Below are 144,179 nucleotides of genomic sequence, written 5' to 3' on the forward strand. Positions count from 1 at the left end.
GGGTGCTCCCGTCCGTAAGTGCAATGCACAAGCTGATACATTTTTGTTGTTGTTGTTAGTCTGTTTTTTTGTTACAGGGGCTCCACCTAAGAACTTAGAAGGGTAGATGGAAAAGTGATCATTTCCTCCCCTACCCTGCCAAATTCACCCATCAATTTGTAGAGATTATATAACACACACACACACACACACACACACACACACACACACACACACGGTATCAATTTTTAATGAACCAGATCAATTTTTGGTTACGTTTTGATTCTGCCATCACTGCTTACATACAGCCAGCCTTGATTTTTGGCAGTTGTCTCAGAACAATGTGTACTTTACCATAATTAGATAAAGTTTGCTCAATATATGATATATCTTTTCACTAGAATGACCTTTGTAGTTTTCTGAGTTAAAATTTTATAAAGAGAAGACTAACACAATTATAGACAAAATATTTAAGGATCAATACAATATGAGAATTTTTCTCTATGTTTCCATATATTAAAAAAATCACAGACAATCAATTCATTCTCTGCTGGGAAATTTATTCCATAGATGAATAAATGAGTGATACACAGAATATGGTTGGCACAGTAAATTTTGGCTGTATGATACAAGTATAAGGAGATGTCAATATATTAAGCAATAAGCCACAAATTAGAAATCATTAAAATTCAATTACTATATTTTCACAAGTAAATTTTACTGACAAGACACTAATACTACAACAAATATGAGTCAAGAGTTTCTAAAATATACCTCTTCTTTGCTCTTTGCCCTTCTCATCCTTCGTTACTAAGGTATCTGTTTTGCATTGTTTTATATTGGGTAACTAGCTAAAGAAGAAACAAGTATGACCAATTAAAGCCAAATGTTAAGACATTTGCCATGAACCTTTCCTTATGCAAGACAAAAACATAGAATAATCAATTTTTTAGGACTGGAAAATATCTTGGAGATCACAAAGTTTTTGCTTGGCTATCCCTTCTTAGCAATCTGATTCCCATCTGTTTAGGGTTGATGGGTTGAAATAGTCAACAGTGTTCCAGGTGATGGCTGTTGCCTGCATAACCAGGATGACTGCATTACCAAGGACACAGAGGTGCTGCAGCCCAGCACAGCTCTGCCAAACCACGCTGGAGAGCCAGAGATGTAAACTTTTGTGCTTGCTTGATCTGTACCAGTCAGGATCAAGATAACTATCAAACCTGCCTTCAATTTCCCCTCAGAATTAATGCCCCCCTTTCTTGAAATGAGCTAATAAATACACTAGAGTCATACATAGAGATTTTATGTATGGCAAATAATGGCAAATAATGGAAGCTTTTAAAATGTTTGTACCTGAAATGATAAGCCTCCTAGGACATTCTACTTAGTATCAGCACTGGTAGAATGTCCTTCTCTGCCAAGAATTGTAAACTCTTTTCGGGTGAGAATTTGTTTTGTTATATGCCTTTATATAGTCTGTCTTGCATAGTTTGTTTTTCTCCTTCACTAGATCATGAGATTTTGGAGGACTAAGTCAGATCGCTTTCATCTTTGTACTTAATACTACTTAAAATTTTTTTTAAATTTTAGGACAGTAAAGGAAGTTCTAAAATTAAAAAAAAATTCTGTTTATTCTCTAATTCTAAAAGTTACCAATATTCAGTTCTGTAAAAAAAAATTTTTTTTTAATGGCACCTATTATATAAATGGGTTAGAGTATGTTTTTTTCTGATTTGGAACCTTTGCTTTCAAAAGGCTCAATCTGTACCAATCTCTAGGTATCTGTGAATCCTTTCTGTTTCCTTTCAGAATTGACCATTGATTTGTTTGACCACTCTATTAAGATAACAATTTGACATCATCATAATTATCAAAATTAGCCCTTAAAGTTGGAGAGGATCAGAACTGAAATCTTGCCATTCATTTATAGCAGGATTCTCACACAGAGAGATGAGACACTGAGGGTTTCTTTTTCCAGGGAGCAACTTTATTTGTCGTGCCTGGGTTCGTACCTGACAAACCATGCCCTAAGAGCGGCAGGGTGTAGCCTTTTATACAATCTCTGCTTCTTTGTCTCCCATACTTGGTAACATACAGACATACAGTATGATTGGGCAGTTTATGTTACAGAGTCGTGAGGAATGTCATGTACACACACATAGCCAGGTTGCTTCCCTTGTCTTGAGGTTTTCATCACATTCCTTAGGGAGGGGCTCTACCACACATTATCCAAAGACTAGCTAGTTTCCTGAGGGTCAGAAAAGGTCCTGCATAGAACACTGTCTGCAATTGACTGGTCTAAAACTCAGAGTAAAGGAGGATTTTGGCGTTTGAGCAGGTTAGGGTATATGCAGTTTTCTTGGGAGTCCTATTAAAATTTAAAGGAAGCCCCTTTTAATAGCAGCATTAAATATGAGTTTCTATATATATAGACCAACTCTGTCTTTGAAAAGGAACTTTTCTCATATTAAAGTTAGACCTCACTCTACTTTGCTGATGGATATGGCAAACAATTTTACATCCAAATTGAGACAATTGAAGAGTGAAGGGCACACCATTAATGAACACAATCGTAAGCCAGTACTGTCTCAGGGCATCTATGGTCACCACGCCAAGAGAAATTCTTATACTTGGTTCTGTTACTATATGAGTCAAATTGATGAAGTTTGGGGATGATGGTGGGGTGTTCATAGAGTCCAGAGCTGACAGCCAAGAAAGAATTCTTGAAGATGTCTTTAGTGAAAAAAGATGATTTCATTAAAGCATGGGGACAGGATCCATGGGCGGGAAGAGCCGCACTAGTGTTAAGGAGAGTGGCTCCTTATATATTGTGAAGTTGGGAGAGGTAAAGTTAAAAGGGAGGCCTCCAGAGAGACTTTGATATGCTAAAGAGGACTACTAAAATACTTGAGGCCTTGCTATTGTGAAGCTAAGATTATTTTCCCTCTAGTAAGGCATTAACATTAAGATGGCAGGGGGTTCCTGGAGAAATGTTATACTCTGTATTTGCCTCAAGTGTTTGTCGTTGGGCTGCAGGTTATAAGGAAATTTAATTTTACCTGCCATTTCCTTCTTGCCTTTGTTCTACAGATCACTATGGAGGTGTGAGGTTGGGGCTCCAGCAAACTGAGTGTATAGGTTTCTGGGAATTAGGCTGTTGATAAGATTGCCTTTTTCTTGTAATTTACTAAGGTATTTGCAAACTGATGGAGACTCATGTCCTATATGACTGTGATCTCTACCAGTTAACCATTTGTTTTCTTTCCTTTCCTTTGTTCTTGGGCAGCCTGAGGAATATCACACATATCCCTCCTGGGGGACAGGCAGTACTAGCTTGTGCATTGTCCTCAGTCCACCCCATGCTCCCTCATCAAAATTATTATTATTATTATTATTATTATTATTATTACTATTATTTTACTTGTTTTCTTATCAAGAGTCTAGACTGGATATCAGATTGGGAGTTTCTTAAGGAAAGAAACTATATTTCATTTTGAAGAAATAGCAGAATAGTCTATTCTGTTTATTCTACATACATCTATTTGGCAGGAATAAAGGAGAAATATAATTGTTTTTAAGTCTTTCCATTTCCTTTTTACGTCTGTCTCCTCCTCAAATTCCTTCTCCTCTGTGCCCCAGATTTCTAAGGAGGGAGAATGCCTTTTATCTTGGTCATCTACAAGTCTCTGTCATGCCTACAGAACCTAAAATTGCTGGGTGTAGGAGTAGGCGCTGGAGGAAATTGATAGGGTCTGATGATCACTGATACAGGAAATGGCAGAAAGAAATTTAGAGAAGAGCTTGGCCAAATAGGGAAAGGAGAAGTAGGAAGAATATCAAAGGCTTTGTTAAATTTTGCAAATAGGAATGATTTAAGAGATTTGAGTAACTGCTATTTAAAAGTGAAACTGAGGGGGAGTTTGGAAGGTTTTACTGTTTAATGTGGAAAGTAATTCCAATCCATTTCCAAGTGAACTGCAATAAAGCCTGGCAATGTCCTCAATGTTTTATGGAGCTGGACTTCTATGTCTTGTGAATGTAATAAGATACCCTAGTTTTATGTGTCCTATACCTATTAAGCACATACCAAATAGCAGGCATTCTACTTGGAGAGGTAATGTTGAATAAGGCATATGTAACAGAGGATGCTTGTTGAGTGAATGAACAATGAATGGGTGAGTAAATGTCTACATTTGGAAAACCAGAGGGTTTTTCTCTGAGCAATTTACAGGCAAGTTGTATGTGTTGTAGCCCTTTACTCCTAAATATTTTAATGTATATTCTGTTAAAATAGAAAATCTCAGTTTTATTTACTCTCTTGATTGTGTGGGTTTTTAGAGAGGGTGTGGGAAGATGCAGAATCAGGCAGTTGCTATTGTTTCCCTGAGAGCTATTTATTAATCATGTCTTTTCTCCCACTGATATGCCCCCTGGTTATTATTCCAGGATGATACACTGAGCACACACCTGTGAGCCCCCTCCTTCCTGCTGCTACAATCCCCATGTGCAAGAGTGTACACCCTCATGTTCATCGTATTCTTTCAGATATGCTACTTGCAAGAGTGGACTTTGAAAATCGTTCACAAAACATTTTTCTAGTACAACATCAACAGTAACAATGGTTCCCTTCAAGTCTCAAGTCCTTCTAGCAGACATATAGTCTCATTTAGGTATTTGCAACAGTGATTACCACAGTATTCACTTCCTCACACCTACCGCTCCCTCCCGTTGGCACCCCTAGTGTATTCTCATTTCAGTTTCACGTGTAAGATCATTGTGTCAATGGGAATTCTCCTTCCACTTCCTTCTCCCTCTCCTACATGGGTCAGTGTGTTCTATCCTCCCTATCTTTCTCATGAATTAATTTCAGTAATATCTTTCTTTCTTCATATTATAATTATAGTGTTACATTTGATTGATTTCTGCTTCCCATGGTCTTGTTGCTTATTCCCCTCACATTATTTTTCATTTCAGTTCTAACTTTTATAAGCTTTTCTATGCTTATTTATTTTTTGAGAGAGGCAGAGCATGAGTAGGGGAGGGGCAGAGAGAGAGAGAGAAGGAGGGAGGGAATCCTAAGCAGGCTCCACACTGTCAGCACAAAGCCCAACCTGGGGCTCGATCTCACACCAAGAGATCATGACCTGAGCTGAAATCGAGTTGGATGCTTAACTGACTGAGCCACCCAGGCACCCCTCAGTTCTAATTTTGAGTTTCTTTCATTCTCTTTTATTTTTCCTTTTTTTAATGTTTATTTTGAGAGGAAGAGTGAGAGAAGAGAGGGGCAGAGAGGGAGAGAAGGAGAGAATCCCAAGCAGGCTATGAACGATCAGCACGGAGCCTGATGCAGGGCTTGAACCCACTATCTGTGAGATCATGACCTGAACTAAAGTCAGATGCTTCACCAACTGAGCCACCTACATGCCTCTATTTTTCCTTTTTTTATGTTTACTGTAGTCTTCAAGAAAAATGCTTAATATTAACATTCCTGGGTTCACCAATATGTGTTTGCTGGATCTTCTGAGAAGTTTGTCTGAATTTTAGTAGACTCTGTTGGTGGTTCAGGAAACAGTAGGAGGTCTGGACAGATTTAAATTGGTGTGAGCTTCCAAAGGTACCTAAAGGGAGAAATTGCAAACTCACTCCTGACAGGTCAGATATAAGTGGCAAGACTGCAATTTCCTTTTTCTTTTTAAATTTGTTCCATATAATGATTTAAACAATTTTTAATGAGTTATCAGAATTTTACAAAGAAATTTTGGCCTCTCTTTAAAATAAGGACAATTCTCTTTAAAATATGGATTTATAAGGCAATGGTCCATTGTAGCTGAGTAGCTGCTGACCTCGTTAGATGCAGTTTATGATTTGGACTTTACCAAGTGCCCACTGTACTCATTTCAATCCTTTATATTTCCTGCCTGACTGCTATAAGCGTTTGGGTTTCTGGCATCTATATGAAAGGCTTGGAAGCAGCCTGTTTCAGGAGGTGGAGAACAGGGCTGTGTCAAGGTGATAATTGCCCTCAAAGGACACATAGAACCCAGAGTGTTTCCACTGTGGCTCTTATACTTTGTTCCCTGCTGTGTGGTGATATTTTGCTGAAAAATGACTGATTGACTGACTGAATTTCTCAAGAATCATTGTGACACCTTAATTTTATAAACCTCTGAAAAGTCAGCAGTGCTAGTGTGAAATTTGCAATCCTTTCAGCCCTAGGGAGCAATGGCTGTGGCAGAGGAGGCAATTCTGTCACTTAGGCACAGTTCACACAAGAGGCCAGGGTCAAGGGCAGACTTTGGACCTTACAGTGTTTACTCAACTGGCAATGCTTCCATCTTCTCACTGCTATTGGATTGGTCATTTCCAAAGAACAGGACCATAGAGGCAAGGAAGAAACACAGAGTCCATTGTGACTCAAAAATATAAATGGCTTCCTGTCATGACCATTCTTTGGGTTCCTATTGAGTAATATCTAAACTCCTTCCTTATTAGGTGTTCTCACTTGCCCTTGCCCTTGCCCTCCCTCACTGTAGCTCCAGTATAATCTTCTATTTATCATGTTCACTTCGCTTCTGGCACACCCTATGCGCCTCCTTCAGGTTTTGGACATCCATATGAAAGGCTTGGAATATTAAAGGCAGCCCATTTCAGACCATTTCAAGGTAATAGTTTGCCCTGAGAGGACATAGAGCCCAGATCATGCCCTCAGGTTCCTCCTGCATATCCTCTTTGTTGCCCAGGGGATTGGCATTTGCTGGATGTCTGCTTTGTCTTGGCTCTTCTCTTGACTTGTTCTTTTCTCATCTTTTAGGTTTCAGCTTAAATGTGCCACCTTCTACAAGGTCTTCTTTGATTATCTGTGAGTAGGTTCACTCATGTACTCTTCATTATGTTACCAATAAGGTTTTTATGTTAACATTTATTACAGTCTAGCAGTATCTTTTTATTCATTTATTTTTATTGCCCATCTCTCTACCTTAGATATGTGTCTGAACTCTACCACCACAACAACGCTGTGTGTCTTTTTACTGATACATTCCTAGCACCCAAGCAGTGTCTGGCTCAAAGATAATAGAATAAATAATAAATGTGTACCATATGTTAATTCTCTTTTGTTAGTTATTTCTGCCTCCAGTGTCTGGAATCAAATTATATTATTGAAACACATTATATTAATTATTTTATACACACACAAACACACACACACACACTAAGCTGAGAGTACCAAAGTTTGAAGAAAGAGTACAATTCACTCTAATTAAATATTTATTTAATTTTCTTAAAATATAAAGCATCAGTGATATACACTCCTATTTCTAATAGGAGTCTTCTTCTGTGGTTCCTTTTGAAGATGATAAGTTTGATAACCTGAGGGTAAACTTTGTGGATAAGATTGTGTCAAGGCAATTTAATTTGAAGCATATTTATTTGAGAAGGGTGATTACTGTCTTACTGAACAATATGATTATCAAATGGTTTTAACATACAACTTATTTTAACTTTGAGATTATACTGGTATTTTTTATTCTACAATTCTCAAGCATCAAATTTATTTTGTTAAAAAACCTAGCCAACTTGACTTTCAGATGATTTAATAGCTCTTGGAACTCTCACCTTTACATTTCTCTAAGCACTGAATCTGAGACTATTTAACCTTCTCTGTGAATGTAGGCATATTCCATATGGAAGTGTAGTCAGAGCCGAAGGCAAAAGAAACTTAGGAATCTATGCCAGCTGTGTATCCACTCAGTATTGAGTCAAGTGAGATCTCCAACTGTAATAGTGAGATTTGCTGCCCTAAGGTCATGGAACCCAACAAACACAGGCAGGCAGGCCCCTTCTTGGCTCTGTCTTTTTAGACCCTTCATCAATTGTGTTCCTCATCACTGTTCTAGATCTTTGTTTTTACTTTAATTTGTATCCCTGTTTGGACATGCAGCCAGGTATATAAGAAAGACTGGTTTTCTATATTGGTCCACTTTTATTGTGATTCACATGTTTTAAGTCACTATATCATGTGTTGAATTTCTCTTACAAATAACTCCAGATGAGAAATACTAGATGTCATTATGTTTATATAATTCACTTTGAATTTTGAGTCTCATTTAGAAATCAAGCATTGAAGTTTTCAAGTATCCTTATTTTGATAATGGTTCTTTTGGTGATTTATACTATAGTTATCTCACCTCCTATTAACTTAGCCCTCTTGGTTCTAATTTTCTTAGGTCCACAGAAATGTCAGTACTATACTTATTTATACTCACAGTATTGTACAATACAAGTTCCATAGGGGATCTCATCTAAAATCAGACCAAACACCAGTGGTGTCTTATATCAAACTACCTACTTTCACTTCATTACTGGTTACTTTTGATTTCTAGTTTTAGCAAATCTGTATTCCCTATGAAAGTGCTGACATCAAGCTGAGAGGGTTATTTCTGTGATTAAAATTTCATGGTTTCTTACATCTAAATTTTTTGCTAGAGAGAACATTGAATATTCTCTGGAGGAAAAAAAATAAACAGCATAACATTTTTTGTTGTTGCTGAAATTTACCATTATAAATTCAAGGGAATGTCCTTTCATTAGCTCTCTCCAGGAGAAATAGAGTAATGGTAGTAAGCTACAGAGCAAGAATCCAGTTTGACAATTCATATTTATAATAATAAAATTAATATCTTGGATACATACAGGATGATATTTTTGTCTGGATTTTTATTTTCAAGACTAAATAGAAAATACAACGATTCAGACAGTTAAAAGAAGAATAAATTATATGGTGTATTGATTGTGCTAATACGATCATGTTCCTCTGCATGTTTTTTTTTAAATTTTTTAATAAGCCAAGGATTGTTTGTGTAATTAAGAAATCAGAGGGGTATTCTTAATTGAATTACAAATTGACCATACCAAATCAAAGCAAAAAGCATTTCTTAAGATCCTGTTATGTGCCTAGTTCTATGTTATGCACTGTAAAGGAATACATGGCTTTTGTTGCTACAAATTTTATAATTTTGATGAGGAAAGAAGTAGAAGGAGAAATGCAATAGTTATGTTAATCAATTTCTAGTTTTATAGCATGAAAGCTGAGAGGCTAAAAAAAAATCTGCATGTTGGGATCTTAAGAAGATACTAATTGAAGGGTGTGGAATTTTGATTGCTGTTAAACAGAGTGTAAGAATTAAATTCATGGATGGGTGCGGAGGAAAGAGGTCAGTTTCCATCAAAGGATGTGTAATCTTGCTGCAGGGCACTAAATTTTTGTCTAACCTCAAATTTCATTCGACTAAGTGTCTGCAGTATGTGCAGTGTTTTCTTTAGGACTGCAGGATTTCCAGATTTCTAGCTGTTCACAGAGATGGATGGGCTTGTTGAAGTAGTTTATACCAAGTGAATTAGAACAAGTTCAGTGTTGTTCAGTTTTGCCACATGTGTTTAGAGACAGCCATTGCTCTGAAAATTATTTAGATTTTATTTTAATAACAAGAGGTTAACTGATAAGGTCACTTTGTGATTCAGAAGAGAAAGACAAAATGTTCTGAACCAGATAATAAAATACAGTTGGACATGTGACCAAGATTGTTCTCAGTTACTGGAATCTGGAACATATTTTTATGTTGGAGAAAAACAACAAAATAATTTGATGAAAGATGTCACAGACAATAATTAACATGTGTTACTGATGTTATCTGCATATGACAGGCATCAGACTTCAAGTAGCTGCAAAGAGGAGGAGATCCTTAATATTGAGTGGAAATATTAAAAATTCAGTAACTTCAAGGCAGTTAGGAAAACTGATTTCAGACTTTATGCAACTTGGAATTTGTTCTCTTTTTACCAAAATTCAGGAGATATAGATCCTTTCCAGGGTTAGAGTGCAGATGTGAAATAAATGGAAAAACAGAAATGGAGAAGTACAAAGAGAATACTGCGATAGAGAGAGACAGAGACAGAGAAACCGAGAGATAATAAGGCCAAAAGACAAGGACTAGATAATGAATAGAACATGGGTTATCAGCTCCCTCCTTTAACCTAATATTCAGTGTTATAAACTGAACCGAGTCCCTCCAAAATTCTTATGTTGAAGCCCTAATTCTCAGTATACCTGTATTTGGAGATAGGGCCTTTATGGAGGTAATTAAGGTTAAGTGAGGTCATAGCAAGGGACCCTAATCCAAGAGGACTGGTGTCCTTATAAGGAAGAGACACCAGAAATCTCTCTTTCTCTGTCTCAGTGCCTGCACAAAGGCTGTGTTGGGATACCCTGAGAAAGTGGCCTTCCATCTTCAAACCAGGAAGAGATCCTAACCGGAAACCAACCCTGCTGGCATCTTAATCTTAGACTTCCAGCCTCCAGAACTATGAGAAAATAAATGTTTACTGTTTAAACATTTTATTATGGTATTTTATTATGGTAGCCTGAGCAGACTAATACACTCAGTATGCCAGTAGAGAAGCAGTGTGCTAAGTAGAACTGGAAGCAGTGTCCATAATGAGAAACAATACCTATGAGGGGCACAAAGGGGACAGACATTAGTTAGGAGGAGAGGATGGGGGCATAGCCTGGAGATTGGCAGCTGTACCCCTTTTTTGTTCTCTATATAATTCTCAGCAGGTACACCTCAGAATTTCAGTCTGAGGAGCAAAAGCCAGAAACAGCTGGAGGTGTCTCCTCTATTACATGTGTATACTTTTGCTTCTGCCGCTGGATGAACATAAAAATTTGAATATAAAACATGACCAATTGCCTCTCTTCTCAAAAGAAAACCCCCAAACCAAAAACTCTGCATGAACATGCACACATAATTTTGAATCCCAGGTTACCTGGGTCTACCCTGTCTGAGTCATGGGGCTGGACAACCCAGAGAATAATTTACTAATCTGAGATCTGGACAGCATCAGCATCTAGCTGGGGTGGGGCACTAGGCAGCATTGGGCCAGCAGCCAGACTTGCTAACTTCCAACTGTTGATATATCCTATAAAAATCTTGTTTGTTTTCCTTAAAAAAAATTTTTTTTAATGTTTATTTAGTTTTGAGACAGAGAGACAGAGTGCAAATGGGGGAGGGGCAGAGAGAGAGGGAGACACAGAATCTGAAGTAGGCTCCAGGCTCCCAGCTGTCAGCACAGAGCCTGGGTGGGGCTCGAACTCACCAACCGTAAGATCATGACCTGAGCCAAAGTTGGACACCTAACTGACCGAGCCACCCAGTCACCCCTTGTTTGTTTTCCTTAATGTGATACCATCATTGCATCAGACAGATCAGTATGACTGAGACTTAGAAGAATTTTTAAATCTCAAACATATTATTAGTAAAAAGTTACCCCAATATATATTAATTCCAATCTTCTGTTACACCCATGTAATCCAGTTGCCCAATGTAATGCTTATGGGGTTGGTTTCAGGATCTCTTTATGTGGTTATCCGCAGTGGCTCACTCATCATATGTCCCATGTGTTCTGACATGGAGTCTTTGAGGACCCAGAGAGGCACCCATACTGATGTGTCCAGGGTGGGTCTCTAATGGCAAAGTTACATCAAAACAAGTTCCATGTGGCGCAGGACTTCTAATCTTGTGCTTTTTTTCGAATGTCAAAAAAATTCTTAAAGATGAAGACTAGGAAACAGGAGGGGCAGGGAGAGTGAAGGAGAGTGAAGGGGAGTGAAGGGCAATCTGGACCAAGTGGGACAAACAGCACTCTCTGCCCATAACCAGTCTGTTGTCCTTTAATTTTTTTTTTTTTAACATTTATTTATTTTTGAGAGACAGAGAGAGACAGAGCACAAGTGGGGGAGGGGCAGAGATAGAAGGAAACACAGAATCTGATGCAGGCTTCAGGCTCCGAGCTGTCAGCACAGAGCCTGACGCAGGGCTCGAACTCACCAACTGCGAGATCATGACCTGAGCCAAAGTCGGAGGCTGAACCGATTGAGCCACCCAGGCGCTCCACCAGTCTGTTGTCCTTTAAAAGACAGTGGACCAGTGGTCAATTTTGTACAGGCTTCCACATTCAGGGAGGTCTCCACAAAGTACCCACAGCTATAGAAATAAGCTGATTCATCTGCTGTCAATATTGATGTGCTTCCTGAGCCAAACTAAATAATAAATACAAAATTAAAACAAAAACCCAATTAGTACTTCTTCCCATTCATACCCCTTTCCTTCTCATACCAAATGAACAAACGAAGAAACAAACAAACTTTTGTCCTTGAATAGCCACACCATCTCTCTGCTATAAAGAGAAACGAGGTGACATCTTTGTTTTTATCTGAGTTTGAGGTGATGCCGCACTTGAGTTGGCTCCAGTTCTGCTAGCATAATGGATATGTATTAGGCCATACATCAGCTCAGGAAGATCTTGAGCTGCAACCCCACCCGAAAACAATTACAGTGACTTTTCCTAAATCCAATTCTACAACAAATCAAATTTCTACCCCTTCTTCCATACTGAGACATTGCCAACAGATCCAAGTGAGTCAGTGGTAGTTGGAATTTATCAGAAAGTGTCCAAAGCATTATCGCATAGGTAGACATCACCCCCTGCTAGGTGGCATTCAGATTGGAGGGGACTGTGCTCCAAGGGAAGGCCCTCACCGGTAGGAAGCTTAACCACTGGGTATGCGTGATGAGCAGTACTCCCTCCAGTGGAACTGAGTAAGGTCAGCTTTCCCCCAGACACCAGGTCCTTGAATTAAATGCTACCTCAGAGTGATCCTTTGCTTTAAAATCCTTCATTCCTGTCCCTGTGATTCGCTCAGGTTGGTCCTTCTCATCCTGGCTCAGCTTCCCACCACCCAGTCCGTAGAAACTTGTTCTAGTCTCATAAGAGTTGAAGTGGAGGAAAACTCTGCCTCAGTGTGACTAAGTCTTCTCCATGCTCCAATGAGGCTTTTGACACAAAAAAGCCAGGAAGAAACTCTTTTTCCCCCCTTTATCATATTTCTCCCCTGAGAAGGACTGTGGAAAGCAGAAGAAAGATGTGGAAAGAAGCTCCAAGGAGGAAAAAATAAAAAGTAACAACAGTGGTAAATACCTAAAGATATTATCCTGCTGTGCTTGTTATGCTCTATGCACATATGCATATAAACTGCTGTGAGTCCCTCACTCCCTAGGGCCTTAAGAAGGAATTCAGGGAATCAATGACCAATAGGAATGAGTTGAGAAATGTCACAGAGACTAATACCATGGAGAAAGAAAGAATATTATTAGATCAGTTGTTTTCAATAGGATTGACACTGCTCCCAGGGAGGTGTTTTTGGGTGTCACCATTCTGTCTCATTTAATGAGGCTGGAAGTCCTGTGATATTCAGGACAGCCTTCCAAAAGAAAGAATTGTCTAGCATCTTACGTGACTTTTTATTGGTCTGCACAGAACATCCAGGTAGATGAAAATCTACCCATAATTATCTGAACCTAAACTTACCTCTGTTTTACATGCAAACAGACAGTATTTTTTGCATAGTGTTGAAATATATTTAATCTTCCAGGAATAGTGCTATTGAGGGAATGTTATATTTTGGGAATTTACCAAGAGTTTTTAACCATTTGGAAAAATTGTGCCTCCAAAGATACATGCTGCCAGTTGGTTTTAGACCTAAGTTCAAGCATCCGACATTGCATATTATAGTCATGTGCAAACAATTTCATATTTAAATACCTATTGTTTTATTGCAAATAATTTTCCTTCCATGTATTCTTTTATATTACAGTAACTGTATGCATAGGGCAGCACTGGAAGTGATCAGGTATAAGCTCTCTGTTGTCTTCTCCCGGGGAGTCATGTGGACAATGCTTCATTCTCCCAGCAACGATATGTGACAGCATGTATAAAGTATTGCCAACTAGGAAAGTTTACTTAGGCCATGTTGTCAGGGTTTTAATTAGGGGGGAAGTCATGTAACTGTGGAGTGCCTACATGGCTGACCTTACTCTGTCTCTAGTTCCTCTGAAATCAGATTGATACTTTTTGGCCTAAAGCCCCGACCATAAGTTACTTTATTAGCATAAACTACTTGTTGTGGCCCCAAACCCCAGGTACACAAAGGCACTCTTTTCAGGCAAGGTATTTTAAAAGCTTAGAGATTACCTTCCAGAAGCTGGTCAAGGGCCAAATTTTTGAATAAACAGGGTTTGGACAACCCAAGCCAATTCAGTTAATTCTTCATTTCATGCTATGAATTTTATTCCAGAACGTGAAGGAAGTATTACAAAACTTTTGTTAAAAAAGAAACATTGGATCTGCTAGGGTTTAGAATCACTGTATTGAACATAGAGATTGAGAGGTGACAGAATAAACTCTTAACACTCTGGATGGAAAGGTAGCTGACTGCCCTTTCCATCTACCCCCCTCTCAGCCTCATTAAGGTGGAAGAGTACAATTTTTGAGATAAAAGTCTTTGAGTTAAGCTTCTTGAATAAAAACCTGGCCCTATTACTTACAAATTGTGTGGTTCAGGGGAGGCTATTGAAAGTTTCCATGACTCTGTTTCTTCATTTGTCAGTAAAGTAGAGCTGTGGGGCACCTGGCTGGCTCAGTTGGTTAAGCACCAGACTTCAGCTCAGGTCATGATCTCATGGTTCGTGGGTTTGAGCCCCACTTTGGGCTCTGTGCTGACAGCTCAGAGCCTGGAGTCTGCTTTGGATTCTGTTGTCTCCCTCTCTCTCTGCCCCTTTTCAGCTTATGCTCTGTGTCTCTCTCTCAAAAATAAACATAAAAAAAAAATTAGAGTTGTAATTGTACCTACCAAGAACATAACCAGTTACTGATAAATGGTTCTGAGTAAACACTCAATGTCTTTTAGAATTATTAATAATAGGGGCACCTGGGTGGGTCAGTCAGTTAAGCATCCAACTTTGGCCTAGGTCATGTTCTTGTGATTTGTGAGTTCGAGCCCCGCGTCAGGCTCTGTGCTGACAACTCGGAGCCTGGAGCCTGGAGCCTGCTTCGGATTCTGTGTCTCCCTCCCTCTCTGCCCCTCCCCTGCTCATGCTCTGTCCCTCAAAAATAAATAAATGTTAAAAAAATAAGAAAAAAAGGAATCCCTAAATTAATAGCTTTCCTAAGAACAGAAATGGGACTACCAAATTCAGAGAGCAAAGGAAGATTCATGGTCATTTGAAATTTTAGACGTGGTACCTTTTGGTGGGCTCTTGCTCTCAGTCTTTCTCTCAGTGAAGGGAATACTTGCTATTTGAGAAGAGTTGAAGTCTAGGGAATCAGAAACAATGATAGAGAAGTATCATTTATCTCTGTTACTTTTGATTTAAAACAAGACAGCTTAAAGCAAACCTCTTTTTTATTCCTAAATTGTCCTTAACTACTCACTAAGGTACTAATGAGGCAGAGATTCAAGATAGCAGCCTAAATGATAAACATTTGATTGAAACTTTCTTTTGGTGCTGCTTCCCTTGAGTAGCTCGGCATAGAGCCTATGTAGGGCACCCTCCACACACATGGCAGTTAGTGAGCAGCCTGAACTCATAAAACTTTTCTTACCCAGAGAGAACAAATCACATTATGTAAAGAGATTTTGAAGTGCTTTAGTCATTGCTTTCATGATATAGATGCAATTTGTAAGAGTACGCGAATGATTCATTTAGCCAAAATGGGTTGCGTAAGTTGACTTTTGTCAAAAACAACTTAGAATAAGAGAATCAGCTAATTGAAGACTGTGTGATACCTCAGCTGCAGAGTCTCCATTTATGGTAGAAATACAGACCACTTCATCCAAAGCCAGGTGCCATCAAACAGCAGAAGATGAGAATACATACTTTACATTAGAGAGCTTGCTTTCTAGATCAGCCCACAGGGCATGGGGGTGGTCCTTGGGGACTGAGTGACTCATACTCCCAACCTTACCAAAAGCTATTAATCTTTCTTCTTTTTGGGAAAACTGTTAACTTTTTCAGAAAATTAAAATAAACTTGAGCTATTGAATAATGCAATTTAGTAAAAGAAACATTCTCTAGGAGCTGTTACCCAAAGAGATCAAGAGAGCTTGCTCTCCACCCCATCACAAGACAAGGGGCATCTTTTCCAGATTTCAGCAGCCCTGGGAAACAGAGCATCCAGCATTCTCCGGGGACTGCTGAAGTGAAATCTGCTGTTTGGCATTCCTGCTGCCCTCAGACACTCTGATCATCCCACTACTCCCAAGTTCAAATTCTCCTAATGCTTCTGAGGTCCCTCTCCATTGATCTGGTCTCTCATCTCTTTAGATTCCTCTATGCCTTCTAACTGCACCATTTGCCATTCCTGATCCATGATGTGCAAACTCTTAGATATCTCAGTGTCTTTCACATGTTTGCCTTAACCTAACTTCCTCCTGCAGCATTTCTCAAGCAGCAGTTGTTCATGTGCTCACACCCCACTCATCTCTGGGTCAGACCATCTGACTACTAATACCTTGTCCACCTGCCTGATATGATGTTTTCCCAACCTTCTGAGATTCTATGTGTGCATCCTGTACCTCTGGCTACCCCAAACTGCCCCACTTACAGTCACCAATTCAGACATCCCACTCTAAGGCCACAACCTCTTATACCCTTGTCAGTTTATATAACCTTTGGCTTAACTGAGGTTATTTCCTGCTTAATTAAGATATAAATGACATACAACATTGTGTAAATTTAAGGTGTACAATGTGATGATTTGATATATGTATATATTGCAAAATGGTTATCACAATAAGGTTAGTTAACACATCATTTACCTCACTTAATTATCATTTTGTTGTTGTTATGTTGAGAACACTGAAGCTCTACTCTTTTTTAGTTTATTAATTTTATTTATTTATTTTGAGAGAGAGAGGGTATGAGCTTGCACCAGGGAGGGGGAGAGAGAAGCGGAGAGAAAGAATCCTAAGCAGGCTCCGCATTGTCAACATGGAGCCTGATGTGGGGCTCAAACTCACGAACTGTGAGATTATGACGCCGAAATCAATAGTTGGACACTTAACTGACTGAGCCACCCAGACACCCCTAAAGCTCTACTCTTATAGCAAATTTCAAGTATACAGTATAGTACTATTAACTCTAGTCACCATGCTGCACATTAGATCCCTGGAAATTAGTCATCTTATCACTGGAAATTTGTACATTTTGACCTACATCTCCCCATCTTCCCCAGCCCTCTGCCCCTGGCAACCACCAATCTACTATCTGTTCTGTGAGTTCATTGTTTTTACATCCTACATATAAGTGAGATCATACAGTATTTGTCTTTCTCTGTCTGATTTATTTCACTTAGCATAATGCCCTCAAGGTATTTTGTGGCATAATTGTTTTATTTTGATGCTTCAGCCCTTCAGCATCAACATTAACTCATGTAGCTTTCTCTTGCTGTTCAGTAACTCTTTCAGAATTTTCCTCTCTATCCTTAAAGACCTTGCTTCCTTCTTACCCTCAGCAAATGATTGGGATTACTTGACATAGACATTTAGACATTTCAGTCGCCTCAAGTTCAGTGTGTGGAAAAATATTTTTGAATCCTCCTACTCCATCAGAAATGCCCTGCCTTCAGTGTTCTTTATCTTTATTTCACTCTTGCACACCTCCAATTTATTCTTTCAATATTAAAAAGAAACGTAAACCCGAAACTTTACTATCTATGGGCATCCATTCCACTATTAGAAAGTTCAAATGAATAGTAGTCATACTACTGCATGGACTGGCTCCTACCTAGTGTCTCCTTGTACTGCTCCTCACTCTGCCAGTATGTGTTCCACCCATAATCAGCATCTTTCATTTCTTCTAATGTATTAAGGATCTTGGCATAGGCAGTTTTCTCTGTTTTCCATCACACTCACAACTGTCCATTCTTCATGTCACCACTGAAGTATCCCTTCTTCCAGTGAAGTTTCCATCAACCACAAGTTCTCTAATAGACTAGGCTAGGTCTTCTTGCTACACAGTATATAAGAGTTGCATGTCTTAATTAGAATTATTGATTAATACATCTTTCCTACCCTCAAATTAAGCTCCATTAAGGTAGGGGCTTGGTCCATTTTGTTCACTCATAGAGATTCTCAGTAACAGCCCTGCAAAAATGTGAATAAATGACTTTAAATCAATCTATTTACTATATTTTTAGTAAGTATTTGTTGTGACTTACAGTGGTAAGATTTTCTTTCCTTATAGGAGACAAATAACTACACAGTTCCATGCACTCTTTTCTTGTATCACTATCTTCTATCTTTCCAGCTCATTCTCTCAATTATTCCTATTCCACCAAAAATTTTTGCCTATATCCCTGAAACTTAACATGACTGGAAAAAAACGTGTGACTACATTGACCACTCCTACCTCAAATTCAGGGCCATGAACCTGAAAGTAGACCCTTAATTCTGCTCTGCAATCATAGTACATTTCCCTGGGCTGCTTTCCCTCTGCTCTCCTATAAGATTTTCTTTCCTCTTCCTCTCTCAGACTTTGAGTATATGTCCCCACCCCAGCCTCCCTTTTCAGCGGACACCCTTGCTTCCTTCTCCAAGAGAGCCCTGAAGTATTCACAGGAAAACTTCCTTAGATCCTTGCATCACATTGACCAACCTACCAACACCAGCAGCTAAAAGCTCTGGCAGCAATTGATACTTGAACTGCCTGTGCACCTGATTTAAGCCAATCCTTTCATGGCTGCATTGGACCTCAGCTCTTCTCACAGAAAGAAATTGCTCCAGAGATTCTGCTTCCCTCTCTTGTGTTATTATGTTTTCCTTGTTTATATCACTATTCCTAACAGTATACAAGCATGATATTATTTCTCCATCTTAAAAAAAATAAAACTTTTCTTGACCCTATTGTCTCCACCAAATACAGTCCGATTCTTCTGTTTCTCTTTGCAGCCGTCCTGTTCACTATTTCAAATTCTTCTCTTCCAGTTGTGTCTTAACCCCTTGCTCTCCTTCTCCCAGCCAGACTCTGGCCTCATTCTTCCATTGGAACAGTGTGTATTAAGGTCCTAAGTCACACGTCTATTGGCCCCTTCTCAGCCCTCATCGTACTTGATCTTTTTGAAACATTTGACTCAGTTGATTACATCCTTCTCTTTAATACACTTTCTTTGCCTGACTTGCAGAAATCTGCACACTCCTGACTTTCCTCCAACACCTCTGCTGTGCCTTCTTAGTCTACTTTACTGCTTCCTATACTGGATCCATGCCTCCGTGTGGGAATCAATGCCCTGGGGCTCAGTCCTTTTGTTTCTTTTATGCCTATATTCACTCTTGATGACACTGTGGCTTTAAATTCCAAGTATATACAGTTTACTTTCAAATTCATGTCATCAGTCTAGACTTCTCTCATACATACAACTGCCCACTCCCTGGCTACACAGTTTCAAACCTAAACTTCTCCAAAATGAAGCTTCTGTTCTGCTTCCAAATCTACTCTTTCTCTATGTGTTTCCATTTCACTTGAGGGAAGCTTAGTCCTTCTAGCTGTTTATGCCAACAGACTTTTAGTCATTTTTTAATCTGCCAGGAAATCTTGATTCAAACATTAAAAATATTAAAAACGAATCAATTCTCTCCATTTTTAACTATGATTACGCTGCTGAGTGGCCATTTATATTTCACCTAGATTGTTGCTGTAGTGTTTTCATTGGTCTCTCTGCCTCCCAATAATACAGTTAGAACCTACCTGACATACTAGCTAGGCTGATTTTTGGTGAAACAATTGGATTTTGTCACTCATCCTCTGAAATCCCTGTAATGGCTTCCTAAGTTAGAAGAAAGCCAAATTCCTTACAATAGCCCCCAAAGTCCTACATGTTCTACATGCACTTATACTCTGACTTATTCATCTCTGACTATTCTGTTCCTCACTTCCTGCATTGCTGCCTAGTGGCCAGCTTGCTTTTCTTTGAATTTCTAAGGATTGTCTATTTTAGGGTCTTTCACTGGCTATTCCCTTTGCCTGGGACATTCTTCTTTCCAGAGAGCTTTATGTTTAATGCTTTCCTTGCTTCAAGTCTTTGCTTAAAGGAAAGACCTCCCAAAGGCTTACCCTATTTATTTATTTTATTCTACCACCCTGTTTAAAATGACAACCTACCCTTCCTAGCACCAGTGATTCCTCTTAATCTGTTCTCTTTATTCAATACCATTATCCAATTCTGCCATACATATATCATCAATTTACTATGTATACTTTATGGTCTGACTCTCTGAGTGGAATTTAATCACCATCAGATCATGGAATTAGATTATTTTGTATTTTTGATCACTGATGAATTTTAAGTCTCCAGAAGAATGGCTGACATAGAATAGCTGCGCAATAGATACTGACTGAATGAACTGTAATGTCGAAAGGATTCTTTTCAATGTTAGAAAATCATTGGCATTTATAGTAAAATGTGTTCCCTTTATTTGAAATATATTACAATATATATAAGGGAAAAAAAACAATCACAGCAAAATGCATTGTCCTGAAACAGTCACAGTTTTATTTACTTTTTAAAAAAATGTTTAATTTTTAAGAGAGAGCACACACGTGCGAGTGAGGGAGGGGCAGAGATGAGGAGACAGAGGATCCAGAGGGTGCTCCACACTGATAGCAGAGAGCCCGATGCAGAGCTCAAACCCATGAACTGTGAGATCATGACCTGAGCCAAAATCAGAGGACCAATAGACTGAGCCCCCCAGGAGCCCCTGTTTTATCTACTTTCAATTTTCTTTCTATGCATCCAGATGTAACTGAGATGGCAGCCAGGAGCACACTACCCCTGCTCCCCTGGGCTGCTATGTGCTTTCTTTCCCCTCGTTCTCACATCGCTCTGGCACGCAACTCAGCACCTGTACAAACCCACTCAAACATCTGCTCACACAGATGTCAGTGTGAACAATGAGGGCTTTACAGATGGAGTAATGTTAAGGGGGTCATAGCAGAACCTTAAAATCTCGTTAGACATGTCTGTTCTCTGATGCTCCTTCTAGGCCTTGCTATCACCAGAAGTTTCTCTATGACACTTTCCTATAGTTCCCAGTCTTGTTGGCTCCAATCTATCACTTGCCTCTGGTTAAATTCAAATTCTTCTTTCCTTAATCTTGCGAAAACAGTTTAGCTCTGTCTCATTCTTTATGTTGAAATTAATGTATCAAAATCGAGGAAAAGATTAGCAAAAGACACTGTCATTAAAATGAAAAAACAATCATAGCAAAAAACACTGTCCTGAAAGAGTCACAACTCATCTACTTTTTCTATTTTTTGGTTTTTTTAAATGTTTATTTTTAAGAGAGAGAGAGAGAGAGAGTGCAAGCGGAGGAGGCAGAGAGAGAGTGAGACACAGAATCCAAAGCAGGCTCCAGGCTCTGAGCTGTTGGCACAGAGCCCAATGCGGGGCTCAAGTCTATAGACCACAAGATCATGACCTGAGCCAAAGACCGCCATTTAACCGAATGAGCCACCCAGGCACCCCACAATTGATCTACTTTTAAACTTCTTTCTATGCATCCAATGTAACAGATGGTGGCTAAGAGTACCTCCCAGCCATCCTCTCCTGTACTGCTATGTGTTATTCTCTTCAGAAGCCACTGGTTTTGTGTATGAAATCTTTTGCTTGCAATTTCTCTTTAAAATTTATAAAAATAATTTTCTGATATCAAGTATTCTTCTGAAGTGTGATTTTTTGTAAGAAAGTTATTTTTTTAAGTTCATTTATTTTGAGAGAGCATGAGAGAGCAGGGGAGGGGCAGAGAGAGGGAGAGACAGAATCCCAAACAGGCTCCATGTTGTCAGCGAGGAGCCCGAATGGGGCTCAAACCATGAACCTTGAGATCATGACCTGAGCCAAGTCCAAGAGCCTGATGCTTAAATGAGCCACCCACGTACCCTGGAGTGTGATATTTCTTAATGCAGTATGTGATAGAATTTATTTTGCCGAAGTCCTATTGTCGGGACATATATACTATTTACTTAATCTGACAGTGTTTGATACAAATAGGTGAGGTTTCCTATTGGCTTTATCTCAACTAATATTTGACCTTATGTTATCTTGTCATAAAATTTATTGTTTTTAATGGTTTCTGATTGTTTTCCTTCTTCTTTTGCTATATTGACTACTCTGTTTTCTTCTCTCAATATGAAGACATATACTTTGTTTTTATTTTGGGAACATCTGTTTTTAGATACTATAATATAATGGTTATTTTCCTTGAATATTTGCATCTAAGCATGTATTAAAAACCTCCATATATTATAATAAATTCAACTTGGCTTTCTTCTTCCATCCTTTCCTCATTCTAACTTTTGTTCATTAAACTGAATTTTAAGTCTGCCATTAATTCATATTTTTTATATCATGTCTTCTTTTTCAAGACATTTTTATAGTATATTAAGTTTTATAATTATTTAATATTATGTTTTATTTACATAGTTTTACTTCTTACAGACAATTCCTTTATACTGTGATTTCTCTGTTCTTAAGATTTTTGTTCTTTTCTCATTTTGTTGAATTCTTCAAATATTTTGTATTAAGATGTGTGTATACTATACTTTCTGGTTGCTAGAACATCTAGAAATACCTTTTCTTGTCCTTGTAATTGAATGCAAATTTCATCTTGTACAGATGATGTTATCACTTTTTTTCTCTGCAAAACTCAGAGAATATTGATCTACTTTCTGATCTCAAGAATAAGTTCAATGATATTTGGGAATACATATGTCCTGTATCATACCCACAATTTAAAGGGGAAGAATGTGCCACTGTTAAAATGTGGTAAATGTTCAAAAGTGTAGGTAAAAGGTAACGTAGAAGATAAATCATGTTTCTGTCTGCTGTGTGCCAAAGTGAACACTGGAATATTTTCAGACAGAAAGCAAATGGAAATAACACAACTGATTGTGGTATTTCTATCTCACCATCTCTGTCCTGCTTATGTCCTGCCTACATGCCTAAGTATACTTGCTTGTTTTTGAAGATACTGTACAATGTTTTCATGTATGACACATAAAATTCCCTAAATCTCGGCTGTGGTTGGGTAAAATTCTTTCTTGATACCTTTTAAGGACTTTTAAACAATGCAAAAGCCTATACTAACATTTTCATAACAATTTCTATGCACTCAGGTACTAAGTTAAGATGTGAAGCGAATATTATAAAGAAGTTTCCATATGGTGCCAATATAATGAGAATAGATTGAGGTTCTAATATAAGGTTGAAAACAAAGGAGAAATAGTATCAACCAAGTTATCATTAAAGCAGGGAAAGTTTAAATCAAGATTTGAAATCTTAAAACATCTTGGTTCAGATTTTTCTTACCATTTTATATATAGGAGATTGAATTCCCTTGATTGTGTCATTTGTTTTAACAATAAAAATGGACCCATGAAAAATAGCTATTTATGATACAAAAGATTCTAATTTAACAACACAAGGACAATGACAACAATGAACAACAGCATTGAAAAATTTCAGAAAATAATGCAGTAGAGGACTGAATGCCAATTTCATGGTAAAACTATTGCTGAGAATTATAATTATGTAATTATAATTAAATTACCTAATCACTCCCAACAGGTTAAACAACTAGAGTGCACAACTAGCTAGTATATTTACTTGGACAACTATGCCTATATTTAAGAAAGATAGTCTATTTCATTGTGGATATAATCTATAGAAGGAGAATTATTCTAATGTTGTAGTTCATAAGATAATATTCCTACAAAATTGTGCAAATTTAAAATAGAATCATAAGGACTGGAAGGCTGTATGACATTGGTAGCTAGATTCTTTTGGGCTTAGTCATTTCTGATGGAAATATTGATATACAAATAAATGACAGCTGTCAGTTCATGTAAGATAGCTGGCTTCAATATAAAAATTTGTTTAAAAAGAGATTATTATTGAAGAGACAGCTGGAAAAACTGGAAGAGGTTATTTTAATGAATGTTAAATAAGTCAAAGTTAATTTAAATAAGATCAGTGCTAATATTTTTTTTATCTGTTAACAATCTTTTTTTTATTAATATATGAAATTTATTGTCAAATTGGTTTCCATACAACACCCAGTGCTCATCCCAAAAGGTGCCCTCCTCAATACCCATCACCCACCCTCCCCTCCCTCCCACCCCCCATCAACCCTCAGTTTGTTCTCAGTTTTTAACAGTCTCTTATGCTTTGGCAGTGCTAATATTTATAGTATCTACATAAATTTGAATTTCAGTGATGTAGAAAATTTTACCTTTTAGATTGAACAATGATGAGGCTTTGTATAGAATAAGAGAATTCCAAAGTGTTCTGAATTAACAAAAACATTCATATGACACTATGTATCTCAAATATGCAACATTTCATATTCATATGAAATATGAAATTTCCAAAAATTTGTATGAAGAATGCAAAGGGGTAGCATGTAATAAATGATATTGTTTGTTGAAAACACACTGAATTGTATCTCATCATGGGTTACATGAAACAGTGTTTCAAAAATGTAACTTGGCTAATAATTGGAGGGATTTGCTGAAACTGGCTTCCAGATTCACATTTTTAAAAACATTTTTTTTTAACGTTTATTTATTTTTGAGACAGAGAGAGACAGAGCATGAACGGGGGAGGGGCAGAGAAAGAGAGGGAGACACAGAATCGGAAGCAGGCTCCAGGCTCTGAACCATCAGCCCAGAGGCCGACGCGGGGCTCGAACTCACGGACCGGGAGATCGTGACCCGAGCTGAAGTCGGACGCTTAACCGACTGAGCCACCCAGGTGCCCCCAGATTCACATTTGATGTTTTCCTCTAACCTGTCTCACATGTTTAGAGCTGGGGCTTTTGCTCTAAGGGTGCCAAGTAAGAGAACAGCTATTCCCAGCTTCCTTTTCAAAAGCAGAAGCATTAAAGAGAAACATAACCCTCGAGGAGGCTAATAAAGAATTATGCAAAAGCAAAAATCCCCAAATCAAGCAAACAAAAAAGCAAACATCAAAATTGGTATTTCACAGTTGTGAATAAGAAGACACACATTTTTAGATTGCACATGTTTTGAGACTACTTAGAAACCACATTTTATACTGTAAGAGCACTCTACTCCAGCCCTACTACATTGTCAGTTTCATATGTCGGCTATGTCGGCCCTTCTACCAACACTGCTACTATCTATACTCTTGCTTTCACTTCTTTGTAGTCTGTAAAATGACTGAGACTGTGATGGTAAATAGAATGAAACAAATTTATTCCAAAGGGAGTATCAGCATGAGGGAAATGGGGACCATGGGGGAATGAACAGATGTTAATTATTGATCCTAGTAGAAGAGAGATTGAAAGAGATCAGTGCCTGTTCATTCTGGCATTTATTATGTTAGGTTATAAAATTACATTTTTATCTCTGTGTAACAGATTCAAGCAATCACATTTGATCCACTAATCCAGTTTTCTGAACTGGGGATGTGATTTATAGAATATAGCAGGATAAATGTTAATAAATTAATTTTTAAATGGACCTTAGTTGCACAGAATGCTGTTAATCATAGTGCTTCGTTTGTAGACAAATTATCTTCATTGGTCCATGCAAAGCCGTCTTTTATTTTATGGTTGTAGGTATGGTGCATATGTGTATTATTCACATAAAGAGCATCCATGAACTCTCAATCAAGACTTAGACTCTTTCTAGTTATTTATACCTATACATTTATTTGTCCTTAATCTATTCCTCTAGCTCCCACTTCCAAATAAACACTGTCCTGGATTTTTTTTGTCATTCGCTCTCCCTTTCTTTCTTTTTATAGCAACAGCTCTATTGGGATATAATTCATATACCAAATCCATCATTTAAAGTGTATAATTCATTTTTTTAGTGTATTCACCTAGTGGCGCGTTCATCAGTACAATTTTAGAACATTTTCATCTTCCTAAAAGTAACCCTGCTCCCTTTTGCCGTCTTCCCTGCCTCTACATCCACTGCAGCCTCAGGCATCCATTAATCTAATTTCTGCCTCTGTGTATTTGCCTATGCTAGACATTTCATTTAAATGGAATCATCGTACCGATTGGTATCTTTCGTGACTGGCTTCTTTCGCTTAGCATAACGTTCCAAGGTTCACTATGTTGTAGTGTGTACTGGTGTTTCATTCTTATTTATTGCCAAATAATATTCCATGAGGTGGATACACCACATTTTATCTTTCTGTTCATCAGTTGGTGGGCATCTGGATTGTTTCCTCTTTTTTGTGCTAATATGAGTGATATTGCTCTGAACATCCATGTGCAGGTTTTTTTTTCAGACATATGTTTTTATATTTCTTAGAGATATATTTAGGAGTAGAATTTCTGGGTCACGTGATAACTTTTTGTGTACAAGTTTTGTGTACAAGGAACTGCCAGACAGTTTTCCAAAGTGGCTGCACCATTTTGTATTTCTATTAATCATCAGTTAGGGTTCCATTTAATTTTTTATAATTTTTGCAATACTTGTTAGTATTTATCTTGTTTTTAATTTTTTAATGTTTTTCTATTTATTTTTCAGAGAAAGAGAGAGCGCGTGAGCATGCGCGAGTGGGGGGAGGGGCAGAGAGAGAGGGAGACACAGAATCTGAAGCAGGCTCCAGGCTCTGAGCTGTCAGCACAGAGCCTGATGTGGGGCCTGAAATTACGAACCGTGAGATCATGACCTGAGCTGAAGTCGGACGCTCAACTGACTGAGCCACCCAGGTGCCCCAGTTATTGTCTATCTTTTAACTTATAGGCATTTTAGGGGCACCTGGATGGTTCAGTTGGTTAAGTGTTTGACTTTTGATTTTGACTCAGGTCAGGATCTCACAGTTTATGAGATTCTCTCTCTCCCTCTCTCTCTGCCCCTCCCCCCACTTGCGCATGCTCTCTCTCTCTCTCTGTTCACACTCTTTTTCTCTCAAAATAAATAAATAAACTTTAGGCTAGAGACATTTTAATGGGTGTGCAGTGGTCTCTCATTGTGGTTTTGATTTCCATTTCCCTGATAACTGATGATGCTGAACCTCTTTTTCAGTGCTTATTAGCCATATGTATATCTTTTTGGAGAAATTCTTTTAAGGTCCCTTGCCCATTTTAAAATTGAGTTCTTTATCTTTTTGTTATTGAGTTATAAGAGTTCTTTATATATCTAGACACACAAGGCTTTTATAAGATATATAAGTTGCATATATTTTCTCCCATTCAGTAGTCTGTCTTTTCACTTTCTTGATGGTATCCTTTGAAGCATAAAAGTTTTTAATCTTGATGAAGTTCAATTTACTTATTTCTTTAATTGCTAGTGCTTTTGTTTTCACACTTGAGAAACTGTTGCTAATTCCAAGGTCATAGAAATTTATGTCTATGTTTTCTTTTAAGAATTTTATCATTTTTGCTCTTACATGTAGGTATTTGGTCCGCTTTGAGTTAGTTTTTGTATATTGCATGAGGGAGGGGCCCAACTTTGTTTGGATGTGGATATCAAATTGTCCCAGCACTATTTGTTAAGAAAACTGTTGTTTTCTCTTTGAATTATTTTGGCAAAATTGTCAAAAATTGGCTGATCATAAATATGAGGGCTCATTTCTAAACTCTAAATTCTATGCCATTGGTATATAGTATATTCTTATTCAATTATCAGTTTTTATTCTATTGCTCTAAGTTAGTTTGTGCATAGTTTCTGTTTGTAATGATACAATATATTTAGAGATTAAAAATATATATAATATTGTATATGTAAATTCTTCAGAGGCTTAGTGTTTTTAGTCAGTGTTTTATTACTAAAATTTATCCATGTTGTAGGTAGAAATAATTCAGTTATTTCACTGATATGTCATAATTTGTTGTTGAATATGCCATACTTTCTTTATCTAGCACCCTTTCTATAGGCATGTGGGTCATTTCCTGCTTTTATGACCCCTGTTTTGTACAGTGTTTCTATAAAGATTCTTGTCCTATTTACTAAATGCACATGAAAGAAGGTTTCTCTGGGTGTATACTCAAGGGTGGGATTGCTCCATCCTTGGTAGGTAGGTGTTTCATAGATATTTCCAAACAGTTTTCTTACTATTAGTCTCCTATCAGAAATATATTAGGAATCCCATTAGTCACCACCTCTTCACAGTTGGTGTTGTTAGACTTTGTGAGTTTGTCAATTAATACTATATATCACTATCTCATTACAGGTTTGATTTGTATTTCCTTGACTAATAAGGTGGAGGATCTTTTTATACGTTCATTGCCCATATGCATTTATTCCTCATTAAAACACCTTTCATGGTTTTCATGTTTCTGCCCAGTTTAAATTAGGTTATTTAAGCTCTTATTAAGATTTTTTTTTATAAAATTTTTTTTTAACGTTTATTTATTTTTGAGACAGAGAGAGACAGAGCATGAACGGGGGAGGGTCAGAGAGAGGGAGACACAGAATCTGAAACAGGCTCCAGGCTCTGAGCTGTCAGCACAGAGCCCGACGCGGGGTTCGGACTCACAAACCGCAAGATCATGACCTGAGCCGAAGTCGGCCGCTTAAGCGACTGAGCCATCCAGGCACCCCAAGATTTTTTAAAATATAACTTGCTGCTAACCGTTTGCTAGTCATATGTGTTATAAATATCTTATCCCCAATTTGAGCTTCCTTTTCACTTCTGGAAGTTGTGTTGTTTTTTTTTTTTTTTTTGATGATGACAAGTTATTTAAGTTTTGAGGTATAATTGACATACATTATATTAGTTTTAGGTGTGCAACATAATGACTTGATATTTGTAAGATAATCATCACAATATGTCTGGTTAACATCTTTCACCATACATTGTTACAGCATGTTTTGTTCTTGTGATGAAAACTTTTAAGATCTACTCTCTTAAGAACTTTCAAATACTCAATACAATATTATTAATTATAGTTGCTATGTTGTACATTACATTCTCATGATTTATTTATTTTATAACTAGAAGTTTGTACCTTTTGCCTTTATTCAACAATTTCACCTTCCCTACCCTCATCCCATCGCCTCTGGCAGCCACCCATCTCTTCTTTGTATCTATGAACTTAGTGTGTGTGTGTGTGTGTGTGTGTGTGTGTGTGTGTGTGTGTATAATGATACAATATGCTTAATGATATATATGTATATATATAAGATTCCACATATAATGAGATCATATGGTATTTGTCTTGCTCTGTCTGACTTATTTCACTTCACATAATGCCCTCAAGGTCCATTCATGTTGTTATAAATGGGAAGTTTTCATTTTTTTAATGACTGAGTACTATTCCATTGCATATATATTTTACATGTTCTTTATCCATTCATCTGTTGATGACAGACATTTAGGTTGTTTTCATATCTTGGCTATTGTAAATAATGCTGAAAAACATGGCAGGAGGTGGGTACAGATACCTTTGCAAGTTAGTGTTTTCCTTTTGTTTGGATAAATTCCCAGAAATGCAAATGCTGGATCATATGGTAATTCTATTTTTAATTTTTGAGGAAACTCCACACTGTTTTCCATAGTTGCTGTGCCAATTTACATTCCCAACAATGGTGCTGGAGAGTTCCCTTTTCTCCATATGCTTACCAATACCTGTTAATTCTTATCTTTTTATAATAGCCATTCTAACAATGTGAGGTGATATCTCATTATGGTTTTGATTTGCAATTCCCTGATGATTAGTGATATTGACCATCTTTTCAGGTACCTATTGGTTATTTTGATGTCCTCTTTGGAAAAATGTCTGTTCAGTTCATCTGCCCATTTTTTAATTGGGTTGTTCACCAATTAATTGGGTTGACTGGCTTTACTGCTATTGAGTCAGATGAATTCTTTATATATTTTGGGTATGAACCCCTTATTAGATTTATGATCTGCAAATATTTTCTCCCATTCAGTAGGTTGCCTTTTCATTTTGTTGATGGCTTCTCTTTTTTTTTTTTTTAATTTTTTTTTTTTAACGTTTATTTCTTTTTGAGACAGAGAGAGACAGAGCATGAACAGGGGAGGGGCAGAGAGAGAGGGAGACACAGAATCTGAAACAGGCTCCAGGCTCTGAGCTGTCAGTACAGAGCCCAACGCGGGGCTCGAACTCACGGACTGCGAGATCATGACCTGAGCCGAAGTCGGACACTTTAACCGACTGAGCCACCCAGGCGCGCCTGTTGATGGCTTCTCTTGCTGTGCAGAAGCTTTTAGTTAGTGTAGTCCTACTTGTTTAGTCTTTTGTTGCTTTTGTTTTTGGTGCTGAATTATTTGATGTAATAGAATTCATTGGTCTTTTAAAAAATACCAAGCATATTTTATGCTCTCTCATTCTCTGTCTCTAAAAAATTTATACTCTACAATAGAATTTTGAAAGTTTTTGACATTTAATGCTACTGGAAGTTGAATTTAGTGTGTGGACTGTATTTTTCCCTATGAATAACCATTCTTCCAAGTGCAATTATTAATAAATAGTTCCATTTTTCCACGATCTAGTATGTCCTCTCTGTCACACATCTAATTTCCATATCTGTTTGACAAGTTTTTGCTCCATTTGTTTTGTTTATATTTCTAACCTTGCACTAGTGTCACACTGCTTTAATCACTATAGCTTCAGAATAAGCCATGATATTTTCAGAGTAAGTCTCACCTCTTCCTCTTCCTTCTTCTATTTCAGCAGTCTGGCTGTTCATAGACCTTTACTTTTCTATACACATTTAGGAATCACCTCATCATGTTCTATTAAAACAAAATTAAAAAAAAAAACTCATTTGGGTTCTGATTAGACTGGCTTTGAAACTTTGAGTTGCTTTAGATCAATTTGGAGGAAATTTAAATCTTTCCATTTTAAGATTTTCTCTAATTGCCTTGGGCTATTTCTAAGAAACTGGAAAGTCTTAGCCAGGGGTGCCTACCCCAAGGTCATAAAGATATCCTGCTTGGTCTTTCAGAAGCTGTATAGGCTTAAGGTTTACAATTAGGTGTGACATGTCTGAAATTACTTTTTATGTAGGATATGAAGTAGGTTTTCAAATTATTCTTTTTAAAATGAATTTCTAGTTGTTCCGAAACCGTTCTTTTCCCCTTTAAGGTTCATTTAAGGTTTTGTGTAAGGATATGGGATGTACAGAGTTGCGTTTTCTAGAGGTGGACCTAATAGCAGTGGGTAGTAGAGAATGGTTTGGTGAGAATCTGAAAGTTTTTAAACCAATTAGCAAGATTTGCAGAATTCAAATAACAGGTTTCATGGCCTGAACTAAAATAGTGGCAATGGAAAAATAATTTAGAAATGAGATAAGAATAGCAAGACTCTAGGACATGAGCCTATGTATCATGCTCCTTCTCTTACCTTCTTTGCCCTTTTTTGCAAGGTCAGGGTCAATTTGGTATCTACTCCCTCCTTTTTAGCAACTTGATCTGCGCATACACCCAGCTTACGGCTCTTAGAAATATTTGTCCAATCCATAGGTATTAGGCATTAATGATAGGAATGGTACTGGTGACAAAAACTAGTACCTACTGTTTGCATAGTGGTTTACATATTATAAAAATGACACATACATTAACTAATTGGTAGATCGGACAGACACAACTCATCTCAGTTTATAGATGAGTAAAGTAAAAGTCAATGAAGTTTATACATCTTTCATCTTGGTGATTTATCTACAGAGGCAAAAACCCAATAAGTACTCTTTTGTTTCATAGCATGTTTAGTGTTGTGTTCTGCTGAAAAAGCATCAGGTAATAAATTGTGCATGAAGTTTGAGGGCCAAAGACCTAGATTTGTGGCCCAGTCCCACCACCTACTATGTGAACTTGAGCTTTCATTTAACCTCTCTCAATCAGTCACCATCTCTGTAAAATGGGAGTGATAAAACCCACACGCCTTGTGGTAATGATCAAGAAACAGCATAAGTGAAAAAAAAAAAGAAAGAAAAGAAACAGCGTATGTTAAACATTTTTTAATTTGCATAAATGTTAGGTTTTTATATTTCATGACACATAGAGAATAAAAGCCCAGACTTTGGAATGATTTAACCATGTGTTCATAGCTGTAGTTCTACCATTCAATGTATGTATGTCTACATAATTGATGTGAACCTCAATTTCTCCATTCAAAAATGGTCACAGTAATACTTCATAGGGATTTTGTGTAGATTAGGACTAAGATAGAGCACACTGCTTGGTGCATCATACATGACCTGTATGTTTTAGGCAATATGCCCAATTTAAAACAAGACAAAACCAAAAAACTCTCTCTTAATCCTTGACCCTCGCTTTCAATTACAGTTTCTGGTTGAAGTAACTCTATAGCTTTTAGCACTGCTTCTCCATTGCTGTTCACTGAGTTGGTTAGATTTTTGTGCTCCTAGAGGCACCACTTCCATAGACTACGGTATGATCAATGCCCTCAGGAGCTGTGCAATTGGGTGGCTTGTTTGTGTTTTGTGTTCTCGGTATGATTTTTATGTATTAGTTCCTTTACTTTCTGGTTTGATTTCCTGCCGCTCACTCAGGCATAGCTTCCCATTTAGGATAAAATTTTCTGTCATATTTGTCCTGAAATTTAAAAAAAAAAATTGCTCATGAAAGTGCATACAAGCTGACAATTAGATTCACTAAGTGCATTCACAGTGGGAACTGATTCTGTTCACATAATTTATACTCCTATTTGGAACTTTTGGTGATTTTTCCATTTGGAGGAAAAGTGGGTTAAAAAACCAGAAACTGTCAGGTGTCCTATTTGTGGTTACTGTTCAGATATTTGGCTTTATTCTCTGTAGATATTGATGGGTATATAGTCCTGTTGTATATTTTCTGAGAGTGGATAGAATCAAAACTGCTCAAATCTAGCACATAAATGAATTTTTAATTGCTTATTAATGAATTGAATGCTTTTAAATTCTTTCAGATACACAGGTGGTGACAGCCCAAATTGTCAAATAACAACTCATGCTTTTCAGAGAGGATAGCTTTTGATTGCACTTTGCTTTATGTTTCTCACATATATTTTTTAATGTATATTATTTTTAATCATATATATTATATAAATTGCTTTTCTGATTATAACCTAATTATTATACCTTGTGGTTAGCAGAATGGAGGTATGTTTAAGATGTGATCAAATGAAAAATTTGTCTGCATTTAAAAAAATGGGATAATAGGGATAATAGCCACCTGGGTGGCTCAGTCAGTTAAGTGTCCGACTTCGGCTCGGGTCACGATGTCATGGTTCATGAGTTTGAGCCTCGCATTGGGTGAGCTCCAGCCCCTCTTCTGGCTCCACGCTGACAGTGCAGAGCCTGCGTGGGATTCTCTCTCCCTCTCTCTCTTCCCCTTGCTCACTCATACCCTCTCTCTCTCTCACAAATAAATAAAATTAAAATTTTTAAAAATGGGATAACAATATCTGAAAATCAATAAGGAAGAGTATGGGGAAAATCTTAATGAAATCCAGATTTTCAAATAATACCTAGGAAAAGTGATCAATACCACTAGAAAAAAAAGAAATAAGAAAACATTGAAGAGATATCATTTTTGTCATGTTCAAATTGGCAAAGATTAAAAAAAATTGGCAAAGATTCTAATAACACCACAAGTACTGACTAGAGTACTTAGAAACTATCGTATATTGTTAGTGGAAATTAAATTTTAAATCAATGTGAATAGAAATCTAAACATTTGTTGGGGAGATATTTGGAAATACTAACAAAGAAAAAGCCATTTGTTCTTTTCAGAAGCAACTTAGATTTCATTTGGGCTCCACACACTTTTGGGTGTAGAAACTTAAGCAAGGCCAGACAGGTCACATCACTAACTCTTTATCCTACATTCTATCCAGAGGCATAGATTGATTTACTTGCTGCTTCTTATGAGCTGGTTCTTTTTTTGAACAATGATTCTAGTATAGAACATCCAGTTTATCATTGATCATGATTTCCTTTTGAGTCGAGTGCTCTGTTGACCACTTAAAACTAGATGCAACACCTATGTTGTTCCTTATGAAAATATTTTTGAAAATCTGAGGAAAAACAAAATGAACAAATGAACAAAATAATGGGTATACTCCAGCAGCTAGATCACTTTCTATTTATGGGGATTTTTTTTTTTTTTTTTTTTGCATGTGAAACAAACGTAGCTAATATGTGTTAGTATTTACCTCTTTAACACTCAGGTAATGATTATTTCCTTACTCCTCAATGGAAATAATCTAGGACCGTACGTTACTAGTTTTGTGAAAGAAAAATTTGTGTGTATTGAGATTTTTAAGGTATATTCAGTTGCTTGAGTTAGTGAATTATTGATAAATAAATTACACTGCTTTCTTTGGGGTGCCAAAAATAATGACTGCTAAAGAAAATTTTATCAAAGGAAAGGTCTCACAATGAAATCTGAAAAAGGTATTTTCTTTGAGGACAAACAAAAATAATTTATAATCACTTTATTTATTTTTCAAAATACATAGGAAACAGTAAAATTATATTTCAAGTGCTTTTCCATTTTCTTTTACAAAAGTAATCATAAACTGTACACTTCATAACAGCTTGAGGTTTCATTGTTACATAATTCATCTGAACCTGACAAATATTCACACATTCTAAAGAAGACATTGTAAAAATACTGAAATGTGTAACATCTTTTAAAGGTGGTTGCAAAACATTTGTTCTAAGTAATACAATTATATGCAGTCAAGTTTCACAATTGGCTGGTTACCATGTACAAAAACCCGAAACACGAATTTCAAAAGATTTTAAAATTTCTGTTCTATAATGCAGAAGTCAAAGATATTGATTTGAACAATGGCTACGTATTACATCACAAACTTCAGTTAAAAAGTCACCTTATGAACAATGACTGAAGGATACCAAAAAAAGATCAAATATGATGGATCTAAATTATTCAATATCATGTGTGCATTGAAAAAAATTATGTTTTCTGGCAGTTGAGAATAACTGGCAAATATCTTGGACTATTCATTAGTGGAATCATCACATTTAAAATGTGAGTTGGTTCTTTTCTATTTTGACCTCTCAATTCTTCATTCTGAAAGACAGTCTCACTCACTGTGTTCCATAACTTACCCATATTTTGCAGATGAACCCCATCACTTCTCTCAGGTGGAAGGGTCAGTAAAAAGTTGATGCAAATGACATGAACTGTGTTGGACTTTTTGTTTATAAAAAAGTATAAATGCAAATGTGTTGTATATTAAAGTTGGTTTATCTGCTTCTTTCTTATATAGGGATAGAATTAATGAAGCTATTCCTAATGGAGATTCCTGTGTCTTTTAAATGGGCAGCTTAAGGGGTGGGTGGGGAGGGTGGGTTAAATGGGCGACGGGCCTTAAGGATGGTACTTTTCGGGATGAGCATTGGGTGTTAGGTAAGAGATGAATTGCTGAGTTTTACTCCTTTTTTTAAATACCTTTTTTTTAATGTTTATTTATTTTTGGGAGAGAGAGAGGGGGAGGGGGGGTAGAGAGAGAGGGAGACACAAAATCCAAAGCAGGTTTCAGGCTCCGAGCTGTCAGCAGAGAGCCTGACGCAGGGCTTGAACTCACAGACCAGACTGCGAGATCATGACCTGAGCCAAAGTTGGATGCTTAACCCACTGAACCACCCAGGTGCCCCACTGGGTTCTACCCTGAAGCTAAGACTACACTGTATGTTAACCAACTTGAATATAAATCTAAAAAAGTAAGTGGAAGGCTTAAAATGTCTTTTTAAGGAAAAGAATAAACACACAAAATGATCTATATAGATACAAATAGAATAAATCATTCAATTTTTATAAAGAACGATTCTTTAGCTAGCCTTGGTGATTATAGTGTTCTGTTGTTTTTGGTTCACAAATTTTATTCTATAGCAAAATCATAGCCAAACTCTGTATTGATGTTTGGACTGGGAAAATAAAAAAAATAAAAAAAATTTTTTTGAAATATATAACAAAAACAAAAATCTGCATTAACCTTCCAACATTGAGACTTACTTCTCTAAGAATTTTTCATTCATTTTTATAATATGCCTCATTATCCATTAAATTGTTTTTGAGGGAACAAAAATATGAAGTTGAATAATTGAAATCCACCACCCTGTACAGTAAATAGGGATTCTGTGCACAGTTGATGTAAATCACAACAAAATTGCTAAAGAAAATGACATATTTTTTTATGCTTTCATAAGATCAGGCATAGTTTGTTCTTCGGAGAGAGTTCTTATACCCAGGTGAGCTTAGAAGCAATTATTGTCAGTTGGAGATGAAAACAATTCCACATCAAGTGCCATCTGTATCTATCAATAGATAGATACTGTATCTATCAATAGATCTATCAATAGTTAGTCATTTCCAGTATTTCAATATAGATAAAAATAGAATTACTCTAATCAATTCCTCCTTGTAGGAGTGTATTTAAATCATCTCAAGCATAAAGAAGCCTATCTTTTCTCTTAAACACCTACTTATTTTTTCAAACACCATTTCTGGTATTCAAAATGTTTGCATGCAATAACTTAAGCCTCATTGCAGTCCTTAATTTAGTTCTTTCTTTTTGAAGTTTCTATACCATGGTATTGTCATGCCATCAAATCAAACCCTGGTTACCCACCTTCATGATGAGCAGGGTGAAAATGAAAAAACACCTTTTTACTCTGATGAGAAAACACTTGAGCTGAATATTACTTTACTGCCACTGTTCAAATACACATCTTTTTGGTTAACTGTTAATGGTGGATGACAAGTATTATCAATGCGTCTTTTATTAAATTATTATTCACTGTAATTAACATAAAATTGAGTTAATATAGGAAAAGCATTTTAATGAAATAGAAAATTCTTACGTTAAAGAGCATCACTAAGTAATACATTGGAAACAGAATTTAGTTTAATCAGCTCTGTTTCCTATGTAAAGTATAAACTCACTATTTTCTTTTGAAGAATGGGTCTTAGTAGGTTCAGATGAATCATATCCTGAGCCATGTCACTGAGGAACTATTAAAATTCTGTGTCATGAATTTTTTTGGACAGTATTAGAAGATTTGTATTCCACCAAAAGTTAAAAGTACAAAGAAGATTTTGATTTTGCATTCAAAATCTTTATTTCCATGTGCTTTAACGTCTGTGTTTAACTACCATTTAGTTACATAGATTTTAACTTAAAACTTTTTTTTAACATTTATTTATTTTTGAGAGACAGAGGAGTGGGAGAAGGGCAGAAAGAGAGGGAGACAAAGAATCCGAAGCAGGCACCAGGCTCTGAGCTGTCAGCACAGAGCCCAACACGGGGCTTGAACCCACAAACCACGAGATCATGACCTGAGCTGAAGTCAGATGCTTAACTGACTGAGCCACCCAGGTGCCCCATGTAGATTTTAACTTTAAATTACTTTACTTTGCATACTTCTGCATCATCTCTTATTGGCAGCAATAAATTCTTAGCCTAAAATCTATGAAAGTTTAGATCAACTGAAGTACATCAGGATAACCAGAGCTGCTGCAAGAACAAGTTGTGACTAAAACAGATCTCTACATTGTCTTTAGATTTAGTGGAGGCTGAATGACTTTCTGAAATCCTTATCAAGTCTATTTTGTTTTTTGTCTTAATTCTCAGGTAGTCAAGTTACCTGGTAATAATCACAATTAAGGTGGCAAAAATGGAATGCCATTCCATGAAACTATACGTACTGCACTTAGATGACATCAAGTGCTCCTTAAAGAGGTAAAGAAATGACTATGTGTTCAAAGTTAAGATTTTGTATCCCTTTGTTTGCAATAGCCTTCAGCTCTTTGGATAACCCATTCTGAAATAAGTTATATTTTGTTTTATGGACAGCAGAAGTTGAGAAGGGAGTGAAAGTTTAGCTTTTTTCATTTTTAAAGGAACTCATCATTAAGGTAAAGTCTTACGAGATTGTTCTTTATTGAGTCTGCAAAATCTTAAAATAATAAAAATTATAGGAGAATAAACAAGGTGGAAATGACAAGTATCATAACCAAATAGGTTCAAATATATTTGCTTTTATCTAAAACCTGAGTCAGTTTTGATCAACTGTGATCTCCCTGCAGTAACTAGAACACACGCACATTCGCCAAAACTGCATGAGAAAGTGGATGCTTGGCTCTGCGTTCCGTCTCTAGTTCCCTGACATAGTCGTAATGATAGTTTTTACTGAACTGTGAATGCATTCGTATCATGAGTTTTTACATGTAAAACAAAGTATCAGAAACAGGGCTAGCCTTACAAAGAAGATTAAAATTGTCATGAAAAATATTAAGAAACTAGTGTAAAAAGAATTGTCCGTTCAGATTTTGGTGAGAAGACTGTAGACTCCACAAACATTAATGTTCTTTCATATTCAATTTCCTCATTCCCCTGATTATTTAGAGAATCAGGTAAAATACACAAGTAAATAAAGTAAAATAAAATAAATTAAATTAAATTAAAAACCAAAAAGAAAATCAGTGTTACAAAATGAATCAACACTTGCTCCCTTTTCCTAGACTTATGTTGGACAAGTCCCTGAATAAGTCCCTGAAATTAGGTGTTCATTATATACCCAAATTGCAACTTCATAATGGGTCAGTGTTGTCATTAAAATGTTAATTTTAAATACTGAAATTCAAAACATTCCATCTTCAATTACAAGCAGAAGGAGGATCAGTTTGAATCCGTGTGTGGCTGTGTAGAATGAGGGTGTGTTGTGTTGAAAGTGGTAGGATTATGTTTTTGCAACAAGACGTATTATTTTCAATGATCACGCTTTATGAATAGGAGGGTAAACGTCCCTCATGCGTTGCATGAAAGATGAGCTGTGGTAAAGTTTCTTTTCATCTGTCTCACAGGATTAACAAATACTTGGCATGATGGGTTTATTCTAATCCCTAGGAAACAGTTTTTAAAAACTACCCTAAAAACAGATTTTATCTATAATCCCCATAGTAAAGTCTCCTGTTTGGCAGGTTTGTGTTGTTTTCATCACAAGCATTGGCTTTTTCTCCATAGGAGGCAAAGAAAAGCAGGAGCTCCTAAGAATGCATAAAAAGTCCTTTAAAATATGTTTTCAGATGAAAATAATTATTATAGGAGATATAAGGAAATACAGTCGCTAATTACTTATAGGCTGCAGCTATATCTACTAATAAAACATCTGTCAGCAAAAATGTTATTTTATTGAGTATCGCTTGTCTTCCCATTTGACAATTTTTATTTCCTAGTGAAACAAAGATTTCCAAAATTGAAGGATCATCTTCAGTCATTCTGTGTATAGCAAATGGTTCTTCTAAACTTCATAAGGTAGACAATTATTTTCAAACAAGTTCCTTCTGTTATTTTTTATCAGCTAATATTAGCTAGAAATAATTTCTTTTGTTAGGAAGATACAGGCATTTCTGAAAAGTTTTAGGGAATTGTGTTTGCCTTTAAAATGTTAATGTGTAAAATATTTACATCTTGATTAACAGTAATGCCATCAGATGAGAGATGCCATGATCAAAATTTCACAGCTTAAATTTTTTTTTAACATGTAGAAATAAGGGATTCTACTAAAATCAAAATTTTATAACTACTGATAAAATTTTCTCATTCTGATAATGTGTTTTTACATTCTAAATACAGATTTTTCTTGCCTTTTTTGTTCTTTTAACCTCCTATCTTGAGATAGCTTTGAAATATGCACTATCCATTGCATATATCTCAAAAATACGGTTGAGGTCATTCAATATGGATACCTTCAGATAGGGTCCAGAAATGAGACAATAAAAAGTTGACCTGATTTAAAAGAAAGTTCTGTCATGTAAAAACATTTGCATAGTTTTTACAACTCCTGGCCTGATCCTTGATCCTTATGAAGGCAAATACCTTTCATGAAAGGATTGTGGGTCTGGGCCTTTAGAATTATTTTTATTTCTATTAAATGTGGAAGTTATGTTATTTATGGTATATGTATAGAATTTTCTGAAAAATAAGTCATCCATTCTTTAGGAAAATACCCAGTTCTAGTGATTAGTTTCTGATTGGGTTTAAAAGTCACCATTACTATGTACAATCTAATTGACAATAAGCACAGACATTTTATTGTACCTTTGGTGTAGTATGTTCTATCAGAAATACAGGATCTGTGTAATACCTTTATGTCATAAAATATACAGGTCACAGTACTTGAGAACTTTACAAACACTTAAAAAATAGATGACTTCTCATTCTATTGACTTAGGAATACTAACGCTACATTTGAGATAAAGATTATTAGAATTTTGAAAATATCAGTTAAACAGTTCAACAGATGTTTGAACCACTGTAACATTAAGACAGTATAAAATGGTAGCCCAAATGGCTCAACCTCCATTTTCCAGCTACTAAATATTACTCCTTAAGTTTAATTCAAAATTGTTCTTTAAATTACAGCTTTACGTGTATGCTTCAAAGAATGAGCTTGAGAGACAAAGTTTTGAGTTTAGCTGAGCCAAACCTCACTAAGGACCTAATTTTCTGAGATTGAAAGAATATATGATCAGATAAGTAACATTAATTTGATTGTTTAAGGATTTAATGCTGTTTAAGCTCAAAATTTCCATTAAAGTCTATATGGAACCATCTGTGGGACTAGAGATAAACATTGTAACAAAATCAAAACCATACATAAGTGACATGTGCTACTTTATACAATAGCAGCATAAACTATATTTAATTTTAGATAAGTATGGATTCTTTTAAAAGAATGTATTTCTTATGCAAAGAATTGCAACTTATTAAAACACCTTTGTGCTAATAGGTATATGAAATGAAGAATAAAATGCCTTATTAAAGTAAGGACTGTTTGTATTCAAGTAAAACATATTAAGATGTCCAAAGTCAAAGAAGGGACAAAAAAAAAAGCAAATGAAAAATTGTACATCAAGTTTGTTCATTATCAGGATATATTTTAAATGAGGAAATCAAACCTTCCACTCTTTTTCTGATCTGATGAGCACATGGTCCTGGGTCCTTATTAAAATGGTCTTTATTCTGGAGGCATTATGGTGTGGAAGGTGGTTTGGGAGATGGACAGGATCCTTGACTATCAAAACTGGTTGCCCGGCCAGGTAACTGAAAGACAATAATTTCATAATGCATGATCTAGTGCAAAAAAATAACAGAGTGGGTAGTTGTTGCTGTCTCTTAAAAAAATGTATATTTATTTTTTGAGTGAGAGAAAGCATGAGCAGGGAGGGGCCAGAGAGAGAGGGAGACAGAGAATCCCAAACAGGCTCTGCACTGTCAGCACAGAACCTGATGCAAGGCTCAAACCCACGAACTGTGAGATCATGACCTGAGCTGAAACCAAGAATCAGATGCTCAACCAACTGAGCCACCAGGGTGCCCCTGTTGTTACCTTTAATAGTGAATATTCACCCATGATATGCAGTCTCTGAGGAGAAGATATACATAAATACCCCCACCCTCCAGAACTCACCTTCTCAGGCAGCACGATGGGGCACAGACATCTCACGGAGATGTAGACACAGCATGGTACAAAATGGCATGCAGACCAACACTGTACACACAATTATTCATGACTAGAGATTCATTTCACATTCTATGAATGTTCTCACTGCAAAATAATTAATGGTTTGTGATAGTGGAGGACACTTGCTAGGTAAGCGCAAGAAGGCTCAAGGCACAAGAGACCGCATTGCACTTGTTCTAAGGCAGGAGGTGATTTTTATCAGGGTCATTAACGAAACAACAGGGACTGACTTTGGCAAATGGGAGCCATGGGGGTTGAAGAATAATTTCTCATGGTTCTTAAATATTACATGTATTTAAAAAGTTCAATTACAACAGGATAAACTTTTGATTATTTAGGTAGAAGTAGCCAGATTTTCTAAATGATGCTTTAGTCTCTGTCCCGCCAACTTACCCTGTTTTCGAGTAATTGTTCCTTTATTATTTTAATCCCTCCTCTGGCAACAAAAGACATAGTTATACACTCACCACTTTCCCAAAATGCAAAATCCAGCCAGTTCTTAGGTCTCTAGTCCATATGTTCTGTTTGACCAATGAATGTAGGTGCAGGAGTTGGAAAAAAGGAGCTACTTGCTGGAGAAAGTATATTTACATAGTCTTTAGTCCCATTTGTCCTCTGATACTCAGCTGCTAGAAAAATATCAGGGATCTTCTTCTGATGCCCAGATTGTAGCTTGTTCTTCCTGTATGTCCTACAATGACTGAAAAGTGTTCACATGTCCTGAGACACAAACAGATGCCTATTCCATAGCTCCCCTTCACCAGATAAATGTAGAGCTGCTTATTAAACACTTACAAGTAATTATAATATACCTTGGGTCACACAAACCCTATCCTGTTATTAGTGAAAAGTTTTTGCTCATACTATCTCTTTTCTCCTTACATAATTCTTGTGAAGTCTGGAGGGGCATGCATTTCTATTTTCATTAAATATGCAGGAATGCGGCTGTAGATAGAATAAGTGATTTGCTCAGGATTAGACAGCCAGAGAAGCAAGGATTAGAACCCACATCACTTTCCAGTGTGGTTCTCTGCCCAGCAAACTTTACTTTCATGTCTAGATTCTTAGAATTAATATTCACTTTTCAAATTTTAAGTAAAAACAAGATGAGAAGCAGGAAAATGGATAGTGATCAAATAATAAAAAGTATAGTATACTTTAGACAGTACACACTGTTGACATGAAACACAACTTTCCCAAGACTTGCTGAATTAGAATGCACATGTCTGTACTTTGAGGGAAAGTGCTGCATGAATGTGCATTTTTGTTTGTATATGTGTATCTTTTATGATTTATATGAAATGAAATGAGGTAAAGATTAAGAGCATTAATATATATAAGCAGATATCTATGATAACAGTTCACTTCTGTTGCCTGAACATGCACTGTTCATATAGGGTTCATCAGATTTTCCCTATAATGTCCTGAGTAACAGCCAAGGTCACAGTTTTGTGACTAAGATGAAAGGAACCTGGACCCTCTGACATTTAGTTAATTACACTGTGCTGCCTTTCTCATTCAACCCAGGGCTTAGTGCCAGATAAGAAGCAGAATCTTACTGGTGAACATAGGGCAGAGTATTTTTCATTTACTATGTGGCTGTCATAACTATTTTTATCAAATTGCATAAATTCCATCATCTACCACACAACGTTTTGTCAACCTGCATTATCTCTCAGGTCACATAAAAGACTTACTTTGTGACTCTTCAAGAGGCTCCAGCAATCACCTTTGAGAAAGAAAGTCATTTCATCTAGCAACATTCAGTGTATCAAGTACTGACAAGTAACTTAAAGCCTAAAAATCCTGATAGAAACTGGTATTGATACTTCTGGTTAATATAACTATTAATGTTAGTTGTAATCAGAGCTAACATTATGTCAGACTGCTAAGCACTTACTATTTGGCATTTTATTTAGTTTTACTCTTTGAGTTTACTACTGTTACAGAGTAACAGCAGAAATGTAGAGAGGTTACAGTAACATGTCCAAAGTTCTCTAATAGACAGTCAAAAAGCAGAGCCAGGCTTTGAACTCAGGCATGCTGATGTCTCAACATTCTAAATACTTGTGAGCACTTTCACTTCCTGACCAGAGTATTGGGAGATATACCTGTCCCTTTACACAGATGTATTAGAAGATAGTACTTCTATTTAAGGATTCTTGGGATGTTTAGGTGAGGTAGCTGTTGTCACAAAAGAGAAGCAGCAAAATTCGGTTTCCAGTTAGCAATAAATTTACTTGCTTGCTCTATTACTCATTGATAGAAGTTTCCAGGCTATGTAAAGATAATGACAGTCTTGCAATTTTCATGAGCTTACTGTCCAAAGGAATATCAAACGCAGAAAGTTTAGTGGTTTCTAAAATACAACAAGGCACACAAAACTCTGAATACTGGATGATAGAATATGTGGGACAGAAGTAAGAGCAGTCTCTGTTTAAAAAAATAGATGAATATATAAAATTTCAGACAAATGTTGGCAGATAAATAATATTTAAGCAAAAGAGATTAAAAGAGAGAGAGAGAGAGAGAGAGAGAAGATGTCGGGGAATCACAGCATACCTCCAGCAAGGGGTGCCAATGTGTTATTGGTTTTCGGTGATAGGCCAGCATTTCATTCCAGTGGTCTCGCCCAAGACCCTCAGCGTCCAGTCCTGTTCTACACACTCCTATGACCTCATTGTGTCCTACCCTACAATTCGGAGGATATCACACTTTCATTCCAACATTCAAAGATAAATGGAGTTTCATACATCTTAGCAGAATTTCAAGCATATGATTTAAACACTGGATTTTGTAACGGGCTCTAAATGATTCTGCAGATTAAACTACTTTAGGTCAAATTAAAAATCTTAAGTACACAAAATTTACTACACAAGATCAGCATTCAAATATGAATTTGTAAAAGGAGCACACATAAACCATTTTAGTTCTCTGTAACTTGAGCACATGTCACAATAAACTAGAATGAGAAACACTGCTCCTTACCTGTACTGTTGAATTTGGAAGCAGTACTATCAACTTTAAGTGACATAAATCAGCTCTCATTTTTTCTCCACAAGGCTTAATGTTTTATAATGATGCTTAGATTTCTTATCAAAAGGTCAGTACCCACTTTCTTGTATAAATGACCATATTTAATTGACTCTAAGTGATATGTCAGCGTATGTTACTGCTTATACTACAATTAAACAGGGCAGGGCTACTACAGCATTTGATTTATTATTGCATGGCACCAGAGCACACTGCACAACATTCCTATTTTCTATTCCTGTCCTGTTTTCACAGCAACAAATCAAAATAACAATGATAGTTAATATGTCTGAGAGCTTATTATGTGCCAGACACTGTTGTAAGTAATTTAAATGTACTAACTCACTTAATTCTCACACCATGACCATGAGTATCATTATCGTCATCTCATTTTACAGATAAAGAAAGTAAACACCCAGAGAAGTTAAGGGACCCACCCCTACTCACTTAGTAAGAGGCAGAGGCAGGGTATGAATCAAGACAGTTGACTCAAGTGTGCATGTGCTAAGTTGCGCAAGAATGAAATGTTATTTATTTATTATTTATTTATTTATTTATTTACGCGCTCACTTATTTGAGGGGGTGGGCAGAGAGGATGGGACAGAGAGGATCCCAAGCAGGTTCTGCACTGTCAGCACAGACCCCGATGCAGGGCTCAAACCCACTAACTGTGAGATCATGACCTGAGCCCAAATCAAGAGTGAGATGCTGAACCGACTGAGCCACCCAGGTGCTCCTAGAATGGAATGTAATTTAAGGGCATTTCTATAGGGTTATTTTGACAGACATCTCTAAGGAGACTTTTGAGATAATTTTAAGATCTTTTCGTTACTTTCTTCCTGTCATTGATGTAGATATGAATGCTTAGTATCGTGGTTCTTTCATATAAAGTTTCGCAAACAAGCGTATTTTTAGGAATAATTTTTCAAATCTTTCTGTTTTCTATACTGTTAGCATCCATTTCCCTAAAACTGTCTGCATGACAAACACTCACTTGTATCTACCTGCAGTCACTGCTGTGCTAAATCAATAGGAGTAATTTTTTGGTAAAACAGAACAAGGGCTTCTAATGAAAACACTGCAACATTTTTAGAGTTTGAAATTTTAACCAATTCAAGATTTCTCTCTCTATAAATAGTAAATTTTTTCCCCATAAGCTGTGATATAAACTAATTGCAGATAGATGGTATAAAACATTTTATTTTTTTAGTGCTTCATTTCCTCTGAGCCAGAGGATAGCATATCAATTTCTCTAGGTTACAGGGTTCTGGTTACTACTATTTTCATCATACCATAAAATGGAGCACTCTTTTTGAATATATTAGAACAAAATAAATGTAGTAAGACACTGTCTGTGTGCTGATAATTTTGTAGGTTAAACATACAGTATTCTTTTCTAAAAGGGGTGTGTGTGTGTGTGTGTGTGTGTGTGTGTGTGTGTATGTGTGTGTGAAGCTGTGAAGCATGGGTGGGATGGGGTACATAGAGCTAGGTAACATTTCAGACCAGGCAAGAATGGGAGAATAAAGTAGGAGCTAAAGCAGGAAGAAACTTCAGATGTGCACTTGGGAGTTTGCCATTGATTTTGTGAAAGAAGTGACTCAAAGTGTGTGAGCTGGAAGAATTATCCACAAAGCATGTTTTAAGAGTGACATGAAGGTATCAAGGCTGTCTTCCTATGGCCGTTATTCACCTTCCACTCTTAATACTCACTGTTAATGGTCCTGTAATATGCTAATGTCTTTCAAATGGGAAAAGTGAATCCCAAAGAGATTACATAATTTGCCCTTTCACACAGCCAGTTAATGATAGAGGCTGGTTAAGAATTACTAAATTCAGGGGCGCCTGGGTGGCTTGGTCAGTTGGGCGTCCGACTTTGGCTCAGGTCATGATCTCACGGTCCGTGGGTTCGAGCCCCGCATCAGGCTCTGTGCTGACAGCTTAGAGCCTGGAGCATGTTTCAGATTCTGTGTCTCCCTCTCTCTCTGCCCCTCCCCTGTTTATGCTCTGTCTCTCTCTGTCTCAAAAATAAATAAACGTTAAAAAAAAAATTAAAAAAAAAAAAGAATTACTAAATTCATATTCCAGCCCCGTTGGGAAAACAAACTTGATTGGTTGTAATTTCTGTTGTTACTGTAAAAGGACATCACAATAGTGTTTTGTGTAATGGGTTCCATACTACTTCTGCACCACCCTTACACCAGCCCCAGGTGTCCTGTCTTTCAACTTAAGAATGACTTCTTTTGGAAAAGAAAAAAGAAATATTATAACATGGGAAAAATAAATTTTGAATGAATAAATTTTCCCTCTTCCAGTTTAAATTAAAACCGTTGTTGTAGCAGTAAATAACCAGAAAAACTATTTGCTCTACATATGACCACACAGGGCTGTTCTTCAGTGAGAGAAATACACATACCTATCATAATCCATGACTGCAATGGAGAGGCTGACCTGGTCCACATTCTCTGGAGGGATATCGAAAATAATAGCCTCATTGTACACAGGGTTTAGAGTGTTTTTCTTCGTCGTTGTTTTCCTCTTTTTTAATCTCCGACCTTCACACATCAGAGACACTTTGACATAAGGATCTAGGAGTAGTGAGGTAATTTCATTAAAATGAAAGTAATAGTACAAGACATAAATCAAACTGTAGGTAACTGTAACTAAATAAGGAAAGTAGTATAGTAAGCCTTGTAGTATTATGTTTTAAATTCGAATGACTTATTTTGGGCAATAGACTAAGACTTCTTACTTTAAAATTTTTTTTAATGTTTTATTTATTTTTGAGACAGAGAGAGACAGAGCATAAGCAATGGAGGGGCAGAGAGAGAGGGAGACACAGAATCCGGAGCAGGCTCCAGGCTCTGAGCTGTTAGCACAGAGCCCAATGCGGGGCTCGAACCCACGAACTGTGAGATCATGACCTGAGCGGAAGTCGGACACTCAACCGACTGAGCCACCCAGGCGCCCCATGACTTCTTACTTTAAATGTAAGAATTTATCCTGAAAGAATCAGAAAAGAATTAATTTCATTTTTAATACAACAGAGAAAACCTACTAGTTTATCAAGAGCCAGTCCAGAACTATAATGTGTCTTTTAGTCACAGCTATTTGAGGACATATTTTGTTAAAAGTGATTTCTAGGGAATATAATCCTAACAAGTAAGAATAATTGCATTAAAGTTAATTTCCTTCAAATGATTTAGGATAAGAGTAAAATTTGTGAAGAGCAATATTGTATCATATATGTGTATATATATATATGTATATATATGATACCATAAGTAGAAATTAGAAAGCAAAAACTACATTAGTTAGAATTTCCTCAATTGTTGGAAAGGTACTAAAATTAGAAGTTTAATTTTACAGTCAGCATGTTGGTGCTTGATTAAGGAGCTCAGATTGAAGAAGAGATCACTACAAATACATTAAATACATTGTATTTATATTTATTTACATTGTATTTGGTATTATACAATAGTATACAATAAAAAAAAGGCAATATTTGGTTTAAAGATGTTCTTAAGGAAACCTATTGATATGACATTGCCTATGTGATGCCGACTTGGAAGAGAAAAATTTAGTTGGAGTATATTTTTATAGGCCAAAGGGGTCAAATAAATGTTAACAAGTTCTGCCCCCACTGACTCATCTCCAGTCTTACTTCTGCCACCTTAAGTAGAAAAACTGGTCCAGTATTATAGAAAATTATGCAGAATCATATGAAAGTTTCTGTAAAAGCCTTACTTTTGTACCTTTTTATGAGAAGCAGGTGTGGTTTTGGGAGGGGGTGTTGGCCTTGGGGTGAGAATGCTATCTGGTGAAAATCCGTGACTGCTCTACATTCATTCTTGTTTTTTCTCCTTTCCATCTATGGAGTAACACGTCTCATTTCCTTAGAATAAGCCAAAATCATGGCAGTATAAATTTATTTGAGCAAATGAACACCTTTTAAGCGCTAGAAAAATGTACGTGTATATTTCATAAGCATTTCCATCAAGGGGCAAAATATATGTTCTGACTAGAAATAGACTATGCAAAGGAAAACAAAGTAAAATGGTAATGTTCAGTGACTGCTTCCCATTTATTTTTCAGTTTTTTAATAGGAAGTATGTTCTAAGGAAGAAACTCACTTCTCTGATACTCTTTGGTCTATGAGCCCCCAGGCCTAGGCCTCTCATTAACAATGGGAACAAGGCATGATTTATCCTCCACCACCCCCATCATGTCTCTGACCACATTTCTCTACTAGTGACAAGGATAATTTACTGGCTCCTTAGTTGATTCACAAGCCTCCTGTGAGAATTAATGAGGTGGTGTTCTCCGAGCATGCACTCCTCTGATGAAAAGCTTCATATAAACAAAAAGTACTCTTGTAGTTAATTATAACTTTGATGCTGTCTGCTTGTCTCAAAATTTGATCTCTTTTGATACATGGTGGAAAGAGTAGAATAAACAATAATTTGCAGAGTTCTTCAACATTTACTGTCCCAAGACTTTTTCACCAAAACAAATGTGAAATTTACTTACTTTATTTCTACCTTTATATATCAATTATGTGTTGCAAATTAAAAAAGATGAAAACATAATTCACAAAATAGTTTAAAAGTGAAGATGATAGAGAAAAATTTACAATTGGAAGTCTCCCTCCCATCTGTTCCCATACCTCTCTCTCCACCGTTTAGTTTTTGTGTATCACTTTGGTATTTCTTTTGCAAATATTAACAACATAAATATATATTGTAGTGTTCCCCATTCTTACACAGAAAGGAACATGATTTTTGTATTTATTTTTGCACCTCACTTTTTATTTTTATTATTATTATTATTATTCACTTAGTATATCCTGGAGCTCTATCCCTTAAGCTTGTTGCAAATTTAGTTTATTTTTTTTGTTCTGTAGAACCATAAAGTTATAGATTCGTTTCCTTAGGTCATCCTTTCCTGTATCTCCACTACCATTTTTTCTTTGTTTAATTCAACACATGCTTACTGACCTCCCTCTTCTATCCTTACCATTTTTCCCTTCATAGACCTGTGCCAGAGTTCACATATTTAGTTAACATATAACCCTCCAGACTGTTGTGATTTAAACAAAGGGATAGGGGCGCTTGGGTGGCTCAGTCGGTTGAGCATCTGGCTTTGGCTCAGGTCATGATCTCACGGTTTGTGAGTTCGAGCCCTGCGTTGGGCTCTGAGCTGACAGCTCAGAGCCTGGAGCCTGTTTCAGATTCTGTGTCTCTGTCTCTCTCTGCTCCTCCCCTGCTCGTGCTCTGTCTCTCTCTTTCAAAAATAAAAAAAACTTAAAAAATATATATATAAATAAACAAAGGGATAAAAGAGAATGGTGTGGCTTTACCTCTTTATCAAAATTAGCATAAGAGAAATTTCCTCCAAGAACATCCTTAAGAAACTTCAAGAAGCATTTCGTTACTTTATTTCTTTCAGTCCCTACTGTTGCCCCAATTCTTATTTAGAAAGGTGGTAAGAATAAATGCACATGATGGTCTTGGAAACTTGTTATTTCTCTATAGATCAGGTGAGGGAGATAAATTAAGTCTAAATGTGTTTTCATACTTGTAGGGTAATGCAAGCTTGAAGTCCAAGAATCTTCTTTTATAAGCCAACTGACTGGTTAGAAGTAGGGCAGTGATTGGTAAATTATGAATTTTTTTTTAAAATTTTTTTTAACATTTATTCATTTTTGAAAGGCAGAGAGAGACAGAGCGTCTCTGGGGGAGGGGCAGCGAGAGGGAGACACAGAAACAGAAGCAGGCTCCAGGCTCCGCGAGCCATCAGCACAGAGCCATCAGCACAGAGCCCGACGCGGGGCTCGAACTCACGGACCGCGAGATCATGACCTGAGCCGAAGTCGGCCACTTAACCGACTGAGCCACCCAGGTGCCCCGGTAAATTATGAATTTTTGAGAAAGAACTAGATCAGCAGAGAAAGAAAAAATAAAAATCCAAGTTCATAGTCAATCTATTTGATAACATCTTTTAAAAATTGTGAAATGATAATATAAATAAAACAGGTGATTTGGAGTACTTTGTCCAAATGAACTATAGACAAATGAACTCAATAATTCAACAGCCATATAGTTCTGTATATATGAAATATTTTATTTGGAATTTGAGAATGTACCCTTGACCTAGTGGCCAATTGTGTACATACCTGATGACCCAGTGATATCCATAGCCTTCAGATTTCTGCACTTGATGACTGTCAATGTCATACGTCCAGCAGTTGGCAAATAACAAAGGGAGAACATGATTTCACCCAGATCTATACTTTCCTAGAAAGGCAATTGGTAATGTTAGTAATTTCAAGCACCAGATAGTGAAAACCAAATATAATTGAAGATGTTGAGTAAAAAATCACTTTCATAGAATATCTGAGTGTCATTCTAAATTGTTTTATTAAGGATACATATGACATTGCCAAAAGCTGTTCTAAACAGAGTAAAAAAAGGGAGTATAGTCCAGTCGCTCCTTTGACATCTCCACTTGTGTTTTAAACAGGAATCTCAAACTTATTATAGTCAAAACCAGACTGCTGATTCCATTCATTGCCATTCACTTTCTGAAACCAATTCCTCTGTCAGTCTTCCCCAAATCAGCACATGATGTCATAATTCAACCAGAGGCTGGAGCCAAAAGCCCAGCAGTCACTTTTCTTCCTTCTTTCCCTTGCCCTTACACATCCAATCCATGTCTTGTCAACAAAGTCTACAAAGTATATCCAAATTAGTGACTTTCTTTTTAGCTCTAGGAGTATCAGGCAAGTATCAGGATTACTTTATCAGTCTCTAAAATTGATCAATCTCAGAAGGAGCCAAAATGATCACTTATGAAATGCAAATCAAATTATTTTACTCTTCTGATTAAAACCATCTAAGGGTTCACAACTATACTGGAAACTTCAAACTCCTGGTATATAAGTGGGGTAACTATAAATCTTGGTATATCTGGGAAATTCTGTGTTTGTACCTACTTTCCTGGTGTAATTATTAAGAATATCCCCTTCGGGGGCGCCTGGGTGGCTCAGTCGGTTAAGCGTCCGACTTCAGCTCAGGTCGTGATCTCAGTCTGTGAGTTCAAGCCCAGCGTTGGGCTCTGTGCTGACAGCTCAGAGCCTGGAGCCTGCTTAAGATTCTGTGTCTCACTGTCCCTCTGCCCCTCCCGTGCTCATGCTCTGTCTCTCTCTGTCTCAAAAATAAATAAAAACATTAAAAATTAAAAAAAAAGAACATCCCCTTTAATTTTTTTCCCCTTTTTTAATTTCAGAGAGAGCGCACATGCGCACATGAACTGGGGGAGGGGCAGAGAGAGGGAGAGACAGAATCACAAGCAGGCTCTGCGCCACCAGAGCAGAGCCTGACACGGGGCTTGAACTCCCAAACTGTGAGATCATGACCTGAGCTGAGATCGAGTCCACTTACCTGACTGAGCCACCCAGGAGCCCCTTTCATCCCTTTCAATTACTAAATATGTCTTTGGTTTGGACAATGCATTACAAGGTGACACATATAAGGCCCTGGGTGATAGGGATCCTACCTATCTTTCTAATTTTATTTCTTGCCTCTCTTCTCAGCTTACTCTGATGCAGACTCAAAAGCCTTTTTTCTTTTCTGTTATTCAAACAAATGAAGTTTGTTCCTGCTTTTGCCAATTGCATTTTCTTTTTTTCTCTTATGTCTTTTTTGTGGATGACTCCTTCTCACCATGCAGGACTCGGCTCAAATAGCATCTCCTTACATCTTCTTATCCTATGCTCAACTATTCACAGACCCTTTACATTTTTTCACAGCACTTATCATCAGAAATAATCTTTTAAATTCATTTTTTGTTTCTCTGATTCCCATATTTAAGGTTAGGACATCAGAGTTCTTGTCTGTCTTATTGCTACTTCCTTCTGAGGTACATGGTACATAGCTGGCTCTCAGTGCATTTTTTGGAAGGAATGAAAAGATTATTAGTTAATATGGACAAAAATTGATCTGCTTTGTATCAAATATGAATTTGAACTGTGTCCAGTACCCTGATATAGATATATTTCCTCTCCATGGCTGCGTAGATGGTGGACAAATGAAAATGAGTGTGAACAATGCACATTTAAGATGCTTCCAAAAGAGCTGTTTACAGGATTTGATCAAATCATCCCTGGTGAGACAATATATGGTAGATTTAATTTGGTGGGAAATAAGTTGCTTATGTACCCAGGCCCATAGAAACAGGTTCCAAAAAATTCTTCATGACAAACTATTCACATTTACTGGACTTATTCTTCCAGCTTAGGTTCTGACTTCTATAATTCTGATTTCTTTATCCAGGCTCTAGAAGTAGTGGAGCTTGGTAGTTAAGAGCATAAACTTTACAGCCAGTTAACCTTGTGTTTCACTCCTGTTTTCTACTTCCTAGCTGTGAGATCCAGGAAATTTAATTCAACTTTGAATCTCTGAAGCTTCATTTTTAAATTGGGAAAAATACCCACTCAACAGCGGTGTTAATCATTAAATGAGATAATGTAAATAGAGTCCGGAGTATTCAACATAGTGTCTGGCATATGATAAAAGATGCTGTTTTGTTCATGGCTGTATTGCTATCACATGGAGCAGTGCCTTACACATACGAGAAGCTCAGTAAGTACTAGATGAATGAAAAAAAAATTACTGAAGGAAAGCAGCTATTATTTTTTAAGAACATTAGTAAAAAATATGTGTTTGAAAACAAAGATATATCCAACTGGGTCTCCTCTGGGCTGTTGGATTGCTACAGACCCCAAATAGTGACTAAGATCCAATAGGAGAGGCCTGATGAAAAACAGGAAGAATATAATCTCTTACAAAGGATTCATTCTTTTCACCACCAAGCAGTTAATGAATATTATTTGCTAGGTGCACTGGTAGGTGCCGTAGATGCCAAGTAGATGTGGCATGATTCTGTCCTTGGAGATGTCAGTTGAGAAGGAAAACAGTAGGCTCTGAAAGGCTGAGAAATTAAGTCTGATCCTATTCTATCTGATTATTTTCTTCCTGTTTCTCTTTCTGTCTCTTTTTCCAAGTATTTCTTTTCCTTCCTTCCTTCCTTCCTTCCTTCCTTCCTTCCTTCCTCTCTCTCTCTCTCTCTTCCTTCCTTCCTTCCTTCCTTCCTTCCTTCCTTCCTTCCTTCTTTCCTTCCTTCTTTCCTTCCTTCCTTCCTTCCTTCCTTCCTTCCTTCCTTCCTTCCTTCCTAAATAGGCTTCATGCCCAGCATGTAGCCCAACATGGGTCTTGAACTCACAACCCTGAGATCAAGACCTGAGTGAGCTGAGATCAAGAGTCAGGAGCTTAGTTGACTGAGCCACCCAGGAGCACTGCCCCCCCCCCCCCACCTGCCTGAGTTGGTAGAGTTTTCTCTAAAGTTTTCTACCTGACAGCCAACCCCCTTTCTCTCACTGTGTATATCTCCTTCCAGGAATTATCAGTTGGGGATGGTGATGGAGAAGCTGGAAGGTAACAGGAGACATGATCTCATAGATGAAATGCTTAGAGTCCAATAGGGAATGTACCACAAACAGACAAAGGTACACAAACAGAGAAATCAAAGGGATTAACGAAACACTTTCATGTGTGGTGATTGATATGGTTTTCCTTTTACACATTAAACAATCTGTGGAAGTAATTTGTCTACTTTTCTAGATATATCACATGCTTACTGGTTGGAACAAAGAAAGTTTTACCATATTTGGTCCCATCTCTCAAAGGTCCTTTCTATGGATCCAGCTGCAACATAATTTTGACTATCTGTTATTAACGGGTATTGGTAAACATAGAGGTTAAACTGAGGAGTTGACCAAAGTACTAGCCTAAATCAACTGAAAGCAAAGAGCATGATTAAAGAACATCTCCAGGCAGCTCTGTACAACAAGCTAGCAGGCTTTTTGCCTACTGTAGTAGTAAGAAATCTCCTGAAGCATTTAAACTCCATGAGGTCAGGGGTTTTAAGGAAACTGGAATGGACTGGGTGGTAATGCTTAATGTATAATATGCATGCATAACAAGTGCACAAAAGTTAGTCTTCATTGGACTAGATTTTTCCTTCAGGAAGTATGAGTGTAAAAGAACTGAAACTGCTCATATACTGTAAAGGGCAGAATACTCTCTAAGATAAATACCAATATTCTAGAACTTTTTACATCTGGAAGTGATCTAAGAGATAAGTATGAAAAATGAACTTAATGAAGGTAAATGGCCATATAACCTTTAAAAAGTTCCTCTAACAAATGTAACAGCAGAACTCCGGATTTTGGCTATAGTCCTGTGAAGTAGCATGCACTAATGCTCAGTACCCTGACAGAGTTTGTCCCCGTGTTGATGGCCTCACTCCAGGGAGCTGAGTGTATTTTAATTCCTGCCTCTTCTCTGCCCCAGATCACTGCAGTTTATAAGGCCACACTCAGCCCCAACAATCTGAACCCTTCAGTGTCCAGCAAAGAATCAGGAAATAAGTTGAAAGGTCTCTGAACATATGGCATAAATATAACACAGTTATCTGATGAAATTCTCTTAAATAAGGATTCTACTTCATTTTTTATTCAACACCCATTTACTATTATTTTAGACAAAATTCTAACAATGTTTACTTGGCATATCAATCAATAGCAGGTCAAAACTCACGTGAAATGTGGAGATGGGGAAACAGAGTTGATCTGGTGAAGGCAGCAATAAATGATGGCTAGAGAGACAATATTCATACAAGAAAGAAGGAAACATTCTAAAAACGATAACAATCTGGAATCATCTTGTATCAAGGGGAACTAACACTAATAACGTCTTAGAAACTTAAAAACAGCATTTTATTATAAACTTCAACAATAATTAGTATTCAAAATGATGACTCTTGAGTCATTAAGCTAAGAAAAAAATATTCCATATGTTCTGTTTAAGAAGGTAGAGAAGTATATACTAATTTTTAGAGTTATCTTTATCGAAATTCCTTAAAATGTTTGAAGTGGTAATTTGGGGTTTTAGTTTCTTAAAATGAGAAAGGCTTTGAGTTTCTGAAAATTTTATTTATGGGTAACCTCATTTATTCCAATTCTACATAAGCATGAACTTCCCATATTAATCTTTGAGAAACTATTGTATCTTTGGGCAAATAATCATTTGAAAACCTGCTTTAAGTCTAGGATAGTGTTCCATAAAATTTCTTACGGGTAAGAAGACCATTCTCATACACACTAATGTAGTTGGTGGAACATTCACAGTGACAATCTTTTAACTGTATACTTGGGAGAAGGGCTTACGAAAAAGTCTGACACTGAGGCTGAGTCAGGGACCGTATGTTTGATTTCTTTATCCTGGTCCCACAGACATAGGGCTGGGTAGATAAAGATCATTTTCTAATAATTGGCTGTAGTTAACCTCATAAACATAGTCACAGTTATAAAGTTTCTTTCCACGTACCACTCTCCAAGATAAAAATAAAAGTCATTGGCAATCCTATTCCAGGACTGAGCTAATAGTAAGGTCAAACTGTAGCAACTGAGTACAGAGATGGAGAGGAGGCAGATTCAAGGCTTGGTAACTACAGTATGTCATAACCAAGGGAAGCACTCCTGGAGGGAGGTGAACATCATGTTGGGGTTTGAGAGTCTAAAGAGGTGGGATTTGACAGAGAACAAGAGGAATAGTGTTGTATGTGAGTACTATGATTGATATTTACAAATAAGAATGAGCAGCTTATGTTGAGAAATAAGGAATTTGGTAACATGTTGGAGGTCATGTAAGGCTATAGGTAGCTTATTCTGTGGCTCCTATGGTACCGGTAACAAGAAAGAGTGGGAGCTTGGCAGAATGAAAAGGGCGTATAAGTTTCCAGATTAGAAAAACCAGAGTTAAAATCCTACATCTTCCATGTACTAATTCCTACGTGTCAAAAATACATGACCTCCTTGAACTTCGGATCAATCACAACATGGGTATAATAACATCTGCCTCACAAGGTAGGTATCATGCATGTAAAGCACCTGGCATAAACAGACACTCAAAAAATAAGGACAGTAATGTAAATAATATTTGAAAAACATTTCTTTGTTGTGAGTAGACTAGGTTAGGATGAAAAAAAGAGAGGGGCCATTGAAGTAAACAGGTGTGTGAAGGTGTTGGCTGAAGAAAGGTCTGGATTCAGAGATCTATTAGGAAGTAAGAATCATTAGGACTTATTGAAAAGAAAATTTTAAACAAACATTTGGTTGCCATGGTGACAGCAGTCCTCACATCCACTTAACACCCTAAATGCAGCCTGCCTTTCACATTTCCTGGTTGGTAAGAAAACGGATGGTTTTCCTCACACTGTTAAACGATGTGTTACTAGATCAAAATGAGCTTCTTCATTAAATTACCAGTGTTTCATCCACCTGCTCACAAAATGAAGCTACGGTGCAGTGCAGACCCAGAGTGGGTCTGCTGCATTCAAACTACTATAAAATCTTTATTTCTTTCTGACCCACACAATCCATGCACCTGAGAAAATCATGGAATCCAACCTTGGGCAATCCACTTAAGCTCACTTAACCTCAGTTTCTTCGGTATAGCATGAGGGTGTTCCAAGAGATAAACTAGTTTATTTTCCAGCTCTAAAATTTTGTAATTTTAAGCACTGGTAAAATGAGGGCTAAATAGAATATATAATTCAGGCATGTTGAGGAATGTATGAATAGGCCCTTTTAGCCCTTGTGTGCTACAGACCCAACAGAACCTCATTAGAAAGACCACAAAGGATCAGCTAGTGCTACCAGCTCCATTTCAAGCTCAAGAACAAGATCAGGGCTGATCTGGTTGGGGATTCATGAGGAAAGACCATACTGGATAATGAATGTATCTGACTCTTCTCATGAGAATTAGGAGAACTTCAGAGGTAGGTGACTTTTGATCTGAATTTTGAAGAATGACCAAAGGTAAAGAGAATTAAAAACAGAGGGAGCAGCACAAAAAGAGGCCATGAGGTGAGAAGTGAAGTGTCCAGCCATGACCAAAGGTGAACAGAGACCACTGGCTCTGGCAAGGCCACAGGATAATTTAAATGGCAACACACTGGCCTTATTCTAAATGACCTCTCCTCAGCAATACTTAGATCAACCCTGATTTTTTTCTGCAGTCAAGATGAGATCCATTGTCATGGCTAATAACAATTACCTGGAAGGGTTGCATTCAAATTTTAAAGGGATATATTATGGGTCCAGTTTGTAGTCTGACACATAGTAGATGTTGGAAAAAAATACCATTTCTTTTCTTGTTTATAACAATGTTTCTGGGGTCAGTGACTGGAATAAGGTTGATGCTCAGTAAAAAAATTATTGAATGAATAAATCATAAGAGCATCAGGCTGGGTCATGACTTCAGTGATAGTAGGGACACCTACCATTTGAAGGAGTGAAGGCTACTCCATAATCAGAGAACAAGTGAGCAAAGACACAGTTTATGGGTGTTGTGGACTCTGTGCGTGGGGCCCCCAGGAACTGTAGGGTATGTTCATACGGTGGCCCTGGAGGTACAATAAATAGTCCTAATAGTTTTGAGCCATCTAAAGATACACTAAGGGCTTGGGGAGCTAAAGCTAGAGGATACTTATCTATTGGTTTTATTGAACTTTATTTCTTGGGGCGCTTGAGTGGTTTAGTCGGTTAAGCATCTGACTTTGGCTCAGGGCATCATCTCATGGTTTGTGAGTTTGAGCCCTGCATTGGGCTCTCTACTGTCAGCCGAGCCTGCTTCAGATACTCTATCCCCCATCCCTCTCTGCCCCTCCCCTGCTTGCGCTCTCTCTCTTTAAAATAAATAAAAACATTTTCAAAAAAGAACTTTATTTCTTCAAAGATCCTTCTACTCTGGAGTGATCTGGGATTATGTTTGCTATAATTCTATCATGCATTGGAATTTGAGAATCAAATGTATCTTTAAGGTGTATAAATTGTGTTTTTTCCTTGCACATCTGGCCATCTCCTCCAACCTGCCAGCACAAGCAGTCTCGTGACTCTGGGAGGCAAAGGAGGAGGAGGAAGCTGTTTGATAGAATACAATTAGGAAATGTAATTAACATTGTAAATCTTCTCCAGTTTCTATTCCACTTCTCTCCTTTTCTTTCAAAGAACCACAATTTTCACACACTTCCTTCCTGCCCTGCCTCCTTTTCCCAGTGATGTGATTAAACCAAATTTCACCATGTTGAATGAGGGTGGAGGAAGGAACAGGCAAAGGAAGGTTCTGCCACAGCACCTGGTTGAACTCCTGGATTTTTACATACATTTTCATTATTGATTATTTTCCACCATCTCCACTGGAAGACAGAGAAAATGCTTACCAGGTGCCCTTTAGCAGGACCTGCTCATATTTCTGCAGGAAGGAAGGAATACACTTTTCAATAATATATTTTCAGTAATACAATATCATATTAAGCATTGTGCTTGGCCATAGCACAAAGTCCAGGTGAAACTTTGCTGAAGTCAGGGCAGAAAGGGGCAGAGAACATGGCAGTGTTAGAGATGGAATGATTACAAACCCCAATGAGCATTAGTGATCAATAGTCACCATGCAGAGCTACTATTGCCAGGGATGCGATTTAATAGTGCCATGTTTCTACTCAGTGGGGAACCACTGTCAGCTCCCAATCTGGGTGGGAAGTAACTCTGCCTGCCAAAATGGTTTAGCTTTTATCCTATCCAACACAACCTTGGATTTAGCTACTAGAAGCCACAAAGTGCTCAGGTTGTAGAAAAGAGCTGAGACCTTAAAACAGCCTTTCCTGGATTTAACAAATCAAATTTCATATCTACGGGTATAATAAGCTGCCTGAAACAAAGAGGGGATAGTCCGTTGTAGACACTGGGACAAGAGCAACCTGGGGCATAAGAAGAGAATACAAATCTAATAAGAACTCTTCCCTTTATAATACTGGTTAAGAGATACCTTAAACTTTTTGCTGAGAGGAACTGGTGACTTATTCTCAAACCTTGATGACTGTTTATAGATAGTGGCATAGAAACTTGTGTAATAAACTATGCAGCTCTCCTTAGAGTGTTTGAAGCTTTTAAATACCTTCCTAAAATTCCTAATTAAGGACATCCCTCTCAGTATCATTGTACATAGACACTTGGACTGGAGGAACTTGGCTTCTCTATTTAAGAAACTACCTTACTTTACATGGTTTCACCCCCCGTTGTGTATTGACTTGTTGTGATTTCAAACCAATGTTTTGAAAGCTTGTTTTTGTTTTGTTTTTTTTTTTTAAGTAGGCTACATGCCCAGCGTGGAGCCCAATGTGGGGTTTGAAATCACCAGCCTGAGGTCAAGACCTGAGTTGAGATCAAGAGTTGGACATTCAACCAAACCACCCAGGCACCCCTGAAAGCTTGTTTTGGACAGCACTGTTTGTAGTTTGAATTTGTTTTGAATAACTTGTTTCAACGAAATTGTTCTGCAGTTAGATATTAAGACTTTCTTGCCAAACTCTTGCACATGGAGTAGAGAACCATTATATCACTGATAGTGGAGTAATGGCAAGGGTGTCCCATCACGTGATGGACTTTCAAACTTTAAAAACCAAGGTTTGACCAGTAACTCGAGAGTGTTGGGTTTGGGCTACTCTTGGCTAATCTAAATAGCTGTCTGTAGATTTTGAGACACCTCCTCCTGCCATGGCCAGGCTACTCTTGGTTGGCAGTGCCATTAAACTGTGCAGCAGTGTCAGGAAGGGACAGGTGTTTCTGACTTGGCAAGGCTACTTGTCATAGGCAGTGGTATAAGCTGTGTCCCTTGAGTAATAACCTTCGTAGAAGCCCATCTTGTCTGTAATATTGGTGCTGCCTCCTGCTAGCTACATGGTCCTAGCTCCTACTAGGCCAGCAACTGATACCCAGATTTTAGTTGGAAGGGTTGAATACCAAGAACAAACTCGTAGAAAGGAATACCTCAGCTAAATGTGGATTTTATTTCATTCATCTCCTCTTTGCCTGGAGCAATATTGTAATTATTCATCATTGACTTGGTATCTCTTTATTGGCATATTAAAAGATGTTATCTGGTATGCTATTGGTTTGTGAACTATTATTGTAAATTATAATTCCCACAGTGAACCTATGTTAAGCAAATTACTGGCAAAGACAATCTTAGTCTCTCAGCATAATCCGCTATAAACAAAACAACCTTAGCTCCCCCATGTCTGTTCTTCATATAGTAGTCAGAAATCTTACTGAGGCTAAGTGACACCATAGCTCACTTCTGACCAAAAGCCATCAATGGTTTCACAGGTCAATCCGAGTAAAAGTAAAAGCTCTTTGCATGGCCTGAGGGCTCTAGAAGATCCGGCCCTCATCTTCTAACACTCTCATCAGAGAGGCCCTTTCTGACCACCCTTGTACAGCAACTCTGCCCCACTGCCACTTACTGTCCTTTATTCTGCCTCTGTTTCACAAAGCATTTCATTCATTGGACATATTACATATTTCCATTATTACCTGCCTCCCTTTTCTACAAAGTAGCCCTATATGGTGGGGACAGATTATGCTCTAAAACATCCAGAAGAGTGCCTGGTAAAAAGGAGAATTCAATAGAGTTAGATGAAATGGTGGATTTAAGATTCCTGTTCTATGAGTGGATGGGGTAGGTAACGACTTCCATCACAAAATGTTCTTTTATTCATTATTTTTCTCTGGATGTGCAATATATCATACATACCTGCTACTCTGTAGATAGACTATAAGTTAAACATCTGACCTGCTCTGACAAAAGCCTGACTGGGCATAATTTTCTGCTTCTGATTATAGACTCTTTTGTAGATTGGTATTTGATAAGTGCCTGTACTTGTAAAGCATCCTTTACTTACCATGGGGTGTGGGACTGTGCATAGAGTATTTAAAAATTTAAAGGCACTCTAAAGACATGAGTAAAACTGATAGTAAAATCTCTGGTTTAGTGAATTAAATTTATAGAAAGACTGAATTTGACATATGCCATGGTATAGTCTTTTATGATACTATCCTATTTTATTCAAGTTCAAGATTGAAGAAAAGAGTAAAGGAAAACTATCTCATTCATTTTTTTAAAAAAAAACATGAAGGTGATTCACTTAGGAAATTTAATTATTAGGGTAAGAAATTTAAAACATGGAAGAAACTGGGTTCTTAGCAATCAAGTGGATAACAAACAGCTGTTTGTGTGCAAGATTACAGCATGCTGGGATAAATGACACTTGGCAACTTTAAATTGTACAAGAAGTTCACATTTATTATCTCATTTCATTTTCAAAATATTCCTGTTGGGTTGATATTATTATACACCTTTTTTTATATGGACAAAGAAACGAGTTCAGAAATGTTAAGAAAGTTACCCAAAGTAATGGAGCCAGAAGGCAGCAGAGCCAGGCTTCTAATGAAACTACACTCACTTAAGTTCCTGTAGACTTTTCTTTCCCTCTTAATCTTCCCCAGCAGAAACAATGCTTCAAATTTTACTAGCCAGGACAAAAAATTTTAAATTGTTTTCATGGCCTTAGATTTCAAAGCCAAGAGATGAGTAACTATATTTCCTTGAAAAAATTTTTTAGAAATTAGGAAATCAGTTACCTGATTTATAGGAAACTGTTTAATGCAGTCTACTATAGTGAAGGAGGAGAATATTTTAAACATTCACATTTAAAAGTCAACTGCATATTCTCTTCACTATATAAGAGCATGTTAATAATAATTAAATTAGTAAAGTGCAAAAAGGAACACATTTAACTCAATGGTACCTTTAGAACTATAATGAATTCCTAAAACTTACAACAGATGCAGGTATATTGCTAGAATGTCATGGGGCTGAAAACCTTCTCCTTTTTTATTCATTTTTTAAAATTTTTTTTGAGGGGAGGGGCAGAGAGAGGGAGAAAGAGAATCCTGAGCAGGCTCCAGGCTCTGAACTGTCAGAGCCTAATGCGGGGCTTAAACTCAGGAACTATGAGATTATGACCTGAGCTGAAATCGAGAGTTGGAAGCTCAACTGACCAAGCCACCCAGAAGCTCCCTGAAAAGTTTCTCCTTATCTTTTGCAACTTCCAAACATTAAAATACAGTAAGACACAAGTGGTAAAATTCAATTATACCCCAAATATGGATTTTTTTTCACTAGTTCCATCTAAGAGGAGAAAAATGGCCTAGAAATTTCCTGAAATAACATTGATTGCAACTGTTCCTTTTGAATAAGGCCAAGAGAGTCATTGTTTAGCTCTCCATGCATTTTAATAAAAGTTGTTAACAAGACAGATTTGACAAGATTATAAATTTTAAAAGCCTTAAGCATATTTTTGTCATAAGTATCATATTAAAAATTTCTTTAATTCAACTACGTAAATATTTTGAGATTTCAACTCTGTAAGCCAAAAGTTGAACTCCCATATTGAAAAGAAATTCTCTTTATTTCTTTTTAGTATATTCCAAGAACAGTAACACTCCAACATAATTCAAGACAAGGAACACTGGACTAAGAGTTGATTAAAGATTTAAAATATAGTTCTGGATCTCCTATTAACCAGCTGGATGGACATAAGTGATTTTTTTTTAACATTCCTTGGCCTTCATTTTCTAGATGATAAAATTAAAGGATTAAATTGAACTTTCTAGCAATTCTAAAATATGATCACATGATCTAGACATGAGTGTTCTCAAAATTCTACTCCAAACACACACCAGAATTTTTAAGTTAATATGAAAAGTCTTCTGACCTATTGTAAGTTCAAGCATTTTATTCTGAGAAAAAGATCTCAGGTCATTATTTAGGACATTGATTTTATTTGTACACAATTCTCTCAGTGTAAATATTCTTTTAGAAACCTAAAAGCAACAAATTGGAAAGGTAAGGAATGCAGGAAGCATGTGTACTTATAATGGAAGAGTAATGGACAGAAATAAAAATTTGCTTTTTAAATTTATTATAACAACTGATGGTCATAAAGATCACCACTATTAAGAAAAGGTTAAATTATTCAGTAGATTTTACTTAAAAAACCAGGGACATGCATAATATTTGATAAGTGTTTCTATTTAAAATTTTTTAAGTAGGAAATTAGGCACATAAATATGTTTTGAAACTTATTAACATAGAGTTTTTTTCAGACTATTCTTTTTTTATTTTGATTTTTTTTTTTAACGTTTATTTATTTTTGAGACAGAGAGAGACAGAGCATGAATGGGGGAGGGTCAGAGAGAGGGAGACACAGAATCCGAAACAGGCTCCAGGCTCTGAGCTGTCAGCACAGAGCCCGACGCGGGGCTTGAACTCACGGACTGTGAGATCATGACCTGAGCTGAAGTCGGCCGCTTAACCGACTGAGCCACCCAGGCGCCCCATTCAGACTATTCTTAATAAATAATGTGTTATTTGTCTGAAATCTTGATTTTTAAGAAGCAGAAATTCTGACTTTCTCAATTGTGATGAAATGTGAAATTCCATTTTAAGGAGCTCCTTTGCAATTCTCTGTGTATAAAAATGAGAGGATGTTAGCATGGCCATGGTTCTTTCTCACTTTCTGCAGTTGAAGGCCTTGTCTAACTTAATCAAGCTTGTGAAGGACTAAAGGCAGTGAACACACAGAATAGCTCAGACACAAGGCAAAGTCCAAGGTTACAAGAAATTAACCTGTTTGTAATCAGGAATCTTTTTTTTTTTCTTTAGGTTATCAGTCAGGGATCCAGGAGGAAACAGGTGGCACACACAAATTAGACTATTTCCAGAGGGCTTACTGAATAGACTATCTACAGAGATGTGAGCAGGGGTAGAAAACCACCAGAGATGGTACTGCACCTGGCTGCTGGGAAGAGGGGAGGCCATGATGACCTACTTCTAAGTCTGAAAGGACAAGGGAGGGAGAACCATTACCTGGACTTGGAAGGAAAAAATGGTGAAAAGCAAAGGCTGCTTTGAGAGAAATTGTGCCCTCAGGTGAAGGACACGGCCAGCCTGAGGCATCCTCTCAAGAGAAAGATGAGAGAATACACATCCAAATGACATTCTCCTCCTGCCCTAATGTCTCTTGCCAGAACTCCGAGAACAGTGTCAACAGTGTCGGTAGCCCTAATAGGCCAGCCCCCTGAGGTACCAGACAGGGTGGAGAATAGTAGAGAGTGAACCTAAAGGGACACATGGACTACATGTAGCATCTTTAGCTCCTGAAGTTTTACAAGATGCACTTTTTAATAAGCACATGTACAGGTTGGTGAAGGAACAAAGAGGAGAAGTGCCCAGTGTAAAAGGAAGAATCAAGTCAGGGTGCAGATGAGAGGCGTGTGATGTAACATTATAAGTGTATACTTCATTTAAAAATCATATACTCACTGAATCACACCATACAGTAACTAAAAAGATTTAAATTAACTCTTACATAAAACTTTCCACCCTAAATAGAAAAGCGTACCACCTAAAACTATCTCCAACCATAATATTAAGACATAACCATTTTTTGCACCAAGATCTCTATTCCTATTTAATATGTAAGTGACATCAACAACCAAAACCATATCCTGTATCATTCTGTAATAACTTTTTGGCAGCTAACATACAGTGAGCATTTACAAATGCCTGACTCTGTGCTAAGCACTTATTTTATTTACTCTATTCAACAAACTGTGGTTTGCCTTCTTATAATTCCCATTTTATAAATAAGGTAATTAAGGCTTAGAGAGACTTTGTAACTTGCTCAAAGCCATAGATTCATTCAAAGTCATAAGTGACACAGCAGGGATGCAAAGGTTGTTAGTTTGTCCCAGAGCCTAAATTCTTCAGTGATTGGGCTACTCTCCTTCCAATAACAGCCAGAGAGGGTGAGGGAAAGAAGGGGGTGGGGTGGGAAGGGGAGGCCAGGAAAAGGGGAAGAGGAGGGGAATGGGGGAGAGGGAGAGGAAGAGAGCCAAGGATGATAGAGAAGTTAGATAGCATTATAATCTTTACAAGTTGAGCAAGGTAGGAATTTAAATTGGAAATTATGTGGATGCAATGAATTTAGGCAAAAAAAAATTATCTTGCCTTTTGAGCAACCCCAAATGTTATGACTAAAATATGGTCAGCTTTGGCTACCAATCTGTGATATTCTTTTAATTACTCAAAATGTCTTACTGTGCTCACCCAACAATGCTGTATTTATTTAGAAAGTGTGGGTTCAGTTTTGAATTAAGACTAAAACTGGTGGCATAAATTTAAGTATTGGATATGCATTAACTTTTTTTGCTGTGTGAAACAAAATACTATAATCAATTTTACAGGAATCTACTGCTTAAACTGATAATAAAAGGCTAATATAATTGTTATGAGCTATTTTAAGGCCAATTTGCCTGAGGTATTTTATGTAAAATGCAAAGGTAGTCAAAACAGACCAAACACTAAAGCCTTGCTCTCTAAATGTACACAGATGTGACTTAACTGTCAAAGTAATATAAACAACTATGGTGATTTATTGAACTCCAAATATTCATGAGACAAACTTCCTTATTTTTATTTCCTTTTCCTCCATTTTGCCCATCTCTCCACTCTCTTCCCCTGTGGCAACCACCAGTTTGTTGTGTTTTTATGGGTCTGTTCCTGCTTTGTTTGTTTCCTTGATTGCGTTAGAGTCCTTTAACAATCTTTTGGAGTTGAGCAGGTGTTAAGGCCAAGAAGAGCCAAGGTTTGGGAACTCACAGAATCTTTTGACAGTCTATGATAGACTCTATTATTTTGAATTTAATTTTAATTTGATTTTATATTGCAGCAAAGATACTTCCTATATATTCTTGCAAAATGATCTGATATCAGACTAAAAGATCTGATAGGTTTATAGGATTTATTTGCATCATGTAAGTTAATAATAAATTAACGGTGGCCCATTAACAGATGTGGTATCTGTGACACTCCAGAGATGAAATAGAAAATTAGGAATGCTTAAGGAGGAGCAGATATGGGTTCACTGTCCCAGTCTGCAGGCCTATGACTATAATCCTGCCTGCTGCACTCCGGAGATGTAGCGGGACAGCCCCTGACCAAAAAGGTCTTCTCTCTCCCACCTTGCCTTTCACCACAGTTTTTTCTTTAGAAGAAGGTTGGAATTTTGCCATTCTTTAAAATGTTACTGGCTAACCCATTATTCCATAGTTAGCAAACTTTAAAAGGGAACTGATAGCTAAATGCAAACAAAGCAAAACAAAACAAAAACCAGCATTATTTTGATCCTGGGATAGACCCAGGATGCTCAGAAAAATTAAAAATATATCACTAGAAATAAGAAAACAAATTAAAAACAATTTTTTAAACATTTAAAGAAATTTTAGTCACGGACATTAAAATACATTACTTCAAACTCAAGCTCAGCTAGTACATTTAGTACTCTGGTTGGTACAATGAACATAACAGTTTCTTTCAAACTTGACAGATCCTTAGTTAAAAGATAATAGATTCAAGTACTTTATAGCTGTAAACTAGGTCAGTGTGGTTATGTGCATATACCCTTTTTTCCTGTGAGAATTCTTGTCTAGAACATCGTTGGTGCTGAAAAAAAATGTTCATTGAATAGATGAGTAAATAAATATGTAAGATAAAGTTAGTTCTAGTAAAAAAATAAAGACAAGCTTTTCTTTAGCTATACTTTCAGTGGCTTCTTGAGTGTGCATGAGATCACTATATTTAAATATTCAAAATACATCAGTCTTTATACTGATTGACTTTTTGAAAATAAGTGAATTAAAAATTTGAAAAATACACTTTTACATAGCTTAAAAAGTAAATGTGTATAAAGCCTACATTGCAAACGTATTCTACCATTTTTGCCAACTTTCTATATTAGTGCAAGAGATGACTGGCTTGCCATATTTCTGATATGTAGTAGGATGATCCCTAAAGTGAAAATTAATTTTTTGTAAAGAATTAAGGCATACCTTTTTTTTTTATTTCCTTTGCCATTCAATCTTAAATTTTAAAAAACTCTGATTCCTGATAAAAATGTTAATTCTTGTATAGACATAATTAGTAATTAAATTGTGAGTACAAAATATGTTTCAACCTGATGGAGTTTTGACAATAAAATATTCCTGCTTTATTTTACATAAGAATTTATGCCACAAAGTTTTTCATTTTTTCTTACAGAAGGTAGTTGATGTTAACAAATAGAACTAAGAAAATATTTATTAATTTGTAATCAATAGGGTACAATACTGCATTGTTTTTTCCCTCTGTTAGTGGCAGATTTATACTTACAAACATTCTCACACTTGACCTTGTGTGAAAATTTGCTATGTTAATTTATTCAACAGGTATTTATCGACTAATCACTAAGTGCTCATATATGCTGAGAAGAATATAAGAGGTATACAAGGTGATTTCTGTCTTCCAGCTCAGAGGGAAGGGGAAGACATGAGACATCTACTCAGACAAGGTATAAATATGTGCTACAGACAGCGCTTCCATCGGCAGATATTAGCTTCTTTCCATTTCCATGGCTACCAGCCTACTCCAGTCTCTATTTCATTTAATCTAGACTCCTACCTGGACCCCTCCATTTCATGATCCTTTACTCCTACCCACTGTACACACTGAAGCCATATAGGATGATAGCTCCACTAGTTTTATTCTCCTGATAAAAACAAATATAAATTCCCACAGCATTAAAGGGCTTACTGATTGTAGTTTAAACAGAACATTCTACTTTTGGTTCCCTTTAGTCCCTCTTCATCTCATATTCCACACAAGTCTACTATTTTCCCCCTGAAAACGTGCTAGTCTTGTTTATTTCCTTTTCCTCATGCTGTTTCCTTGTCAAGGAACATCCCTTTCCTTTATTCAGAATTCTATCATCCTCATATGGTGGTCTTATAAACCATTTTCATATTAGACATAGTCTGCATGAGAGGAGAGAGAGAGAGAGAGAGAGAGAATGTATGTGTGAACAAGACCGTATTTGTGGAGGTTTTCAGGAAAATGTTATATAGTATTATTTATACATTAACATATACTTTATTTCTTTGTTTCTTCTATTAAAGTTCTTGATCAAATACAAATTTATTAAATTTTATTAAATTTGTATTTTACTAAAGTATAAACTTTGTACATAGGTGATATTCAGTGAATTCTTATGTAATCAAATTGAAGTTGTTTGAATCTAATGCCATAGGAAAAAAGTCAATTTCATTTAATGAACTGGCCTAGGAAGATGTTTTTGAACAGGGCCTTGGACAGGCATCTGGATATATGGAAAAAAAATTGTGACAGATACTCTAAGATGAAAATTTTTTGGAATAAGACACATAAAATAATTAAAAACAACAATCACAAAAAAGCAGCAACTCTTATTTCCATAGAGTTCTATATTAATAATTATGTCATTGGCCTGAAGAAGAAAAAAGAGGTCCATGGCATTTACATCAATTGATGTTAGTAAAGCAGGAGATTCATTAAACATTAAAGATATATCAACTATTTCAAGTTGGTGACAAAAATTTTTTTTACTAAATTTTAGAATTTTTAACTTGGACGTTTGTAGTATATAAAGGCACTCTAAAATACACATGATTGGGGCACCTGGGTGGCTCAGTCGGTTAAGTGTCCGACTTCGGCTCAGGTCATGATCTCACGGCTTGTGAGTTTGAGCCCTGTGTTGGGCTATCTGCTGACAGCTCAGAGCCTAGAGCTTCTTCAGATTCTGTGTCTTTCTGTCTCTCTCTGCCCCTCCCGCGCTCACACTCTCTCTCTTTCAAAAAAAAAAAAATAATAAATAGAAAAAAAAATACACATGATTATCTCAGTATGAGAACCTTAAATTATAAGAATGGTTTTTCTAGATCTGTGTTTACTTAACTAGGTATTTATCTATATTTATCATTAGTGTCTCATAATATAAAGATAGCTAATATTTTAATTCAAATATATGTTTTATCTGTTACTTAAATTCTTATATATCTCTGTTCACATAGTTGGATCACCTTTGCAGGTTTCTACAAAACTTGGGTGAGTGAGGGCATATGACTACATTTCTTTCTATCTCTTTCCTTTTTTCTCCTTCTTTGTAGGAAGCTCTGTATTTCTGTATGAAATTACTTGAAGTTAAAAGTGTGTAAGAAAAGATAGTCACTTAAGCAATTTCAACCCATATTGTTTTCATTAATCTGAAATATAAAATTGCTTAATGATTTTTCAAAAGCTGACGAGAAGCTTTAATTAAACACTATGCTACGCATAAAGATGATACTAGCATATATTGTGAACTTGGGTCCCATAGTCAAGAAATGTAGGTTTCATTACGATCTTCCTAAAAGAAAACCTGTAAATGTATCTAGAACAATATGTACCTCAATGTTCCAGTTACAGAGAAATGTCATTTGGCTAGAATAATTTAATAATATATTTTATTATTACCCACTTATTTTTGTATCCAGAATATTGAAGCGAAAATGTGTATAGATGTGGTAATCAGAATAAAGGTACCCCCAGAGATGGCCACATCCTAATTTCTGGGACCTATGAATATGTTACCTACATGGCAAAAGGACTTTGCAGATATGATTAAGATTATGAATCTTGAGATGGGGAAATTATCCTAGATTTTCCATATGGGCCCAAGAACATGCTTTAAAACAATTTTTTGCATCCTTAAATATTTAGAACATGCTAAACCCATACTAGGCACTTAGCAAATATTTATTGAATGAATAAAAAAGAAGGGATAGTTTAAGATTGGGGCATCAAGAAAGAAATAACCTAACAATTAACTATTATCTGCATTTGCAGATTTTCCACTATAGGAATATAAGTAATAAAGTAAAAAACAACATGAAATTAAAAGAGCTCCAATGTATCTTTGAAATATGATCCGGTTTCAAAATTTCTTCTTTGTTCCCTAATAAATTTCACAGTGGAAACCAAGAAATAAAGACCCAACAAGTGAGAATGTTATGATGATGCAATTCAACAAACTGGAAGTATAAAATTTTAAATGATCTTATCTATATCATTCTTAGTGAAAATATAATGACCCCAAATTCTGGTTTTCATTAGTAAAACATTGATGGCGGAAAAAGTAAAAGGAGTACTCTTGGGGCACCTAAGTGGCTCAGTCAGTTGAGCATCCGACTCTGGATTTCAGCTCAGGTCATGATCCCAGGGTAGTAGGATTGAGCCCCGAGTTGGGCTTCACACTGAGCATGGAGCATGCTTAAGATTCTTTCCTTCTCTTTCTCTCCCTTTGCCCTTTCCCCTGTTGACATACTCTCTCTAAAAAATTAAAAAACAGGAGCTACTCTGTATTAAAATATAATTTCCTATTTTTATTTTTTAATATATTTTAAAAAAATTATCTTATTTTTAAAATTATCCCTTATCTCTAGTAAGGACGTCTACATTTTAAGCTTATAAATTTTGGTAAAATTTCGACAAAAGATGGTAAATACTTAAAGACAACCTGGTGGTAAAAAATTAAATGTACCCATTTAAAAACCAACAAATCAATACAATTCTGCAATCTAACCTAAGTGACCAGTTTTCTAATTCCAATTCCATAATTCTATCCTAGATACATAAGCTTAAATAAAACAGATTTGTGTAAATAAGAACATAACAATTTTTAGTATACCAAAATTTATGCCTAACTCAAATGTCCAACAGTAAGAGAATGGTTAGGTAAATAGATCATATATTTAAACATTATACAATAAAACAAATGTAACATAAAAGAAAATCAGTGGGAAAAAATTTAAACGTGGTTTGAACTATTTATTTATTTACTTATTTATTTATTTAGAGAGAGAGTGGAGGGACAGAGAGAGAGAGAGAAAGAGAGAGAGAAAATCCCAAGGAGGTTCAGTGCCATCAGCACAGAACCCAACACATGGCTCGAATCCACAAACCATGAGATCATGACCTGAGCCTAAATCAAGAGTTGGATGCTTAACCAAGTGGGCCACCCAGGTACCCTGAAACTTAGTTTGAACAATAATTTCAAAACATGTATGGAAAAAATTTACAAAGCAATATACCATTATATTATATGTAATTGGTAGCATTATGGAGTATTTTATTTTGTATTATGTTTTTTACTGTTTTCCAAATTTTCAATATTAAAGTTATTATTTTATATTAAGAGAAAGAGTTTTGTATTGTAAAACAAAAATTCTAATATAAACAATCACTTCTGCTCATTCAACATTTCAAATTCTGTAATTGTGTCTATTCCATGAAACCTTCTGAAGAAATGGGCTGTTTTAGACTAAACCAAGGGCTTTTCCAAATATCATCAAAGTACATTTTAGGTTTGATCTGAGGAACAATATCTGAAATAATGAAAGTCACTCAATATTAACTATGAGGAAACTGAGTGCTGGGAATCGGTTATAAAATAAACATTTTACAAAAGAAAAGAACTACTATTTTTGTTAACTTACAAGAGCTGGGTTTTTTTATTTACATAGTCACTAATATCATGTAAGTGCCTAAATTATTATTACATACGTAATCAAATCCTACCTTTGCACGTTCTTAATACATAAATTCCGTAACTTTGTAAACTCATTCCAATAAGTTGAATGATAATTAGTTTTATATACTACTACAGGTGAAAAAAAATAGTTTGGTGGAATTATTACTTACTGTGGTAGCACAATGAATATCTTTCCACACTGTGGCTTCCCTGGAGAGATCAGAGACTTCAAACAAATTATCAAGAATCACTTCCCCAATCATGTCATGTCTAGAAAATCTGTCAAAATCATATACACTGAAATGTAGTTTTCGGTTGCTTAGTTGATCATATGCTACAGGAAACTGAAAAGTTTCATCAAATAGAGGATTTAAAGTCTTTCTGTGCACACGGGTCTGAAATTTCTTTTTCCTATCTGGAAGAAGATACATCTTCACATAAGGGTCAGAAGTGCCTGTGAAGTCTTTAGCAGGGAGATCTAAGGCTTTGATAATTTTAACAATCAGAAGTTCATTTTCATAGTCATACTGGAGGGTGAAGTTAAGTTTCCCACAGGTTTTGACATCTTCTTCCCTGTTGCCCTCAGAGTCAACGGATTTCTGTTTGTAGAGCTCTGGTTTTATCCTCCCAATGCTGGTTGTTGTTTCTCCTCTTTGTAAAACTGGTTCTGTGCCCATGCTAAAATCAACACTGGAAACCTGCATTTGCCTTGGTAGGTGTCTCCTGAAGGAATTGTGGCTGTATATACACACATGTACACACAAGATAATTTAGGTAGATCATTTTGACGACAACATTATACAGTGGCATATAAACTCTCCCCCACCCCAGGATAATGAAAGCATTGCATTTGTATAAATAGAAAAACGGATGGACACACATGCATGCACGCACACGCGCGCGCACACACACACACACACACACACACACACACACACACAGAGCTACTTTCGAAAAACCAGAAATGCAATAGTCAAAGGAAAAGACTTCTAAAATTATAGAAACATCTGAAACACTCAAATGTACATTTTTATGAACTTTTGGAATTTTTACTCTCAATCATAAGGACATAATTAAAAACAATTGTGAAGAAACACAGTTACAAAGTTTAGTATTCCACAAAATACCACAAATCATAAATCATCTGGTTATATCTTGTTGTAATTTTTGTGTAGACAAATCATGTTGATGACTGGTTTCTTTATATCTAGATTTTTTGCATCTCATGAATTTTGTGTTTTCAGTGACTGCCCCATTACAATAAAAAACATAAGTCCACCTATTCTAATACTATTTAATTATTCCTAATACTTAAGGAATTATTCCTAATACTTAAGATAACTAAATGAATATTTACTTGTGAAAAGAATATATAGTGGTGACAGCCAAAATTAGTACATTTTCCTTTTTTCAACATGGAGTGGGCTTCAGAAATTCTAAGGATTAAAAATATACACTTTTAGAATTTGGGTCCAACCTAATAGAGTTTTTTAGAATTCAAACTGACTTTCCTTTATCACTGTTACTATTCATCTAGTCAACATTTCTGAAACATTAGCTATATCAACTTACCATTGTCTTGTAAATGTGACTTGCATTAAAATCTGCTTCTCTTCTACTTCATCTGTGATTTCTGGTATGAGCCGTGTCAACTTATGTGTCTCCTCAAGGCTTAGTCCCAGGTCTTTAGTTCTTTATTCTCCTTAGTCTCTCCAGTAGACTAATCATCAATTCTTGAACTGTAACTGTCATCTTAAATCTGGTGTTTCCCTGCATATATCTTAGATATGTAAACTTCTAGTCCCATATTTACACATCTCTAAGGGAGATTTCTAAATGGATATCTTAATTTTTCCCCAAACTCAAGCAAAATCATTTTCTGCCTTTTGCTCTCAAACTAGTTCTCCCTTCCACAATCTCAGACAATAACTCTAACATATTTATCAGCCACTTGTGCTTGGGAATCTGCAGTATGCTCTGAATCACATTTCCTTCATTCATGAGATTTACTCAATTTTCGAAATCCAGTTGATATTTGCTTTGAAACATTCCATATACTCGTCCATTCTGTTCCATTTCTATTGCTACTCAGTCCAGATCCTAATCAACTTCTGTTTTGCTTTCTATACTAGTCTTTGCCTGACTCTCCTTTCAGCTCTCTCTTACACTTAATATCTATCTAGCACTTACTTTAAAATCCTGTATTCACTTCTGTTGTCTGTTACATCAGATCTACATTTTTTACAGTAAACACTAAGTAATACTGAGGACATTGGTTTAACTAATACTTGATTCATTGATGCACACATAAGGACTGATTTAAGAGGGATAAAAAAAAATGAGTGAATATCCAGAAGTAAGATACCTAGCCATGTTACCATTTGAGCAGTAATTTGAGGAGCTGAGGATGTTGAACCTAGAAAGGAGAGGAATCTGTCTTCTAATTTCTAAAGGGCTGTCATGGCAGAATTAATAAGAATCTATGGAAGTTACAGGTAAAGATGGACTTTGGCTTAATATAAGGGAGCATTTAAAAATATCTACAGTTGTCCAGGGGTGCCTGGGTGGCTCAGTTGGTTGAGCGTCCGACTTCAGCTCAGGTCACGATCTCGCGGCCCGTGAGTTCGAGCCCCGCGTCGGGTTTTGGGCTGATGGCTCAGAGCCTGGAGCCTGCTTCCGATTCTGTGTCTCCCTCTCTCTCTGCCCCTCCCCCGTTCGTGCTCTGTCTCAAAAATAAATAAACGTTAAAAAAATTTTTTAAAAATAAAAAAAATAAATAAAATAAAAATATCTACAGCTGTCCAAAATGGTGTACATGAAGTATAGAAACCAAAGTTAGATGTTGAAGAAAAAGGTTTATGCCTCAGGTTGAGATGTTAGACTTCTGTTTTCTAACACAATTTCTACGATTCTCTATCATTCTATGATTCTTTAATAATTTTATTCATGATATCATTATGAATATTAATAAAATGGAATTTTATTATGTTAATTATGTTATGTAAAATGAGAATTATAATCTGAGGTGTTCCAAATTTACTCTCTTACGTTTAATTAGCTTATTTTCTATTCTCAGGACGGAAATATTAAACAACTATTTAAATACCATAAAAATGGTATAACTAATCCCATTCTAATTCTTGATATTCTTTAGTGCTAACCTGGTATTGGAATATCATTTTTTCCTTAAGCTTCTATATCTATTCCTTATATAGAATCAGGGGCTTAAATTGGGGTCAGGCCACCATTGGAGAGTATTTGTGAAAATAAGAATAATTTTAAAAAGAATACAAGTAGTATATGTTCTGAATTATTAAAGGGGTCTAATATAATTTAGTTATATATTCAGTGTTCTTAAGCAATTTAGAATATATTGTTGAATAAATATTTCTGCCTAAATCACTTTCCCTTATGTAATGATTTTCATTTTTAAAATATTTATTTACTTATTTATTTATTTATTTATTTATTTATTTTTAACGTTTATTTATTTTTGAGACAGAGAGACAGAGCATGAACAGGGGAGGAGCAGAGAGAGAGGGAGACACAGAATTGGAAGCAGGCTCCAGGCTCCGAGCTGTCAGCACAGAGCCCGACGCGGGGCTCGAACTCACGGACCATGAGATCGTGACCTGAGCCGAAGTCGGACGCTTAACCGACCGAGCCACCCAGGCGCCCCTTTACTTATTTATTTGTAGAGCATGTGCATGAACGGGGGGGAGGAGCAGAGGGAGAGAGAGAGAGAATTCTAAGTAGGCCCTGTGCTGCTAGCATGTAGCCTGATGCAGGGCTCCATCTCATGAACCATGAGATCATGACCTTCACCAAAATCAAGAGCCAGAGGCTCAATCAACTGAGCCACCGAGGAGCCCCTGTAGTGATATTTAAAGAAAATTTTTGTAAGCAAAATTCCCCCAAAAGTTAATTCCTTATTTCTTATAAATTGATTCCATAATTTTACCCTCATGCTTTTTGATATAACAAAATTTTAATCTTCTAACCTCTCCCTAAAAATCAGCACTTTCTTTATGTCTGTGAATATAATTGTACAGCTGTAAAGCCCCTCTGGCAAGAATCAAAGATTAGTAATGTTCTTGTTCTAGTAAGCCAGTGCCCTAATTATAGGGTAAATAGTGCATATTCTAAGTCATAGTTTAGCTAGTCAGTTAAGAGAAGCTTTAATTATTACAATGTTAAACTATTGCCATAATAAAACAGACCTTTTTCTTTTTGCTTCCCCTTCCCCCCCCCCCTTTCCTTTTTCTCTTTTGGAATGATATGATAAGTGGCTAGTCTCACAAATATCCAGCCAATCAAAGTATAGGACATTTTACTATTACTGAGCCCATTCTTACCCTTCAAACCTAGGATGGCACCACCCAACTATTTCTCCAATAGAGAAGGAAAAACTTTCCCTACCTTGCCTAGAATATCTGACAGCAGCTAGATAGATCAAACTTAACTTAATGCCATAGGAATAGCATGCATTACCATGGTGATTTTCAAATATTTATTACCAACAGATCCCTTCCTTCAACGAAATCAGAAGACAGAAGTTGAATATGTAAAGATAGCACTGCTCTGGTTGACGTGTGGGTAGAGTCCTGGAATTTCACTGGAAACCAAGCCAACTTTTCCCTACTACCCAGAAGAAAGTGCTTGAAGATCCTAACACTGAGATGAGGTAGGCAAAGTGCTGGACTAGAATCAGACAGTTTGCTCCCAGCTTCCCTATAAAATAAGAGCAACTTTGGGCAAGTCACTTAACTTGTTTGGGCTTTCCGCTCCTTACCTATAAAAGAGTCCTTTCACATTGTGAAGACCCAGTGAGATATTAGATGACTGAAAACTGTAATTTTTCATCTGATAGTATCATTACAATTCAGGATACAAGGAGCTAAGGTGCAAATGCCATACTGAACTCTCTGGTTCTGATAATCTCAAGTCTAGGGTTGCTGTTTGGGGGTGCACAGATGGCACAAAGTCATTCCTGTGGGAGTATGTCCTGCAGCCACTGCCCTGGACAACACAGACTCTCTGATTAACTCACTTCTCAGCATCTACCAGTTCTCTTCTCCTTAAGTGGGAAACCTTTATCCTCCTACTCTTAACTGTAGTGCCTTTACCATCTGTTCAGTTTACCTTAGATATTGCTTGAGAAATCAGAGAGGAACAACAAAAATATATTTAGCAGCACTTTATTGATTTATTTTAATATGTTTATATGGAATTCATCTTTCCTTGTTTTTTGTTGGTATCAAAGTTTGTATCAGAGACTGTCAGCATATATTAAAGGTTATAGCCCCATTTCATAGTTAAGAAGTCTTGAAAAGTAAGACTAAATCAAGTTTCTGGTAAAGTAAGTTTTCATCTTTATTTGTTTCCTATTCTATTCAATTCGAAACAAGGATTCACTCAATACAGGCACAAAAATAACAGGCAGAGCACCACATATACCAAGGCAGACTAAGTTGTATAATATGTCACAATGAATTTTTAAAATAAAAATTGGAAGGGAGCCTGGGTGGCTCAGTCCACCAGCATCCAAGTTTTGATTTCGCGTCAGGTCATGATCTTGTGGTTTGTGACTTCGAGCCCTGCGTTGGGCTCTGCACTGACAGTGTGGAGCCTGCTTGGGATTCCCTCTGTCCCCCGCTCTCTCTGCCCCTCCCCTGCTCACATACTGTCTCTCAAAATAAATGAATAAAACTTAAGTAAATAAATAAAAATTGGACATCAGCAAAATCCTCTATATCCTTAATCTCTTCTTTGAATGTTCTCACATTATTGCTCAGTAGAAACATGACTTTTCTCCAAGGACATGTTTCCTGTGTGCCCCTCTCATGTGGTGGCTGATGTTTTCCCTGCAATCCTGTTCCACTGGCCTGGAGGCCAGGCAGTCGTATATTCCTCTTGTTCTCCACTACCTCTTTGACACCATTCTCCCTTCATCCACCTCTCCCAGTGCTGGTGCTCAAGTCAGCAAGTCATATCCCCATTACTACTTATTGTTAGTAGTCTGTTGATTACTACATCACTCTCATTTAAGTCGTCATTATTTCATTTCCTGCTCCACTAAAATACTGCCTTTGACAATGTTTTTGTTCTAACTGCTAGCAATGCACATGTCTCTTCCCACCTTGTGGCCTCTAGGTTCCCTGAACTCCCCTTCTACCATGATGCTCTTTACTTACTCAAGCTACTACCATGTACATAGATTTTGTCATCATTAGCTGCAAACTCTCCAGAATCCCAGTGTCACGCATGCCTCTCTCTGATCAACACCCATTATCCTTCTAGCTCAGACCCTCTTACACTCCAACTCAGACAACCTTTCCAATTCACCAGAACCTCCAATCCATTGTCTATACCACCATTTCATAATCCCTACTTCCCTGATGTCATTTCCCTCTCTTTACCCAGTTTTAATTTCATGGCTAATCAGTAGTCACTCTCATTAACACATCCCCTATTCCCTGTTGCTCCCTACCTTCTTAGTAGCAGGACAAAACTGTGGCTCTGGTTGAATTCAAGTCTCCATCATTTCTACACCTGCACAAGTGCAAGTGAATGCAATTGGAGAAATACATAAAACAACTCTCACTGGTCTACTTTATTTTTTATTTAGAGAGAGAGAGAGAGCACACGTGTGTGAATGCATGCACTTGAGTGGAGGAGGGGCAGAGAGCGAGGGGAAGAGAGAATCCCCAACAGGCTCCATGCTATCAGCATGGAGCCTGTCATGGGGTTTGATCTCACGAGAGATCAAGAGTTGGATGCTTAACCACCTGAGCCACCCAGGTGCCCCTCACTGCTCCACTTTAAATTTGTGACCACATTCCTCATGCAAACTCTAATGTAGCATAGCAATCCCTTCTCCCTCTCAACCTCCTGGATTCACAAGACGACTATTTCATACCTTCTCATTTTTCTACAAACCTCCATCACCACCTTCTTCATTCTTAGTCTACATTAAGGACCAAACTTTCCATTGCACTCAGAAAAAATTGAAGCAAAGAGCAGAAACCTTCCGCAGACTCCCACTATCATCAACCCTCTTATCAGCATTTGTACCTGTATGTTTTGCCTTGAAGCCAGTCCCTCCACTTATATACTAAATCCCATTTTTTCTCATGTTACCTTGAAGACTATTCCCTCTGCTTAATGCATTAATCCTCCCTCTCTGTTGAATCACTGCCTATCAGTATAAAAGCACACTATTGTTTCTCCCAACTTAAAGGAAACTTCTTTACACCACTTCCTCTCTCTGTACTACACTGTTTCTCTGTCACATTTGTAGCAAAACTCCTTGAAAGAGTTGAGGACAGTCTGTTTACTGTCTAATTGATTTCCTTCTATTTAAACATATTCTAATTAGCTTTACATATGCCCAACTCCACCATAACCACTCTTAGAAATGTGAACAATGTCTTCCCCACTTTGCTAAGCTCCCAGGGCAATTCACGGTCTTCATCCCAACTGACCTTATTAGGGTCACTTAACAATTAATCATTCCTGGTTATTTACATACTCTGTTCACTTGGCTTCCAAGTTATACCTCTTGGCTTTTCGCCTGCTTTACAAGTCTCCATTTCTCAGTCTGTTATGCTCTTCCTGACGTCTGCAAACAGTGTATTGAAATTATGTTTCGACATCTGTCTTCCATTCCTCAACCCGTGTGCTAGACTGTAGTCTTCATAACAGCAGAGACTAAGTATTATTCACCTTTTCATGAATTTCATAATAACATATGCTGAGACTCAGGAAATGTTAATTGGAGTTTGTATTAAAACAATTTACCCTAGGGGCGCCTGGGTGGCTCAGTCAGTTAAGCATCCGACTTCGGCTCAGGTCATGATCTCGCAGTTTGTGAGTTCGAGTCCTGCGTCAGGCTCTGTGTTGACAGCTCGGAGCCTGGAGCCTGCTTTGGATTCTGTGTCTCCTCCCCTCTCTTCCCCTCCCCTGCTCATGCTCTGTCTCTGTCTCTCAATAATAAATAAACGTTAAAAAAATTTTAAAACAATTTACCCTAATATTCCTGTGACTCATGAAATCAAACTTCCCAAGAATATTCTGTATTATAAAGAAGAGTCCAATCGATTCATAATTAGTGCTTATAAAGAGGAGATGGTATTTGTCAGTGCCAGAAAACAAACTCTCCAAGTTTGAATTTATTTTATAAGGTTTTGTCTTTGACCTTGGTTCAAAGAGCCATCCCACTTCAGAAAAGAAGTTAGTGTATTTATCAAATACATGTTTCATGAAAAGGGTTATTTAACCATTTCATGGTTAAATGGTTAAACCATGAAATGGTTTCATGTACAGCATGTTTCATGAAATTTTATTTCAAAGAGATAGTTCTCAGTTCTCTCAGTTTTGGGTAAATACTGCTTCTTGACATCCTAGCTAGGTTTATATCTTTTATACTCTCCCTTTGTATAACATCTTGCTTTCTATTACTTACAGTGCCCTGGAATGGATAATTGCAATTTCTGCTTTTAGGAGGAATTTAATTGAAAAAAAAAAAATCTCTTAAAGAAAACTATACAATCCAGTTTTATGTATTTTTATATAATTCTTTCATTTCTCTTATATAATGATTTTAAAAATTACTTTTGTAAGCAACCATACATAGCTGATTGTAAGTCCATGAACACATATAAGACAATTTCTTCCTATGCACATTTTCCTGCTTTTGTTAATGTTCAGTTGGCTCTGCCATTAGGTTTCCCAATTATTTTTCAGTAGGTATTTAGAATCCTAACAGTGGCTAACCTATATAATTCCTCATCCTCAACAAATTACTTTCCACTTACTATTCACCTCTTCTCTATACCATTAATGAATGCACAGAAAATTGGCCCTCAAACTCATCCCTGGGAGTATACCATCATTAACTTCTTTCTAATATGGGCAGTTTATCTCACCACCTGATGCTGTTGTTAAAAGAGCACAGAGAAGTGGAGACGACCCCAATCAGAAGCATCACTTGACACTTATTCTCTATCTACACAGTGATAGAAATTAGGAGCGCATAAAAGTAGGCTACACAGCCTTGTTCTCCTGAGAACTTAGCATCGAGTTTGGCAAATAGCTAGAGCTAAATATTAGGACAATAGATAATTGCTAGATTGTAACTATGGCTTCAAATGATAAAGGGTAATAGCTCATAATTGGGCAGAGAAGGTAGACTCTGAGATGCATTTTCCTTAAACATCTTACAGTAGATAAAAAAGAGGTCACCATCCCAGATGAAGGAAGCACAAAAGCCAAAATGCAGATGCAGAGAGGTGGGGACAGTCAAAAGATCAAGCACTCCTCTGGTGGACAATCATGAAGTATCCATTTGGATCAATAGGATGAGGTCATCAAATTCATTTAATGATTTTTTTTTTAGACCAACAAATATAACCTGAGTTCCTACAGTACTTTGTCTAGGTGTCAAGAGCAATACACAAGTGAATTTGGCATTTTCTGCCTAAGAAAGCAGCATAGAGCTCTATGTGTGGGGGAATATGGAACCATAATGCTTGAATGGTAGCTTGGTATCATCAAATTGTAATTGTTTGAATGGCAGGCTTTTATTTATTTATTTATTTTTTAAATGTTTATTTATTTTTGAGACACAGAGAGAGAGAGAGAGAGAGACAGAGTGCGAGTGGGGGAGGGGCAGAGAGAGAGGGAGACACAGAATCTGAAGCAGTCTCCAGGCTCTGAGCAAGCAGTCAGCACAGAGCCTGATATGGGGCTCAAACCCACGAATGGCAAGATCATGACCTGAGCCAAAGTCGGACGCTCAACCGATTGAACCACCTAGGCGCCCCTGAATGGCAGGCTTTTAAAAGGTATAGGCTACACTCATAATGACTAAAATGTCACAGTGTTTTTTATAAGGGATCTTAGATTCTTCCTTTACAACTTCCTTCAGGTTTTTGTCTTTCGGTTATTGTTTGCTATTTCTTGATTTTTATCATGCCTGAACTACTATATTAGTTTCCAAATAGATGTCTTTTTCTTTAGTCTGTCCTATAAGCTGTTGCCAAATTAATTTTCCTAGAACACAGCTCTTTATCCAAGGGACTCTTCTGCTGCAAATATTTTTGACAGGGCAGACCTTGAGTATCCTGCCCATGGTTTCAAGGCCTCCTTATACAGTTTGAGTCCAGCCAACTTTCTCTTCTATTTTACTCCTCCACTGAACTCTGTTTTCTGATCAAGTAAATTCCACTTTCATGGCAACATTTCCTATTCTAGGTCTTTTCACATAAAACGTTTCCATCTGGGATGCAAACTTTCTCCCAATTGCCATTTATGTGAATTCTTCATTTCCTTTAGCCTTTGCCTATTGGCCCTTTTCCAAGCCTCATACTAGGAATAATTTTTCTGTTCTCAGAATTCTACATTCTCCACCACAGTCTATACTTGTAATTCCTGATACTGAAGTTGGTCTTGCATGTCTTATCTTTGCATTATGTTGTAAATTTTTTTCCTGCTCCCTTAAGTTTGCAGAGTGGACAGGGTGTGTATAAGACACTGATGATACCCATTAGTAAATATCTACTGAATGAGACTATTGAATGAATGAACAATCAATCAAGATACATGCTAGAATAATGTTAATAACTGAGAAATACAGAGATGCCTCCTGAGTCATTTGGCTGCTGGCAAGCTGATGTGGCCAAGTGTCTAGGCACTTGAAAAGGAAGATAAGAACTTGGAAAATGTTCCAGTTTCCAGCAATGCTGTTAATTTCTGAACCAATCAAAATGTTATTAAGATATAGAGACAAATAAGACTTGAAAGGGTAAGATGTTTGTCAGCTACTGTCTGAGCCGAGTAAAAGGGAGTCCCAATGGCAGACTGGAACTGGCATAGCCTAATAATGTGACAAAACCAATTCATTGTGTGCATGTGCATGTGTGTGTATGTGTGTGGTTTGAGTTTGCTACATTTCAGTGAAAAGTTAAGATTTGAGCAGAATAATCAGATTTATGATAATGTGCCCTCAATCTGTGTCCAAGTGGGCTGCATAATGAACTCAGCAATTTCCTCCTCCTTCCATATAAAGGTAATTTCTAGTATGATGAAGGAATTAATGTAGATGAGGGGTTTTGAGAACTAAGTATAATCAAGTTTTATGCAAGGAATTCATCTCAAGGCCAAAGAGATTAAAATCGTGACTCTAGTCATTCACAATAACCACGTACAATCTTAGATTTCTGAGTAGAATGAGAAGGAAGATGCCCTCATTCTTCAACCCCCAAACTCTCTGTCCTCAGCAGACTGTAACCAACATCTTTGATTGTAAAAAACTATATATCCCCTTGGCTTTAATGCTTAAAATGTGAAACCATCAATCTGGATAAATTTGAATTCTAACTTTCACCAGCTGCATGACTTTAGGCAAAATTATAAATTTCCCTGGGCCTTGAGTTAACTCACAAGTAATGGGAATAATTAATAACACTTACTTCATGCAGGTCGGCAGGATTAGCAGGAAGGGTGCCTGGCATAGTGACCAAATTGCAAGTGCTCAAAAATAAATCTTTCTTCCTTCCCCAGCCACTCATATAAACAAGGAAATTCAAAGAGGTAGATGAAATATCAAAGTTCTAGCAAAACTATGAATTTGTATTCTACTTTTTCTCTTAGAAAATACAATGTATGTGTAATTTAATCTTTATGTTTTTTTAAGATTGGGGGACAAAGTGCACTTATCAACTAAAAGAGCTTAATGATTCTGAGTGCTAAGCTGATTGATGTACATACTGCTGTCAATATTTAAAATATGTTTTATAAAAAATAAATAAAAATGTTTTGTAAATTAATTGAACATTTTTACTCTAAAACTTCTGAGTGTCTTTAAGGCTTTACTAAATACTGTATTTGGCCACCGTTGCCAGTGATGAGAGTAGTGATAATCAAGTAATCAGATAGTTTTAAAGCAGTTTTTCTTAAAAATATTTTTTTATTTTTAATTTTTCTTAACATTTATTTATTATTGAGAGATACAGACAGAGCATGAGCATGGGAGGGGCAGAGAGAGGGGGAGACATAGAATCTGAAGCAGGTACCAGGCTCCGAGCTGTCAGCACAGAGCCTGATGTGGGGCTTGAATTCACAAACCATGAGATTATGACCTGAGCCAAAGTCGGATGCTTAACTCACTGAGCCACCCAGGTGCCCCTCTTATAAATGTTTTTAAAAGTGGCATAGGGGATAATTATTTCAGTTAAATAACCATAATAGATAAGTTTAAGTTAACATATATTCATATTACATAGAAATCATAAAAATTAAAAATGACCCTAAATGCCACTGCTCAGAAAAACTAACTATGAGACATACATTGGTTATAAATTTTAAAGAGCACAGAAAAGCATAACGTGGAAAAGACACCTCCATCCATCCTCCTTATTCCAAAGTTCCTTATCCCCAAAGTAACAGTTTTTCTTACTTGTTTGTCTGGAATGTATTTCAGAAAGAGGTGGATTTATTTATTGATACAATTCTCTTCTTTTCTTTTTAAAAAAATTTTTTTAATGTTTTTATTTTTGAGACAGAGAGAGACAGAGCACGAGCAGGGGAAGGGCAGAGAGCGAGGGAGACACAGAATCCGAAGCAGGCTCCAGGGTCTGAGCTGTAAGCATAGAGCCCGATGCAGGGCTCAGACCCACGGAGTGTGAGATCATGACCTGAGCCAAAGTCAGACACTTAATCGACGGAGCCACCCAGGCCCCTCTGATACAATTCTTTTCTATTTCACAAAAGATATACTGAATATTCTTTCAATCCTAGTGGCAAACATGATCCATGCACAGTGTTTCAATTTCACAGATTTTTAAACCTACAAAAGTATGTCATGTCAGAAAGCGTAGATGTTACTTAGATTTAGAGAGGTAGAAAGGGAAGATTAGGAAGTCAGTTACTTAGCAGGAAACCATACTTGCCTTTCCAAACCACTGATTTTCCTCTGCCCTCGGGTAAAACTAGTTGTTACTTCTGAGAAGCAGAGAAAAACCAGTACCACTACTTTGTCATTCATTTTAAGGACTGAAGACCATCCTTAATAGAAAAAAAATGACTCTTCACAAGAATGTGTTTTTCCTTGGGACGCCTGGGTGGCTCAGTTGGTTGGGCATCTGACTTTGGCTCAGGTCATGATCTCGCAGTTCCCGGGTTCGAGCCCCGCGTTGGGCTCTGTGCTGACAGCTCAGAGCCTGGAGCCCGTTTGGGATTCTGTGTCTCCTTCTCTCTCTGCCCCTCCCTGTTCATGCTCTGTCTCTTTAAATAAACATTAAAAAATTAAAAAAAAAAGAATCTATGTTTCCTTTACAGTTAACACAATTTGAAATACATTATAGCAAATTATTTTCATTCAAGCAATCTTTTACTAATTTTTCCAAGCAGAGTTAAAATATATCTCCATGAAGAGGCTCTCATTTCCCTCCTTTTGTATACACTCTTTAGTGTGCTCAGGATATTCACCAAAACTCCTGTGGCATTTACCACACTCTGCCCAATATGGCTTGGCCTATATGTGTTCAAATAGCATTTTCCAGTGGTTCCATGGGGACAATGCAGTTACTAAACAACTGGAGACTCAATATTAATCTCTGTTACTCAATTTTGATTGTGAACTTCCAGATGATTTCATGACAGACATTGCAAGTAGCTGTTTTCTTGATATTTATTGGTTGACTTAAACTACACTGAGACTGCAAGTAGCAACTATCAAGCAATGATCTTTCAAGGGAAAGAGTTAACAAATAATAGTCAGTAGTTATGTTATCTTACTGAGACCTTAAATTCTACTAAAACCCCTTCATGGTACTGCTCCCTGTCTGGCTCCTTTGTCCTCAGTTTCCCTCATCCTTACTTCCTCTGTCCTACCCTTTTCCTCTTTTTTTTTTAAGGTTTATTTATTTAATTTTGTAATGCTTCTTCATTTTGAAAGAGACAACATGTGTGCATGAGTGAATGGGGGAGAGGCAGAGAGGAAGGGAGAGAATCTCAAGCAGACTCTGTGCTGTCAGCATGAAGCCCGACTCAGGGCTTGATCTCAAGAACTGTGGGATCATTACCTGAGCAGAAATCAAGTTGGACCTTACCCGACTGAACCACCCAGGTGCCCCTATTTATTTATTTTTGAGAGCCAGAGACAGCCAGAGAGCTAGCATGAGAAGAGGAGGGGCAGAGAGAGAGAGAGAGAGAGAGAGAGAGAGACAGAGAATCCCAAGCAAGCTCCATGTTGTCGGCTCAGAGCCTGATGTAGGCCTCGAACTCATGAACCACGAGATTATGACCTGAGTTGAAATCAAGAGTTGGATGCTTAACTGTCCTGCCCTTTTCCTCTTTATTCAATGCTCTGTTTCTTATGTCATTCTCATTTCTCCTGTTTTTCTTTTCTCCTTTCTCATCTCCATTTTTCTCCCCTTACAAAGTCACACACACACACACACACACACACACACACACACACAAGCACACACATACACGCACGCACAGTTTTATATATTTGATCTTTTCTTACCGGGATGAGGATGTAGGTTCAGTAATTTGTCTTTGCACACGTGCATGTTTAATTAAATGTTCTTTTAAAGCATTTTGGACTTCTGCTGGGATATCAGGGGAAGTGTGGCTGATTTTTATAGCAGGCTCAACAGCTTTTAGAGCTGGCTTTTCATTTTCTTTAACTTCTTTTTTCTCTTCGGCCTCAAAGACTTCAGTAGGAGCACTTGAAATGCTCTGTGGAAGGGTACTGACGTTGGAAGTCACAGGTTTGCTTTTCCAACAAGGCCAGCACAACTTCCAGAAGACAAAAAGTGAGACAACCAACAAGGCCAGGCCACAGAAGCTGACAACCACCGCTAACAAGCTGACCGAAATATCTGGAAAAAAATCACAATGTAAAGAAATATTAATCCACTGATAGTGTACATAAAAGAGCAGAAACAGTGAGATAATTTACATTATGGTTATTATCAACAGATTTCTTTTTTAGAGTTTCAAAATTTACTTTTAAGTTAGGGAGGAAAGATTAATAATTAAGCCTGGAAATTCTCAAAGGAGATATATGAAGAATCCCAATTGTGTATAGAAAAGGCATGATATATGCACATTATTTCAAAGAACAGTACAAGGGGTCCAAGAGTTTGCAAAATGAAAGGTGGCAACTTATAACCTGCCATGAAGTTATGAAACTTAAGAAACTCAGAAAATGCACACAATAAGAAGGCTTCTGTTTGTTTCATCTTTTATCTAAAGATGTAAACTTCTCACTTTCTAAGCAGGGAATCGTATCAAATATTTGTATAAACCACTTTCTATAGTCTAAATAAGAATAATACGTTACTAACAGAGAAGAGGTACACTGGTAGTTATATTTTTAACCTCCCTAGGTCCTTTCTGATAACCTTGCATGTTCCTACTTTCTAACGTCCCAAATTAATGATGTAAGTATCTCTAAAATATCCTTATTTCAAAATAACCACAAAATTAATATATGCTCATTATGTAAAATGATCCAAAGAAATATAGTAAAAAAAAAAGTTAGTAAGATTGAGTAAATAAATGAATGAGAGAAAAGAAACAAATCTCCTGTGCAGAAGAATTCCAAGCAATATACATAGATACTCTGTTCTAAAGAAGGTGGACCACAGCTCTCACTCCTCAAGTGTGGACATAGTGCACATACTGCACATAGTGACTTCCTTCCAGAGAAGACAGTATGGAAAGGGGCAAAAAAGGGTAACTATAGTTGGAGAGACCTCACCAGGTGATCAAGGTGACTGTTGGCAATAATGAATCATGTTGATAGTACACACCCTTAATATGATGTGATGAAAATGGCACTCTACCTTTGTGGTCTTCTTTCCCAAACCCATAACCCAAGACTAATCATTAGAAATCTATAAGACAAATTCCAGTAGGAGGGCATTCTACAAAATATCTTACCAGCACTCTTCAACACTGCCAAGGTTGTCAAATAAAAAGTCTGAAAAACTATCATAGCCAAGAGGAGATTATGGAGACAATGACAACCAAATGTAATGTGGTATCCTAGATGGGAGTCCTGAGATAGGAAAAGGATATTAGGTAAAAACTAAGGAAATGTGAATAAAGTATGGACTTTAAGTAACAGTGTATCAATACTGCTTCATTAATTACAACAAATAACCCATATTAATGTAAAATATTAATAACAGGATAAACTGGGTGTGGGGTATATGGGAACTCTGTACTATCTTCCCAATTTTTATGTAAATCTAAAGCTGCTCTAAACAGTCAAGTCTGTTTTTTAAAAAGTTAAGGATATCCCCCTACCTACTTCCATTTTCACCTTCCTAGGATAACCAATGTTGGCAATCTGGTGTTACAGCACCCTTAAAAACTAAAAAGATTTCCTGTAAAGGGAAATTTGTCTAGATGTAAATAATCTTGTCATTTTCTTTTACAACTTTGCTTAGCCTCAATATAAATATGAATCCAATTTCTTTTGTTTAAAATAAAAATGTTAGGAATATGTTATAGGCTGGATTGTGTCTGTCCCTTAATCCTTTCCATTTTCTTATGTTGAAATCCTCACCCCCTAGTGCCTCAGAATGTGACTGTATTTGGAGATAGGGCCTTTAAATTAGTCATAAAGGCAAAATGAGGTCATTATGAATAGGCACTATTCCAGTATGACTGGTGTCCTTGTAAGAAGAGGAGATTAGGACAAAGGTGCTCACAGAGGAAAGACCATGTGAAAACAAAGGGAGAAGGTGGCCACCTATAAGCAAGGGGAGAGGCCTCGGAAAAAAAATCAACCCTCCTGATACCTTGATCTCAGACATCAAGTCTTCACAACTGTGAGGAAATAAGTTTCTATTGTTTAAGCTACCAGTCTGTGGTACTTTGCTATGAAAGTCCTAAAAAACTAATAAAGAATAAATCTAATTTCCTTTAACCACTACTGGAAATTCAAGATTTCCTACCCCTCCCTAGAAGCAACCACTGATCCCAGTTTGGGGTATATCTGTCCAGCCCAAGCACTAATAAAGATACTTCTTAAAAACCCATACAAAACTTTTTAAAAAAACCTTAAATGGCTTACTGCATATTTATTTCTTCAATTTGCTTTACTTTTTAATTCAATGACCCCTTGGGGTCTAACTTCATCTCACATAGCATTCCATAATACTTCCCCATGATGGATATTATGGGATAGATTATACCCAGTGTTTTGCTATTGCCACATAGCTATAATGAGCACCTTTGCCCCTTCTTCTTGTACATATTTGTGAGTGTTTCTCTAAGGTAAATGTCTAGAAATAGAATTGCAAGGTCATAGGTTATGCACATATTTAATTTTATTAGCTATTTCCAAAAGAATCCCAGAGTGTCTATAACAAAAACATCCTAAGAGTATACTAGTTCCTGTAATCTCAGAGAAAAGCTGTTATACTTTAATTTTCACTGATATGATGGGAAAATGATACCTTGTTTTAATTTACATTTTCCTGATTAGTAAGATAAAATGGTTCTGTTGAAACTCCCAATTTGTACCTAATGGAAATCTATTCAGAAATTGAAATAATTCCAAATTTTTAATGCTACCTAATTATAAGATAAAAATTAATTTGACATACTGTGATACATAGATATTAATATTTTCCTTCATTTTCTACTTGCTTATTAAAGCAACCATTAAATATATTTCCCATTTATATTCAATTGGTGAAGAATGTGTGATCATATTTTATATTTTGTAATTTACTTTTACTTATTAATTTGTTCATTAGCCCCGTAACTTGAAAAAAAGAAAAACACATCAATATACTTCCTACTTTTTTTAATGTTTATTTTGAGAGAGAGAGAGAGAGAAAACATGTGCATGTGCACAAGTGGCGGAAGGGCAGAAAGAGAGAGGGAGACACAGAATCCAAAGCAGGGTCCGGGCTCTGAGCTGTCAGCACAGAGCCTGATGATGTGGAGCCCAAACCCATGAACTGATCATGACCTGAGCCAGTCAGACGCTTAACCGACTGAGCCACCCAGGTGCCCCTTGCTTCCTAATTATTTTAAATGGAGGCATAAATACTACAAATATGGATTCATAATATTTATGTATTTTCAGCTCCATTTATGTTATATTTTTCTGGGTATTTTAACTCAGTTAACTTCTTCAACTCAGCTGGAGCCAAAAGCCAAGATATAAGGAAACCGCAGGACAATGTGAGGTAGAAGAAAGGATGGAGTTTGTTTTCAGTCCACAACTGAAAATGCCTCCCTTCTTACTTATAGGCATTAGAAAACTTTTACTCACCCACAAAAATGTGATGACATTCTTTTATGCCATTTTTCCTACATGCTAGGTTTTGGCATTCATAAGGTTATTCTCATTTTAGGAAAAAGTCCTGTGGAAATCTCTGACCCTAATTCCATTTTCCCTACTACTGACAATTTTCTTTCTAAAATCATTATCTGGTTCTACCATTTAGGGGCCCATAAACTATTTCACCCAAACTAAATTACTTGTGAAAGTGAAAAATTGTGTTATCAATAATGCTTGGGTAGCAGGAAGAAACCGAGTCATGTCCTGGCAACTGAGATGTATGGTCACCTTACCTCTCTTAGCCTAACATTCTTCTATATCACCTCTTAGCCATCTGGGACAAATCCAAACTTTGTAAGGCATTCCACAGCACCTTTGTGATTTTACCCCTGGGAACTGGTCACCTTTATTCTTCTGTCACTTTCCTACCTGTACACCTTCCCCTGACCACTCATTACTCTCTCGTGATTTTGTTCAGGCTGTTGCGTGTAGTTCCACTGCATTTATCTTCCTCCATTTGGCTTCCTGGCAAATTTGTATTCAACAATCAGATCCAAATAGTACCTCTTTTTTGACACTCTCTTACCCAAAACTCCTGGGACACAATGTGTTTCAAAAATTATTTTCTTTTGAATATTAGAAAGGCAATATAGTACACATTATCTGGGATAACACTGAGTAACCAAACACATTGATACATCTAAAATGAAATGTATGAATTAGTCACACTGAGTGGGATCACTGAAGATTATAAGTAGCTTAATGCCAATTCAGATAGGGTGTTGATACCAAAATGCTACAATTTACAAAATAATTGTCAGTTTTCGGGATTTTGAGGTTTTGTGATTGTGGATAAGAGATTGCACATCTGTACTTATTTTGCTTCTCCAAATGCTCCCATCCTACACATAAACTCATTCCTTGATCCTTCAGAGCAGAAACCAAATTTATTCACCTATTGTAATGTCTGGTATTTATCAAATGGTCAAAAAATGTTTATGGAGCTATTGAATCCACATTTTGGGAATTACCTGAAAAAGAACTTAAAAGGCTGTAGATTTTGAGGTGGCTAGATGACTAAAAACTGAGTGATTTAGAAGGAATATGCAGAAATCCTTCTACCAGGAAGATAATATAATATAGCTTGTACCCTGGCACAGTTTAGATCTGGGTTCAAATGTCAGCTCCACCACAGGGACTTTGGGCAAGTTGTTTAGGTTTTAAGAGTCTCGTAAAAATAGAAGTATTTATATTTATTTCATAGGATGTTGTGAGGTTTAAATAAAGGTATATAAAGTATATAAAGGTATATAAAGTTAATTTGGATAGTAAGTGCAGTGATGGTTTGCTGTCATTATCAACTCTTTATTCTTCTTTAAACAAGAGTACTGAGGAGAAAAGAGGCATAGTTATGGATTGAGTATGGACTGAATGGTGATTCACAGATTAGTAACAAGAGGAGAGACTCATCTGATGACAACTGGTACTGAAAGGAGTGAATTTGTTTAAAATGAACACCAGCATTTCTAAGTAAATATTAATGTTTCAGGAAGCTAACAAGTAACATTCCATTTTCCTGTCCATATGTGCTCAAAACAACTGAGAGGCAAACACATGTTCAAACAGGCAGCAATTAAAATACAGGCAGCTATCAGCTTAGGTCTATCAGAAAGTGGATTTGCTAATCTGCCACCTTGAATTGAATTAGACTTGACCATACAGTCACAAGCCTGGCTGCACCACCACTGGTATTCCCCATGAGGACTGGACCCCATAAAATTTACTACATGGAGGAGTAGAGAATATTTGTTTCCTGAGGATATGAAGCTCATACATCAAAGAAGGGGGAAACTGGTAAGTCATTTCTCAGAGATGAGGGTGGGCCAAGATTCCTATCTTGCAGCTCCTTTCATTCAAAAGCATACAGCAAAGGGAAAAAGAGATTTCCTTCTTCTCAACAGCAAAAAGTGAAAGAAGTTGGGATAATTAGAATTTTATCCTGAAACAATAAAACTAAATTTATAAAAATAAGCTTATTGTATTTTATATATTTTGCATTGCTTGCTATTGTAATTATGGCTAACCAGTAAAGGTATTAAAAACAAAATGAACTGTTTAATACTTAGGTCTTTATGACATAAATTTTTTCAACAAAATTTGTTTAGCAAAATAAAAGTATCTGACTATCAAAAGAATAAGGAAGAATCTGGGAGAATTTATAAAGTCATCAAAATGTTTTAAATGATTTTTTTTATGATTGTGACTCACATTTAACCATGGTATGAAAAATGTTATGAGTCTGGACTTAGTTCAAAGAAAAATAAATAACCTCAGAAACATTTTTAAATAAAGATATTGAAATGGTCAGAAATGCATTTCAGAAATAACACTCTGGCTAAGGAGAAGATAAGAGTGGAGGTCAGACTAGAAGAAGAGAAACTAGTTAACATATGATAATAGTCATTCATTGAAGGATTATAGTGGTTCTGAATGAGGGCTGCTGAAATGAGGAGAAAAGCAGATTCAGGAGATAACTGGAAGTTAAAGTTCCAGTTAAGGAGTGTGAAGACTGAAGGATAAGAATGTGAGTTAGTGGGAGACAAACAGGATGATGAAGCAAGGAAGACCATGCCTTCAGCTTTGGTCATACTAAGTCTGAAGTACTTGTGCTCATGCAAGTAGAAATTTTGAGGAAGTTATTGGTAATGCATGACTGCAACTAAAGATGAAATTGAAGGACTTCCTTTAATAGTGGAATCTGAATCCAGGAAAGAGAAGACAAAATTTGATAGAAACCTGAGTATATCAATATTTAAAGAAAAAGAACTTAAAGGAACAAAGAGCCTGTGTGCATAGAAACCTGAGAAAGTATGAAAAAACAAACTCAGGTCAATGTGTTTTCATATATATATTTGAGAGAGAAGGGGCGAGCAAGAGAAAGCATAAGAAGGGGGGAGGGACAAAGGGACAGAGAATCTTAAGCAGCCTCTACGCTCAGCAAGGAGCCTGACTGGGGGCACCATCTTAAAACTGTCAGATCTTGACTTGAGCCAAAATCAAGAGTCAGACACTTAACTGACTCAGCTACCAAGACATCCCTGGAGGAGAATATCCTAAGAAGTAATCAACATAAAAACGTTAAAGTAAGTTCAATTAGAATAAGTAACTATTAACATTAACAAGTAGGTTTTAGTGAATTCAATGAGATTAGTGAAGGAGAGGCTATATTAAGTACATTAATGTGGTTAAATAAATGAATAGGAGTGAGGAAGTGGATTCTATGAGAGTAGACCATTCCTTCAGGAAACTGGATGTTGGAAAGGAGGAAAGAGAAAGGAGGAAAGAGTAGCATGTGGAGGTGATGGAGGTGTTTTATTAGGATGTGCAATACTCAAGCATGTTTTAAAACTTAAGGGAAGGAATCAGCACACAAGAAGACATAGAAAGTTAAGCAAATGAATAATTAAATGAAGTCCCATAAATGGTGAAAATGGATGGATGGGGTCCGAAGCAAAGGTGAAAGAATTGCCTCACTTTTTCCTTTACAAGTAAAAGAGGATGGTTCTGCAATCAGGGAAGTTTTTAGGTCTTGGGTAGAAAGTCAAGTGAATTCTTATTTATAAGTAGTATTTTCTCTCCAAAGTAGGAGTTGGGGTCAACTGCCAGTTACTTTGGGATATTTGGGAATAGCTTGGATGATGTAGATATAGTGGGGGGAAGTTTGAAAATAGGAATTGTAGAGAACAGGAGAAAATTGAATAGGAAAACACAGGATTTCTGTTCAGAATTGAGGGTTCTTTTGACATTGGATACTAGCTTGCCTGGTTTTAAAACCTCCTAAATAGTTGATTGCTCTGGTGTAGGGATAGAGAAGCAGATGAATTTATTCATGAATGAGGTCTCCCTTCCTCACAGCACTGGAAGATGTAATATATTTCAAAGGAGAAAGCGATTGCAATGATGAAATGATGCATCATTAAGTATGGTGCCATATCTATTGACAGAGAATTCATAGAGAAGTAGAAAGGTGAAAGGACTGGAGTTTCCAAGTGAGAAAGATGAAGGCATAGGAACTTGTGGTTGGGGACTGGGGAGGTTAGGTAGAGAAAAGAACACTGGAGGAAAAAGGTCAACCATGGGGAGGCCAGGGTGATGAATATAAATGGCTTTGCTTGCCTTCTCTGCAGGGCCTTTGAAGTTACCCTTGCAATAGGCAAACTTGATGAGTAGACCCTATCTCAAATTTTCAATGTCTCTGAATAGTTAAAAAGAATTCATTATATAACATTCATCTTATTATATTTTGGGAAGATTAAGAGTTAATTAAATTTACAGATATTAGATTAGGTGCCCAGATAATCAGGTTTAAAATTGCTCAAACCCTGGCTTGATTACATAAATATGCATAACCATTGCTTTACCACTGTCTACTTATCTGTCAAGATGTCTCTGACTCACTTTTGGTATAAAGATTTTATTCTTTCATTGTGTCTTAATAATTCAAAATAAAGTGACCCAGTTCTGAAAAACTCTCAGTAAGAGAAGATTAAGCCATGGGGCACCTGGGTGGCTCAGTCGGTTAAGCGTCTGACTTCGGCTCAGGTCATGATCTCACAGTTTGTGAGTTTGAGCCCCGTGTCGGGCTCTGTGCTGACAGTTTGGAACCTGGAGCCTGCTTTGAATTCTGTGTCTCCCTCTCTCTCTGCCCCTCCCCTGCTCATGCTCTGTCTCTTATAAATAAATGTTAAAGGAAAAAAAAAAAAAAGAGAGAGAAGAGTAAGCCAAAAAATGCTAATTCCTCAGAAACTTGTGTAAAGCAGAACTTTGCTAAAGTCTATGTAACCAGACCATAACATTTGCATGGTCCTATTCACTGAGGCTTTTAAAAAGGGTTAGATCTAATTGTCTACTACCTACACAGATGGATATGATCACACAGAAAAGCACAGACCAATTGGTGTGCTCTCCATTCCCATCACCACTGCGTTAATTGATATTCTTATCTGTGGTTTCTGTATCATTTTTTTTTAAGTTTAAAGTTCTAGTTCTTTAATTTTCAAAATGTACAAAAATATGATTTCTTATAATTAATCAAAACTTATAATTTAGTTCATTGATATTTCAAGCCTTTTGTTCTTTGGTCTCTTCCCATTATTGCCTGAACATAGACCATATTTACGGCATCATTCCATAGAGAAAGAAGGGGAATAAAACCCAAATCACCAACTCTTTTTTTTTTTTAATTTATTTTGAGAGAGAGAGAAAGCATGAGTAGAGGAGGAACAGAGTGGGGGTGGGAGGAGAGAGAGAGAGAGAGAATGAATCCCAAGCAGGCTCCACACAGCACAGAGCCCAATCCAGGGCTCAAACCCATGAACCATGAGACCATGACCTGAGCTGAAGTCGGATGCTTAACTGACTGAGCCACCCATGTGCCCCAAATCAACAACTCTTACTCAAAGAAAGCTGAGGGAAACTGTTTCTAAGATAAAAATTTGGAATTATCTTTGAAGTTAACCTATTTATCCTATTCAGATGATGTTGTGGTTGACCCTTAAACAATGAGGGGGTTAGAGGCACCAAGTCCCACCCAGTTGAAAACTGCCATATAAGTTTTGACTCCCCTAAAACTATTGATAGCCTACTGTTGACCAGAAGCCTTGCCAATAATATAAACACTTGATTAACATATATTTTATATGTTATATTATATACTGTATTCTTATAATAAAGTTAGAAAAAATAAAATGTTATTAAGTAAATTATAAAAAAGAGAAAATACATTTAGAGTACTGTACTAGAAAAAATCTGCATATAAGTAGATCCACACAGTTGGATCCTGTGTCGTTCAAGGGTCAACTCTAATATTATAATAGGGCATAATTCTGATTTCTATAACAAGAGGCTAAACTAACAGTGACTTAAACAAGGTAGAAGAAGTTTATTTCTCTCTCATGTAATTAACTATTCCAGCATAAGCAGGCCAGGGCATACACATCAGGTTCAAGGTGTCTAGAGTCCTAATTTTTTTTTTTTTATATTTGTGCTTTGCTATTCAAAGGTTTTTGCCTTCTCCTTAATGTCCAAGATGGCAAGCTACCATGCCCATGTTCCAGGCAGTTAGGTGGTAGAATACCATGGGGAAAGGGAAGGTGAGAGTCTGTCCTTTAATTCTAAGGGCACAGCCTGGAAGTAGTACACATCACTGCCACTAACATTCTGATGGTCAGATTTAGTCATGTGGCTGCAGCAAACCAGAAAGAAAGCTGAGAAAAGTTGTCATTTATAAATTAAAAAAAAAATAAGTTATTTTAATGCTGCTATGTATCTAAATAAAAATAAAGGATTCTGATACTGTGAAATAAAAGGGGGGAAATGAATACTTGGAAATAACTAGCAGTCTCTTTTTCATCTATATATCCAATACATAATCAATCAACATATTATCCTTGCAACAATGCTTCTTATAATTTCCATTTTAACAGTACTGATTTGCCTTTTTCTTGAATTTCAATAAATGATAAAAACTTTGTATTAATACTATATTGAGTTGATTATAATATGCATATTTTAAAACATTTACATTTTCTGAAATCTGAATATATTTTAGTATCAATGGCTTATTACAATCACTAATAGCTAGGAAGTAAGTATGTCATAATTTTCTCTGTGTATGTGCAAAACAAAGGCATCAATATAAAAAGCCATAGAATGAGTCCAAGTGGCTTAAAAAAAAACAACAACCAAAAAAAACCCCAAAACAGTGGAGAAAACAGTAAAGCCTAGCACTAAACCTTACAAGACAAACTTTTGGGGGATAGGTGGAGAAGGCAGTGAGTCAGTGAGTTTGCCAACATTGCGAACATTGCACATAATTGTACAGGTAGCTTAGAGCACAACACCAAATGGCCTTTATATCTTTTATGAATTCTTTTAAGGGAAAAAATGCACCATTACCACTCTTGACAGCACTCTTGATGGCACAGAGCCTAATAATGAGTGGAAAAACAATGGTGTCACCAATTCTGAAATCAAAAAGCCATTCAGAAGAATCATGGTCAAATTTAAACTTATTTTAACCCATTTATGTCTTTTATTTTACTTTTTATGTTTGTACAAGAGTGATATATGATTTCAACAATTTATGCCTGTTTTAAAAGAAGTCTCGACATAAATGTGAAATAAAAACTCTATGTGATAACAAAGTATCAAGTTATAATTTATTTAGTGACATTTCTTTTTCTTTTTGGTACCATATAAAATAATGGTGCATCTTATAATCAATAGCATCTTAGATTCAATCAAATATGGTATTCAATATGATATAAAAGTATCCTAACTTATAAAAAAATCTTTACACATGTTCATAATGGAGTAAATAATTTATAATCTGTGATTATTAATTCTACATTTACAATAACTTGAACTATGTACAGCATTTAATTAATGGTACAAGTACATTTTATTTTTTTTAAGTTTATTTATTTATTTTGAGAGAGAGAGGGCACACGTGTGCACATGCACCCAGCGGGGGAGAGGCAGAGAGAGAGGAACCCAAACAGGCTCTGCCCTACCAGTGCAAACCCTGATGGAGGAATCATGGTTCGTGAGATCATGACCTGAGCTGAAATCAAGGATGAGACACTTTACTGACTGAGCCACCCAGGCCGCCTAGTACAAGTACATTTTATGTCTGGCACAGTGGCTTTTACCTAAGTGTTCAATAAATATTTGTTGAATAAAAGCATAATGTTAAAACCACTTCTCAGATATAGTAACAATTCATATTGTAACATATTAGAAATGATAATAAGCTTAATATTGTTTTATCCATTATTCCTATAAATCTATGACTATTGAAACAGAATTAAGGGAATAATAAAGACTGTAAGCTATAGTCCTCATTGTTTGATTAAAATAATTCTGCAGTATGAACACATTGACATTTACAAGGTTTTTTAAATTGACTGTAATGTTCTCTATTCCATAACAGAATGTTAAATAGCAGATCGTAACACACTTCAGGATCCACCCGGATGAAAAAAAGGTAGTATCAGTCCCTCCCACCTTCATCATTCTACCCTTCTAGCTCTGAGGCATCACAGAACAATTTTATGATTTTATGTATACATATACAGTATTTCTGTGTGTGTGTGTGTATATATATCTATATCTATATATAGATATATAGATATAGATATAGATATAGATATAGATATAGATATAGATATATAGATACAGCTTTATTTTCAGACAGTCTACCTAAGTCATGTTGATGTCAGCTTTTACAGTTTCAGTAGTCATTTAGGATATTTAAAATGATAAAGAGGCACTTGGGTGGCTCAGTCAGTTGAGTGTCCGACTTCAGCCTAGGTCATGATCTCACCAGTCCCGAGTTGGAGCTCCACGGTGGGCTCTGTGCTGACAGCTCAGAGGCTGGGGCCTGTTTCAGATACCGGGTCTCCCTCTCCCTCTCTGCCCCTCCCCCATTTGCACTCTGTCTCTGTCTCTGTCTCTGTCTCTCTCTCTCTCTCTCTCTCTCTCAAAAATAAACATTAAAAAATAAAATAAAATAAAATAAAATAAAATAAAATAAAATAAAATAAGGAAAAAGAAAACTATTATATAATAACAAGAAGTCATCGCTTCAGTCAGGGACTGTTTCTAAACTTTGCCAGTGCTGGATATTCCACCAACAGAGAAAATCAGTATTGTACAAATTACAAATAAACAACATAATTTATTGAACTTTAATAATAACACTTCCTATTAGGAGGCCTAGTTTTCTTTGATATCATAGCACTGAATTTTAATAATGACATATATAGATGGTTGACTACTAAACTTACATACCCAAAAAATGGTAGGAAAATAAAGCAAAAATTGATTTTAATGTATTATTTTTCTAATGACAAAGTAACAAAAATAATTTAACCAGAAATTTAATATCTGTTTTCATTATAGGCTTATTTATGGACATACAGAAGGAGCTATATTTATAATTATATGCATTCAAAGTTGTGCATTTCAAACACAGTAAAATCTTTTACATGATTTTACTGTTCAAATGAATCAATTATATTTAGCTAAGCATTCATGAATTAACTCTCATGTACACTTAATTATATGCATGCTTGTACTCAAGTAAGAAAAATAAAGAATGTTGTGTCTTACGCTTGTATGACAGTATATCTAACAAAAGGAAATTTTGGAATTTGGGTCATAATTACACACTGAGAAATCTTAATACCTTCCAATACATCACTAATTATAGCCAACGGCATAATGATAGGTAAGAGCCTATTTTTTACAAACATTTGTTCCAGTGCCCTGTGGCACCAAGGATGCCCCTAGGAAATCTTCCTATGCTTACTTTTTGTGGAACCTAAGGAACCCTGGGTTTTTATCCTTGCTGCTTCATTAACTAGCTTGATTTGAGGGGAAGTTGCTAACTTTCCCTGCCTTCGTTTTCAACATTGCAAAATAATGACTTCTAGTTGTAACTGGAATGACTAATAGGCATTTGAAAAAAGATGATTATCTTCCCCATGCTAGTTTCTACTTAAGCAAACAAGCTTTCTTTTACTATTATAAATTGATATTTTAAGTAGATATTCCCACTTTTCTAGAACTTGCATAAACTTAATACATTTATTACACAACACTTACAAATTTAGCCACTGGATCATAGCTCTACCTGAACACACTCTGTGGGAAGTCAACAGATACCCATATGATGTTCAGTTGCTTTTTTGTGAGTATTTTGCTCATATTCTAGGTTTTAAATACCTAAAATGCTCTAATTTCTGCTATTATCATAAACAAAATACGATTTCTTGTAATTAATCAAAACTCATAATTTAGTTCATTGATATTTCAAGCCTTTTGTTCTGTGGCTTCTTGAGGATGAATTTATTAATTCATTCATTCTTTCATTAATCCAACAAATATTTATTGAGACTAAGAGCCATAGATTTTTCTAGGCACTGAGAATAAGACAGTAGACAAACCACTGCTCTCAAAGAGCTTATGTTCTACTGACTTAATGTATACATCAGGAAGAACACAATTGTATTTTCAAAATATAGATAATTTTAATTGGCATTAGAGATTCCAATAAACATTTGTGATAATGTTTATCTTCTGCCAGAATCTTGTAAAAAAAATCTTGTAAATGAATGTAGATGTATCCAAATAACTAATTTTTTCCATAAAACAAAATGATTAAGTTTTAAAGACAATGGGATTTGAATGAAATGGACAGCTATAGATCTTATATATAAAATCATTCTTGTAAGGATCTGATTTCAGAGATTCACAGCTCATTTAAGAGGAAATATAAGGGTGCCTAGGTGGCTCAGGTGGTTAAGCATCTGACTCTTGATTTTAGCTCAGGTCATGATCTCCTGGTTGGTGAGTTTGAGCCCTACATTGGGCTCTGTGCTGGTGGTGCTGAACCTGCTTGGGATTTTCTCTCCCTCTCTGCCCCTCCCTGCCTCTCTCTCAAAATAAATAAACTTAAATTTTTTTTTTTTAAAAGAAGAAATATAGATCTTAATTTGTCTCAAGAAGAAAAAAGATGAAAGCAAAACAAATCCTGTCAATATTGTCAAAATACTGATATCTCAGAATTAAGAAAAGTAGGTGTTTGCGGACACTGGCTTGGCCTTTGAAAGCAGTTGTTCATTTCCCTTGGGAACAAATGATACCAAGCATAGTATGTATTGATGATCATGTAAAAATGAGACTTTCTTGATTGGAGTGGCATTCTTCATTGGAGTGACAATGTGGGAGAAGGAAAAAAATCCTTTCTTACATCCTTCTTCATATATGGGTGTATCTGAATTTATTATGGTTCAATTACTCTGTCTCATATTTACAAGTTTTGAGGAAAAATTTCCACTATATTTCTAAATTGTAACTCTTTATACAATCATTAGAATGTGTAAAACTCAGTGTGTAGTTGTACCAGAATTATAGATTAAGTAATCATTTGCTTTGTGTCTGTAGAGAAAAACCTACGAAACACCCTTACTCATTTTAAGCCCTTATCATAGACTTAAAATGCCTCAATCTCAGAGAATCACAGTGTAATTTTAAAAATCTTACTTAGCAATCTCCTTTATTAGTCAAGTAACTTCAAAGAAATTCTTTGCCATATACCTACTGATCCCTACATCTACAAAATTCAGGAATACACATAGAAATTGAGAAAGAAATTGTTTAAACTTTTATTTTAGAATTTTTAGTCCCAAATTAAAAGTATTAAAATGCAAAATCAAAACAATGATGAATTAAATGTTTATTGAAAATATTTAAATTAAGGTTAGGTCTATACAATTGTGATGTGACTATGTGCTTCAGGGGGTTTGATTAGCTATGGTTTATGAGGCCTGCCTTTTAAGCAACATACTTTCCTAAAACCTCATAAGCATTTGGATATGGGGCAGCAATTAAAGACTGACCGGAAATGAACCCAAATGCAGTTCCAAAACTATTATGTGTATTAGTCATGGTATATCTGAAAAATAACATTTTTGGCTGATATATTGTTTTGTATGTTCCCTAAGTATTAAATCATATTGTGCACAAAGATGAATTTAGTTGGTGACATGTCTATTGGGGGTGGGGGTGGGGGTCAGAGGTAAAGAGAGGGCAAACATTTGATTTTCTAAAAATTACACATGATGAACTTTCCAGTGTGCTAGTAATGCTGACATCAATAATGTCTCTAATAAACTATTCCAAAAAAGTAAATTAATTGGTGTTGGCAGATGCAGTCTAATTCGTCACAAATCTTAAGAAAATATGGGATTAGTCAACTTGATTGGTAGATCCTTAATGCCAATAACACTGCTGATGCTTCTGCTACTGCTGTTACAGTAAAGAGGATGGTGGAGCCCGCTCTTTATTGGCACTTAAAACACTGGTAGGAGAATATATTATTTATATGTGTGATTCATAAGTTCTTTAATGTAGAATGACTTTAATTGGGATTACCAGAATTTCTCCCCCTCTACTCCTATGGGAAGGAATCTAAAAATATACACAATCTGGAAGCCTGTAATTGTCACTTCACCCTTTGAATAACTGACACCATATGGGCAGTGCTGATTAACATTCAAAGTAAATAACCACTGTGCCATTCAATGTAGATGCCCTCCTACCAATAATGTGTTTCCTATTCAACAAACAGTGAGTAGAAGGGTCACCTACTGGAAGTGTTTTTATTTAGAGACCTACTGCTCGCTTCGGCAGCACATATATTTAGAGACCTAGAATAAAGGGCACAAGTGCTAAGTTACAAGAAAATCGACTACAAAGAATAATGTGAAGCTGAGTGGCTAATATAAAGATTCAGTAGGTAATATGTGAATCCATTTTGCAGATATCTTTTGGTATTGGGAGTTTATTTATGGATTAAAGTATTTTATTTCTAATTGTACAGATTTACAAATGGAAAATGTAAAGTAATCTTGTGCATCTTTAGATCTCATACAACCTTACAGAATGTCTTCTTTAGTGGTAGCCACTAAAAATATATTCATATATTAAATCAAATACTCCATCTGAATAGCATATATTTTCTCTTTACAGAAGAAAAATATCCATGAAATTGTTTTAGACTCATTTTTCCCCAATTTTTCTTTCCAAGGGAAAGGCCAAAAGGAATGGGAACTACGACTACCTCTTGTGGGCTTAGGACACGCTCAACACCCTTTCTGCAATTCATATACTGTGTTTTACCTTAAGTTTATATGGTTGTATATTTAGAAAGATTTATAAGCTAGCAATTGGTTTCCCACTGCACAGTTTTCCTCATTAGCAGCCAATCTGAGAACCAGGAGACTACTTCTTGCTGTATGATCACAAACAGATGATCACAGCATCAACCGTTAAATGACCAAATTACAGGTATTTAAATTTAAATACTTTAATTTCTTCCACTATACCCCCTTCTCGGAGTCTTATCTTTAGAATGTCGATCGCTAAAGATGTTTCAGAAGAGTTTATCCAATATCAACACAGAGGACTTTTAAGGTCACACTATTTTGGGTATTTATCTCATGCTTAGCAACCATGCACGTGACACACATATACACTGTGTTCACCCAGTTCCTTCCACTAATAGTTGTTTGATACACTCGTTGGAATTCAACACCTACTGAACAAGTGAAAAAAGACTGTTTTATTTGTATATGCACAAAACGTCTAAGTGTCCAGCATGGGGACAGCACCAATCATGTACCCTTCCGCTCCAGGGTTCAAGTAGCAGCATCTCTCAGGTTCTGCCAACCGCAGACAGAAAAGAAGCCTCTCTTGGTTCCGGTTGCCACGATCAGAGAATTTGAAAACCCTGCAGATAGTCCATTTAAATACTGGTAGGGAAAAACTAAACCACATCTATTCCCACCTCCCCTTCCTCTCCCTTTTCTTTGGTGGTGGTGGTGGTGGCTGGGAGAGATTCACTCAGTGCGCCCTCCTGGCCCCCTTCCCCAGTCCGCAGAGCTGTGGGCAGTCGCGCTCCGCTTGAGTTGAGCGGTCCAGCTCTCACCTGTTGCCCTGGCTGCCCTCAAGCCACGAAGCCCCGCCACGAGGACAAAAATGACAGAAAGCAAAGGGGAAGAAACAAGACCTACAGAAGAGATGGCGATCTTCCAGCCCGTTGCCGAAAATCCCGAAAGCAGTGCTTGTTGGTCGCCCAAAGCCACAAGCGACCGTCACAAGGGACTCTCGAAATCACGCGGCCCGCAACTCTGGAGTCCCTCTCGCTCGTGTGAACGGACAACAGGCTACACTAACCAAGCACTGCGCAGGTGGTTAAAACCCTTTCCCCAGGAGTGACCAAACACTAGTTCTGATACGGTTCCCCTCAACCCTCGGAGAAAAACCTGTCACCTGAGGCTTCTTTCCACTTCCAGATTTCTGTCGGTCGGTGTCCTTCTCCATCTCACCCCATTTCTTCCAAGTTTCGTGAAGGGAGAGGGAGGATGCCCGTGCGTTGGGGTGTGCATGACAGCATGTGTGTAGAAAGAATTTCTAATCTTTTCTCTTTCCTCCACTTTATATGTGACCCGAGCCTTGGTTGTCGCCTCAAAAAAGAATCCCTGTTTTGCCAACGCTGTCACGAAACCCTCCAAGATCACATTTAATAAGGGGTTCGGACACTGTCAAAAGCTCGACAGGTTGTAGCCGCGAGTTACACACACCCCCCCCCTCCCCCGCCCCCGGAGCCTTTCCGCTCCCGGAGGCCAAGGCAACCCTATTTGCAAGGCGGTTTTTCGCGTCCAAGCGGGGATTCTCCGGCCCGGCCCCTTCCCCAAGCTCGCGACCCGCGACACGAGAGACGGCAGCTGGAGTCCCGCCGGCGAGCGGCTCTCGCAGGCAGCGCTGGGTAACAGGCTGTGCGCCGCCGCCCTCGCTCGCCTCGCCTCGCCACCCCGGAAGGGAGCCCGCAGGCGTGGGAGAGCGGCGGCGAGCGAGGGACGGCGCGGCGGGCTCGGAGCACGCCGGGGAGGTGGAAGAAGCCGGGCAGGCGGAGTCGAGCCGACAAAACCCGAAGAACCCACGCTCCAGGTGTCCGGGAGCTGAGCGGAAAGAGGAGCGAGGTAGGAAGGCGCGGCGTCCCACAGGCGCCCTGGCGCCGCGCGGGGTCCCGGCGGAGCGCGCGGACACGAGGGGGGCCCTCCCCGGTTACCTGTGCTGCTTCCGCCCTGGCTGCCCCTGTCCCGGGGGAAGATGCCCGAGCACTTCTCCCACTCCACCTGGCCCGCGAAGCACAGCTCGGTGACGATGTGCAGCGCCTTCTGGCACAGGCTGCTCACTCCGTCCTCCTTGTGGAAACTCATGGTTGGCCTCTTTTTCCCCAGTCGGCCGGCCGAATTTCCCCTTCCCGGTACCTCTGGGCTGGCCCCTCTGGCGCCCTAAGCCATCGCCCGCTCGTGGGGAAATGGGCGGGAGAGCGCGCTGCTCCCAGCGGCAACTCTTAGGAGCCGCAGGTTGGCCCCATGGCGCGAGCGGGGGGCGCAGGGGAAGGCGGAGAGGCTGGGGCTGGAAGCGCGCGAGGCGGCGGCGGTTAGGTTTGCGCCAAGTCTCCTGCGGCGGGAGCCAGCCAGACGCGGCGAGCTGGAGAGAGAGACCCGGCATGGAGTGCGGAGAGGAAGGGTAGGGGGTGGGGGAGACGTGAAAAAGCCAAAGCCCTCGACTCGCTAGAACTCCCCCCGCCTCCTCCCAGCGCTTTAGTGTTTGGGCTGGTGGCTGGCGGCGGCGCGTCCAATCGCAGCCCGGCGCGGGCCGGCAGACCGGTTGAGGCACCCGCAGCGCCCCCTCCGCGCTCAGTCAGGGGCCCGAGGTGGCCTTGCAAGAGGCGCGACTCCTCGTCCCTGCCGGGACCCCAGCTTGGGCTGCAGGTGCACGATGCAGCGGGGAGGGGGATAGAGAAATCTTCGTTTTCTCCGTACTTTTTTCCCAGCCTCCGTCTGCCCCTCAGCTTCCTGTCTCTCCAACTTTACTGCATGTGTGTGGCTCTCCGTGGTCTGTCTAGTTTTACTTTTCTGAAAAGTCGTTACAACTGAAGACAAACTGAAAAAGTTAAATTTTAAAAACGAATAGGCGAATAATCAAGTCAGACGTCTACAGAGAAAGAGAAGTGTGCCTGGAAAGCACGTTTAAAATGATTTCTAACGATGATGATTTAGAGACAAAATTTAATTCCAGAGTTCTTTTTATTGCTATTACTGAAATTCACCGTAAGATACATTTCCTATCTATCCAATTCAGTTTTTCTTGATGCATAAATACTATGAATAAGCAGATTTTAATTTATTGCCTTTGACTTTGTTTTCTAATTCTCTTACGTATTTCACAAAACGAAATCTTATTTGTATTAATATTCACTGTCGATTAATCCGTAATTGGCAGTTAAGAATGCACAACTTGTCTTATCACTTCTGCACTGGAATACTGAAAACAACAACAACAAGACCTGGGTTTAAAGGGGAGAAGGGTTAAGTTCATATCTGTCACACACACCTGTGCTTAACCTTGAAGAAATTGCTTTTAGATCCTTCTTTCAATCTGTAAAATGAAGCCTTGGGACTCTTCTGTTGCAACACTTCTCTAAGGCGAACGGGCTTACTCATGGAGCTACAACTACAAAATAGTGTTAATAAGTATGGGCCACACGGTTATAGTAAATGGTTTCACATTTACTATAAATGGGTTTCATTGTTTTTAAATTGTTTTGGGGCAGAGTTTGATACTCGCTTATAACCTGAAGATTGATTTAACCTTTATTAGGTGAGGATTCTTTATTTTCGAAGTGGAATATCCTGACCTTGTGGGCATATTTATATAGACAGTTTATGATAAATCATTTCCTGTGTAAGGACACTGTGGTAAACTTACTATAAATACTAGGCATAGAATCACAGTAGATAAGCATTCACTAGTTGAATCATTTTGACCTGATTCATAGGACAATTGGTATAACTAGGAGTATTTTTATTGTGAATCAAGACAAACTAAAATCTGAAGGTTTCGTTTGCTTTTTGTTTTTATGCACATTGCTTTGGATCGTTTTTAGATAAAATTGACTATTTCAAAATAATTTCACTGTCAAAAAATATTGAATATCTACTGTATGCTTGGAGCAATGTAAACACACTTTAATAAGGCCCTTTCTAGCTGTCCTTGCCTCCCAGTCCTCCAGTCTAGACACCCTCCTGTAGAACAACCTGCAATGCAATGCTGTGCTTTCATATTTACTGTATGAGCAAACTGTTATGTGGGAGTCCAAATGAGTAATTTAGCTCTATACTACCTAGATTCTAATTGCTTAAGTGGAGTAATGCAGATCTCTCTCATGACCCTCTACTGTTTGATTTCAGTGCTCAATATTATTAGGTAAACAGATTCTGAAAATAACTTTCCCCGTATTTGTTTATCCTGTTCCTCGCCTCTTGCTTACTCTTCCCCGTGTTTCCACAATAAGCAGTTCACCTGTATGTTCATTTTTCTGAATTTATTTGTCTGAAATATTTTTGCTTTCATCTAAATCTCCTAAGGTTTTGCTTTTTTTCTTTGATCTTTAGACCATCTCTACAGCTCATTAGCAGATGAATCAAACCAGTTTTTCTTGTCACTTATTAACAGCTCCGGTAAGAGGTGTGGGGAATGTAGAAACTGCATTCAAGGTCATTATTTTCAATGCTGAAGGATGAGATGACAAGAATTTCAATTCACAATCTTTAAAAATTTTTTGCCAACTATTTGAACTAACAAGAGCCTACCCATCAAGTAAACCAAGCAATACAGATTTGCATTTACTTCCCCACCCACACTCCGAAGGAGTTGCTGAACAGTAAAGGAGGGGAGAGCAGGTGAGATTGATTTTACTAAGCACCAGTTGCTATACTAAGTGATATATGAGGCATTAATAGTCCAAAAATACAGGCAGGTCTCTGACACAGCTTCCTTCTGAATGATCCCTGCATTAAGACAAGGAGGAATTGGTGTAGAAGTGAACAGGCCCCCAGCGCTCCCATCAGTATAAGCTAAGCCATCCTCTTTCAGGGGTAATTCTGAAGGGTCAATACTGTGATTTCCCTGCTTATTCAATCCTTTTCCATTTCTTTCTTCTCCCCCTCCCTATGGCTCTTTCAAAATATGGAGGGGAGGGAGTTATCTTCTCAGGTAGAGATCTCCCTAAAGTAAGGGGAATCTGGGAATCATTCCTGTGACTAGAATTTCAAATACTACTTGATCTCCGTGACAGGCACTAAGAAGGTGGGTAAATGAGGAAATCTCAGAACAGCTGAGCTCAGTCTGAATGAAGGTGAGAGACGAGTAACTTATTTAAAGCTCCCCTACCTTACTTTTCTGTGTTCTACAGCTCAGATTCCTATGAGCCCAATTCTCATCGCCTGTACATACTTGGGCCTGCTCCTGTATTCCTTAAGTTGAAGAGTGGCATCACCACTCACTCTCAACTGGAAAGATGACTCCAAACTTCTCATTTGCATGGATGCATATTGCTACTGAGAAGTCTATTTCTGTTCTGACTCCAGATCCTTTGATTAGCCTGATTCATCTCTTCTCTGGAAGGTTTGGTGTCTTCTCTATCGGCTGTGCTCACTTTTGTTCATTCGTCCTGATGGATACTCAGCACTTCAAACAGAATCCTGCAATCTTGAGAAATTGTATTGATTTATTTCTTTTCTTCCTTCTGTTTTTCTGTGTAGTCCCTCTCTGGAACTCTTTTATGTTGAATTTTTGGCCGCTAAGATTGAATCTCTAATTTTCATTTCTCTTCAGTTTTGCATCTCTACCACCTCCTACTCCTTGTGCTCTAATTTTTGGGAGATTTCCTAGGCTTTCTCTTCTGAGCCTTCTATCAAATCACAATTTCAACTGTTGTAGTTTTAAGATATGCATAGTTTTTTGCTTAGTAGTTGTTCTTGTTTCTTATTTCATGCATACTATAATCTCTTCTTATCTTTCTGACCGTATTATATATTTTTTAACTCCCCCATCTGTGCTTCTGTCTTGTATCTTTTTTCTCTGAATAACTTGTTTTGTTGTTGTCATTTTTCATGTTGTAAGATTTCTCAGATGTTTGCTCATCCAAATAATCAAATATAAATACCAGTAAGATATGGAGTTGAAGCTCTAGGTATATTAGTAAGGCTTGAAAACAGGGTGTTCACTGCAAGGTGATTCAAGTTATTTTGAATTGGAGCACCCCCCAAATATCAGAGAGGGCTATCTAATCTTTTACTAGGGATGTGGGGCAATATTTAAAGGCTACCTACTTTTCTTTTCTTTTTTTTTAAATTTTTAATGTTTATTTATTTTTGAGAGAGAAACAGAGTGTGAATGTGGGAAGGGTAGAGAGAGAGGGAGACACAGAATCTGAAGCAGGCTCCAGGCTCTGCAGCTGTCAGCACAGAGCCTGATGTGGGGCTCAAACTCACAGACTGTGAGATCATGACCTGAGCCAAAGTTGGACCCTTAGCTAACTGAGCCACCCAGGTGCCCCAGCCTGCTTTTATTTTCCAATCTGGGGCCTCTCATGGTTCTGCCTTCTTATACTTCTGGTGCCTTAGGTCTGGAGACTTTCCTTTGCTATCTCCAGGGGAAAACTATTTGCAAGTTTGGGTAAGGGTAATCACCAGACCACAGGAGTTGTGTGGATGGAGACTTGAGCCTTGAGACATCTTAAGAGTGACACTCCTAGGGTACCTGGGTTGCTCAGTTCATTAAGCATCTGACTTCGGCTCAGGTCATGATCTCATGGTTCGTGGGTTTGAGCCCCACATCGGACTCTGTGCTGACAGCTCAGAGCCTGGAGCCTGGTTCGGATTCTGTGTCTCCCTCTCTCTCTCTGACCCTCCCCTGCTTGTTCTCTCTCTTTCTCTCTGTGTCTCTCTCTCTCTCTCTCTGTGTGTGTCTCTCTCCATCAAAAATAAATAAATAAACATTAAAAAAAAAAAAGAGTGACAGTTCTCCTTTTTTAGCCTTTCTCCCTAATGCCATCTTCTGTGGAATCAGTACAAGATAACTCCGTTTCTGAGTTTTTCTGAGACTCTGTGAGGTGAGAAGCCAGCTTCTCATTGCTATCTGCCTCTGGAGGTTTCAGCTCCCTCTGCTCAGTAAGGCAGTTACTACTCCTTCACTGCTTCCATCTGGTGAACCGTTTGACATCTTCTGTCCTTGCGTCATCTCCTGTGTCCTTTCCTATTCCGTCTGTCCTTTTACACTTCTACCTTTTTATTGCTCTATTATCATTTCAGTGTCTTTTCAGGAGTGGCAGGAAACATGTACATTTTCAATCCATCATGTGTAACTGTTTGAAGGTTGTCTTCAATCTTTTTTGTTTTTATGTTGAGAGAGAGAAAGAGAGAGAGAGGAAGGGCAGAGAGAGAGGGACAGAGAGAATCCCAAGCAGGTTCCATGCCATCAGCACAGAGCCCAGCATGGGATTCAATCCCACAAACTATGAGATTATTACCTGAGCTGCAATCAAGAGTCTGACACTTAACTGACTGAGCCACCCAGGCATCTCCATCATGTATAACTGTTTAAAAAGGCAATTCTGATTTGTGTCCCTTCCAGTGTCCCTTCCCCTTGTGCTTTAGATACATCGAATACCTTGAATGTGGCCTATAGAGCTCTATGTGTCCTGGCCTCTGCCTAGTTTTTTTGTTCATTTCTGAATTCATTGACTTGTGCTTTCTTTTCATTCTTTATTTCTCCTTTGTGTCACATAACATAATGTAAATAATTAATTTGATATAAATTGGTAGGTAGAGAACCTGTCCTCCCTCATCACTGCCCTTTCCAAGAGCCTTCACTCTGTCAGCAGTAATAGTAACATTTGCTGAATAAATTAATGTATGTCTTTTGTTAACCCTCTTCCCTCTAGTTATCAGAAATAAAAGCCTTTATTTACTTGTTGAAGAAATACGAGGGTATAGTAGAAACTGATAAATTTCCATTTCCAAGGAAGTTGGGAGAAGAGGGAAGAGAAGGAAGAGTGGTAGTAGTCCTTTGAGAAGGAAGAAGATGGTCATTTGTACCTTAGGGACAAACAGTAACTCTTGAATACCTACTTTGTACAGGTCTGTTATATGTATTATATATATGGTTTAATAATTACAGTGATAGTTTTTGTTTGATGTGTAACTTGTATAAAACTAAATACTTTGTAAGCTGATTGTTACAGTAACTCTTAGGTTAATTCATTTAGAACAGTGATAGGTATAGTACTAAGCTTTGTAGATACATTAACTTATTAAATCCTACAACAAACTTATGAGATAGGTACAATTATGTTCTCATTTAATAGGTAAGAAAACTGAGCCATAGGGGTGCCTGGGTGTTTCAGTTGGTTAAGTGTCTGACTCTTGATTTCGGCTTAGGTCATGATCTAGAGGTTTGTGGGCTTGAGCCTTGCATTGGGCTCTGTGCTCACAGTACAGAGCCTGCTTGAGATTCTCTCTCTCCCTCTCTCATTGCCCTTCCCCTACTTGCACTCTCTTTCTCTCTAAGATAAATAAATAAACTTGAAAGAAAAAAAGAGCCACAGAGAGTTTAAGTAGCCTTTCTTAGGCTATATAGCTGTTGGTAGTAAAGCCCGATTTGGACTAAAGGCCTTAAGGTTGCAGAATTTAGCTTCTTCACTATTGTAGTATGTTGCTTCTTATCTATCATCATGACATGGTTGTAGGGTAGGCAGAATGTGATTAAAGGGCTATTCGTCCAGACAGCTCTCTAACTGATAAAAGCATATAATTATAAAATTATGACCTTTATCTACTTCACATTAGCAATCAGTCCCTGTGCCAATAGTTATGCCATTTAAGAACTTACAATGCATTTTGTCATATTCTTCATGTCTCTCATATAATTAAATAAGCACATGGATGGACATGTGTATACATAGGTGCTGTTCTGTCATTGTCTATTTTCCAAAAAGGTGCAGTTTTTACCCAACTGTAATGACAGTCTCTCTAGTTCACTTGGGTAGCCTTAACTAATTATTTTAAATGGCTATAAATTATTCAATATATACCATAATTTATTCAACTATTTCCCAACTGATAGGAATTCACTTTACTTCTAGTTATTTACTACAGTGGATCTCTGTACAGAGATCTGTACTCTGTACAGAGTAGTATATACTACATGTTGCAGTAAACCTCCTTGTAATATTTACTTACATACCGAGGATTTTATTTATTTGATCTAGATTCCCAAGGAAGAGAATTCTGATGTATGAAATCACATTCCTACCAGAGATATATACGATATAATTTTTTGATCTCTTGCTTACAAAGATAGATGTTACAAATTCTTGCTACTATTTTGTGTGAAATTTTTCAGATTCCACTAAAAATCTTGAAATTAAACCGTCATATTTTTATCAATACAATAATTTTATCTATGTATATAAATGAAGTTAAAATTAAAGTTTAAACATATTTACAGTAAAACCTTGGATTGCGAGTAATTTGTTCTATGAATGTTCCACAAGACAAGCAAACATTTGTAATAAATTTTAACTTGATAAATGAGTGATGTCTTACAATACGAGTAGTACGTGATGCCAAACATCACATGATCACAACTGAGCCTATGGTTCTTCTCTCTCTCTGTCTTTCTCTCTGTCTTTCTCTCTGTCTCTCTTGCTGTGGGATTGTGGGTGATTGTCTCCCATGCTTGGATGCTCCGTCTCGGCTGTGGTGTTTGGCAGAAATCAGTGATTTTTCAGAACTTTGGAAAGTGCCCACACTGGCACTAGTGTATTTTTTGTCACTTCAAAGCTCCTATGGACAGTCATTTGCTTTTCCATTCAAGAGTACGCTTAAGAATGCTTTGCTTCATTCTAAGTTATTGGATAGGTTCCTTGATAAAATTTCATGAAAAGAAAGAGATTTCATTAAGCCAATAGATAGCAGTGATTCTGTTAGTGATAGTGAAAGTCATCCTACACAATAACCCTCCTTTCTCTTGTCTCCTGACCAGCCATGAAAGTTTTCGAAGATAAGTGGAAGTTAATTTGTTTACATTTCTTTATATTTTGTGTTTTCTTTATTTTGTATTATATTACAGTATTATAATCATTTTGTATGAATATTTTTGGGTTGTGGAACAAATTATCTGTGGTTCTATTATTTCTTATGGGGAAATTTGCTTTGATATGGAAGTGCTTTGGATCACAAGCATGTTTCCAGAATGAATAATGCCTGCAACCAAAGTTTTACTGTATTGTCAATTAAAAACAAAAACCACAAGAATATGGGAATAGACGGTTTTTTGTTTGTTAAATTATTTTTGAGACAGACAGAACACAAGTGGGGGAGGGGCAGAGAGAGAGGGTGACACAGAATGTGAAACAGGCTCCAGACTCTGAGCTGTCAGCACAGAGCCCAACTGCCTGGCTTGACCCACCAGCTGTGAGATCATGACCTGAGTGGAAGTCGGACACTCAACCAACTGAGCCTACCCAGGTGCCTTGGGGATAACCATTTCTTACCTTTTAATTTAGTAGTCTCAAACCATAGCATGTATTGGAATCATCTGGAAGGTTTGCTAAACCACAAATAGTTGGGCCCCACTCTCAGAGTTTCCAATTTGAGGTTTGAGAGGGGAGTCTGAGAATTTGCATTTCCATAAGTTCCCATGCAACAATGCTGCTTGTCCCTGGGATCACATACTGGGAATCATTGTTCTGGTGGCCTGTTTGAAATCAAGAAGTATTCCTAAAGATTTACACCAAAAGTAATTTCCCCAATAATCATACCTGATCAATTCAAAATAACCAATCTAAAATAACAAAAATTCAGAGTATTGCATTAGGTAGAAAACCTTAGTTCTAGTCTAAATTCCATCACTTGCCAACTGTGTGATATATAGTTTACTCAATCTCTTTGAACTTAGTTTTTCTTTTTAAACCTTAGAATAATACTGTTTTACTTTCATCAAAGGATTGTCCTGAGGCACATTAGAGGCAAGGAATGTGAAAATACGAAAAAAGCTATCAAACACTGTGCAAATACAGGTTATCATCATCATCCTTTGGATTCGGATTATTTGATATGTAAACAAGCCTTGTCAAGGCTTTTCTTAATGTGACATCTCATTCATAAGTAAAACAAGGAGACCCACAAAAGCCTTAAAAAGTGCACCTTTCTTAAGAGATAAGTGATGTTTTACCTCACAAGCACATCATTAACCTCCCTAAAAGTCCTCCTTAGACAATATTCTCCAATTTCTATGCATTGAGGAGGTTCCAGTTGTTACAAATCATATTATTCTATTATCTCTGTAGCAATAGCCCCTCTCTGAAATTATCTTGCTTATTTGTTTATAATCTATCTTCCACTCAGTAGAGTACACACTCTGTCAGAACTAGATCTCTCTGACTTTTTCACCCACTACATCCCCAGAACTGAGCACAATGATAGGCAGAGTATCAATGAAATAATTTAGTTTTTAGGGACTGAATGAACTGTACAAAAGCCTATAAGTAGGTTTATGTGACTGACGAGTTTAAAATAGTCACTTAGAATGTGCTATGCCAGGGGCGCCTGGGTGGCGCAGTCGGTTAAGCATCTGACTTCAGCCAGGTCACGATCTCGCGGTCCGTGAGTTCGAGCCCCGCGTCAGGCTCTGGGCTGATGGCTCGGAGCCTGGAGCCTGTTTCCGATTCTGTGTCTCCCTCTCTCTCTGCCCCTCCCCCGTTCATGCCCTGTCTCTCTCTGTCCCAAAAATAAATAAAAAACGTTGAAAAAAAATTAAAAAAAAAAAAAGTGCTATGCCAATTCCTAAGCTTCAGAAAGTTGAAACATTATTTGTTATTTGGGGAAATTCCAGAGGGAGGATATAGTGATTCGATGTTTTGTAAATCACCATGATTACAATTTATTCATTCATTGAACAAATACTCATGCAATTTATAAATGATAAAATTAGCGGTTTGTAAGTTTTTAGCAATTTTTTTTTTTCCAAGACATATTCTTGGAAGAAAGCTTACCCAGAAAAAAAGCAATTCTAATCTGGTACACTAGAACCAATTGTCCTAATGTTAAGTATACTTTTCCCAGCTGAAGAAATGATAAAGTTATTGTAGGTCTACTCTTGGAAGCAGAACTAGGGTAAATGGGGTAAATTCCAGGAACACAACTTTGGCTGAATATTAGAAACAACTTTCTGATGATGATTATTCTCATAATATTTCAATTTTAACTTGTGGAATAAATTTTCTGCAGAAGCATTTGTACCATTCTTGGCTGTAAACATTAAAGAGTAAGTCCTAGAACATAGAATCTGCTTATAAAATAAGGAGTATACTGTTTTTCTGAATAGTTGTTTTTATAGGATTATCACTAATTTTCATAATGTTACATTTACTCACAATATTTTGGGATTACTTCTTTTTTTGAACTGACTTCAAAATCAATTCACATGCTACCAAGAAAACCAGAAAACTTTAGGATAATGCCATTTTTTAAACCTAAATTGTCGTTGTGTAATTTGATTAAATGTTTTATTTATCAATGTTGAATGCTGGCTGTTTAATGTCAACTTAAAAACATTAGATCCAATATTCTTCCATGACAAAAACATTCAACAAACTAGGGATAGAAGAGGACTGCCAAAAGGTGATAAAAAGCTCTATGAAAAACCCCAGCTAAGGGTGAAAGTCTGAATGCTTTCCTCCTGAGATCAGCAAATGATAAGGATATCCACTCTTGACATATGTTATTCAATATTGTACTAGAGGTTCTAGCCAGGGATATTAGGCAAGAAAATGAAATAGAAGGCATCCAGATTGAAAAGGGAGAAATAAAACTATATCTATTTGCAGAGGACATGGTCTTAAATATAGAAAATCCTAAGGAACCCATATCAAAACTATCACAGCTAATAAATGAATTCTTCACAGTTGCAGGATACAAGACCAATAATTTAAAAGATTGTGTTGCTATCCACTAGCAATGAACACTCTAAATAAACAGTTTCATTTATAATAGCATCAAAAAAATAAAATATTTAAGAATAAAGTTAACAAAAGAAGTATAAGACTTGACCCCTGAAAATTACAAAACATTGCTATTCAAGAATTTAAAGACTTTAATAAATGAAAAATACCCTGTGTTTATGAGTCAAAAGATTTGACCTACAGATTTAATGTTATCCATATAAAAATCGCAGCTGCTTTTTTTGCAAAATTGATAGAATGATCTTAAAATTTATATGGAAATGTAATACACTCAGAATAACCACAAGAATCTTGAAAAAGAAGAAAATTAGGGGACCCACACTTCCAATTTTCAAAATTAACTAAAAGCTCTATAGCAATTCAGACAATGAGATGCTTGTATAGATTAATGGAATAGAACTGAAAGCCCCAGAAAGGAAAGAATAGTCTTTTCCATAAATGGGCTGGGATAAGTGGTATCCACATATGAAAGAATGAAGTTGGACCTCTTTCACACATCATACACAATAATTAACTCATAGTGGATCATAGGCCTAAATATATATTCTTCTTTTTAGAAGAAAATGTAGGAATAAATTTTTGTGTCCTTAGGTTAGACAATGATTTTTTTTTTTTTTTTTTTTTTTTGAGAGAGAGAGAAAGAGAGACTGAGTGTGAGCTGGGTAGAGGCAGAGAAAGAGGGAGACACAGAATCTGAAGCAGGCTCCAGGCTCTGAGCTGTCAACACAGAACCCAACGCGAGGCTTGAACCCACAAACCATGAGATCATGACCTGAGCTGAAGTTGGGCGCTTAACCAACTGAGCCACCCAGGCGCCCTGACAATGATTTTTTTTAAATGACACCAAAAGCTCAATCAACAACTGAAAAAAAAAATAGGTAAAGTGAACTTAATGAAAATTAAAACTTGTGCTTCAAAGGAAATTATCAAGAGAGTGAAAGGCAGCCGACATGTTTGAAAATATTGTACAGCGTATATAAAGGGATTTTTATCCAGAGAATATAAAGAACTCTTACAAGTCAACAATCAAAAGATAACCCAATTAAAAAATAGGCAAAGGATTTGAATAGATATTTCTCCAGAGAAGATATACAAATTGTCAATAAGCCTATGAAAAGATGCACAACATCATTAGCCATTAGGGAAATGAAAATTAAAAGCACAATAATATACCACTTCAAATTAAGTAAGATAATTATTACCAAAAAGACAAACGTGCATTGGAGAGAATGGAGTAATAAGAACCCTCATACATTTCTGGTAGGAATATAATTTGTGCAGTCACTTGGGAAAACAGTTTGGAACTTCCTATTAGGTATCTACTAATTCACTACTCAGTATCTACTCAAGAGAATTAAAAACAAATGTTCACACAAAAACTTGTACTCTGCTGTTTAAGCAGCATTATCTCTAGTAGCCAGAAAATGGTAATGTCCATTAATTGATAAAGGTGGTATATTTATACAGTGGAATATTATTTGGCAGTAGAAAGGAATGCATTATTGATACGTTCTATAGCATGTATGAACCCTAAAAAGATTGTGTTAAAGAACCCTGTCATGAAAGAGAACATATATGATAACCACTCACATGAAAGTCTAGAATATAGATACATAGAATAAAAAGTACATTAGTGGTTTCTAGGGTGTGGGTGGGTGGAGACAACTAGGGAATGGAGAGTGGCTGCTAACAGAGATGGGATTTCTCCATTTTCACTTGAAAATGTTTTAAAATTATATAGTGGTAGTGTTTGCATGGTTCTATGAATATACTAAAACCCACCGAATTCTATTCTTTAAAGTATGACTATTCTGGTATGGGAATTAGATCTCACCAAAGCTGTTATGTTTTGTAAAAATGCTGATTTGTCACAATGGACCTAATTTGATTTTAAATATTTAAAATTCAAAAATAATAAAAAATGAAAATTTCTGTTACAGAATTTTATAATTCAAAATTGAACTATAAAAATTGAGACCATAACATACAGGGCAAAAGTATACTGAGAAAACACCATAAAAATTGAACTGAGGAAATTGTGTGTGGTATATATGCAAGAAAAAGGCTAATAACTGTAATAATGACATCTCAATAGAAAAAGATCTCTTATAAATCAGTTAAAACAAAAGTTTAATTTTAATGAAGTAGGAAATACGAATTTAAAAAGTACACATATGACAAATTAACATGTAAAATAACTTTATTAATAGTCAAATAACTGCAAAGCTTAACAATATGACAATCTTTATAAAAAATTATAAGGTCCAGTGTAGGCAAGATTTTGGAGGAAACTGGGTAATTGTGTACATTGCTGGTAAGAAAACAAATTGATACCATATTTCTCTAAATTATTTAACAGCATTACAATGTTTTGTATACTTTATTTAGAAATTCCCTTCTAACAGTGTATCTTAAGGAAGATATCATAAATGTGTTAATTGAGTCAGCCACAAAAATATTTCTGAATATTTATTTATTTTGAGACAGAGAGAGAAAGCACAAGTGGAGGGAAGAAGCAGAGAGAGAGGAGAGAGAAAGAGAATCCCAAACAGGCTCCGTGCCATCAGTTCAGAGCCTGATGCGGAGCTCAATCTCACCAACCATGAGATCATGACCAGAGGCGAAATCAAGAGTCAGATTCTTAACCAACTAAGCCACTCAGGTGCTGGTAACCACAAAAATACTTACTGAAACACTGTAACATTGTAATATTAAAACACATTACATTGTTATAACAATCTACATTTTCAAAATGGAGCTTTTATTAGATTGTGTATATCCATAAAATTGAACACCATTCAGGTATTCAATTAAAAAAAATCAGATTATAGAGAAGTAGGTACAAATTTATTGATTTATAAATAGTAAGAAAAAGTAACAAAATGCTCACAGTGGTTACATCCAGTGTTAGGCTTAGTGGTTATGATGGCTGGCACCCAACATCTCTTCCAACCTTCCAAGCCTCAGAGGCTTTCTTTGTAAAGACAAGAAAGTTAGAAATTCCATTTCTTAAACTCCAATGTAGCTTGGGTTCTGTATCTTATTAATGTCCATGAAGACCATGTCATTGCAGGATATCTCAAAGTTATAGGTGAGGCAGAAGTTATAGTTCTACTACTCTTGGCATTTTCTAAGTAGAGTCAGAGAAGCATTTGATTTTTTTGCTGCAGCATCATCAAGGGTCCCACTGTTGGGCTACTTGTAATGTGATTGCTAAGAAGCTTTTCTTGGGACATCTATTTTGCTGTTGTGTAGTATAGCAGGTACCAAGATTGTGGAGCAGTACCTAGTCCTGGCAGGGACATCATGATTTTGCGTAATGACTACTAATCTTGAAGCATTAGTAGTGACCATAGTTACCTATGGTATGGCAGTAGGATTCATTTCTGAAAGCACAACCTAGAATTTGTTTCTGCCCACTTTACAATAATCCATTTAAGAGTAAAATTTCTTTCGGTTTACACTGGCACAAAGGATTCTGTTCTCTATAGTTGGACTTTGAACACAGATACAATTGGATTATTTTCATGCATTTTTTTTTGAAAGAGAGGGGGCTCTGGGGGTCTGGGGGAAGGAGAGAGAGAGAGAGAGAGAGAGAGAGAGAGAAAGAAAATGAATCTTAAGTAGGCTCCTCACTTAGCATGGAGCCCGACATGGGGCTCGATCTCATGACCACAAGATTGTGACTGAGGTGAAATCAATAGTTGAATGCTCAACCAACTGAGTGCCCCTTATTTTCATTCTTTAGTTTATATGTATTATGCAACTTTTTAACAACTATATATTACTATTGTAATGTAAAAAAGATTTATATAACAATAATATTATTATTTAGGATAAATCTGAAGTTTTGTACAAAGGGGCTTAAGATTACAGTTTTTGGAAGAAAGTATATAGTTTAGTAGTTAAAAGTTTGGGCTCTGGAGACATCATAGGCTTAAATCCCAGCTTCTTCCTTTAGCATTCTTAAGCAATAACACTTCTAAGACCTCAGAATTATTCTCTATAAACTGAGGATTAGAACACTTTATTTATGGTGTAAAGATTAAATAAGATAATGTATGTAAAGCTGAGATCCCAATGCTGAATATTTTATAGGAATTCGATAAATGGTAGCCTGTAGTCTCCTGTAAACTTTCATAGAGTTCACATTTTCCATCTTGATCATAAGAACATCCATGCATATCTTCCTTAAATGCTTTGCTTTGAACTGCATTTCACTATATTCATTATACTACCTCAAGATAAATTTAGATAAATGTCCTAATCATATTTAAATTAGATGAAAGTAACATCATGAAAATATTAAATGAAACTTGTTTCTCCATGTGAGATTATACGTTACTTGACATTACTTAAGAAAATAAATTGTACTTTATATTTAAGTGATTTTAATATTTAAGTATGCTGATTGTTTCAAATGGAAACAAGTGCCAGCCTGGTGTTCAAAATACAGCAACACATCAATGTCTAATAATTAAGGAGTCTATGCTTCGTGGATCTACATGCATAACTCCTTGTACAGTTAATAGCAAAATGAGGGCACACAATGAACTTACTAGGAATTTAAAATAAGAACATACTTCTGATTTGTTTTAACTTAAGTATCCACAGTACACAGGGTATATATTACCCTTGAATATTGAATACTTACACCTGAATCTTGTGTGATTACAGCTAGGTCTCTTAAAACTGTCAACAAACTGAAAGCACCTTTTTAATAAAGCTAATGTTTTCTGCTGATGTAGTTGCATTCAACATATTCTTTGGCAATGTTAAGCTGCCAAGGGAAAGGAATGCGATATGTGGCCAGGACCTAAACAAATAGAAAACCACCGTTTATGGGGTTCAAACTTATCAACTTGGTTTTATTGGCATATATACCAACCAACTGAGCTGATTTGCTGTTTTAATTATGAATAAATCATGTCATATATCTATAAATTACTTTGAATGTGTAATTCCTATATTCTTGAGAAAAATAATGTTCAGGAGGATTAATCCTTGAGACAATGTGCTCCTGAGTTGTAGGTAACTATCTGAGATTCCCTTCTGCCTTAACTAATAACAATGAGATTAGGAATGCCTGTTTACAACTTCTTTTAAATAAGTGATTGGCACTAATTTGTTATAGTGAGAACTTGTGAATAAGTAGGAAAACTATGTTCATTCATTCATTCATTCATTCAATATATATAGGTATGAGACCTGCTAGGCAATCTTAAGTGCTGGAGATACAGCAATGAACAAAATAAGTAAGGAATGTAAATGGTACAGCCATTTTGGAAAACAGTTTGGAAGTTTCTCAAAATGTTCAACATAGGGTTTACCAATATGACCAGAAATTCCACTCCTAGGAATCAATCCAAAACAACTGAAAACATGTTCACCCACAAAAATTTGTACATTAATATTCATAGCATCATTATTTCTAATAGCCAAAAACTGGTAACATCTATCAACTCATGAATGGATAAACTCACGTGGTATATCCTTGTACTGGAATATATTGGGCAATAAAAATGAATGAATTATTGGAACATAACACAATATGGATGAACTTTGTAATATTACGCTAAGTGAAAGAAGCTAGTCACAAAAAGCCACATATTGTATGATTCCATTTATATGAAAGGTTCAGAGTACACAAACCCATAGAGACAGAAAGTAGATTACTGACTCTCAGAGTCTTGTAAGAGACAAAAATGAGGGAATGGGAAAGGATTGTTAATGGATATGGGGTTTCTTTTTGGTGTGATTAAAAATGTTCTAAAATTATTTAGTGGTGACATTTGCACAACTATGTGATTATACTCAAAAACACTGAATTATCACCTTTAAAAGGGTGAATATTATGGTGTGTGAATTATTTCTCATAAAGCTGTTATATTTAAAAAACTGAAAAATTAATTGTGCATCTTCTTTATGCCAGGTAATATCTCAGGATTTGGTGATACTGTAGGTATCAAAAAGAATAAATCTGCATTCACAGAGTTAACCACTTTTTTAATACATGCTTATTGAAATTGGAAGATAATGCTCTATGTTTGAAAATGTTTAAATGAAATTACTACTGGATGTTATAGTTAGTATATTATTATGTAGAAGTAGGATTCTTCTTCCTATAATATTATGTGAAGAATTGTAGCATGGCACAAGGTGTCACTAAAGAGATGGAATATACTTCTTACATTTAGGATGAATCTTAACATAATGTAAGAACTTGTAGAAGCATATTTTCCTATAATTTTACATCAGAATTTCATTGAAGAGTATTTTGGAAAGTGACAAAAATTACTATCACTCTGTGCCTATCCTTATTGAAATATCGATATACCTGCTGATGACATTTTCCCTAGGTTTTTTTTTATTTTATAAAATATAACTATGGAAACAAAGATATAAATATTAATCACACATAGATGTAACATAAAAGATGATTTCAACAGAATGATAATTATGTGCAACAAATTACATAATATTACATTGTAAGGAAGATATGAGCTTCATGAAGACATTCTGGTTGATTTATGGTTTACCCAGAAGTTGCTATTGTCATTTCCAAGGAGAGGATTCTGTTATGGTTAGTTTTACATGTCAACATGACTAGGCTGTAGTACTCAGGTTTAAATTAAATTAATTATTTTGTATTTAATTTAATTAATTAATTTAGACTTGCTAGTCCCCACAATTATGTAAGCTAATTCTTTGAAACAAATCTTTTTGTCTTCTCCCTTCTTAATTTATCTATATCTATCTATCTATCATCATCTATCTACCTACCTATCTATCTATCTTACAAGTACTATTTGTCTGTTGGAATCCTGATTAATACAGATTTTGGTACCAAGAATGGTTCTAGAAAAAGAGAATTTTAGGGTGAATTTTTAAAATTGGTTCTGAGTGTTCTGGAATTGACTCTGTAATCTCATTAGATTTGAAGGCATTAATGACTGTGTCTTGAGAAGTAAAGAGAACCGTGATAGCCCTTGGCACTCAGTGGCTATAGAAATGCAAAATATTGCCATTGAATACTCCAAATGCTTACCCAGCTAGGACCTAGTGGGGCTAGAATTTAAATGTAGTTTATTCAGATGCTAAAATCTGTGAAGTTTCCACTCCATGAACAAAAGTTCAGTCTTCTAAGAGCGATAGATACTTGTAACATCTCCTTGGAAATCTGTTCTTGGGTGGGAAAGCCTAAGACTTACGGTCACAATGTACTAAGAGAGACTGGCTTCACTATCACCCTACTATCCTTTCAGACCTAGAATTAAGGTCGCCCTATTATATCCACAGTGGCTACACTCAAGCTGTTAACAGAGTCAAAACTCAATTTTTTCATCACATTTATAATCTTATTTGTTATAAGAAGAAGCAAAAATCCTGGTGCTTGTGATGACATTGTACTAAGTGGCCATAACAGGCCATGAGAGGGGACATAGACATTTCGTTTTTTGTTTTTTTTTAATGTTTATTTATTTTTGAGATAGAGAGAGACAGACAGACACAGAGACAGAGAGAGACAAATACAGAATCCAAAGCAGGCTTCAGGCTCTGAGCCCTCAGCACTGAGCCTGAGGCGGGGCTCAAACTCAAGAACCACGAGATCATGAGCTAAGCTAAAGTCGGACACCCAACCAACTGAGCCACCTGGGCACCCCAGGACACAGACATTTCTGCTTACATGTCAGACACAATAGGAAACGAATTAAATATACTTTAGGTTTTATTTGACTTTCTAGGCAAAGACTCTGAGGTTAGGGCAAACTTGGTAGTTTACATTGAGTAGTTACTGAATTTTAGGGCTTGAAGAGATGCAATTACTCTTCTGTAAGGCTATAAAATATCTACCGGTTCCTAGTTTTTATTTGATCATTGAATAAAATTTAAGTAGCCCACAAAATAAATTTACTTAACATGCATATATTACCATTATGGAGTCTCAAAGAGTAGAGACTAGAATTTTGCCTAATAAAATGGGCACAGATATATAAAAGTAAAGCTATTAAATATATATTTTTTTCATTAAACATATAGAGGATGAATTAGCAATATGCACCTCTGGGTATTCATCAGAGTTCCCTGCAAGGCTTCCTAAAATACTTATGCCTGGATTATACCACAGACTCATGAATAAAATTCTCAGAGGGGGATTCCAGAAACCTGAATTTTTACAAAGTGCTACAGGTGGCTTTGATCCATGGCCAGTGTTGAAGAATATAGAAGTCACAAAAGAGAAGCTTTAAAATTTGCATCTTTTAACTAAGTCAACTGATTTTCTACCCTGCTCCCACTTTATGTGCCCAACTTCTCATTCTACACACACATTCCTTTTTTCTTAATGTTTATTTATTTTTAAGAGAGAGAGAGAGAGAGAGCGAGCGCGAGCACATGGGAGCAGTGAGGGGCAAAGAGAAAGGGGGACAGAGGATCTGAAGTGGACTCCCGTGCTGACAGCAGAGAGCCTGATGCATGACTCAAACCCACAAACTGTGAGATTATGACCTAAACTGAAGTTGGAGGCTTAACCAGTTAAGCCACCCTCAAGTGTCCCTACACATACATTCCTATTCAGTTTTATTAGGTTCACTTTGCCACCAATTTAATTTTGGACTTTCTATATAACTCGACTCTTCCAGGCTGACACGAATATTTTCTTTGATTCTTAAAGGATTGCTTTGCTTCAGGACTTTGTAAAGCCCTGGCATATATCAGTTCTGGTTTGGTGATATATTTTTATTTTTTAAATTGACTTTTCATTCTACACACACACACACACACACACACACACACACTCAAATGTGTTAGTATCTAGATTTTTTTTTCCTTGAGTTAATTTGCTTGCTTTCTTGGAGGGGAAAAAAACAAGCAAACAGTGTTTTGAGAACAAATACAAATGGCTTATTTTTCATTAGCTGAATTTTGGAAGAGCATTGACAAATCAGCTGGGCAGAATAAAATTCAAGAATACACCCATTCTAATATTCTCATTTTATACATGTATATAATTACTTTTGCATTGCCTTTTTATTTTTTTGTGTATAATACATTCAAACATATCTCTCTTTTTTTAAATTTGTAATGTGAATGTTGGTAAATGGACAAAATTGTGTTTACTATATATGTGCAATTTTCTAATTAATAATTGAATAGCGGTATAAACTAAAATGGAATTAAGATGTTAAAAATTTATTATAAAATGAATTCTCTTTTTGAGCTTATTTCTCATTTGAAGTCAAATGAAGTGTAGAGGGGAAAAAATTTGGTATATTAGTCTTAGCAGTGTGACATTATTATTCTTTAGGTGGATTTCTCATATCTGGGATGCAGTATGATTCTTTAGGGGAGAATTTAGGTGTTTACAATCACTTACAGCCCCCAATTTTAAGATATTTGGTCTTGGTCATACCAGGTAAAATTTTATATTCATCATTATATTAAAAGCATAGAAAATGGTAACCTCCTTTAAAATATTCTTGCAATTTTTTGCAATTTTTATATAATTATAATTTTTTAAATGTTATGTAATACTGTATCCTTGAATTCTGATAATATGTACAACAATACTTGGAATAAGATCTCTTTAAAATACACCTGCTCAAGAAATGTTACTACTTTTAAACTCTACTAAAAAGATCTTCAGAAACATAATGGCTACTGTTAATAGGGTAAGCATAGAAAAATAACTTGATTCACATTATAGGATTCAAAGATTTAACAAAGCTTGTCAATTATCTAGGAATATGTTCATAAATAAGTTATAAATTCAAGTATGATAGTCATTTCTATTTGTAATTCATGAATTCTATCTTAATAGTTTGTCATTTTTTGGGTAAAACATTTAAAAATATGCTTTAATAAAAGTGACAGTATGGAAAAGAGTAGGGAGCTCACTCCACTGAAACTCATTAAGTTGGCAAAAACAGAATAAACTTTTTAGAAACCTAGAAACTTATGAAAAATTTACAGCAACCAGGGAAGTGCTTGATGAAGAAAAATGATGCTAAATTTAAGCATTTAAAGAAATCTCTGTCAGGTCACTGGCTAAGTCTTGAGATAATGGAACAGAGAATGAGTGGCTACATACAACAAAGAAAACAATTTTTGTTAAAATAGTTTGGAAAAGTCATTAAGTGAATGGATAGGTGTAGCCCCCAACAAGCAACAACAGCAAACCTTCGGGGCGGGGGGAGGCAGAAAGGAGAAAAATCTGATTTCTGGAGTTCACACATTAGAATATGCAAAATGTCAACTTTTCAGCAAACAAAATTAAAAGCAAACAAAGAAATAGGAGAGTATGGCCTTCCTGGAATAAAGGGGAGGGGGGGACAAAAACCATAACTGAACAAGCCTAAACATTGGACTTATAAGACAGTACTTTAAGTCAACTGTCTTAATTTTCTCAAAGAGCTAAAAGAAGCCATTAAAGAATTAAATGAACCCCGGAGGCTGATGTCTCATGATATAGATAATATCAATAGGGACATACAAATTATAAGAAAGAGATCAGATAGAAATTTTGGAGCTGAAGAAATTACAATATCTGAAATAAAAGATTCACTAAAGGGAAAAAATAATATATTTGAGTAGGCAGAAGAAAAAATCATTAAACTCAAATATAGGACAATTGAAATTATCCACTCTGAGGAATAAAAGAGAAAAAAAAAAGTAAAATGAACAGGGCCTAAGGAATCTTTTGGGCACTATCAAGTGTACTGGCACAGCATTATGGGAGCCCCAGGAAAAGAGAGAGTTAGAGAGAATGTATAAAGAAACAATGGCTGAAAACCTCACAAATTTGATGAAAGAAGTGAATCTACAAATCCAACAAGTTCATCAAACTTCAATAGAATGAACTCAGAGGTTAACAGTGAGACACATTATAATAAAACTATAAAAAATCAAAAACAAAGAATCTTGTAAGCAGCAAGAGAGACATGACTCATCATCTACAAGTGATCCTGAATATGATTAATAACTGAATTACCATTAGAAATCATACAGACCAGCAGATAGTGGATGACATATCTAAGTTACTAAAAGGAAAAAAAAACCAACCCTGTCAACCAAGAAGTTCATATCTGGGCAAACTATCTTACAGAGAAAAAAAGTATTAATAGAGGAACAAAAGCTGTAGACTTGCCCTACAAGTAATGTCAAAGGAGTCCTTTATGGTGAAATGAAAAGATAGTAGAAAATAACTTAAAGGCATACACAGAAATAAAGTGCTCCAGTAAAAGTAACTACACAGGTTAATATAAAGTAGGTATTATGGTATTCTTAGTTTGTAACACCTCTTTCTTTTCATATATGATTTGAAAGGTAAATGCATAAAACAATCATTGTAATCATTAGCAGAGACACACAATGTACAAAGATGTAACTTTTGACAGTAATAACATAAAGGGGGCATGGGGCTAAGAAACAGAGTTTGTCAATGCTATTGAAGCTAAGTTAGTATCAATTCAGAATAGACTCTTCTAATTTATGTTGCTAATAGTAATTCCCAAGGAAAACATTAAGAAAATTACTAAAAGTATACAGAAAAGAAAATGAGGACGAAATCAAAATGATACACCAGAAATCATCAAACAGAAAAAAACAGTATTAGATAAATTGTAAAACAATAAAAGTTAAGACATACAGAAAACATATTTCAAAATAGAGAAGTTCTAATCAGTAATCACTTTAAATGGATTAAACTCACCAATTCAAGATAGACATTGACAGAATAGATCTAAAAAAACTAAAAGGCAACCGACAGAATGGGAGAAGATATTTGCAAACGACATATCAGATAAAGGGTTAGTATCCAAAATCTATAAAGAACTTATAAAACTCAACACCCAAAAAACAAATAATCCAGTGAAGAAATGGGCAGAAGACATGAATAGACATTTCTCCAAAGAAGACATCCAGATGGCCAACCGACACATGAAAAAATGCTCAACATCACTTGTCATCAGGGAAACGCAAATCAAAACCACAATGAGATACCACTTCACCCCTGTCAGAATGGCTAACCTTAACAACTCAGGCAAAAACAGATGTTGGCGAGGATGCGGAGAAAGAGGATTTCTTTTGCATTGCTGGTGGGAATGCAAGCTGGTGCAGCCATTCTGGAAAACAATATGGAGGTTCCTCAATACACTAAAAATAGAACTACCCTATGACCCAGAAATTGCACTACTAGGTACTTATCCAAGGGATACAGGTGTACTGTTTCGAAGGGACACATGCACCCCAATGTTTATAGCAGCACTATCAACAATAGCCAAAGTATGGAAAGAGCCCAAATGTCCATTGATGGATGAATGGATAAAGAAGATGTGGTATATATATATACAACGGAGTATTACTCAGCAATCAAAAAGAATGAAATCTTGCCATTTGCAACTACACGGATGGAACTGGAGGGTATTATGCTAAGTGAAATCAGTCAGTCAGAGAAAGACAAATATCATATGACTTCACTCATATGAGGACTTTAAGAGACAAAACAGATGAACATAAGATAAGGGAAACAAAAATAATATAAAAATAGGGAGGGGGACAAAGCATAAGAGACTCATAAATATGGAGAACAAACAGAGGGTTACTGGAGGGGTTGTGGGAGGGCGGATGGGCTAAATGGGTAAGGGTCATTAAGGAATCTATTCCTGAAATCATTGTTGCACCATATGCTAACTAATTTGGATATAAATTAAAAAAAAAATTAAAAAAATAAATGAAAACAATCTCTAAATAAATAAATACGAACACACAATGCAGGAAACTCACTTTAGCTTCAAAGATACAAATAAGTTCACAGTGAAGGGATGGGAAAAAAGGATGCAAATGGGAACAAGAGAGCCAAGGTAGCTATTATGAAATGGAAAGTTTACATCAACATCAATAAAGACGATATAAAATTTATAAACATATCCAAACAACAGAGCCTTAAAATATATGCAGCAAACACTGGCAGAATTGAAGGGAAAAATAGATAGAGAGTGGTACAATAATTATTGGAAATTTCAAAACCCCTGTTTTAGTAATGGATAGAACATTTGGATGGAAGAATAATAAGAAAGTTGAGGACTTAAAACGCACTATAAAACAACTAGCCTTAACAGACATATATAGAACATTTTATCTAAAAACATCAGAATACACATTCTTCTCAAATGTAGAAGAACATTGTCTAGGAAACATGATATAAAAGGCTACCAAACAAGTTTTAATACATTTAAAAGATTGAAATCATGTAAAGTATCTTCTCTGACCATATGGAATGAAACTAGAAACCAATAATAGAAGAAAAACTAGAAAATTTGTAAATATCTGGAAACACACTCTTCACTAATTAGTCAAAGAAGAAATCATGAGAAAAACTAGAAAATAATTAAAGATGAATGAAAGCAAAAACACAGTATACAAAAGCTTATAGCATTCAGTGAAAGCTGTGTTCTGTAGAAAATTTATACATTTAAATGAGGACATTGAAAAAGAATAAAAATCTCAAATCTTTAACCCAATTTTACACCATAAGGCATTAGAAAAAGAAGAGCAAATTAAATGGAAAGGACAAAAATTAAAGTTGAAGTCAACAAAACAGAAAAAAAAAAACAATAGAATCAATGAAACACAAAATAAGTTCTTTGAAAAAGATTCACAAGACTGACAAAACTTTAGCTAGATTGATTACAGGGGGAAAAAAAACAACAGAGAACCTGCAAGTAACTAAAATCAGAAATGAAAGAGTGGACATTACTACTGACCTTACAGAAATTAAAAGGATTATAAGAATACTATAAACAACTGTACATCAACAAATTAGACAAGATGAAATTGACAAATTCCCAGAAACATACAAATTATCAAAGCTGACTGAGAAAGCAGTAACAAATCTGAACAGATCCAGGACAAATATCAAGTGATTCAATCAGTAGTCAAAACCTCCCTGCAAAAAAAAAAAAAAAAAAAAAAAAAAAAAAAAAATTGCCAGGACCAGATGCCTTCACTGGTGAATTCTGCCAAACGTTTAAAGAGGAGTTAATACCAACCCTTCTCAACTGCTTCCAAAAACTACAAGACAGAGGAATATTTCATAACCTATGTGGCCAGCATTACCTTATTATCAAAGCCAAAGACACCACAAGAAGAGAAAACCACAGATTAATATCCCTTATGAATAAATATACAAAAACACCAACAGAATACTAGTAAAGCAAATCCAAAAGCACGTGAAAAAGGACAATACACTATGACCAAGTGGAGTTAATCCCAGGCATGCAAGGGTGGTTCAACATGAGAAAATCAAAATGAAAAACCACATTAATAGAACAAAAAGAAAAAAGAAACATGATTATCTCAGTTGGCTCAGAGAAAGCATATGACAAAATTCAACACCCTTCTATAGTAAAAACACTCAGTAAACTAAGATTAGAAGGTAACTTCCTCAACATAATAAAAGGCATTTGTGAAAAGCCTATAACTGACATCATACTCAGTGGTGACAGTCTGAAAGCTTTCCCCCTAAGATCAGAAATAAGACCAGTATGTCTGCTTTCAATACTGCAACTCAACATTGTACCGGATGTTCATGTCAGGACAAATAGTAAAAAATAAATAAAAGGAATCCAAATTAGAAAAGAGGTAAAACTATCTCTATTTATAGATGACATAATCCTATATATAGAAAATCCCCCATAACTAATAGAATTGGCAAATGAATTTAGCAAAATTGCAGGGGAACATACCAACACACAAAATCAGTTGTGTTTCCATACAAGAGCAATTAACAATCTGAAAAGAAATTTATGAAAATGATCCTATTTTTAATATTACCCAATGAATAAAATATCTACACAAAAAGCTAACCAATGAGGTAAGAGACTTATATAACAGCAATTATAAAATGTTGCTGAAAGAAATTATGGAACACCTAAATAAAAGGAAAGGCACTCTGGGTTCATGGGTTGGAGGACGTTATTATGAAGTATTATGAAGTATTACCCAAAGTGATCTACAGATTGAAGGCAATCCCTAGAAAAACTCTGACATCTTTTTTTGCAGAATTTAGAAATGCCAGTTGTCAAATTCATCTGGAATTGCAAAGAGTTCTGACTAGCCCAAACAATAATGAAAAAGGAAAAAAAATTGGAGCTCACACTTTCTGATTTCAAAACTTAGTATACAGCTGCAGTTAATCAAAACAGTGTGGTACCAGTATTAGAATAGACAGATAGATGGAATACAATTGAAAGTCCTGAATTAAACCCATACATTTGTGTGCAGTTGATTTTTTAAAGTAAGCTCTATGTCCAACGTGAGGCTTGAACTCATGTGCCTGATATCAACAGTTGCAGACTGTACCAACTGAGCTAACCAGGCTCCCCTGTGTGCAACTGATTTTTGACAAGGATGGCAAATCCATTCAATGAGGAAGTAGTCTTTCAACAAATGGTGCTGGCACAACTGGTTATCCACATACAAAAGAATGAAGTTAATGCTGACTTCACACAGTGCACAAAAAGTTAACTCAAACTGGGTCAGTTATGTAAATATAAAAGCTAATGCTATAAGACTCTTACAAGAAAACATAAGGAAAAATCATGACATTGGATATGGCAATGTATTCTTCAATATGACACTGAAGCATGAGCAACACAAGAAAAACTAGATAAACTGGACTACATAAGAATTTAAAACTTGTGTGCATCAAAGGACATTATCAAGAAAGTAAGAAGAAAACCTACATAATAGGAGAAAATATTGTAAATCATTTATCTTATAAAAGTCTATTATCCAGAATATAAAAAGAAATCTTCCAACCGACTTAAAAATGAGCAAAAGACTTGAATAGAGATTTCTCCAGAGCAGATATATAATGGCCAAGAAACACAAAAGATGATCAACATCATTAGAGAAATCCAAATTGGAGCCACGAGATACTCTTTTACACCCACTAAGATGGCTATAAATAAAAAAAAATAAAAATAAAAAAATTGGTGCCTGGGTCTGACTTCAGCTCAGGTCATTATGTCAAGGTTCCTGAGTCTGAGTCCCGTGTTGGACTCTGTGCTGATAACTCAGAGCCTGGAGCCTACTTTGGATTCTTTGTCTCCTTCGCTCTCTACCCCTCCCCCACTCATGCTCTGTCTCTGTCTCTGTCTCTTTCTGTCTCTCTCTCAAAAATAAATAAACGTGAAAAAATTTAAAAATAAATGAAAAATAGCAAATGGCAAAAATGTGGAGAAACTGAAACCATTGTACATTGCTGGTGGGAATATAAAATGGTGTAGCCACAATGGAAAACAGTTTGGTGATTCATCAAAAAGTTTAAATAGAGGATAACTGTATGGTTAATATTTATACTTGTAGGTATATATCCCAAAGAATTAAAAACAGAGACTCATACCAATTCTTGCATATTAAAATTCATAGCAGCACTATTTACAATAACTAAAAGGTACAACTAACTCAAATGTCTTTCAATAGATGTATGGATAAGCAAATGTGTACACATAGAATGAAATGTTACCTTGAAAAGGAATGAAATACTGATACATGTCTCTATGTGGCTGAAGCTTGAAAACATTATGTGAATGAAGCTAGACACAAAAGGTCACGTATATTCCATTTATATGAAATAATCAACATAGGTAAACCTATATAACAACAGAAAGCAGATTGGTGATTTCTAGGAAGGAGGCAAAGGGAAAATGGAGAGTGACCACTTAATGAGAAAAGGTTTTCTTTTGGGGTGATAAAAATATCTTGGAACTAGATAGAGGTATGTGGTGTTTGAGCAACATTGAGAATGTATTAAATGCACTGAATGACATATTTTTAAATGGTTAATTTCATATTAAATAAATTGTACCTCAATAAGAAAATAAAAAATCCACTATATTCTGGTACATTCTTTTTTTTTAAATGATGGGATAAAACTGAAAGTTGTGCTAGTTAGGGTTCAGTCAAAAAGATAGAAACTATATAGTAATTTTAGCAAGGAGGGTTTAATGTAAAGAATTATAATGGACTACCTACTAATAGGAAAGGAGAACTCTGAAGAATAGAAGAGCAGTCATAAGGAGGAGCCCCTACCTTTTTGGCCGAGACAGCCCTGAAAGAAGGAACAAATATGGAAGAACCTTCTTCCCAAGGCTGAGCCCTTTACTTTGTTGGAGAGGGTGTAGCAGTAGCTCATACAATGGTGAAAATGTTCTCTGAGGGTCCTGGGCCATGGAACTTACTGGTAATCCTCCTGCAAGGATGTGAATTGGAAAACTGCCTGCTGGGGGACACTGCCCAAGAAGTGCTGTTGGCTGTTGTGCACTGCAGTAGTTTACCAAGAGTAGCATTCTGAAACCAAGAAAAGACCCTTACTCCTGCTGGGTCCCTGCAGCACTCTGCACTAACAAAGCCTAATATGTGCCAACTGGCAAAGGAAAGTGTTTACAAGGTTACATTATTGTTTTCACTATTGCATGAGAGGAAGTTATTAAAAAGGGTTTTCAGCTGAGAAAAAATAAATTGTTAATTGGCACAAAATTATTTTAACAAAGTAAGTTTAGATCAAATAATTTACACAGAGTTCTCTAAGTTTGGCAATAGCTTCTGATATTAATTCATGAGTCATATAATAATTCATACATGATTACTTAGTTGTCATTTGAGGTTGTGATATTACTTCCAATCATATGAGAACTGGAAAGATATATTCCTTAGAAAAAAATGTAGGTTAGTTAAAAAATAGGCATATTAAACTATAATATTCAACTGAAGGTATTAAATAAAAATGTAACAGTGAATTTAAAAACATTATCAGTACAGCATGCTTATTGATAATAAATTAGTACATTATTTTTTACTTAGACCCTCAGGTGTAAATCATTTTTTTCAAGTAAAGCTTATACAGGCTAACTGTGTAAGATGTAAAGTAGTTGTGCTGGGAAATACACTGAAATAAACACTTCTAAATTGTTAAAAATAAAAATGCCAGATTTTGAATAACCATAACATTGAATATAATAACAAATAACTGTCAGGACACAATTATAGCATCCCTATTATAAAATAATTACTTTTTCTAGCATTTTTAGAGCAAGGTATAATGTATCCAAAATAAATTATTGCAATACAACATTGTTTAAAGGTTATTATTTTATGAGATAAAAATTCCTGTCTCAACTTTGACATTTGTTTTTGAAAAATTGGCTCCACTTCAACATTTATATAGCAGCAGGAGGCCATTATCTTGTGACAACACTTCATTGCATTGACATTATCTGTTAATTATCTTTGTCACCACTAATTTCAAGCCTGGTGTGCTATATATGCTGGCTCTTACCAGTGGTATGATTGCTCTTTCTTTCTTTGTTGATGAGTCTGAAAAATATACAAAGCTTAATTAAAAGTGAAACTCAGACAAAGGCTATACTTTGCACAATCATAAGATACAGAAAATGAAAAACAGTAAGCGTAATAATTAATTTTTTATTTAATAGGGGCTATGTTCTATTTCTAATATAAAGTGCTCTTATGAGTTGCATGGATATTTTAAATCTGAAGACCAAGTAAAGGAGAACATTTAATTATTGAGATATAAAAACATTTAGAAAAGAGAAAAATTTTATAAGTACTGTAATAAAACAAACAGATGAGTAGTGTGAAGGGAGATTTACTTTTGTAGGCAAGTAGATCAATAAAATTCTGGCTAGAAGCCCATCAGTTACTGTTGTTATTAAATTGCCCTTTTATCAGTATGCTCATTACTTGGAAACACTTTTAAAGATAAAATTGTTAGTTCTGTGTGTTTGTGTATGTTTGTGTACGTGTGTGCACTGTTTTTTTTTTTTTAAAGAAGAAAAGCTACCTATTGAATGCTTGCTTTTTCCCCTTATCAATTCACATGCCTTTAGTATAGTATTACAGGACTTAGGTTTTGTTTGTTTTAACTTACACAGGCTTCTCTTCTCCTCAGGGAAACTCACTGAAAAGGGTATTACTAATAAATTTATAATACCAAAAAGCAACTCAGAAAACAAATTGATATTACTGTGTTCTTTTAAAGATGAGGAAATTGGGGCAGAGATAAAACCAAATAACCTACCGAAGTGTACACACTTACTGAGGTCATCCGTGTATAATGCATAGTTTAATGTCTGATGTATGGCAGATAATCAACAGATCATGGGTACTATTGAATATAACCCAATACATACAAATCTGAATATTTGACCACAAATATGACATATTTTCTGATATTTAACTGAAATACAAATAGATCCTCTTTTGCTTTTTTGAGATATTTTTAATGGTGTTTTTATGCGTGTCTTACTCTATGTGTATGCATTTGTGTCAGTGCCTGATAAATATTCTTTGGTTCAATACCAAGATGGAGGATACAAGAGTCTGACATTTGAGGATATAATATTTATAGTGGGAAAATAATCTCTTTTCTACTCTTAAATAAAACATAGTCATAGTCTCCCCTAATCAGGCTTTATACAAGGCTTGACCTGGTGAATAGGTGAGAATAAGTTAGTACTACTTAATATTCGGTGTTTTTAAACACTAAAATTATATTTGTATCGCTATGTCAATATAAAATATGTTTTATAGCAAAGACTGTTAAGGAAAGGTCAAACTATAATTTCAACAGGTTCAGGCCTCCCTGAACATAATTTACTTCTGAACATTAAGATTATAATAGCATAATCTCAGGTTATATGAGAAAAAATTCAAATAACTATGAACATTGGTGTGCTAATTAACCATCATCATGTGAGATTTCAACATACCTATCTAATTGATGAAACAAGCACACATTAATAAGGATATGGAACAAAATTAATAAGCTTGATAAAGTAGATATAATGTAATTAAAATTTGAACAGCTCATATCCTTCTTAAGTATTCATGAAATATTTACCAAATTGAATGATTAATATGCCATAAATGAAGCCTCAAATTTTCAAAAACTGGTAACCATACAGATGTAATTCAACTATAAATCAGTTAATTGAAACTTCCGATGTTAAAGATAATATATATCCAAATGCCTTACATTGCAAAGAATTTCTAATGCACATGATAACATATTCAGAAGAATATTGAAATGATCATATGGTTCTTTCCCTTTCTTTTATTAATGTGGTGTATCACATTGATTGATTTGCAGATATTGAACCACACCTGAAACCCAGGAATAAATCCCACTTCATCATGGTGAATGATTTTTTAAATGTATTATTGGATTTGTCCATTGGTTGATGAATGGATAAAGATGTGTACATATACAATGGAATATTACTCAGCCTCAAAAAGAATGAAATCTTGCCATTTGCAACAATGCTAAATAAGTGAAATAAGTCAGAGAAAGACAAATATCATATGATTTCACTCATATGTGGAATTTAAAAAACAACAAGAGAACATGGGGTGGGGGGAAGAGAGAGGCAAGCCAAGAAACAGGCTCTTAACTATAGGGAACAAACTTATGGTTACCAGAGGGGTGGTGGTTGGGGGATGGGTTAAATAGGTGAAGGGGATTAAGGAGTGCACTTGTGATGAGCACCAGGTGTTGTATGGAAGTGTCAAACCACTTAATATTGTACACCTGAAGCTAATATTATACTGTATGCTAACTAACTGGAAATTAAAAAAATACTTAAAAAATAGTTTCTGTTATGTATTGGCAAAACAAAAAGTATATTGAAAATACCACTTATTGAAATGCTTGTATGTAGCCAAAATAGTACAACAAAGGAAATACTTAATCTCAAATGCATATGAAAAATAGGAAAAATTACTCAAAACCTATAAGATGGGTATCTACCAAAAGAAAAAAAGAAAACACAACAAATACAGTGAATAGAAGAAAGAAGAAAATAGAAGAATAAAAATGCAGTGAAACAGAGAATTTCTACTTCTGGCATGTTGGAGTAAATGCTACTAGATTTGTCTTCCTATTGGAAAAAAAGGAAAAACTAGAAAATCACACAAAATATATGAAATAACTGTTTTCAGATATTGGGCAATAGGCATCAAAAGACCATTCTTCCTGAAAGAAGGGAAACAAGAGATGAGCCCTGCGAAATACCCTATGTTTCTGTCTGAAGGTGCATTTTGAACCTTGGCCTTCATAGGGTCAAATATTTATAGTAGTGATAAACTGGCCCAATACTAAAGGCAGCTATTTTCGCCCTTCCTAGCAATGCTAAAAAACTAATCTTGAAAGGATCACACTTAACTTAAAACACCTTCTCCTTTTTGGTAGATTGCCTTTTCGTTAACTGCCTGATTAAGAAAGTTTAATATTGTTAAAGGAAGATCTAAAAATCCAGAAACTCAAAATACACCATGTAATCCAAAAATTTCTATAAATTCCACGGAATTTAAAAAGTAGAAGCTCTCTCATATTTATTTTACAAGCCCAGTATTACCTTGCTACACAACTATATACAACGAGCATGAGAATTAAGAATTGTAGTCCACAATTAATCATTCACATAGGTCCCATTATGCAAAAGAATATATAAGCAAATCAGCAGTAAGTAAAAATGGAAACTCGACAGGTCCAAATTGAATTTATCTTAGTAATTCAACAATGGTTTAACGTTAGGAAAAACAATATAGCAATGTAATTCCCACATTAATAGATTAAAGAAAAAAAGCAGTGTAATTTTTACTAGTAAAGGAAGAAATGCTATTTGAAAAACTTTGGTAGAGATTTAACCCTATCAGAATTCTGGAAGACAAAAATTTATAGCAATCCAGTTAATGCTTAACCAGAAGGGACACTTAAGGTGGGATAAATTTTTGTATTTTAACTTACTTTCTTCCCTACAGCAGTGGCCGTCTTGAAAATGGCAGCAGGATGCCTGGGTGGCTCAGTTGGTTAAACATCTGACTCTTGATTTTGGCTCAGTCATGAACTTGCAGTTTTTGAGTTTGAGCCCAGCAGTGGGCTCTGTGCTGACAAAGCAGAGCCTATGTGGGATTCTCTCTCTGTCCCTCCTCTACTTGCATGATCTCTTTCTCTCTTTCAAAATAAATAAACATTGGAAAAAATGGCAGTTCACATTCTCAGTGTAGGTATTTCATCCTTGAAGAAGCAGAGCAAACATTATACCCAAAGGATTATGTTTGTCTGTTTTGTCCTGTCTGTGGGTTCCCTGAAGGACCTGCATAACCTTCCTTTGTTTTTTACTAACTTGGAACTTTTTCAGGGGCAAATAGATAGAATGACTACACAGATGTTCCCTGGAAACGTTGGAAGTCAAATGAATAAGCTGCTGTCATGTGGGCAAAAAATAAGGAACACGGAAAGCTATAGAAAAATTGGGGGAGTGAGAATCTTTAAGGACTAAGGGTTTTCTCAATATACCAGGGAAATTAGAAAGCCATACATATGTCCAGGGTAGGATGCATGCTTTAAAAAGACCACAGACTGACTGCTGGCTTCTTTTTAGTTTCAGCACATGTGGGAAGTGAAGCCTGAGACAGAGTTGCAAATGCTTGGCCAAGTGTTAAAAGAGTGCCCCCAACCCAGAGCCAATCTGCAATGACCTATGGATTATCTTTTTAAATTAAATTCGTTCTTTGTACATGATAATATTTAAATGCCCATTTTTTTCAACCAAACGTGCTTTTTTTTAAGTTTGCAAAGAAAAAATAACATATGGCACATCATCAGAAAAAAGTAACAGAAATCGTCCCAGAGGAAGCATGGACATTGCATTTATTAGACAAATACTTTAAACCAACTGTCTTAAATTTGCTAAGAAAGCTAAAAAACCATGGGAAAAGAACTAAATGAAATCAGGATAATGATGTCTCACCAATAAAGAATATCAATAAAGACATAGAAATTATATTAAAAAAAGAATCAGAAATTCTGGAGTTGAAAAAATACAATAGCTGAAATAAAAATTCACTAGTGGGGTCAATAACAGATAAGAACAGATAGAAGAAAGGTAGAAGAAGTGAATTTGAAGATAGGTCAAATGAAATTATCCAATCTGCTTGTAGAAAAAGAAAAGAATTAAGAAAATTGAACAGAGCATAAGAGACTGTGGGATAGCATTAACATGCCAACATGTGTACAATGAGAGTTGCAGGACAGGAGAGAAAGGCATCATCTCATGATAAGTGATGTTGAGCCATTTTTCATGTGCCTAATTGACTTTCTGTATATTTTCTTTGCAAAAATGTTTATTCAGCTTCTTTTCAGTTTTTAATCAGATTTTTTCTTTTGCTATTGAGTTGTGTGAGTTTTTAAAATATATTTTGGACATTAGCCACTTATATGTGATTTGCAATATTTTCTTCTCATTCAGTAGGTGACTTTTTCATTTTGTTGATGGTTTCCTTTTCTGTATAGAAGTTTTTTAATTAGATGTGTTCCTACTTGTTTGTTTTTATATTGGTTGCTTTTGCTTTTGGAATAAAAAAAAATCATTGCCAAGGCTGATGTCAAGGTCCTGACCCCCTGTTTTATTCTAGGAATTTTATGGTCTGAGATTCAATCTAATGCATTTTGAGTTAGTTTTTGTTTATGGTGTAAGATAGTGATATAGCATGTAGGCTTTCCAGTTTTCCAAATACTACCAATTTTTCCCAAGGAAGAGAATAACCTTTCCTCAGTGTATACTCTTGCCTCCTTTGTCACAAATTAATTGAATATATATGTATGGGTTTCTTTATGGGCTCTCTGTTCTATTGATCTATGTGGCTGTTTCTGTGCCAGTAGTATACTATTTTGATTACTAGAGCTTTGTAATATAGTTTGAAATAAGGGATCATGGTGTCTTCGGATTTTTTTCTTTCTTAAGATTGCTTTGGCTATTCAGGGTCTTTTGTGATTTCATACAAATTTTGGGATTGTTCAATCTTTTTCTGTGAAAAATGCCATTGACATCTTGATAGGGATTGCATTGAATCTGTATATTGTTTTGAGTAATATGGAAATTACAGAATTATTAATTCCTCCACTTCATAAGCATGGAATATTGTTTGATTTATTTGTGTCTTCTTCAATTTCTTTTGTCAGTGTCTTACGGTTTTCGGTGTACAGGTCTTTCACCTCCTTGGTAAAATTTATTTCTAGGTATTTCTTGCCTGGTTTTGGTATCAGGGTAATGCTGGCCTCATAAAATGAATTTGGAAGCATTTCCTTCTCTTCAGTTTTTTAGAAGAGTTTGAGAAGGATAGGAATTAATTTTTCTTTATATGTTTGAATTCTATATATGTGAATTTCTATATATGTAGAATTCATCAGTGAAGCCATTTGATCCTGAAATTTCTTTGTTGGAAGATTTTGGAGGATTCAGTCTCCTTACTATTAATTGATCGATCTATTCAAATTTCTTATTTTTTCAGGATTTAATCTTAGAAGGTGTCTTTTTCTGGGAATTTGTCCATTTCTTGCTTGTCCGGTTTGTTGGTGTGTAATTGTTCCTAGTAGTCTCTTATGATCCTTTGTATATCTGTGATATCAGTTGTAACATCTCCTTCATTTTTAATTTTATTTATTTCAGCCCTTCCCCTTCCTTTTCTTGGTGAGTCTAGCTAAAAATTTGTCAATTTTGTTTATTTTTTCAAAGAACCCACTCTTAGTTTCATTGATCCTTTCTATTTTTCATCTCTATTTTGTTTAGTTCTGTTCTGATCTTATTCTTTCTGCTAACTCTGGGCTTTGTTTATTGTTGTTGTTTTTCCTACTTCATTTAGGTGTGTAGGTGAATAGTTTATTTGATATTTTTCTTGTTTCTTGAGGTACACCTGTAATGTTATGAACTTCCTTCTTAAAATCACTTTTGCTGCATTCTGTGTAGTTTGGAACATATTTCCATTTTAATTTGTCTCTAAAAATACTTTTTGAATAAACAAAAAAAATCAATAAAACCTAATGATTAAAAACAGAATTTTAGCAAACTAGGAATAGAAATGAATTTTCATGGAAAAATTAAACTTACATTTAAAATGAGACAAAGAAGTCTGCACTCCCCACTTTTATTTAACCTTGTAGTAGAGGTGCTAGGCAATATCATAAGACAAGAAAATACAAACAGAAGGTATGAAGAGCAAAAGAAAAATATGTTATGAATATATAATATAATTGTCTGAAAGAAAACCCAGAAGAGACTAACAAATTATTAGAGTCAATAAGGAGTTCACTGAAATTACTTATTCTGAGTGAAAGACAACACAAGTGTAATCGTGGCTTTGGGAAGATTATTTAAATTCTCTGTGTTAGTTTTGTAATAAAAAAAAAAAGTAGATAAGGGCACCTGGCTGGCTCAGTCAGTAGTGCATGCAATTCTTGATTTTGGGGTCATGAGTTCAAGCTTCATGTTGGGCATAGAGCTTACTTTTTAAAAAAGGTAGATAATAATTATATAAATGTTACTAAGACTTAAATGATTTAATTTGAGTAAAGAATCTAAAATTGTGCCTTCATGTGGTTGGTTTTATATAAATGTTAGCTATTTTTATTATTATAGAAACAGTGTAAAAGATTCATGGCATTGCTACATAAAACAAGTAAAGAACCAAAAATGTATAATTTTAAGTATACCATTAATAATAAGAATGGAAAATATATTTAGGAATAACCCTAACAAAATTTGTAAAACATTTATTTTTTTTAATGTTTTTATTTATTTTTGAGACAGAGAGAGACAGACCATGAGCAGGGGAGGGGCAGAGAGAGAGAGGGAGATACAGAATCCGAAGCAGGCTCCAGGCTCTGAGCTGTCAGCACAGAGCCCAACGCAGGGCTCGAACTCACAGACCATGAGATCATGACCTGAGCCGAAGTCAGACGCTTAACCGACTGAGCCACCCAGGCGCCCCCAAAATTTGTAAAACATTTAATGAGTTAATCTTAAAATGAAGATAATCAAGGAGACTTAATTAAATGTAAGAAGATACCATGTTTGTGGACTTGGAGCCCATTAAAATATCAAATTTGCCCGAAAGGAACTAAAAATTTAACCAATTTCATATAAAATTCATTCAAGTGTGTGTGTGTGTGTGTGTGTGTGTGTGTGTGTGTGCATGTGGTCAAATTTCTAATGGGTTATTCTAATGCTGATTCTAGTAGAAGAATAGAGAACAAGATAGAGAGTCAGAGAAAATGGGATTTGTTCCAAAGATTTCAGACTTGTTTTAAACATATAGTAGTGTTATTCATACAGTTACAGATGATCCAATAACACAGGATAGCTTGGAAAAAGACCTATGAAGATGTGGAAATGTAATATGTAACAGAGGTAGCATTGCACATGGTACAAAAAAGTTGAATATTACTATAAATAGCACTGGGATACTATTTGTGAAAAAAAATCAGTGCTTGGGATGCCTGGGTGGCTCAGTTGGTTAAGCATCTGACTTCATCTCAGGTCATGATCTCATTGTGAGTCTGAGTCCTGCATTGGGCTCTCTGCTGTCAGAACAGAGCCCACTGCAGATCCTCTGTACCCCCCTCCCCATTCCCATTCTTTCTCTCTCTCTCAAAAATAAATAAACATTAAATAAGTCAGTGCTTAATGGATTAAAGTTTAAATGTGACAGAGCTTTTTGACTTGTGTAAGAAAATATAAGAAATTATCTTCCTGGCCTTGGAATGGGGAAAGGACATCACACAAAGGCACAATACCTTAAATAAATATTTGATAACTCTTATTAGATTAAAAAACAGATTCATTGGGGTATCTGGATGGCTCAGTCATCTGGGTGTCATACTCTTGATTTTGGCTCAGGTCATGATTTCAGGGTCATGGGACTGAACCCCGTGTTGGTCTCTGTGCTGAGTATGGAGCCTGCTTAAGATTCTCTCTCTCTCTCTCTCTCTCTCTCTCTCTCTGCCCCCCTCACCCACTTATGCTCTCTCGGTCTCTCTAAAATAAAAATTAAAAACCCCCACATTCATCAAAAGACATTGTTAAGAAGTAGACAAATAACTATACTGGAAAGCAAATTGTTTTCAACACAAAAATATGACAAATATTTTTATACATTATATATAATATTACAATATTAAAATATTAAAATATAACTGTTAAACATGTCACTAAAGAAAATACATAAATTGCCATAAAATATGAAAAAATGACCTACACCATCCTAATCAGAGAAGTGCAAATTTAAACCACAATAATTCACATTTCAGACTCATTAGGTTAGCTATAGTTTAAAAAGTCTGTCAATATAAGTGGTGGTGAAAACGTGGAGCAACAAAAAATTTTTATACACTCCTGGTATAAATTTGAACTCTAAATTTGGAAAAGACTAATAAATTTGAAGGCTCATATACCCTTTGACATGGGAAGAACTGTCTTTGACATATACCACAGACTCTAGTACTATTCAAATCGATATTTTTAAGAATGTTTAAAGTATCAGTGTTTGTAATCTCAACAAATGGAAATAAAATAAATGCCTACCAGATGAGCAAAACAAATATGTTGCAATATGGTTAACTGAATATTAAAATACATTGCAGAGGAATGAACCATATCACTAATATATAGAGAGTAAAAAAAAAAAGCCAGTTGAAGATTACATACAATGATATAATTTATGTAATAGTAACATTCAGTCAAACATTACAATAAATTCTTAAGTATATTTGCATTGTAGTAAAATCATAAAGTAATACAAGGTTATGAGAAAAATTAAGAAGTTCCATATATATTGAGAAGGAGAAAATATGAGATCAGAGTAGAATATACAAGGCTTCAATTTATTTGTAATCCTTTTTATTTTAAGATAATGTAATGAGTTCATGTAATTTATTACATTATTTCTTATATTTCTTTGCATATTTTAAAAATCACACAAAGAGTGTTAATGAAAAATAAAGTTATCCACTTAAAATGGTTAAAATGATAAATTTCAAGTTATATATATGTGTGTGTGTGTGTTTGTGTGTGTGTTTGTATACAATATGTTTTAATCACAATTCAAACAAAAACAAAGTGATCACCTTTTATAGATACTGTTTCTTAATGAAAAAACTCTGAATGGTAGCATTCCCAAAAGCATATGGCCACACTTTGATTTATGTATCTGTGTGTATTAATTGGCCAGATAGGTATAATTTTTTAATAAACAAAATAAATATTTGGATATAAGACCATATCCTTAGCCACTATTGCTTTAATCTTCTTAGCAGATTCCAAAATCACTTGTTAAATAGAACAATACTGGTATTAAAGTGAGTGACCACAGGATAAGTAGCAAAGCTAGCTAAGATGAGGCATGTGTCTACATCTCATCAGTATTGAATACTGCCTATAACTATCACATTCATCTTTGCTTTTATTTTATTTTTTTTTTTAATTTTTTTTTTTTAATTTTTTTTTTCAATGCTTTTTATTTATTTTTGGGACAGAGAGAGACAGAGCATGAATGGGGGAGGGGCAGAGAGAGAGGGAGACACAGAATCGGAAACAGGCTCCAGGCTCCGAGCCATCAGCCCAGAGCCTGACGCGGGGCT

At 36.3% G+C, this 144,179-nt stretch overlaps 1 protein-coding gene and 2 long non-coding RNA genes across 9 annotated transcripts in view; 1 reads left to right on the forward strand and 2 right to left on the reverse strand.

The window, feature by feature from the left end:
- LOC122225606 overlaps positions 1 to 7,046 on the forward strand; it is a 12,922-nt gene extending 5,876 nt beyond the window's left edge. Inside the window, exons 2-3 of the long non-coding RNA XR_006205256.1 lie at positions 6,794 to 6,841; positions 6,964 to 7,046. This is a non-coding gene — a long non-coding RNA (uncharacterized LOC122225606). The remainder of the gene's footprint in view (positions 1 to 6,793; positions 6,842 to 6,963) is intronic.
- Positions 7,047 to 38,810: 31,764 nt separating this feature from the next.
- SYT10 (synaptotagmin 10) lies at positions 38,811 to 105,190 on the reverse strand. 7 transcript variants are annotated; one of them, XR_006204780.1, is made up of 8 exons: positions 104,873 to 105,190; positions 86,389 to 86,746; positions 72,026 to 72,593; positions 50,587 to 50,707; positions 46,828 to 46,999; positions 43,941 to 44,070; positions 40,813 to 40,957; positions 38,811 to 38,898 (listed from the first exon to the last, which is right to left on the reverse strand). XR_006204780.1 is itself a non-coding variant. In XM_042946243.1 (8 exons), exons 1-8 carry the CDS (start codon positions 88,189 to 88,191, stop codon positions 40,886 to 40,888), a joined length of 1,545 nt encoding a protein of 514 aa, XP_042802177.1. In that variant the 5' UTR covers positions 88,192 to 88,512; the 3' UTR covers positions 40,109 to 40,885. The 7 variants fall into 7 exon arrangements, 5 of the variants coding, with proteins under 5 accessions (XP_042802177.1, XP_042802179.1, XP_042802176.1 ...); XM_042946243.1 differs by lacking the exons at positions 38,811 to 38,898; positions 104,873 to 105,190 and adding exons at positions 87,813 to 87,930; positions 88,186 to 88,512 and having other exon boundaries at positions 40,109 to 40,957; XM_042946245.1 differs by lacking the exons at positions 38,811 to 38,898; positions 104,873 to 105,190 and adding exons at positions 87,813 to 87,930; positions 88,182 to 88,512 and having other exon boundaries at positions 40,109 to 40,957.
- On the reverse strand, positions 103,346 to 104,472 carry LOC122224425. The gene is made up of 2 exons (XR_006204782.1): positions 104,074 to 104,472; positions 103,346 to 103,531 (listed from the first exon to the last, which is right to left on the reverse strand). It is a non-coding gene; the product is annotated as an uncharacterized LOC122224425 (long non-coding RNA).
- Positions 105,191 to 144,179: the final 38,989 nt, after the last annotated feature.

The sequence above is a fragment of the Panthera leo genome, chromosome B4 (genome assembly GCF_018350215.1).
Source record: "Panthera leo isolate Ple1 chromosome B4, P.leo_Ple1_pat1.1, whole genome shotgun sequence".
NCBI classification, from domain to species: Eukaryota; Metazoa; Chordata; class Mammalia; order Carnivora; family Felidae; genus Panthera; species Panthera leo.

Excerpts from the sequence above, each read along its gene's own strand:
- SYT10 (XM_042946242.1), bottom strand. The coding sequence starts at position 105,023 with ATGAGTTTCCACAAGGAGGACGGAGTGAGCAGCCTGTGCCAGAAGGCG. Across the intron at positions 47,000-50,586 it reads GGATATCACTGGGTCATCAG|ATCCTTATGTCAAAGTGTCT; the intron begins GTATGTACACAA and ends CACTACTCCTAG. Across the intron at positions 40,958-43,940 it reads ATTGGCACCCCTTGCTGGAG|TTACCTGGCCGGGCAACCAG; the intron begins GTATGCTGTGAT and ends ATTGTCTTTCAG.